The 116,659-nt window shown below is 44.8% G+C and overlaps 3 protein-coding genes across 5 annotated transcripts; 2 read left to right on the top strand and 1 right to left on the bottom strand.

Annotated features, from left to right (window-relative positions):
- The first annotated feature begins 3,905 nt into the window (after window positions 1–3,905).
- taf2 (TAF2 RNA polymerase II, TATA box binding protein (TBP)-associated factor) lies at window positions 3,906–41,965 on the top strand. Of its 3 annotated transcripts, XM_041902524.2 has the most exons (28): window positions 3,906–4,424; window positions 4,567–4,621; window positions 4,986–5,146; window positions 5,509–5,627; window positions 5,951–6,092; window positions 6,374–6,605; window positions 11,079–11,263; window positions 11,789–11,902; window positions 15,361–15,460; window positions 17,693–17,778; window positions 18,740–18,875; window positions 19,463–19,617; window positions 20,091–20,205; window positions 20,399–20,508; window positions 20,659–20,724; window positions 22,330–22,431; window positions 27,060–27,210; window positions 28,460–28,600; window positions 28,850–28,960; window positions 30,948–31,141; window positions 31,752–31,891; window positions 33,792–33,861; window positions 34,238–34,347; window positions 38,324–38,556; window positions 38,982–39,164; window positions 40,025–40,127; window positions 40,307–40,571; window positions 40,656–41,965. In XM_041902524.2, exons 1-28 carry the CDS (start codon window positions 4,360–4,362, stop codon window positions 40,663–40,665), a joined length of 3,654 nt encoding a protein of 1,217 aa, XP_041758458.1. In that variant the 5' UTR covers window positions 3,906–4,359; the 3' UTR covers window positions 40,666–41,965. The 3 variants fall into 3 exon arrangements, with proteins under 3 accessions (XP_041758458.1, XP_041758459.1, XP_041758457.1); XM_041902525.2 differs by having other exon boundaries at window positions 38,982–39,122; window positions 40,307–41,965; XM_041902523.2 differs by having other exon boundaries at window positions 40,307–41,965.
- Window positions 41,966–45,561: 3,596 nt separating this feature from the next.
- On the top strand, window positions 45,562–81,450 carry LOC121586069 (ectonucleotide pyrophosphatase/phosphodiesterase family member 2). The gene is made up of 25 exons (XM_041902521.1): window positions 45,562–45,685; window positions 45,888–45,993; window positions 48,159–48,314; window positions 48,656–48,781; window positions 48,955–49,015; window positions 49,107–49,204; window positions 49,332–49,411; window positions 49,528–49,647; window positions 52,433–52,488; window positions 56,758–56,823; window positions 57,237–57,309; window positions 58,023–58,131; window positions 61,802–61,930; window positions 66,295–66,326; window positions 66,512–66,639; window positions 67,789–67,876; window positions 67,969–68,056; window positions 68,231–68,400; window positions 71,118–71,163; window positions 71,389–71,528; window positions 75,062–75,197; window positions 75,442–75,519; window positions 78,810–78,942; window positions 79,600–79,753; window positions 80,810–81,450. The coding sequence occupies exons 1-25, from the start codon at window positions 45,656–45,658 to the stop codon at window positions 80,978–80,980; spliced, it is 2,574 nt and encodes an 857-aa protein (XP_041758455.1). The 5' UTR covers window positions 45,562–45,655; the 3' UTR covers window positions 80,981–81,450.
- A 3,864-nt stretch (window positions 81,451–85,314) lies between these two features.
- LOC121586068 (CCN family member 3) lies at window positions 85,315–88,971 on the bottom strand. The gene is made up of 5 exons (XM_041902520.2): window positions 88,862–88,971; window positions 88,525–88,753; window positions 88,048–88,302; window positions 87,249–87,475; window positions 85,315–87,016 (listed from the first exon to the last, which is right to left on the bottom strand). The coding sequence occupies exons 1-5, from the start codon at window positions 88,901–88,903 to the stop codon at window positions 86,723–86,725; spliced, it is 1,047 nt and encodes a 348-aa protein (XP_041758454.1). The 5' UTR covers window positions 88,904–88,971; the 3' UTR covers window positions 85,315–86,722.
- Window positions 88,972–116,659: the final 27,688 nt, after the last annotated feature.

The raw sequence follows: 116,659 nt of genomic DNA, 5'->3' as shown, positions 1-116,659 counted from the left end.
TAACTTTCTGACTGATGTCTTGAGATGTTGCTTCAAGATATCCACATAATTTTCCTTCCTCATGATGCCATCTATTTTGTCAAGTGCACCGGTCCCTCCTGCAGCAAAGCACCCCCACAGCATGATGCTGCCACCCCTGTGCTTCACGGTTGGGATGGTGTTCTTCAGCTTGCAAGCATCACCATTTTTCCTCCAAACATAACAATGGTCATTATGGCCAAACAGTTCTATTTTTGTTTCATCAGACCAGAGGACATTTCTCCAAAAAGTACGATCTTTGTCCCCATGTGCAGTTGCAAACCGTAGTCTGGCTTTTTTATGGTGATTTTGGAGCAGTGGCTTCTTCCTTGCTGAGCGGCCTTTCAGGTTATGTCGATATAGGACTCTATTTACTGTGGATATAGATACTTTTGTACCTGTTTCCTCCAGCATCTTCACAAGGTCCTTTGCTGTTGTTCTGGGATTGATTTGCACTTCTCGCACCAAAGTACGTTAATCTCTAGGAAACAGAACGCGTCTCCTTCCTGAGCGGTATGACAGCTGTGTGGTCCCATGGTGTTTATACTTGCGTACTATTGTTTGTACAGATGAACGTGGTACCTTCAGGCGTTTGGAAATTGCTCCCAAGGATGAACCAGACTTGTGGAGGTCTACCATTTTTTTCTGAGGTATTGGCTGGTTTCTTTTGATTTTCCCATGATGTCAAGCAAAGAGGCACTGAGTTTGAAGGTAGGCCTTGAAATACATCCACAGGTACACCTCCAATTGACTCAAATGATGTCAATTATCCTATCAGAAGCTTCTAAAGCCATAACATCATTTTCTGGAATTTTCCAAGCTGTTTAAAGGCACAGTCAACTTAGTGTATGTAAACTTCTGACCCACTGGAATTGTGATACAGTGAATTATAAATTAAATAATCTGTCTGTAAACAATTGTTGGAAAAATTACTTGTGTCATGCACAAAGTAGATGTCCTAACTGACCTGCCAAAACTATAGTTTGTTAACAAGAAATTTGTGGAGTGGTTGAAAAACGAGTTTTAATGACTCCAACCTAAGTGTATGTAAACTTCCGACTTCAACTGTACATTTGAGATGGGTAATGCAAGATATGTAAACATTATTAAAGTGGCATTATTAAAGTGACTAGTGTTCCATTTATTAAAATGGCCAGTGATTTTCAAGTCTGTATGTAGGCAGCAGCCTCTCTGTGCTAGTGATGGCTGTTTAACAGTCTGATGGCCTTGAGATAGAAGCTGTTTTTCAGTCTCTCAGTCCCAGCTTTGATGCACCTGTACTGAACTCGTCTTCTGGATGATAGCAGGGTGAACAGGCAGTGGCTTGGGTGTTAATTGTCCTTGATTATCTTTTTGGCCTTCCTGTGACATCGGGTGCTGTAGGTGTCCTGGAGGGCAGTTAGTTTGCCCCCGGTGAGGTGATGCGTTGTGCAGACCGCACCACCCTCTGGAGAGACCTGCGGTTGTGGGCGGTGCAGTTGCCGTACCAGGTGGTGATACAGCCCGACATGATGCTCTCAATTGTGCATCTGTAAAAGTTTTTGAGGGTTTTAGGTGACAGGCCAAATTTCTTCAGCCTCCTGAGGTTGAAGAGACGCTGTTGCGCCTTCTTCACCACGCTGTCTGTGTGGGTGGACCATTTTAGTTTGTCAGTGATATGTATGCCGAGGAACTTAAAACTTTCCACCTTCTCCACTGCTGTCCCGTCGATGTGGATAGGGGGGTACTCCCTCTGCTGTTTCCTGAAGTCCACGATCATCTCCTTTGTTTTGTTGACGTTGAGTGAGAGGTTATTGTCCTGGCACCACACTCCGAGATACCTCACCTCCTCCCTGTAGGCTGTCTCATCGTTGTTGGTAATCAAGCCTACTACTGTTGTGTCGTCTGCAAACTTGTTGATTGAGTTGGGAGGCGTGCATGGCTACGCAGTCATGGGTGAACAGGGAGTACAGGAGGGGGCTGAGCACAAATCCTTGTGGGGCCCCAGTGTTGAGGATCAGTGAAGTGGAGATGTTTCCTACCTTCACCACCTGGGGGCAGCCCGTCAGGAAGTCCAGGACCCAATATCGCCTATTATTGTAGGCCTCTTTATTAATCTAAGCCAGTTCATTCTGACAATTTCGTTGGCAAAATTATACTGAACAGAAATATAAAGGGAACATGCAACAATTTCAAAGATTTTACTGAGTTACAGTTCATAGAAGGAAATCAGTCAATATAAATATATTAGGCCCTAATCTATGGATTTCATGGGTGGGCCTGGGAGGGCATAGTCCTACCCATTGTGGAGCAAGGCTCAGCCAATCAGAATGGGCTTTATTACAGACAGAAATACTCCTAAGCAACCCACCCCCCCAGACGACCACGCAGGTGAAGAAGCCAGATGTGGAGGTCCTGGGCTGGTGTGGTTACACGTGGTCTGCGGTTGTGAGGCCGGTTGGACGTACTGCCAAATTCTCTAAAACGACAGCTCTGGTGGACATTCCTGCAATCAGCATGCCAATTGCACGCTCCCTCAGAACTTGAGACATCTGTGGCATTGTGTTTTGTGATAAAACTGCACATTTTAGAGTGACCTATTATTGTCCCCAGCACAAGGTGCACCTGTGTAATGATCATGCTGTTTTATCAGCTTCTTGATATGCCACACCTGTCAGGTGAATAGATTATCTTGGCAAAGGAGAAATGCTCACTAACAGGGATGTAAACAAATTTGTGCGCAAAATTTGAGAGAAATACGTTTTTGTGCGTATGGGACTTTTCTGGGGACTTTTATGTCATGAAACATGGGACCAACACTTTACAGGTTGTGTTTATATTTTTGTTCATTATATATTAGAGATGGCCTTAGCCACTTATAAAGTCCATAAACGGCATAGAACACGCCCCCGACACGCCCCATGACTCCTCGGCCAATCAGAGCAATGCGTGGTCCTCTGTAGCTCAGCTGGTAGAGCACGGCGCTTGTAACGCCAAGGTAGTGGGTTCGATCCCCGGGACCACCCATACACAAAAAAAAAATGTATGCACGCATGACTGTAAGTCGCTTTGGATAAAAGCGTCTGCTAAATGGCATATTATATTATATTATATATTATTATATTATTATATTATTATATTATATTATATTACAATGAAAAATTAGACTTGGATCTTGGCCCTTACGAGGTCCAGAAACTGCATAGGACACGCCCCAGACACGCCCCCCAGACTTCTCGGCCAATCAGAGCATCCATAGATTAGATTTGGCATTGGACCCTTACTAAATCCATCCCTACACTTACTATATGCTGGAGGACTGAGTGGAGCGCCCCCTAGAGGCAAAAACAGCATGTACACTTTGAAATTGGACTTCCATATTGGCGGTCCCATGACTACATTTATGTTAAGCACAGGCATGGATGTGACATCCAAAACCCCATTTTGCCATCCATTCCCACATCTATTTAATGTTAAAAAAGTCAAAAACCCTTACCTTAACCATTTTAAATGTCAAGTTCAATGGGGTAGGGAGTCCGAGGGACCCCAGATAGCACGGACCGAATCACAACCGGTTTCCACTAGATAGTACAGCCACAAAGTGTAAAACGGCTATATCGTTAAAATTAATCGTTAAAATATATCGTTAAAAACCTTTTATGTTTGATCTTAATTTAAGGTTAGGGTTAGGTATAAGGTTAGCAGTGTGGTTTAGGTTAGGGTTGGGTTTAAAATCAAATTTTAAGAAGGTAAATTGTCGAAATGGGCGGGGTTTACGATTTTGTGGATTTGGTAACTAGTGACGACCGCTCAATGATCACAACACTTCGATCAGTAAAGTGTAGTGGATTTACACTCCAGTCCAGTTGGTGGCGGTAATGCACCTTTTGGTTGTCAACAGCCATTTAAAAATCACAGAAGAATAATTACTTTGAGCAGTCGGACGGAGAGGATATAATTTAATGGTTTTGGAGCTCAACACTGACAAAATTGCTCATTTGAAGCCGAATTGATTCTTGCAAGGCTGAAAGTTAGTCTTTGGTGGCGTGCATGTCTGGAAAAAGCGTATGAGACACTGATAGCATTGCACAGACAGCTGGCGGGGAAGAATGTCTGGAAGTGTTGTGTTAGCTGTTATCTAGCTAACGTTAGCACTAGCCAACTGACTAGCTAACTAAATCGTCACATTCACTGAGCAGGAACTCATTGCCTTATTACACTTGTCTTGCAACATTTAATTCGTGGAAACGCTCGAGCATCACTGGTGCTTTTTTTGTGGATACAGGAAGAACTTTCCAATCCACACGACCATTGCCTCAAACCTGTAGTTCACGAACATGATCAAATTCATTTACCGTATCAATGCATGAAATCAAGATGAACAGGAAGAAGGACAAGGGATTTGAGAGCCCGCGGCCTTTTAAATTATAAGTATTTTCTATTACCTTTGGCTTAGTTAGCTGTGCACACACGTTTGTCCGTAAGTTATTAGTTGGCACATGATATAATACTGTAGCTAAGTTATATCTCAATGTGTTAACCTGTTATATGTCATGTTTATTCCTACACGACTCACCAGGTTGTCTGCATCAACAACATCAACTTCCAAAGAAAGTCTGTGATTGTAAGTATATCGTAGTAAATATACTCAATAACTATAGTTCCCCCGCAAGTACCTCAATAAAATGCTGTTTCTCATCACCATCACTTTGGTTAAATCTCGGTTGTTGTATCTGTAGAACCTAGCCGTAGGCTAAATCTCGGTTGTTGTATCTGTAGAACCTAGCCGTAGGATAAATCTCGGTTGTTGTATCTATAGAACCTAGCCGTAGGCTAAATCCCGGTTGTATCTGTAGAACCTAGGCGAATGTCTAAGAACCAAACATATTTCTACTAAGAGACATTGAAAACAACAGCAGAAATTGGCCATGTAGAACCACAGTCTAGTTTCTCATCCTTGTCAACTGACACACCCCTCTATTTGACAGGGCTATGTGGAGCTGACCATCTTTCCAACTGTGGTCAACCTGAACCGGATCAAGCTCAACAGCAAGCAGTGCAGGATCTACAGGGTCAGAGTCAACGACCTAGAAGCACCATTCATTTACAATGACCCTACTCTAGAGGTCTGCCACCATGAGTCCAAGCAGTAAGTGTTGTACTCATACACACATGGTCTAGTATTCATGTGTTGAACTTGGGAGGTCATAACTCACCATGAAGGAAACAGAAAACAGCAGTTCATCTTATCCTCCAATGCTCTCCTTGCTTCTTTCTGATGTTTTCAGAAGAAGCAACGACTAAGATATGTGGTTGTTTTATCTACCTTAGTTGAATGCACAGTAAGATAGATGCTCTGGATAAGAGTGTCTGCTAAATTACCTAAATGTATGTAAAGTCGAGGGAAGAGGACAGGAAGAATCAAGGAGAAGACTTGAGATTCACCCCTGTATTACACAGCTACTTGCAGTAACTTTTCACCTCTTCCTCTCTCTGCCCTGTCCCTTGCAGGAGGAACCTGAACTATTTCTCCAGTGCCTACACAGCAGCAGTCAGTGCTGTGGACCCAGACGCAGGACACGGGGAACTGGTCATCAAAGTGCCCTCTGAGCTGTGGAAGCAAGGAGACGGTAATACAGAACTTCATCTTGTTCAAGTGAAATGTTGTCTCTAAATTGGGTTAATCTACATTATGACCTTCGGTGAATGACTGACCTCTGTTGCATCTGACAGTGGTTCTTGGGTCTGTAGTTTGAATATAAAGGTTCAAGGCATATTCTGATAGCCTGGCTGGTCCCAGATCTGTTTATATGGCACAAACACACCTGGGACCAGGCTAATGTTCTGCAATGCTCTTACCTTAATGCATAGCATCGGAAGCTTAAAGTATTGTTTATGTACAATTTAACTTACTGCCCTCTAATAATTGACTGTTTCTATTTCTTGTCTCCAGAGATGAATGTGCTGAAGGTGTACATAGAGTTCTCTCTAGACCAGCCTAAAGGAGGCCTTCACTTTGTGGTGCCTGACGTAGAGGGGAGCATGGCTGAGAGAGGAGCACACGTCTTCTCCTTCGGATACCAGAACTCCACAAGGTGAGGAGGGAGACATTGATGGATGTCATATTGAGGCATTTATTCACTGTGCTGTCTAGGCTGGCCTAGTCTCTCTCTCTCTCTCTCTCTCTCTCTCTCTCTCTCTCTCTCTCTCTCTCTCTCTCTCTCTCTCTCTCTCTCTCTCTCTCTCTCTCTCTCTCTCTCTCTCTCATATTCACTTACTTACTTTCATATAATACGATCAGATATGTTATCACAAGCCTCATCCCTCCTTGCTACTTGACTACCTACACTGTTGTCCACCTGTCTTCCTCTCCCAGGTTCTGGTTCCCCTGTGTGGACTCGTACTCTGAGCTGTGCACCTGGAAGCTGGAGTTCACAGTGGATGCATCTATGGTGGCTGTGTCCTGTGGGGACTTGGTAGAGACTGTCTACACCCATGACATGAGGAAGAAGACCTTCCACTATGTCCTCCCCATCCCCACCGCGGCCCCCAACATCTCACTGTCTGTCGGGCCCTTTGAGATCCTGGTTGACCCCTACATGCATGAGGTACTGTGTGTGGAAAAGCATTGCATAGAAATCCAGCATTACCAATCACAATGTGTTCTGGAAGGAGAATGTGTTTAGTATAAGCCCATATAGTAGTGTGCTCTGTAAGGAGAATGTATTTAGTAGAAGCCCATAGAGTCGTGTGTTCTGAAAGGAGAATGTATTTAGTAGAAGCCCATAGAGTAGTGTGCTCTGTAAGGAGAATGTATTTAGTAGAAGCCCATAGAGTCGTGTGTTCTGAAAGGAGAATGTATTTAGTAGAAGCCCATAGAGTAGTGTGCTCTGTAAGGAGAATGTATTTAGTAGAAGCCCATAGAGTAGTGTGCTCTGTAAGGAGAATGTATTTAGTAGAAGCCCATAGAGTAGGGGTTCTTAAACTTATTCAGCCTGGGACCCAAATTAGAAATTCTGTGTTTTCCTGGGACCCAAGCTTATGAAAATATGCAACTATATGTAAATATTGGTACATTTCATTGCCCTTATGCCTAAACAAATGCAATATAGACAAAAACAAATAACAATGAAATACCCATATAAATAAATAGCTGTTCATGTTTATTTTCCCCCCTTTAAAAACACTCTTACATATATGTCTAGGTTGGAACTGTTGCTGTTAAAATGCAAGAAATCATTTTCATTCTGAACTGGAATAAACTGATCACATCACACAGATGTGTAACAGAACACAGGCTGAGTTTTTGATAGTGCAACCTTAAGTTACAGTAGGGATGAAAGATGATCAGGCCTACTGTACATATTACTGTAGAAAGTATTGTTGAAAAAAGTCTACGTTGGATCTGTTGCTGTTAAAATACAATCAATATTTTTTATTCTGAACTGTAATAAACTGATTGATCAAATCACACAGGTTGAAGTTTTCTACAAGCATGTCTATTCTGAGCTCAGTTGTTGACAGTGCAACACGGAGGTCAAGCTCAGCGTTGAGTCTGTTTCCGTACTTGTTTTTTAAGTACGCCAGAGTTGAGAACCCTGACTGGCATTGGTATGTGGTGCCAAACTGGATCAGAACATCTACTGCTTCCTGCTGTAGATGAGCAACCCAGAACTGTGTGAGTGTTTGCCTCAAAAAACACCTTGCTTCAATCAGTTTATTCCAGTTCAGAATAAAAATGATGACTTGTATTTGAACAGCAACAGTTCCGATCTAGACTTGTTTTCAACAATAATTTCTACATTAAGATGTACAGGAGGTCTGATCATTTTTAATATTTTCTCTACTGTTACTTAGGGTTGCGCTATCAGTAGCTAGCTAGCTTGCTTTGGCTAACGTTAGCTATTAGCTGTGTACAAGGCCAGGGGATTGTTTGAAAGAGAAACTCACATCTACTACTATGAGAGATGGTACTCCCTTATTTCTGCTTATCATCACCTGTTATAAAATGACAACAATGTCTTGCTAGCTGACTTACTTTTCCACTGTCGAAGCACAGTTTCCTGAAGCATTGTGCCCTGTTCTGAAAGAACTCCCTGGGTTTACCGTCATGCTGTGGATGTTTGGTCAGGACGTGTCGTTTTATTAATTACAGTGAGGGAAAAAAGTATTTGATCCCCTGCTGATTTTGTACGTTTGCCAACTGACAAAGAAATGATCAGTCTATACTTTTAATGGTAGGTTTATTTGAACAGTGAGAGACAGGATAACAACAAACAAATCCAGAAAAACGCATGTCAAAAATGTTATAAATTGATTAGCATTTTAATGAGGGAAATAAGTATTTGACCCCCTCTCAATCAGAAAGATTTCTGGCTCCCAGGTGTCTTTTATACAGGTAACGAGCTGAGATTAGGAGCACATTCTTAAAGGGAGTGCTCCTAATCTCAGCTTGTTACCTGTATAAAAGACACCTGTCCACAGAAGCAATCAATCAATCAGATTCCAAACTCTCCACCATGGCCAAGACCAAAGAGCTCTCCAAGGATGTCAGGGACAAGATTGTAGACCTACACAAGGCTGGAATGGGCTACAAGACCATCGCCAAGCAGCTTGGTGAGAAGGTGACAACAGTTGGTGTGATTATTCACAAATGGAAGAAACACAAAAGAACTGTCAATCTCCCTCGGCCTGGGGCTCCATGCAAGATCTCACCTCGTGGAGTTGCAATGATCATGAGAACGGTGAGGAATCAGCCCAGAACAACACGGGAAGATCTAGTCAATTATCTCAAGGCAGCTGGGACCATAGTCACCAAGAAAATAATTGAAAACACACCATACCGTGAACGACTGAAATCCTGCAGCGCCCGCAAGGTCCCCCTGTTCAAGAAAGCACATATACATGCCCGTCTAAAGTTTGCCAATGAACATCTGAATGATTCAGAGGAGAACTGGGTGAAAGTGTTGTGGTCAGATGAGACCAAAATGGAGCTCTTTGGCATCAACTCAACTCGCCGTGTTTGGAGGAGGAGGAATGCTGCCTATGACCCCAAGAACACCATCCCCACCGTCAAACATGGAGGTGGAAACATTATCCCCACCGTCAAACATGGAGGTGGAAACATTATGCTTTGGGAGTGTTTTTCTGCTAACGGGACAGGACAACTTCACCGCATCAAAGGGACGATGGACGGGGCCATGTACCGTCAAATCTTGGGTGAGAACCTCCATCCCTCAGCCAGGGCATTGAAAATGGGTCGTGGATGGGTATTCCAGCATGACAATGACCCAAAACACACGGCCAAGGCAACAAAGGAGTGGCTCAAGAAGAAGCACATTAAGGTCCTGGAGTGGCCTAGCCAGTCTCCAGACCTTAATCCCATAGAAAATCTGTGGAGGGAGCTGAAGGTTTGAGTTGCCAAACGTCAGCCTCGAAACCTTAATGACTTGGAGAAGATCTGCAAAGAGGAGTGGGACAAAATCCCTCCTGAAATGTGTGCAAACCTGGTGGCCAACTACAAGAAACTTCTGACCTCTGTGATTGCCAACAAGGGTTTTGCCACCAAGTACTAAGTCATGTTTTGCAGAGGGGTCAAATACTTATTTCCCTCATTAAAATGCAAATCAATTTATAACATTTTTGACATGCGTTTTTCTGGATTTTTTTTGTTGTTATTCTGACTCTCACTGTTCAAATAAACCTACCGTTAAAAATTATAGACTGATCATTTCTTTGTCAGTGGGCAAACTTACAAAATCAGCAGGGGATCAAATACTTTTTTCCCTCACTGTAGTTTGTTTTGAGAGACTCGTTACTAAGCACTTCCCGCACAAAACACATTGTGGGCACTCCTCCTTATTTCTCAACATTTGTATGAAACCAAGAGAGAGAAACTAATCGCTGTGTTTGCGTTTCATGACGATTGAGCTCAGTCAGAACTTGTGGCTAGTTTGAGTCAATTCGATGACAGTGGTAAGTGATGGCGAGTGGGAATGACAAGTCAGTGGGTGACAGCGCATCATCTGCTGCTGAACGACAACGCTGCAGCGTGTGGGACGCGGAGTGATCTACAGGAAAACTGCAGAAAAAAATATCTGGTAAACAGCGAAGCACACGGGCGTCTCCCACTCGCACAGCTGCCAAACTGATCTGAGACCGCTGCTAAGCAGAGAGCACAGCACACTGATCAGTGAGCGCAGTTGCACTTGGCCAAATCAATTCCAGTAATCAATTAAATAATTATACATTTACTCTGACACGTTGCGACCCACCGTTAACCGGGTTGCGACCCATACTTTAAGAAAGGCTGCCAGAGAGAGTAGAGGCAGGCAACCATGTAATGTAAAATATGTTGACATATACACTGAGTGTACAAAACGTTAGGAACACCTTCGTCGGGGCATGGACTCTACAAGGTGTCGAAAGCGTTCCACAAGGATGCTGGCCCATGTTGACTCCAATGCTTCCCACAGTTGTGTCAAGTTGGCTGGATGTCCTTTGGGTGATGGACCATTCTTGATACACACAGGAAACTGTTGAGCGTGAAAAACCCAGCAGCGTTGCAGTTCTTGACACAAACCGGTGCGCCTGGCACCTACTACCTTACCCTGTTCAAAGACACTTAAATATTTTGTCTGGCCCATTCACCCTCTGAATGGCACATACAATTGTCTCAAGGCTTAAAAATCATTTTTTAACCTGTCTCCTCCCCTTCATCTACACTGATTTGAAGTGGATTGAACAAGTGACATCAATAAGAGATCATAGCTTTCACCTGGATTCACCTGGTCAGTCTGTCATGGAAAGAGCAGGTGTTCCTAATGATTTGTCCACTCAGTGTATATTTAAGCAGGTTTCCTTTCCACCTACGACCACTAGGTGGAGTATGACTGTTATTGTGAATCAGTCTTAAGAACCCAATGTGCTATGTTGACATATTGTCGAAGATGGTTCTCTTCAAATATACTTTTGATAGAATAGAATACAACAGAACAGAATAAGTGTATTTTTCCTAGAGGGAACTTCTGTACTGTTGCTGTACTGACACTTTAAATATAGTTTTATTTTTATTTTTCCAGGTGACCCACTTCTGTTTGCCCCAGCTCCTGCCCCTGTTGAAACACTCCATGTCGTACCTGCATGAGATCTTTGAGTTCTACGAGGAGATCCTGACCTGTCGATACCCCTACTCCTGCTTCAAGACTGTGTTTGTGGACGAGGCCTACGTCCAGGTGTCTTCGTACGCTTCTATGAGCATCTTCAGGTGGCTACAGTCTGGCTTGTCTAGTCCTAATACCGTTCTTTTGTGGCTTTGCACATTTTAGTTTAGAACAATGTTTCACAACATTTAAATATCACATTGTATTGTGGAAACTTCTTGCTGTTTGTTTTAACGTTTCCATTTTCCATGCGTTTGTCATGGAAAATACCTCAATTGGTAGGCCAATTAAATTCAGATTTATTACGTCAACATTGATGCTGTTTAGATAAGACATGCACCTCAGGAGCTTTTGCAGTTTCCCAAAGAACAGCTCTCCTCATCCGTTCATTTCTCTCTTTCAGTTTTCATAATGCTGAGTTGTTTTGGCACAAGTCAAACTTTACCTCTCTCTTTACTCTCCCCCCTCTCTCTCTGCCCTCTCTCTCTCCCCTCTCTCTCCCCTCTCTCCGCCCATTCTCTCTCTTCCTCTCCTCTGCCCTCTCTCCTCTCTCTTTACTCTCCCTCCTCTCTCTCCCCTCTCTCACTCCCCTCTCTCCGCCCATTCTCTCTCTTCCTCTCTCTCCTCAGTACTAATCTGCTGCACAGTGCCATGATCATAGACCAGACCCCCCTGACCAGACGGTGTTTAGCTCAGGCCCTGGCACAGCAGTTCTTTGGCTGCTTCATCTCCAGGATGTCATGGTGAGTAGTGGACTGAGTAATACCAGACAGAATATAGTGGAGTTGTGGAGAGATCTACAGAGACCACACACACATTTACACACACATTTACACACACACACACTCACATACATTCACTCACTCACACACACATTTACACACACACACACTCACATACATTCACTCACACACACATTTACACACACACACACTCACACACATTCACTCACACACACATTTACACACACACACTCACTCACACACACATACTCACTCACATTCACTCACACACATTCACACACACTCACACACACTCACACACATTCACACACACACACACACATTCACACACGTCAAACGTGAAAATCACTCCTGGTTCAACCTTGGAGGTTGTCAGTGGTTTAGAGATTGTCAGTGGTTTGGATGTTGTTGGTGGTTTGGAGCTTGTCGGTGGTATTTTGATTTGTTGTTTCATAAGAACAGAGTGGTAACTGTGGGTTCCTATCCAGATTTCTACCTTGGAGTACAGAGAGATTATTGAAATTATATTTTGTCATCATATTTATTACCAGGCAGAAATTGAGCAAAGCTTTGGCCTAGCTGAGAGAATCTCAGCATGATAAATCTGTGCATTAGTGTTTGGCAACGTTTCTACAGCCAAGGTGTGTGTGTGTGTGTGTGTGGGGCCCTTGGCAATAGTGCGGCTGTTGTCAGTTGGGGAGGCTGAGGTTTCACGACGGCTTCAAAGGATCACTGCAAACAATGGACCCCCCTGTCTTATTAAGTGTTTAAAACTAAGTCAGATGTGGAAGCTTGACTTACTCTTATTTATTTGGCTTGTATAAGCCACAGTTGTGTAAGAGCACAGAGAAATCAAACAGACATTTCTCTTTTGATATGAAGACCCGTCACCTGCTTGCAATTAATTGTGTGGTTTAATTTCTGTTCAAGCCTGTAATTGAAGTCAGCTTGTTTTATGAAACTGAGCTCATGTTCAGCTTGTAGAGGTTTAGCACTTTCTGTGTGTTACAGCTTTACACATGATTTCATCTCTTAGTTGGGTCACTTCATGAAGCTACGGCCAGTATTCATTAAATTACTCTCAGAATTAAAAACCACCTACTACAGCCAGTATTCATTAAATTACTCTCAGAATTAAAAACCACCTAGGTTGAATAAAGTATCTTGTTTCTTTTTTTATGTGCAATAAATGGTAAGTTAGTAAACGTGTGCCAAACTGGTTAAACGTCATTACATTCAGGTGTTCTGCCAGCATGCCTGCTTTTTATACAAACTGTTGTTATGTCCTGTACAAGATCAGCTTACAAACTGTTGTTATGTCCTGTACAAGATCAGCTTACAAACTGTTGTTATGTCCTGTACAAGATCAGCTTACAAACTGTTGTTATGTCCTGTACAAGATCAGCTTACAAACTGTTGTTATGTCCTGAACAAGATCAGCTTACAAACTGTTGTTATGTCCTGAACAACATTTCCTTATATGTTGCCTGTCTGGTTGCCTTACCTGTTGTCTGGCTGGTTGCCTTACCTATTGTCTGGCTGGTTGCCTTACCTGTTGTCTGGCTGGTTGCCTTACCTGTTGTCTGGCTGGTTGCCTTACCTGTTGTCTTGCTGGTTGCCTTACCTGTTGTCTGGCTGGTTGCCTTACCTATTGTCTGGCTGGTTGCCTTACCTATTGTCTGGCTGGTTGCCTTACCTATTGTCTGGCTGGTTGCCTTACCTGTTGTCTGGCTGGTTGCCTTACCTGTTGTCTGGCTGGTTGCCTTACCTGTTGTCTGGCTGGTTGCCTTACCTATTGTCTGGCTGGTTGCCTTACCTGTTGTCTGGCTGGTTGCCTTACCTGTTGTCTTGCTGGTTGCCTTACCTGTTGTCTGGCTGGTTGCCTTACCTGTTGTCTGGCTGGTTGCCTTACCTGTTGTCTGGCTGGTTGCCTTACCTGTTGTCTGGCTGGTTGCCTTACCTGTTGCCTGGTTGGTTGCCTCACCTGCTGTCTGGCTGGTTGCCTCACCTGTTGCCTGGCTGGTTGCCTCACCTGTTGCCTGGCTGGTTGCCTCACCTGTTGCCTGGCTGGTTGCCTCACCTGTTGCCTGGCTGGTTGCCTCCTTCTGTTGTCTGGCTGGTTGCCTCCAACTGTTGTCTGGCTGGTTGCCTCAACTGTTGCCTGGCTGGTTGCCTCCTTCTGTTGTCTGGCTGGTTGCCTCCAACTGTTGCCTGGCTGGTTGCCTCACCTGTTGCCTGGCTGGTTGCCTCACCTGTTGCCTGGCTGGTTGCCTCACCTGTTGCCTGGCTGGTTGCCTCACCTGTTGCCTGGCTGGTTGCCTCCAACTGTTGTCTGGCTGGTTGCCTCCAACTGTTGTCTGGCTGGTTGCCTCACCTGTTGCCTGGCTGGTTGCCTCAACTCTTGCCTGGCTGGTTGCCTCCAACTGTTGTCTGGCTGGTTGCCTCCAACTGTTGTCTGGCTGGTTGCCTCCAACTGTTGTCTGGCTGGTTGCCTCAACTGTTGCCTGGCTGGTTGCCTCCTTCTGTTGTCTGGCTGGTTGCCTCCAACTGTTGCCTGGCTGGTTGCCTCACCTGTTGCCTGGCTGGTTGCCTCACCTGTTGCCTGGCTGGTTGCCTCAACTCTTGCCTGGCTGGTTGCCTCCAACTGTTGTCTGGCTGGTTGCCTCCAACTGTTGTCTGGCTGGTTGCCTCCAACTGTTGTCTGGCTGGTTGCCTCACCTGTTGCCTGGCTGGTTGCCTCAACTCTTGCCTGGCTGGTGGCCTCCAACTGTTGTCTGGCTGGTTGCCTCCAACTGTTGTCTGGCTGGTTGCCTCCAACTGTTGTCTGGCTGGTTGCCTCAACTGTTGCCTGGCTGGTTGCCTCCTTCTGTTGTCTGGCTGGTTGCCTCCAACTGTTGCCTGGCTGGTTGCCTCACCTGTTGCCTGGCTGGTTGCCTCACCTGTTGCCTGGCTGGTTGCCTCAACTCTTGCCTGGCTGGTTGCCTCCAACTGTTGTCTGGCTGGTTGCCTCCAACTGTTGTCTGGCTGGTTGCCTCCAACTGTTGTCTGGCTGGTTGCCTCACCTGTTGCCTGGCTGGTTGCCTCAACTCTTGCCTGGCTGGTGGCCTCCAACTGTTGTCTGGCTGGTTGCCTCCAACTGTTGTCTGGCTGGTTGCCTCCTTCTGTTGTCTGGCTGGTTGCCTCCAACTGTTGTCTGGCTGGTTGCCTCCAACTGTTGTCTGGCTGGTTGCCTCAACTGTTGCCTGGCTGGTTGCCTCCTTCTGTTGTCTGGCTGGTTGCCTCCAACTGTTGCCTGGCTGGTTGCCTCACCTGTTGCCTGGCTGGTTGCCTCACCTGCAGCCTGGCTGGTTGCCTCACCTGCAGCCTGGCTGGTTGCCTCACCTGCAGCCTGGCTGGTTGCCTCACCTGCTGTCTGGCTGGTTGCCTTACCTGTTGCCTGTCTTGTCTGTGTTCTGTAGGGCTGATGAGTGGGTGCTGAAGGGGATCTCTGGCTACATCTATGGTCTGTACCTGAAGAAGACCTTTGGAGTGAACCAGTACCGCCACTGGATCAAAGAGGTATGGAGTAAACCAGTACTGCCGCTGGACAAAAGAGGTAGGGAGAGAACCAGTACCGCCACTGGATTAAAGATGTAGGGAGTGGACCAGCACCGCCTCTGGATTAAAGAGCTTTGACCAGTACCACCACTGTATTAAAGAGGTAGGGAGTGAACCAGTACCTCCACTGGATTAAAGAGGTAGGGAGTGAACCAGTACCTCCACTGGATTAAAGAGGTAGGGAGTGAACCAGTACCTCCACTGGACAAAAGAGGTAGGGAGAGAACCAGTACCGCCACTGGATTAAAGATGTAGGGAGTGGAGCAGTACCGCCTCTGGATTAAAGAGCTAGGACTAGTACTGCCACTGGATTTAAGAGGTAGGGAGTGAACCAGTACCTCCACTGGATCAAAGGTAATATATACATTGCGAGATGCAGGTTACCTAAACATATGAGCATGCTTCTGCCTGCCCCTCCTCTCTCCCTCGCGTTGGCCTGCCTGCTCCTACTCCTTGCTAATGATGCAAGTGTGTGTACAGTCTAAGGTCTGTTTCGTGTAGAATATCCTAGCCACCGACGTCGCCGGGATACAGAGGTGTCTTCGGGCCAGTCTTGCGAGCACAGGGTAGCCTACTCTTTGTTTTTGCCTCATGAAATTACAGTTGGCTACCGGTAGCCTTTATCGATGACCCTTTTCAGATATAATGGAATGTGGCCCCTTGAAAGCGCCTCGGTTACGCCATGATTGGGTAGGCTACACTACGGATTTTTAAATGCTGACAGGAAACCTCTGGAGATTTGAACGTGCATTTTACTGGTCTGTAAAGGAATGATGCTTCTGAAGTGGGACTAACGTCCATCACTAGGCGACCAGAACTGTCAATCAAATAATCTTGAGCTGCTTTGCGCAGCCTGCCTACAGCCTGCGCACAGACCAATATCTCCTAAAAAAGTACTCTAAAGTTTGTTAATTACGCAACTTACCAATACATTTAATATAAATAAAACAGATCTAGCTACCATACCATAAACAACACATCTAGCTACCATACCATAAACAACACATCTCGCTACCATACCAGAAACAACGCTTCTAGCTAGCATACCATAAACAACGCTTCTAGCTAGCATACCATAAACAATGCTTCTAGCTAGCATACCATAAACAACGCTTCTAGCTAGCATACCATAAACAACGCTTCTAGCTAGCATACCATAAACAACGCATCTCGCTACCATACCATAAACATCGCTTCTAGCTAGCATACCATAAACATCGCTTCTAGCTACCCTACCATAAACAACTCATTTAGCTACCCTACCATAAACAACTCATTTAGCTACCCTACCATAAACAACTCATTTAGCTACCCTACCATAAACAACTCATTTAGCTACCCTACCATAAACAACGCATTTAGCTACCCTACCATAAACAACGCATTTAGCTACCCTACCATAAACAACGCATTTAGCTACCCTACCATAAACAACGCATTTGGCTACCCTACCATAAACAACGCATTTGGCTACCCTACCATAAACAACGCATTTAGCTACCCTACCATAAACAACTCATTTAGCTACCCTACCATAAACAACTCATTTAGCTACCCTGCCATAAACTACTCATTTAGCTACCCTACCATAAACAACGCATTTAGCTACCCTACCATAAACAACGCATTTGGCTACCCTACCATAAACAACGCATTTGGCTACCCTACCATAAACAACGCATTTGGCTACCCTACCATAAACAACGCATTTGGCTACCCTACCATAAACAACGCATTTGGCTACCCTACCATAAACAACGCATTTGGCTACCCTACCATAAACAACTCATTTAGCTACCCTGCCATAAACTACTCATTTAGCTACCCTACCATAAACAACTAATCTAGCTACCCTACCATAAACAACGCATTTAGCTACCCTACCATAAACAATGCATCTAGCTACCCTACCATAAACAATGCGTCTAGCTATCCTACCATAAACAATGCGTCTAGCTACCCTACCATAAACAATGCGTCTAGCTACCCTACCATAAACAATGCGTCTAGCTACCCTACCATAAAAACAACACATCAGCACATCAATCAGCAACGTTTATTGTTGTCAGGGAAACAATACAGAACATTTTAATACCGGAGCAGAATTCTACTTTTTTTAATTGTCTGAAAAGTTATGGTGGTCCCACACTGCCTAATAAACACATTACTATATGAAGTGTGGTTTTCTCTCAGGAACTGGACAAGATGGTGGAGTATGAGCTGAAGATGGGGGGAGTTCTGTTACACCCAACCTTCGGTGGAGGCAAAGACAAGGACAAGTGAGAGCAGCTCCCTGTTGGTTTAAAGATCATTTAACATGGATGATGTATTGCATGATAACCTCCTACTTTCAGTGTCAACACTCTTTGATATGTGGCTCCAATGAGGATGAATGTGTTTTCTGTTATACCAGTCTAAACCACCTAAGTAGCAAGTAAATGACAGGATAGACATTCCTGTTGCTACTGTTTTTGAGGGTCTTGGTCTACAAACCTACATCTCACACAAAGATGTGGTGTTCTAGTTTTAATTAAAAACGTATATATGCCGATGTGAAGGTTTCCAACTCCAAACACTGCTGCAGAGAAGAAACATGTGAAGAGTGGGTTTATTCATTCTAGCCCAATAAACCGCTGGCACCATCTCAAGTGTTTGTCTTAAATCAGACCTCTCTCTCCTCTCCTGGAGTGGGCTTGGAGAGCTATCCACACATTATGCAAACACTTATGCATGTTTGTGTGCTGCCTGTCAACGACTTGGCTAATAACTCCACGTTGTAGTTTATCTTAAAGTTGCTAGTGTTTGCAAGTTGAGGAGAGAGAGGATGGAAGATGGAGTGAGTTGTTGTTGAGAAGTTGTTGAGTTTTTTCTCTGATTTTACTCTTCCTCTCTCTCTCTTTCTCCCCCCTCTCATCTCTCTTTCTCCCCCCTCTCATCTCTCTCTCTCCTCATACCTCACTCTCCTCATATCTCTCTCTCCCCACTCTCTCTCTCCTCATCCCTCACTCTCTCCTCATCCCTCACACTCTCCCCACTCTCTCTCTCTCTCCTCATCCCTCACTCTCTCCCCACTCCCTCTCATCCCTCTCTCTCCTCATCCCTCTCTCTCTCTCTCTCCTCATCCCTCACTCTCTCCCCACTCCCTCATCCCTCTCTCTCCTCATCCCTCGCTCTCTCTCTCTCTCTCCTCATCCCTCACTCTCTCCCCACTCTCTCTCTCGCTCTCTCTCTGTCTCTCAGCCCAACCCCTCACCTCCACTTCTCCATCAAGCACCCTCACACCCTGTCCTGGAAGTACTACAAGATGTTCCAGTGTAAAGCCCACCTGGTCATGAGGCTCATCGAGAACAGGATCAGCATGGAGTTCATGCTGCAGGTGAGCAATTAATAATCAATTAATAATCCATCAATCAGCATCATCAATCACCTAGTATGCAGGCTGGTTCCTGTAAACATCTGGCCACACTTGAAGTCTATTTGTTTAAACACTAATACCTACAGGGATTCAACACTTGAGTTTATTATTACTGCACTACATTGTAGAGTCTGGGTCATTCCAGTTCAATTCCTAGCAGTTTCATGGAATTTCTCTAGAGCAGGGTTTCCCAATCTCGGTCCTCGGGACCCCAAGGTTTGCACGTTTTGGTTGTTGCCCTAGCACTACACAGCTGATTCAAATAATCAACTAATCATCTAGCTTTGATTATTTGAATCAGCTGTGTAGTGTTAGGGCAAAAACCAAAACGTGCACCCCTTGGGGTCCAGAGGACCGAGATTGGGAAACGCTGCTCTAGAGGAATACATTTAGAATCCTCAATTCATTGGACCACAGATCCGAGCACCACATTGACTCTTCCCCTGTTAAACTCCTGAGTCTGACCAGTTCAGCCTCCTCCCAGAAGTACCAGTCACACATGTGGAGCCAGATACATTAACTCCATTATTCTGTTTCCTATGTGCTAGGTGTTCAACAAGTTACTAAGCCTGGCCAGTACAGCCTCCTCCCAGAAGTACCAGTCACACATGTGGAGTCAGATGCTGGTATCCACCCACAGCTTCCTCAAGTCCATCTCCAACGTGTCGGGGAAGGACATAGGGCCCCTCATCAAGCAGTGGGTGTATCCTTTAACCTGGAGGGACTGGTTGTAACATGACTAAAACAATGTAATAGCAGATTAATAGTTAGTTAGGACATAGGGCCCCTCATCAAGCAGTGGGTGTGTCCGTTCAGCTTCCTCAGCCTGCTTAGCAGAACACTGGAGAGACCGGCCTGGTTAGAACACTGGTGAGAGAGTCTGTATGTAATATCAAGACTTTGGATGATTTAATATCCACTATACAACTAGAATTATAAACTGGGTGGTTCGAGCCCTGAATGCTGATTGGCTGACAGCCGTGGTATATCAGACCATATACCACGGGTATGACAAAACACTTATTGTTACTGCTCTAATTACGTTGGTAAGCAGTTTATAATAGCAATAAGGCACCTCTGGGGTTTGTGATATATGGCCAATACCATTGTGCCCCTGATTGTGATCAGTACTGTAATTGTTTCAGTTTAGATATTAGCCTTAATTCAAACCCACAGAGACCAGAGTGCAGTGGTGAAGTTCTTTGGTAGTTTTGCCTTCAACAGGAAACGGAACGTTCTAGAACTGGAGATCCGACAGGACTACACCTCCTCTGGAACACAGAAATATGTGGTAGGTCCTCTTTGAGCTGAGTTGGTTTAACTTTACTGGTGTGCAGGATGCGCGCAGTTAGCACTTTTGGGACTATTCCATTGGTTCCATTGTACCAGCAAAGCTAAATCAAGCTACCGCAAGTATTTGACATTTGTGTTTGACCCAAGTCTGAGGTTTAGTAGTAAGGTGATTCACTGTCTTTGTTCCGTAGGGCCCCATCAAGGTGACAGTCCAGGAGCTGGATGGATCCTTCAACCACACTCTACAGATAGAGGAGAACAGCCTGAAGCACGACATTCCCTGCCACTCAAAGAGCAGACGGTAAACTCAAGCTTGCATCTGTTTTTGTTGCTATACAAACACATTTCAATAAGCCTAATGCAATGCCATCTTAGCTGTAGTTTGGAGGATCAAGTTTTTGTCCCTCAGTTTAGCTCCACCTCCTTAGTTACTATTTTCTTCCTTCTCCAGAAACAAGAAGAAGAAGATACCTTTGATGAACGGGGAGGAGGTTGACATGGACCTGTCTGCTATGGAGTAAGACTTTATGCTGCTTTATACAGCTCCCACTCTCTCTCACTCACTCACCTGTCTGTTATGGAGTCAGACTTTCCACTGCTTTATACAGCTCCCACTCACTCACCTGTCTGTTATGGAGTCAGACTTTCCATTGCTCCCACTCTCTCTCACTCATCTCCTCAGAACTCTGAGGCCTCAGTGCTGCCCAGCCCAGGGTGTCTCTGTCTCCTGGCCCCGCCCCTCTGTTCAGTCTACCTCTGATCTGGTTTGATGTCTGACTGTCTGCTCACTGACTGTCTGCTCCAGCTTGTTTTCTCAGTGGCCAGTGAAGTAGAGGCAGGAACAGGGACAGCAGCACTGATACTACAGAGTTAGGGAGAACAACACTGATACTACAGAGTTAGGGAGAACAACACTGATACTACAGAGTTAGGGAGAACAACACTGATACTACAGAGTTAGGGAGAACAACACTGATACTACAGAGTTAGGGAGAACAACACTGATACTACAGAGTTAGGGAGAACAACACTGATACTACAGAGTTAGGGAGAACAACACTGATACTACAGAGTTAGGGAGAACAACACTGATACTACAGAGTTAGGGAGAACAACACTGATACTACAGAGTTAGGGAGAACAACACTGATACTACAGAGTTAGGGAGAGCAACACTGATACTACAGAGTTAGGGAGAGCAACACTGATACTACAGAGTTAGGGAGAGCAACACTGATACTACAGAGTTAGGGAGAACAACACTGATACTACAGAGTTAGGGAGAACAACACTGATACTACAGAGTTGGGGAGAACAACACTGATACTACAGAGTTAGGGAGAGCAACACTGATACTACAGAGTTAGGGAGAGCAACACTGATACTACAGAGTTAGGGAGAGCAACACTGATACTACAGAGTTAGGGAGAACAACACTGATACTACAGAGTTAGGGAGAACAACACTGATACTACAGAGTTAGGGAGAACAACACTGATACTACAGAGTTAGGGAGAACAACACTGATACTACAGAGTTGGGGAGACCACCACTGATAGTACAGAGTTAGGGAGAACACCACTGATACTACAGAGTTAGGGAGAACACCACTGATACTACAGTGTTAGGGAGAGCAACACTGAAACTACAGAGTTAGGGAGGGCAGCTATGGCAGTTACCGAGCAGTGAGAAACTAACCAACAACCCAGCAGGCAGTTACAACTGTCTACAACCCTCGTGCCAAGTCTTTGGCAACTTTAACATCGCTCCAGCCAGACAGGCCTCCTACATCCCCTCTGGTGTGGCGTCGTCTGCCTGCCTCTCTCTCCACTGTTTAAACTGCAGCGGGTGTTGGCTTCAGTCAATCACTTCTGTTTGGTTTAGATTTGGGCCATCCTACCCTCAGAGGGAACATCAGGTTGTGACATCATTTCAGACCTATATCACAGCCTCAGAGGGAACAAAGGATCTAGCCATTAAAATATAATAATCAACATTATTCAGTGTTAAAAGTTTGTCAAATCAGTTCAATTCAGACAAGCCACTCTCATTAACAGAAAAGTATAACGTTCGTTCCATTCCACAAAGAAACTATAACTAACTAACTCTGTTTCTCACGCAGTGCGGATTCTCCCTTGCTGTGGATCCGGATCGATCCGGACATGTCCATCCTGCGTAAGGTGGAGTTTGAGCAGGCAGACTTCATGTGGCAGTACCAGCTCCGGTACGGGGCGCTTCACGTTTTACTTTTATGAATTTGCCTTTGCATGGATTTGTTGTTTCATGTATTCTTGCACACAAGTTAAAAAAGACAATCCTTATTTCCAAACATGAAAAAGATGACAACAGATCACACCACAGAGCCATGACAACTGATCACACCACAGAGCCATGACCGCAGATCACACCACAGAGCCATGACAACAGATCACAGCACAGAGCCATGACAACAGATCACAGCACAGAGCCATGACAACAGATCACAGCACAGAGCCATGACAACAGATCACAGCACAGAGCCATGACAACAGATCATACCACACAGCCATGACAACAGATTACACCACAGAGCCATTTTTCTCCAAAAAAAATGATGGCCAAGATAAAGCAAAGCAGTGCGATAAAAACAACAACACAGAGTTACATATGGGGTAAACAAAACATTAAAAAATACAAACAGAAAATATATATACAGTGTGTGCGAATGTAGTAAGTTATGGAGGTAAGGCAATAAATAGGCCATAGTGCAAAATAGTTACTATTTCGTATTAACACTGGAATGATAGATGTGCAAAAGATGATGCGCAAATAGAGATACTGGGGTGCAAATTAGCAAAATAAATAACAATATGGAGATGAGGTAGTTGGGTGGGCTAATTTCAGAATGGCTGTGTACAGGTGCAGTGATCGGTAAGCTGCTCTGACAACTGGCGCTTAAATTTAGTGAGGGAGATAAGTCTCCAGCTTCAGAGATTTTTGCAGTTCGTTCCAGTCATTGGCAGCAGAGAACTGGAAGGAATGGCGGCCAAAGGAGGTGTTGGCTTTGGGGATGACCAGTGAGATACAGTGGGGGAAAAAAGTATTTAGTCAGCCACCAATTGTGCAAGTTCTCCCACTTAAAAAGATGAGAGAGGCCTGTAATTTTCATCATAGGTACACGTCAACTATGACAGACAAAATGAGATTTTTTTCCTCCAGAAAATCACATTGTAGGATTTTTAATGAATTTATTTGCAAATTATGGTGGAAAATAAGTATTTGGTCAATAACAAAAGTTTCTCAATCCTTTGTTATATACCCTTTGTTGGCAATGACACAGGTCAAACGTTTTCTGTAAGTCTTCACAAGGTTTTCACACACTGTTGCTTGTATTTTGGCCCATTCCTCCATGCAGATCTCCTCTAGAGCAGTGATGTTTTGGGGCTGTCGCTGGGCAACACGGACTTTCAACTCCCTCCAAAGATTTTCTATGGGGTTGAGATCTGGAGACTGGCTAGGCCACTCCAGGACCTTGAAATGCTTCTTACGAAGCCACTCCTTCGTTGCCCGGGCGGTGTGTTTGGGATCATTGTCATGCTGAAAGACCCAGCCACGTTTCATCTTCAATGCCCTTGCTGATGGAAGGAGGTTTTCACTCAAAATCTCACGATACATGGCCCCATTCATTCTTTCCTTTACACGGATCAGTCGTCCTGGTCCCTTTGCAGAAAAACAGCCCCAAAGCATAATGTTTCCACCCCCATGCTTCACAGTAGGTATGGTGTTCTTTGGATGCAACTCAGCAATATTTGTCCTCCAAACACGACGAGTTGAGTTTTTACCAAAAAGTTCTATTTTGGTTTCATCTGACCATATGGCATTCTCCCAATCCTCTTCTGGATCATCCAAATGCACTCTAGCAAACTTCAGACGGGCCTGGACATGTACTGGCTTAAGCAGGGGGACACGTCTGGCACTGCAGGATTTGAGTCCCTGGCGGCGTAGTGTGTTACTGATGGTAGGTTTTGTTACTTTGCTCCCAGCTCTCTGCAGGTCATTCACTAGGTCCCCCTGTGTGGTTCTGGGATTTTTGCTCACCGTTCTTGTGATCATTTTGACCCCACGGGGTGAGATCTTGCGTGGAGCCCCAGATCGAGGGAGATTATCAGTGGTCTTGTATGTCTTCCATTTCCTAATAATTGCTCCCACAGTTGATTTCTTCAAACCAAGCTGCTTACCTATTGCAGATTCAGTCTTCCCAGCCTGGTGCAGGTCTACAATTTTGTTTCCGGTGTCCTTTGACAGCTCTTTGGTCTTGGCCATAGTGGAGTTTGGAGTGTGACTGTTTGAGGTTGTGGACAGGTGTCTTTTATACTGATAACAAGTTCAAACAGGTGCCATTAATACAGGTAACGAGTGGAGGACAGAGGAGCCTCTTAAAGAAGAAGTTACAGGTCTGTGAGAGCCAGAAATCTTGCTTGTTTGTAGGTGACCAAATACTTATTTTCCACCATAATTTGCAAATAAATTCATTAAAAATCCTACAATGTGATTTTCTGGATTTTTTTTTCTCAATTTGTCTGTCATAGTTGATGTGTACCTATGATGAAAATTACAGGCCTCATCTTTTTAAGTGGGAGAACTTGCACAATTGGTGGCTGACCTAAATACTTTTTTTCCCCACTGTATACTTGCTGGAGCGCAGACTACGGGTGGGTGTTGCTATGGTGACCAGTGAGCTAAGGTAAGACGGGGATTTGCCTAGCAGTGATTTATAGATGACCTGGAGCCAGTGGGTTTGGCGATGAATATGTAGTGAGGGCCAGCCAACAAGAGCGTACAGGTCACAATGGTGGGTAGTATATGGGGCTTTGGTGACAAAACGGATGGCACTGTGATAGACTACATCCAATTTGCTGAGTAGAGTGTTGAAGGCTATTTTGTAAATGACATTGCCGAAGTCAAGGATCGGTAGGATAGTCAGTTTTACGAGGGCATGTTTGGCAGCATGAGTGAAGGAGGCTTTGTTGCGAAATAGGAAGCCGATTCTAGATCTAACTTTTGATTGGAGATGCTTAATGTGAGTCTGGAAGGAGAGTTTACAGTCTAACCAGACACCTAGGTATTTGTAGTTGTCCACATACTCTAGGTCAGACCCGCCGAGAGTAGTGATTCTAGTCGGGTGGGCGGGTGCAAGCAGCGTTCGGTTGAAGAACATGCATTTAGTTTTACTAGTGTTTAAGAGCAGTTGGAGGCTACGGAAGGAGTGTTGTATGGTGTTGAAGCTCGTTTGGAGGTTTGTTAACACAGTGTCCAATGAAGGGCCAGATGTATACAAAATGGTGTCGTCCGCATAGAGGTGGATCCGAGCTTCACCAGCAGCAAGAGCAACATCATTGATATACACAGAGAATAGAGTCGGCCCGAGAATTGAACCCTGTGGCAACCCCATAGAGACGGCCAGAGGTCCAGACAACAGGCCCTCCGATTTGACACATTGAACTCTATCTGAGAAGTAGTTGGTGAACCAGGCGAGGCAGTCATTAGAGAAACCAAGGCTATTTAGTCTGCCAATAAGAATGCGGTGGTTGACAGAGTCGAAAGCCTTGGCCAGGTCGATGAAGAAGGCTGCGCAGTACTGTCTTTTATCGATCGCGGTTATAATATCGTTTAGGACCTTGAGCGTGGCTGAGGTGCACCCATGACCAGCTCGGAAACCGGATTGCATAGCGGAGAAGGTACGGTGGGATTCGGAATGGTCGGTGATCTGTTTGTTAACTTGGCTTTCAAATACTTTCGAAAGGCAGGGCAGGATGGATATAGGTCTGTAACAGTTTGGATCTAGAGTGTCACCCCCTTTGAAGAGGGGGATGACCGCGGCAGCTTTCCAATCTCTGGGGATCTCAGACGTTACGAAATAAAGGTTGAACAGGCTAGTAATAGGGGTTGCGACAATTTCGGCAGCTAATTTTAGAAAGAAATGGTCCAGATTGTCTAGCCCAGCTGATTTGTAGGGGTCCAGATTTTTCAGTTCTTTCAGAACATCAGCTGTCTGAATTTGTGTGAAGGAGAAGCGGGGGGCGCATGGGCAAGTTGCAGCGAAGGGTGCAGAGCTAGTGGCCGGGGTAGTGGTAGCCAGGTGGAAAGCATGGCCAGCCGTAGCAAAATGCTTGTTGAAATTCTCGATTATTGTAGATTTATCGGTGGTGACAGTGTTTCCTAGCCTTCAGTGGGCAGTTGGGAGGAGGTGCTCTTATTTTCCAATGACTTTACAGTGTGCCAAAACATTTTGGAGTTAGTGCTACAGGATGCAAATTTCTGTTTTAAAAAGCTAGCCTTTGCTTTCCTAACTGATTGTGTATATTGGTTCCTGACTTCCCTGAAAAGTTGCATATCGCGGGGGCTGTTCGATGCTAATGCAGTACGCCACAGGATGTTTTTGTGCTGGTCAAGGGCAGTCAAGTCTGAGGAGAACCAGGGGCTATATCTGTTCTTAGTTCAGAATCTTTTGAATGGGGCATGCTTATTTAAGATTGAGAGGAAAGCACTTTTAAAGAACAACCAGGCATCCTCTACTGACGGAATGAGGTCAATATTCATCCAGGATACCCGGGCCAGGTCAATTAGAAAGGCATGACAACAGATCACACCACAGAGCCATGACAACAGATCACACCACACAGCCATGACCGCAGATCACACCACAGAGCCATGACAACAGATCACGCCACAGAGCCATGACAACACAAGCTGTAGATCTGACATGTCAACATGAAGCTCAAAGCAAACTAAAAAAGGTACATTTTCCTGAAGAAGATGTGTGTGCTTGCTTGTCTTGAAGTATTTTTCATGGTTCATAACGATCTTTCTCAGGTATGAGCGTGACGTAGTGGCCCAGGAGGAGTCTATTTTAGCCCTGGAGAAGTTCCCCACCCCAGCCTCCCGTCTGGCCCTCACTGACATCCTAGAACAGGACCAATGCTTCTACAAGGTCCGCCAGGGTGCCTGCTTCTGCCTCGCCAAGGTAAGAAGTACACTTAGGCCACCCACCCATCCAACTTTAGCCCCCCATTGATTCATTACCCATGGTAGGATGTTAGTGTGATGACGGAGAGTTGAGCACACCAGTCCTTTATTCTAAGCCAAGGGGACTGCTGTGTCATTAGGCTATCCACCTTCCTAGTATTCATTCTTCTTTAAAACCCAATTCAACAACCCCTGTAGAACTTTTTTTGTTGTTGTTGCTTTATCTGTCAACCCCCCCCCCCATATCCGATTGATTTCCTACATTTATAATATTTTCACCTGAATCAATATTTTTGTAAAATCAAAATGAATGTGGAGTTACATCAGGCTCTGTTTGGTTTCGTTGGCTTCCAGAATTTAATGTAGCTAGTTGATGGTCTTTCAGACCACAGGATGTTACACGGGTAACCCTGATAGACTTGGCAGGCCAGTGATAGGCTGTCTTTGTTGAAAGAGTGGGAGCCGGCAGGAAAGGGGCAAGTCCAAGCAGAGTCCACACACCCACACTCGCATACACACACACACCCGTCCACCCCAGGGCCATGTGTTTACCTAGCTGAAAAATGACAACATCCTGACTGCTAGCCCCAGCGCTGTAGAGGGACATTCAGCTCTGTCTTTCCCCCTAATATCCTGCTGAGAGAGAGTAGGGAGACATTCAGCTCTGTCTTTCCCCCTAATATCCTGCTGAGAGAGAGTAGGGAGACATTCAGCTCTGTCTTTCCCCCTAATATCCTGCTGAGAGAGAGTAGGGAGACGTTCAGCTCTGTCTTTCCCCCTAATATCCTGCTGAGAGAGAGTAGGGAGACGTTCAGCTCTGTCTTTCCCCCTAATATCCTGCTGAGAGAGAGTAGGGAGACGTTCAGCTCTGTCTTTCCCCCTAATATCCTGCTGAGAGAGAGAGTAAGGAGTTCCCTCAGCTCAGTCACTTCCTCATGTAACAGGCCAGAAGCCAATTGTTCTGAACTCTAGAAAATCTAATCAAAGTCGCACTCTCTTGTCCCCTTGCAGTGAACTTTCAAATGAATAGCACAACACTTTGGCTAGGAAGCCTTATTCAGTGTCATGTGCCATCCTAGTTAGAATACAAGCTAATATGTCTATTATTTAGTATCTTCTGTGTCTAGATAGCAAACTCTCCTCCTCCATGAAGTCCCTGTTCACCAGGATAGCTAGCTATCGCACATCAACTCAAATTGAGCAGTAGGAGTCAGCTATATCCCGTATTTACTGATTTATATTTATAGATTGCTAACTCCATGATGAGCACATGGACGGGTCCTCCAGCCATGAAGTCTCTGTTCACCAGGATGTTCTGCTGTAAGAGCTGTCCCAACATCGTCAAGACCAACAACTTCATCAGCTTCCAGAGCTACTTCCTACAGAAGGTACTTAACCATGGCGCATCACCTCAACACAGAGCAGTAGACTAAGGCTGTTGGTTAAATATCTACCGTCATGGTGTACATGTTACACGCTGTGGACTGTTTCAGTTAAACCTTTAGGAGACAACGGTGGCAGAAATATGAATTAGTTTCCATGGAAATTGCAAGAAATATGTAAACATTGATGAAGCTGATTACTGTAGTACAGTATTTTGACCTCTGTAATGACCTCTGTGTTTGATCTATTCCTAGACCATGCCTGTAGCCATGGCTCAACTCAGAGACATCCAGAACCTCTGTCCCAAAGATGTCCTCAACTTCATCCTGGACCTCATCAAGTACAACGACAACAGGAAGAACAAGGTGAGATGGGTTTGTTTTGTTGTGACCAGTGAATAAAGCACAGGACACAAACATATCACCCACCACCCTCCCTCGTCCCTCCACCCTATGGCAACCCTTCCCACAGAAATGAGCAGACAGTAAAAAGTCATGAAAACTTAACACAGACTGTACAAATAAACTGAAAACAGATTGCCAGTATGATTGGTGGAGTTAATATAACGATTCAGTTAGTGAGCTGGGTTTCATAACTTTACTAGATTACATCCTAGCTGATGATTTGGTCCTGTGGGTTTCCCTAAGTCCTTATGGTTATGTTCAGAAACAGCATGACAACACCAGTGGAGAGGACAGGACAAGAGGACAACAGAGTTGTGTGTTAATGACTGTAATCTTGTTGTTCTCCATTTTCTATGTTTATACGTTGATTAGACATTTGGTAATGGGAAGTTGACAGGGTAAAGGAGAGGAACCGTTCAGAGAGTGGTGGACCAGGGTTCCCCATCGTTGGGAATACTGTCTGAGTGATCTGGAGTTGGCTGTGCCGACCACTAGGCCAGACTCTGACTGGTACTAATGAGTGATCTGGAGTTGGCTGTGCCGACCACTAGGCCAGACTCTGACTGGTACTAATGAGTGATCTGGAGTTGGCTATGCCGACCAGTAGGCCAGACTCTGACTGGTACTAATGAGTGATCTGGAGTTGGCTATGCCGACCACTAGGCCAGACTCTGACTGGCACTAATGAGTGATCTGGAGTTGGCTGTGCCGACCACTAGGCCAGACTCTGACTGGCACTAATGAGTGATCTGGAGTTGGCTGTGCCGACCACTAGGCCAGACTGTGACTGGCACTAATGAGTGATCTGGAGTTGGCTGTGCCGACCACTAGGCCAGATTCTGACTGGTACTAATGAGTGATCTGGAGTTGGCTGTGCCGACCAGTAGGCCAGACTCTGACTGGTACTAATGATTGATCTGGAGTTGGCTGTGCCAACCACTAGGCCAGACTCTGACTGGTACTAATGAGTGATCTGGAGTTGGCTGTGCTGACCACTAGGCCAGACTCTGACTGGTACTAATGAGTGATCTGGAGTTGGCTGTGCCGACCACTAGGCCAGACTCTGACTGGTACTAATGAGTGATCTGGAGTTGGCTGTGCCGACCACTAGGCCAGACTCTGACTGGTACTAATGAGTGATCTGGAGTTGGCTGTGCCGACCAGTGAGGCCAGACTCTGACTGGTACTAATGAGTGATCTGGAGTTGGCTGTGCCAACCACTAGGCCAGACTCTGACTGGTACTAATGAGTGATCTGGAGTTGGCTGTGCCGACCACTAGGCCAGACTGACTGGTACTAATGAGTGATCTGGAGTTGGCTGTGCCGACCACTAGGCCAGACTCTGACTGGTACTAATGAGTGATCTGGAGTTGGCTGTGCCGACCACTAGGCCAGACTCTGACTGGTACTAATGAGTGATCTGGAGTTGGCTATGCCGACCAGTAGGCCAGACTCTGACTGGTACTAATGAGTGATCTGGAGTTGGCTATGCCGACCACTAGGCCAGACTCTGACTGGTACTAATGAGTGATCTGGAGTTGGCTGTGCCGACCACTAGGCCAGACTCTGACTGGTACTAATGAGTGATCTGGAGTTGGCTGTGCCGACCACTAGGCCAGACTCTGACTGGTACTAATGAGTGATCTGGAGTTGGCTGTGCCGACCACTAGGCCAGACTGTGACTGGCACTAATGAGTGATCTGGAGTTGGCTGTGCCGACCACTAGGCCAGATTCTGACTGGTACTAATGAGTGATCTGGAGTTGGCTGTGCCGACCAGTAGGCCAGACTCTGACTGGTACTAATGAGTGATCTGGAGTTGGCTGTGCCAACCACTAGGCCAGACTCTGACTGGTACTAATGAGTGATCTGGAGTTGGCTGTGCCGACCACTAGGCCAGACTCTGACTGGCACTAATGACTTTAATATTGTTGTTGTCTTTTTCCTAGTTCTCTGACAACTACTACCGTGCTGAGCTGATTGATGCTCTGACCAACTCCCTGACCCCGGCCATCAGCATTAGTAACGAGGTCCGCACCGTGGACAACCTCAACGGAGACGTACGCCTCATCCTGGAGGAGATCACACGCTTTCTTAACATGGAGAAACTACTGCCCAGCTACCGCAACACCATCACTGTCAGGTAGAGATATCACTACTATAGATACCACTATACATTATACTATACACTATATAAACTAAACATCCTGGAGGAGATCATCACTACTGCCCAGCTACCACAACACCATCACTGTCAGGTAAAGATATCACTACTATAGATACCACTATACATTATACTATATAAACTAAACATCCTGGAGGAGATCGTCACTACTGCCCAGCTACCACAACACCATCACTGTCAGGTGTAACACAATTTAGGATGAAGTGGAGTACTAGTGCATGGTAAGTGCTGGTGGTAAATGCTGGTGCTTGGTGTCAGTGTTTTGATTTGCCGGTGTTAGTGGCTGGTTTTACATTGTGTTGATAGATAAAAGATTGACCAAATAGTGGTTGACCCAAAGGGTCATTGTTGAGCTGGCTGGCGTGGAAGCTTTTTGGCCCTTGTACCCTCTTCCCAGATATTTCCAAACACGTCCCGTACAAGAAGCTAGTTGAGTGCCAGGGTAAACTTTCCCACCTACATGATCTTATCAATGAAAATGCCTTAAAGGCACAATCTCTCTCTCTCCTCCACCCCCCCCTCTCTCTCTCCTCCATCCCCCCCTCTCTCCATCTCTCTCTCTCTCCAGTTGTCTCAGAGCTATCCGGATGCTTCAGAAGAATGGCCATATTCCCAGTGACCCCTCTCTGTTTAAGTCCTATGCAGAATACGGACACTTTGTGGATGTGCGTGTCGCAGCACTGGAAGCTGTGGTGGACTACACAAGAAGTATGCACCAAACTAGCAGTAGTGAAGTTAGTAGGACACACCCTATTCCCTATGTAGTGCACTACATTTAGCCAGAGCCACATAGGGTTATAATTAGTCAAAAGTAGTGGACTTGACTACAGTGCATTCGGAAAGTATTCAGACCCCTTGACTTTTTCCATAATTTGTTTCGTTACATCCTTATTTTAAAATGGATTAAAAAAATTCCCCCTCATCAGTCTACACACAATACCCCATAATGACAAAGCAAAAACTGGTTTTTAGATTTTTTAAAAACATTTATATACAAATAAATATCAAATTTACATAAGTATTCAGATCCTTTACTCAGTACTTTGTTGAAGCACTTTTGGCAGCGATTACAGCTTTGAGTCTTCTTGGGTATGACGCTACAAGCTTGGCACGCCTGTATTTGGGGAGTTTCTCCCATTCTTCTCTGCAGATCCTCTCAAACTCTATCAGGTTGGATGAGGAGCGTCGCTGCACAGCTATTTTCAGGTCTCTCCAGAGATGTTCGATCGGGTTCAAGTCCGAGCTCTGGCTGGGCCACTCAAGGACATTCAGAAACTTGGCCCAAAGCCACTCCTGCGTTGTCTTGGCTGTGTGCTTAGGGTCGTTGTCCTGTTGAAAGGTGAACCTTCGCCCCAGTCTGAGGTCCTGAGCGCTCTGGAGCAGGTTTTCATCAAGGATCTCTCTGTACTTTGCTTCGTTCATCTTTGCCTCAATCCGGACTAGTCTCCCAGTTCCTGCCGCTGAAAAACATGCTGCCACCACCATACTTTACCGTAGGGATGGTGCCAGGTTTCCTCCAGACGTGACGCTTGGCATTCAGGCCAAAGAGTTCAATATTGGTTTCATCAGAACAGAGAATGTTGTTTCTCATGGTCTGAGAGTCCTTTAGGTGCCTTTTGGCAAACTCCAAGCGGGCTGTCATGTGCCTTTTACTGAGGAGTGGCTTCCGTCTGGCCACTCTACCATAAAGGCCTGATTGGTGGAGTGCTGCAGAGATGGTTGTCCTTCTGGAAGGTTCTCCCATCTCCACAGAGGAACTCTGGAGCTCTGTCAGAGTGACCATTGGGTTCTTGGTGACCTCCCTGACCAAGGCCCTTCTCCCCCGATTGCTCAGTTTGGCCGGGCGGCCAGCTCTAGGAAGAGTCTTGGTGGTTCCAAACTTCTTCCATTTAAGAATGATGGAGGCCGCTGTGTTCTTGGGGACCTTCAATGCTGCAGAAATGTTTTGGTACCCTTCCCTAGATCTGTGCCTCGACATAATCCTGTCTCGGAGCTCTACGGACAATTCCTTCGACCTCATGGCTTGGGTTTTTGCTCTGACATGCACTGTCAACTGTGGGACCTTTATATAGACAGTTGTGTGCCTTTCCAAATCCTGTCCAATCAATTGAATTTACCACAGGTGGACTCCAATCAAGTTGTAGAAACATCTCAAGGATGATCAATGGAAACAGGATGCACCTGAGCTCAATTTCGAGTTTCATAGCAAAGGGTCTGAATACTTATGTAAATAAGGTATTTCTGTTTTTAATTTTTAATACATTTTCAAACATTTCTAAAAACCTGTTTTTCACTTTGTTTTTATGCGGTATTGTGTGTATATTGCTGAGGAAAAACATTTATTTAATCCATTTTAGAATAAGGCTGTAACGTAACAATATGTGGAAAATGGGAAGGGGTCTGAATTCTTTCCGAATGCACACTACATGGAGACTAGCGTGCCATTTTGGACACACCCTAGTTCTCTGGGGTGAACACCTTGACCTGGGGGGGGGGCCTGCCTGCCTGCCTGCCTGCCTGCCTGCCTGCCTGCCTGCCTGCCTGCCTGCCTGCCTGCCTGCCTGCCTGAGGTGTGTGTGGTGTGTTTTAACATGCTGTTTATTGCTAGTTGACAGGAGCTCCGTGGAACTGCAGTGGCTGCTCAACATGGTCCAGAATGACCCCGCTCACTACATCAGGTACTGTGTGTGTGTGTCAGGTATGTCTGTTGGGTTGGCTGCCTCATACATAAAGATACATCATAATTTATCTCTCTGGCTTCAGTATATGGGGACATTTAGTCAAAGTCAGCAAGAAAACAGGGTGGTTATTTATTTAGTGCTGTGTAAAAACAAGGAATGTCACAGTGAATTTATCAATTGATGTATTTATGTATTGTATACAAAATGTATTGATGATACTTAATGCTCAGCAGTTTGAATCTAAATACATGAATCCTGATTGTGTCCCAGGAAAGGTGTTTATGTTATGGTCTGTCCCAGGAAAGGTGTTATTGATGGTCTGTGGCTGTGAAGTAACAGGATGTTAACCTCCACTTCCTCTATGTTCATTCAGACACAAGATCCTGAGCATGCTGGGTAAAAACCCTCCCTTCACCAAAGCAGCCGAGTCTCCACTCTGCAACGAGGCTCTGGTTGACCAGCTGTGGAAACTCATGAACTCAGGTGAGACCTTAGTGCATCTTAAATGGCACCCTATTCCCTATGTAGTGCACTACGTTGGACCAGAGCCCACATAAAGCTTCCACATAGGGCTCTGGTCAAAAGTAGTGTACCATGTAGCGAATAGGGTGCCATTTCAGATAAGACATAACTAATCAAACCTGATGAGACATAGTACAGACAGAGACCCCCAGGCCTGGCTAGTCAAACCCCCACCTGGAACTGGTGTGATATCCACTCAGGCCTGGCTAGTCAAACCTCCACCTGGAACTTGTGTGATATCCACTCAGGCCTGGCTAGTCAAACCCCCACCTGGAACTGGTGTGATATCCACTCAGGCCTGGCTAGTCAAACCCCCACCTGGAACTGGTGTGATATCCACTCAGGCCTGGCTAGTCAAACCCCCACCTGGAACTGGTGTGATATCCACTCAGGCCTGGCTTGTCAAACCCCCACCTGGAACTGGTGTGATATCCACTCAGGCCTGGCTAGTCAAACCCCCACCTGGAACTGGTGTGATATCCACTCAGGCCTGGCTAGTCAAACCCCCACCTGGAACTGGTGTGATATCCACTCAGGCCTGGCTAGTCAAACCCCCACCTGGAACTGGTGTGATATCCACTCAGGCCTAGCTAGTCAAACCCCCATCTGGCGCTGGTGTGATATCCAGCTAGGGACAGAGTTACTGCTAGGGACAGACAGACAAGAGACGGCGATACTGCCAGAGACGGAGATACTGCCAGAGACGGAGATACTGCCAGAGACGGAGCACTGTTCACAAATCAAATCCATATGTGTAGCTAGCTAACCCCAACAGTCATTTATCAATGTTTGTGATGGTAAGAGTTGCACAACTGTCTAATTCGATGTTTGCACTTTAACCTCATAGTTATTGTATCATTTAAAATCCAAAGTGCTGGAGTACAGAGCTAAAACAACAGAAAATGTGTCACTGTCCCAATACTTTTGGACCTCCCTGTATTACATTATGTCCATGGTCCTAACTTCAACTGTCTGTCTCTGACTCAATATTACACTACATGAAGAAACTAGGAACAAGTGTTCTGCGTCATCACGTTACATTTACATCCCCCAGCAGTCTTATATAAACCTTGTTTCAAAAGGTGCCAAACGTTGTGAAAGTCTTTCAAAGAGAGAACAGATTTCTCTAACAGTCGTAAACATCTGTTTCTCTCCCAGGGAAGAGAAGGATCATGTTTTATAATGTTTCTAGGTTTTTCCATGTCTTGGGGGATATCGGGGCCTGCTGGCACAGGCCTCAATACGGCTGTGTCCCAAATGGCATCCAATTCCCTATATATATATATATATATATATACACACACACACACACACACACAGTGGGGGAAAAAAGTATTTAGTCAGCCACCAATTGTGCAAGTTCTCCCACTTAAAAAGATGAGAGGCCTGTAATTTTCATCATAGGTACACGTCAACTATGACAGACAGATTGAGGGAAAAAAATCCAGAAAATCACATTGTAGGATTTTTAATGAATTTATTTGCAAATTATGGTGGAAAATAAGTATTTGGTCACCTACAAACAAGCAAGATTTCTGGCTCTCACAGAGCTGTAACTTCTTCTTTAAGAGGCTCCTCTGTCCTCCACTCGTTACCTGTATTAATGGCACCTGTTTGAACTTGTTATCAGTATAAAAGACACCTGTCCACAACCTCAAACAGTCACACTCCAAACTCCACTATGGCCAAGACCAAAGAGCTGTCAAAGGACACCAGAAACAAAATTGTAGACCTGCACCAGGCTGGGAAGACTGAATCTGCAATAAGTAAGCAGCTTGGTTTGAAGAAATCAACTGTGGGAGCAATTATTAGGAAATGGAAGACACACTGATAATCTCCCTCGATCTGGGGCTCCACGCAAGATCTCACCCCGTGGGGTCAAAATGATCACAAGAACGGTGAGTAAAAATCCCAGAACCACACGGGGGGACCTAGTGAATGACCTGCAGAGAGCTGGGAACAAAGTAACAAAGCCTACCATCAGTAACACACTACGCCGCCAGGGACTCAAATCCTGCAGTGCCAGACGTGTCCCCCTGCTTAAGCCAGTACATGTCCAGGCCCGTCTGAAGTTTGCTAGAGTGTATTTGGATGATCCAGAAGAGGATTGGGAGAATGTCATATGGTCAGATGAAACCAAAATAGAACTTTTTGGTAAAAACTCAACTCGTCGTGTTTGGAGGACAAAGAATGCTGAGTTGCATCCAAAGAACACCATACCTACTGTGAAGCATGGGGGTGGAAACATCATGCTTTGGGGCTGTTTTTCTGCAAAGGGACCAGGACGATTGATCCGTGTAAAGGAAAGAATGAATGGGGCCATGTATCGTGAGATTTTGAGTGAAAACCTCCTTCCATCAGCAAGGGCATTGAAGATGAAACGTGGCTGGGTCTTTCAGCATGACAATGATCCCAAACACACCGCCCGGGCAACGAAGGAGTGGCTTCGTAAGAAGCATTTCAAGGTCCTGGAGTGGCCTAGCCAGTCTCCAGATCTCAACCCCATAGAAAATCTTTGGAGGGAGTTGAAAATCCGTGTTGCCCAGCGACAGCCCCAAAACATCACTGCTCTAGAGGAGATCTGCATGGAGGAATGGGCCAAAATACCAGCAACAGTGTGTGAAAACCTTGTGAAGACTTACAGAAAACGTTTGACCTGTGTCATTGCCAACAAAGGGTATATAACAAAGGATTGAGAAACTTTTGTTATTGACCAAATACTTATTTTCCACCATAATTTGCAAATAAATTCATTAAAAATCCTACAATGTGATTTTCTGGATTTTTTTTCTCAATTTGTCTGTAATAGTTGACGTGTACCTATGAAGAAAATTACAGGCCTCTCTCATCTTTTTAAGTGGGAGAACTTGCACAATTGGTGGCTGACTAAATACTTTTTTCCCCCACTGTATAGTGCACTATTTATGACCAGGCCTCTGTGTATTGCACTATATAGGGAATCAGGTGCCTTTTGGGATGCAGACCATGTCTTGGGGACATGGGTGCCTCCTGGCACAGGCTACAGTTTAGAATGAGGTCAAATACAGCTGAGAGAGCATCAGAGAACGCTAACCTGCTCAAACACAGTCTGTCAGGGGTGACCTGGAAACACAGAGCTGGGGGGGTTGAGTCTGAGACAGACAGACAGTGTGGCCAATGGACATGTTATGTGTTGTTGTTGCATCAATCCAGTTTGAGTGGTAAGCTGCGCCCCCAACAGAAATCTGTTACTTGGAAAACGTTTGGAAGAATTGGCACCTTTTGAAACGAGGTTTATATTTGAATGGACTGCTGGGGGATGTAGGTGTGAGGAGGCGGAACACTTGTTCTGTTTCTTATTGTAAGCATAATATTTCATATGTTTGAGTGTACTTCTGTGCTCTGAGATTGGCTGTGACTGTTGGCAGTGTAACGCCACTCTCGTTGCCAACCCAGTTTATGACTCACAGTAATAAACTGTTCATAATCTGTTGTTATTTTATTATTTCATGCAACATAACATCAGTGATTACGTTCACGCCACTTATTATCACTGGCTTGGCTTGGAAAACAATTGAGAAAGTCTTGCAATTATCTATTATGTTAAATTCAAACCCGTTAATATCAGTTAATCTCTATTTTATCAGATGTTATGTACATGATAACACGAACTATGACTGGAAACTGAATAAAATACTGTAGCTTTATGCACAATGGCATTTCTAGTTTTCTCAAAGCTTTTCTAAGACAAACTAAGACCCTATTCTTAAACCCCTTCCTCTGAGTTTTTATGGATTTAACTTGACACAGTATCAGTGATTACATTCATGCTAATGTTATTACTATCACTGGCTTGGCTTAAAAAACAATTGTGAAACTTTACAATGATCTGAACATGACTTTTGTCCAGCTGTAAAGTTGAATGTGTTTAGACCCTCTCGTTTCACTGTTCCCCCAGGTACGTCTCATGACTGGCGATTGCGGTGTGATGCGGTGAACCTTTACTACACTCTGTTTGGTCTGACGCGCCCCTCCTGCCTGCCCCTGCCCGAGCTGGGCCTGGTACTCAACCTCAAGGAGAAGAAGGCCGTCCTCAACCCCACCATCAAGCCTGAACAGGGGCCAGGCACCACAGAGATAACTGGCAACACCATGGGGGTTCACATCCCCGTCATGGGCTTTACTAGCAGTGTAAGGACCCCCTGATGCTGATAATAATATATTTTAGTTGGGACTTGGGCCTTCTTGTGTCTTAGTAAATCCTCACTAAGAATCTTTTTTGTCAACCTCATCTGAACTTTGTTATAACACTAATTTCTCTCTCTTCCCTCCACCTCTCCCCCCCCTCCATCTCTTCTCTCCCCCCTCCATCTCTTCTCTCCCCCCTCCATCTCTTCCCTCCCCCTCCATCTCTTCCCTCCCCCTCTCTCCCCCTCCATCTCCTCTCTCCCCCTCCATCTCTTCCCTCCCCCTCTCTCCCCCTCCATCTCTTCCCTCCCCCTCTCTCTTCCATCCCCCTCCATCTCTTCCCTCCCCCTCTCTCCCCCTCCATCTCTTCCCTCCCCCTCCATCTCTTCCCTCCCCCTCCATCTCTTCCCTCCCCTTCCCCCCTATAGCTGGATGAGGGCCTGATCGCCATGGAGACAGTGTCCAGCGTGTCTATGTCCAGTGGTGTCGCCCCACTTCCTCAGGGTCTGAAGAGAAAGTTGGACAGTGGAGTTGGACCACTGGGCTCCTCTCCACCGGAGCCAGGCCAGGTACTGCAGGAAGAGGACAGCAGTAAAAAATTCAAGATCAGAGTAAGGATCTGGAGCGCCGTGGGGAGGCTGGGGGGATGCGCTTATACTTGTCTGGGCTTTCACTACAGGCTTTCACCAATAATGTGTGTGTGAACCATTTCAGGCTCCCCTGAGGACTGAAGCAGTGCCACTATGGACTCTAGTGTGTCTGGCTTAATCTAGCTCTTTGTTTTAAACTGATACAATCTAACTGGTGCAATCACAATCTAACTGGTGCAATCACATTGCTGATCGTATTTGAGTTAACGTGAATCACTGTGATTGAACAATCTTGTGAGGGTGTTGGATGATGTTTCAGTTCAACTCCATGGAGGAGGATCAGATCAGATGGTTATGACTGATGATGATGATTCAGTTCAACTCCATGGAGGAGGATCAGATCAGATGGTTATAACTGATGCAGTATGAAAAATGTATGCACTCACTAACTGTAAGTCGCTCTGGATAAGAGTGTCTGCTAAATGACTAAAATGTAAATGCTGATGACATTGTTTCAGTTCAACTCCATGGGGGAGGATCAGATGGTTATGACTGATGTTGTTTCAGTTCAACTCCATGGAGGAGGATCAGATCAGATGGTTATGACTGATGATGATGATGATGATGTTTCAGTTCAACTCCATGGAGGAGGATGAGATCAGATGGTTGACTGATGATGATGATTAAGTTGTTTCAGTTCAACTCCATGGAGGAGGATCAGATCAGATGGTTATGGCTGATGATGATGTTTCAGTTCAACTCCATGCATGAGAATCAGATCAGATGGTTGACTGATGATGATGTTTCAGTTCAACTCCATGGAAGAGGATCAGATCAGATGGTTATGACTGATGATGATGATGATAATGATGTTGTTTCAGTTCAACACCATGGAGGAGGATGAAATTGACATGGAGAGTCCCCATGACAGTCAGGCGTTCATCCACCACCACCTCAACATCCTGGAGAGGCCTTCCACACCAGGTCAGCACCCCATCAATCATTGTCCTGCAATTATCATACTTGTTCACACCTGGGGTTGATTCATGCTTTCAGACAATCCTAAGAAATGATTCATTTTTGAAGAACATAACAGACTTCTAGATGATTTGCATTCAGTATTTTAAATCTGTCTCTTTCGGTCTCCTCTCTCCCTTCCTCAGGTAAGGAACCTCCAGTCGTGGACCAGGCTGTCCTCTCCCTGCCTGTCACCCCCTTACCTTCCTTCAGCAAAGAGTCCACTTCTTCCTCCAAACACAGCACTGACCACCACCACCACCACCACCACGAGCACAAGAAGAAGAAGAAGAAGAAGCACAAACACAAACACAAGCACAAGCACGACAGTAAAGACAAGGACAAGGAGAGGGACTCCCATGCCTTCAGTAACAGCCCTGCTAGTGGACGCTCCATGAGGTCTCCATCCATGTCTGACTAGAACACAGCGCTGCTTCCTGGTTGGTCCTTCAGTAACAGCCCTGCTAGTGGACGCTCCATGAGGTCTCCATCCATGTCTGACTAGAACACAGCGCTGCTTCCTGGTTGGTCCTTCAGTAACAGCCCTGCTAGTGGACGCTCCATGAGGTCTCCATCCATGTCTGACTAGAACACAGCGCTGCCTCCTGGTTGGTCCAGAGCTATGAAACACAGTATCACCCGCAAGAGAGACTGAGCTGTAAAACATCACCCTCAAGACTACAGACTCCAGCTGTCAGTCAGTGTTCCAACTCCTCTGAATAGAGCTTACTGGTTTACTGCATGTCAGTGCACTTCAGTCGGCTAGCCTGGAATCCACACTAAATATTGTTCTGTTTCACTGTTTGAATCTGAGCTATATTTAGTTTGGATTTGGAAAATGGAGCAATATTCAGTGTGGATTCAAGGCTAGTCAGTGTAGGTGGAGGGGGAAAACGCGTGTAGCCTAACCTACATTCTGTGACGTCATCATTAACCACACAGAGAGGCAGACCTGTGGGCCTCTCCAGAAGGAGCCCTTTAGTTTTAAAAGTCTCCCATCACCACACACACACACACGCACACACTTCTGGCTATGCCTGAGCCTTTCTGTCTCCTACCATCATCAACAACATGTTCAGTTAGTGGCTGGGCTCACAAGGGAACCTCTTCAGCCTGTTGAGGACGTAACCGGTCTCAGACTGCCACTAGTCTTTCCCCAGGTTTTATAACGTCACCCTGGACATTGAATTACAGGTTTACTGTAATTAACCCTGCTATTAAACTAAGAGGGGAAATTCCACTCTTATTCAGAGAGCCAATCAATTCAAAGGTGGAAGAATCAAGAATGATAAACATTTAGGATGTAAAGTGTAAGCTGTCTAATTAGGCTGACCTGCGGTAGACCATGGCTGTCTGCGTTCTGAACAGTACCCTATTCCTTTCATAGTGCACTACTTTTCACCAGGTCCCATACGGCCCTGGTCAAAAAGTAGTGCACTTTATTGGGAATAGGGTGCAGTTTTGGATGCTGCCATGACTAATACCCTCATTGCTGGCCTGTATGACATGACCATACTGAAGAGTCATTGGGTTTTTCTATACTTTTTCTATTGCATTCATATGGCGCTGTTTCTAACCATGCATGTTTTAACTGTTCATGTTTTTATTGTTAAGTAGTTAGATTGTGGCCTCCTTGTCCCTGACCCAATCAGTAACTAGATTGTGGTCTCCTTGTCCCTGACCCAATCAGTAACTGTTCTATATATTCATTATGTACTGCAGTTTTGTTAGAACATTTTGTTTTTTGTAGGATAGTACTACATTATCATAAAGATGTTGGAAAATAAAGCTTCTGAAACCAAGAATGTGTGTTTTTATTCGTTTAACTTTTCTTCAATAACGCTCAATATATAATACCAATAAAGCTTTGAAATGTTTACATTTTGTATACCAAGAATGTAATAACAAAGAGCATAAACTTTGAATAATTGCACCTACCACAAAAGGCAGATGGACGTTTACCCTTACAACTGCCTCATTGCCAGCAGTAACAACTTCCTCATTGCCAGCAGAAACAACTTCCTCACTGCCGGTAGTAACAACTTCCTCATTGCCGGCAGTAACAACTTCCTCACTGCCGGCAGTAACAACTTCCTCATTGCCGGCAGAAACAACTTCCTCATTGCCGGCAGAAACAACTTCCTCATTGCCGGCAGAAACAACTTCCTCATTGCCGGCAGAAACAACTTCCTCATTGCCGGCAGAAACAACTTCCTCATTGCCGGCAGAAACAACTTCCTCATTGCCGGCAGAAACAACTTCCTCATTGCCGGCAGAAACAACTTCCTCATTGCCGGCAGAAACAACTTCACCTCCAGCCCAGTAACAACTTCCTCACCGACAGCCCAGTAACAACTTTCAGTGCTCTGGTTCTTGACCTAATCTCCTCACTGTGACCTGGCCTGGCCCTCCTCACTGTTGAATTTGGACCACATTGATGGGGTGTTTTTTGGGGGAATTATGCATTTAAGCAGCAACAAATGGTCATTCTAAACTGTTTAAAACATGTCCCTATTGGTGAGTTTCTTGTCATGTTTGCACCATTTCCATTTGAACTCAGTAATCATATTCTTGCCAGATTGAGCATAGTCTACTGTATGGAATGTTCCCATATCTGCAACAATATATTAATATTTTATGATTGTATCCCTCATCAAACCCTGGATGGCAAAACAAATATCTGCATTGGCAACAAACCAATGGCACTCCTGTCCTCCACTGACTCTGCTAAACCCTGTGTGGTCTGCCCTGGAGTCAGAAAGCACCAGGGTTAGTTAGGGTTTAACTCACTCCAGGGTTAGTTAGGGTACAACTCACTCCGGGGTTAGTTAGGGTTTAACTCACTCCAGGGTTAGTTAGGGTACAACTCACTCCGGGGTTAGTTAGGGTTTAACTCACTCCAGGGTTAGTTAGGGTACAACTCACTCCGGGGTTAGTTAGGGTTTAACTCACTCCAGGGTTAGTTAGGGTACAACTCACTCCAGGGTTAGTTAGGGTTTAACTCACTCCAGGGTTAGTTAGGGTTTAACTCACTCCAGGGTTAGTTAGGGTTTAACTCACTCCAGGGTTAGTTAGGGTACAACTCACTCCGTGGTTAGTTAGGGTTTAACTCACTCCAGGGTTAGTTAGGGTTTAACTCACTCCGGGGTTAGTTAGGGTTTAACTCACTCCAGGGTTAGTTAGGGTACAACTCACTCCAGGGTTAGTTAGGGTTTAACTCACTCCAGGGTTAGTTAGGGTACAACTCACTCCGGGGTTAGTTAGGGTTTAACTCACTCCAGGGTTAGTTAGGGTACAACTCACTCCAGGGTTAGTTAGGGTTTAACTCACTCCAGGGTTAGTTAGGGTTTAACTCACTCCAGGGTTAGTTAGGGTTTAACTCACTCCAGGGTTAGTTAGGGTACAACTCACTCCGGGGTTAGTTAGGGTTTAACTCACTCCAGGGTTAGTTAGGGTTTAACTCACTCCGGGGTTAGTTAGGGTTTAACTCACTCCAGGGTTAGTTAGGGTACAACTCACTCCAGGGTTAGTTAGGGTTTAACTCACTCCAGGGTTAGTTAGGGTTTAACTCACTCCAGGGTTAGTTAGGTACAACTCACTCCAGGGTTAGTTAGGGTACAACTCACTCCGGGGTTAGTTAGGGTTTAACTCACTCCAGGGTTAGTTAGGGTACAACTCACTCCGGGGTTAGTTAGGGTTTAACTCACTCCAGGGTTAGTTAGGGTACAACTCACTCCGGGGTTAGTTAGGGTTTAACTCACTCCAGGGTTAGTTAGGGTACAACTCACTCCAGGGTTAGTTAGGGTTTAACTCACTCCAGGGTTAGTTAGGGTTTAACTCACTCCAGGGTTAGTTAGGGTACAACTCACTCCAGGGTTAGTTAGGGTACAACTCACTCCGGGGTTAGTTAGGGTTTAACTCACTCCAGGGTTAGTTAGGGTACAACTCACTCCGGGGTTAGTTAGGGTTTAACTCACTCCAGGGTTAGTTAGGGTACAACTCACTCCGGGGTTAGTTAGGGTTTAACTCACTCCAGGGTTAGTTAGGGTACAACTCACTCCGGGGTTAGTTAGGGTTTAACTCACTCCAGGGTTAGTTAGTGTACAACTCACTCCGGGGTTAGTTAGGGTTTAACTCACTCCAGGGTTAGTTAGGGTACAACTCACTCCGGGGTTAGTTAGGGTTTAACTCACTCCAGGGTTAGTTAGGGTACAACTCACTCCAGGGTTAGTTAGGGTAAAACTCACTCCAGGGTTAGTTAGGGTACAACTCACTCCAGGGTTAGTTAGGGTACAACTCACTCCAGGGTTAGTTAGGGTACAACTCACTCCAGGGTTAGTTAGGGTATAACTCACTCCAGGGTTAGTTAGGGTAAAACTCACTCCAGGGTTAGTTAGGGTACAACTCACTCCAGGGTTAGTTAGGGTAAAACTCACTCCAGGGTTAGTTAGGGTACAACTCACTCCGGGGTTAGTTAGGGTAAAACTCACTCCAGGGTTAGTTAGGGTAAAACTCACTCCGGGGTTAGTTAGGGTACAACTCACTCCGGGGTTAGTTAGGGTACAACTCACTCCGGGGTTATTAGGGTACAACTCACTCCGGGGTTAGTTAGGGTAAAACTCACTCCGGGGTTAGTTAGGGTAAAACTCACTCCGGGGTTAGTTAGGGTACAACTCACTCCGGGGTTAGTTAGGGTACAACTCACTCCGGGGTTAGTTAGGGTACAACTCACTCCGGGGTTAGTTAGGGTACAACTCCCTCCGGGGTTAGTTAGGGTACAACTCACTCCGGGGTTAGTTAGGGTACAACTCACTCCGGGGTAAGTTAGGGTACAACTCACTCCGGGGTTAGTTAGGGTAAAACTCACTCCAGTCGAGCGGACTAGGTGCAGGCAGCACTCGGCAGAGGATCATGTGTCTTTGGAAACTGGTCCAGTAAGACAGCTCTTGCAAGGTTTCAAGATTCATGCAAATGCGTTGTGTGCGTCTGCATGTGTCCCTGTTCGTTTACAATGAGAACTTATGTTTTGCGAATAGGCTACCATGGCTATTATGCGTTTATTACTGGTTCTCAGACGTTTTCAGGGCTCTCAGCAAGGAGGTTTACTATCCTTTTTGTTTTCTAAAATCATTAACATTGTCATTTGCAGTACAAGGGGATGATGATCATTTCAAAGTGGCGACCCATTTGAAAAGTATCAAAGGGGATTGTTATGCATTCACCGGGGTGGTCTCCACTTGCATTCATTAATTAGTAGGCTGCCGTAACCTACCGCGCAGTAAAATCAAACAGCAGCATACGCACATTTACTTGATTTATTGGATTGAGAGCTGGAAGGAAGCTGCCTTTGCACGGTGAACAGGTGTTAATCTGAAATCACAAAACTTGGCCACCACACCGCTCTGCGCGCAGTCTTGGTGATAGTCGGGTTGCAGTCGGACCGAATAGGGACTACTGAGATAAACACATGAATTCTGTAGGACGGACCTGACATAATGGGGAAATATAATGTATCATTTAAACAGGTATGATCGATATTACCAAAGATGGTTTAGAAACTCTGTGATATTACAATGTAGGATGTTCAATGGGTAATGATGGATTGTTCTGGCATGCTCCGTTATATTTATTGTGGGAGACTGTCGTCATCGCCTCATATCTTTCGCGTTTAATTTTGTACTTTTGTAGAATTGTATCATTTATCTGTTGTTTCATTCATTTCCTAAGATTTTCTGTGTCCTCTCCATCGTCTGTGGTTCGGATATCTGCTCGGGATATGTTCATGACCGTCCTAAAAGGGCTGTAGAGGAGGCTGCTTCATCAAGGACAGACAGTAAGTAAGATTGGACAACTATTTTGCATAAAAAATATATATTTTTGGGGACTACCATCGCTCTCTCACTCTGACAATAGTTGATGGGTATTATTGTAGTTTATTACAGTGAGTGCATTGTTCATTTATTTTTAATTTTTTATAATGACGTATTGGGACAAGTTGTTCTGCACTAACATTATGCATGGGATACTGCAAGCACAGCAGAATCATTTTCTCTGTAATTTATTTCCCAAAATAAGCTTTACAGTATATTTTGGAAACGCCTTTATGTATTTTGGCTGTAAATGTATATAAAGCCAACTTTCCTTTTGCCATTTTAAACAAGTCAGACAAAAAACGGTCTTTGATTCCAGAGTTATTAAACTAAATCTTAAACTGACTTAGGGGCAAAGCAATCAATCATTCAACAATCTGTTGACTGACATAGAATCCATTTACCATCTAAATGATCATTGCTTTAAACATGAGTAACATGCATTATATGGAACATACTTACTTTGTTCCCTTAGGTAACTGTAGCGATTGGAATTCAAAATTCCGTTTATTTGCAGATTATTTTCTATCAGATGTGTCTGCCTGTGCACACAAAACTAATAAGTAAAAGCATTTAAATGTAACAAACGATGACTGCTGCTGTCCTTTTCACTAGTGATCGGCCTGTTCGTGTATATTTGGGGTTTGTTTGCTCAGCTCTACCTTGTGTCAATATCAACAGAGCTTTTCAGCTGTTTCTGCTCCACATTTTCTGACCAGGTTTGAATATACCACTGCACAGCTGTGAAAGGAAATTGTAATCTTTCTTTCACAGGTAGTTTGTTTCATTTTATTCAGTTCATTCACTGTTTCTGGAATGGGTTTGACATCAAGTAAAGTATTTATTATATGCCTTAACTCATACAGCTATTCCTGTGCAGTAAACTGAGTTTGAAACTTCACAGAATTCTTCCACATGCTTCTCCTGGCGTTGCCCTGCTGGAGGTTTTTTCCTGAATGCACAAGGAACATCTTGTTATGTACTGTATGTTACACAGGCTTAGTCCCCTCTGTTCCTCTCCCCAACCTCAGGGAAGTGTCCTCTCCCCAACCCCAGGGAAGTGTTTCCTCTCCCCAACTCAGGGAAGAGTTCCTCTCCCCAACCTCAGGGAAGTGTTCCTCTCCCCAACCTCAGGGAAGAGTTCCTCTCCCCAACCTCAGGGAAGTGTTCCTCTCCCCAACCTCAGGGAAGTGTTTCCTCTCCCCAACCTCAGGGAAGTGTTCCTCTCCCCAACCTCAGGGAAGAGTTCCTCTCCCCAACCTCAGGGAAGTGTTTCCTCTCCCCAACCTCAGGGAAGTGTTCCTCTCCCCAACCTCAGGGAAGAGTTCCTCTCTCCCCAACCTCAGGGAAGTGTTTCCTCTCCCCAACCTCAGGGAAGTGTTCCTCTCCCCAACCTCAGGGAAGAGTTCCTCTCCCCAACCTCAGGGAAGTGTTTCCTCTCCCCAACCTCAGGGAAGTGTTCCTCTCCCCAACCTCAGGGAAGAGTTCCTCTCCCCAACCTCAGGGAAGTGTTTCCTCTCCCCAACCTCAGGGAAGTGTTCCTCTCCCCAACCTCAGGGAAGAGTTCCTCTCCCCAACCTCAGGGAGGTGTTCCTCTCCCCAACCTCAGGGAGGTGTCCCTCTCCCCAACCTCAGGGAGGTGTACCTCTCCCCAACCTCAGGGAAGAGTTCCTCTCCCCAACCTCAAGGAAGTGTTCCTCTCCCCAACCTCAAGGAAGTGTTGGGTAGTAGAGACGTTTTTTTAACCCAAATGCAACTGTCTTAGTAGCAGCTTCGGATCCATAGTGACTGAATCCATGCTCCCTTTTCAATAGTGAAACAGAGCATGGATTCAAAGTGTATTCCAAGCTACTATTGCAATACACTCTCAGAAAAAAGGTGCTACCTAGAAGTAGAACCATGAAGGGTCCTACGGAACCCTTTGAGAACCCCTTTTTTTCTCGCAGTATACCTCCAGTAGATATTAACAGTTGTCTCTCTCTCCCTGCCAGCTCCCTCAGTAGATGTTAGCGGTTGTCTCTCTCTCTCTCCCTGCCAGCTCCCTCAGTAGATGTTAGCGGTTGTCTCTCTCTACCTGCCAGCTCCCTCAGTAGATGTTAGCGGTTGTCTCTCTCTCTCTCCCTGCCAGCTCCCTCAGACTCCCCGTGGATCAGCACGTCAGGATCCTGCAAGAACAGATGCTTTGAATTGGATGAGGCTGAACCTCCCAACTGCCGCTGTGACAACTTATGTAAAACTTATAACAGCTGCTGCCAAGATTTTGATGAGCACTGCTTGAGAACAGGTAAGCCTGAAGCCTGCCTGCCTGTCTGTCTGGGTTGGTGGTCCCCTGCTCCCTTTCATGTTCCCTCAACAAATTCAACCCCTCTCTCAGTCCAAGTTGAACATGTTCCAGAATGTTCAGTATGTTGTATTACATTAATGTAGGGTTCAAAATGAACACACACTTTACTACATACTTAATCACCATCACCATCTCTGTCAGTTTCTACCTCATGTATATGACCTTATGGTAATTTGACTCATTGCTGAATGGGACACTCTGATGCAGTTTTAATGGGTCGTTATTAGCTATGTAACATCCTCTCTCATTAATTTATTGATTGATTGATTGATTGTGTCCAGAGGGTGGTTTTGAGTGCAGTAAGGAGCGCTGTGGTGAGACCAGGAATGACCAGCATGCCTGTCACTGTTCTGTGGACTGTCTGGCCAAAGGAGACTGCTGCACCAACTACAAAACACTCTGTAAAGGTTAGACAGTGATACTAAATGTCTCTCAAGCTGATACTAGTGCTGTGTGCTTTAGCCAACCCTTCTGACTGTTGTTGTCATAACATACATCTCTGGCTGTATACTACACAGTGGTATTGGAAGGTTTATTGAATCCTCACATGAACTCTAAATTGGACCACTTTCTTTGGAAGGGGACACTACTTGGTTGCAGGATGACTGTGAAGACATTAGAACCCATGAATGTCCTGCTGGGTAAGATACCTTTTTTACCTTTCACAACTATTTCACTGCGATTCACAAACGTGAGAACCTTGGAGATAGTCTAATGGTCTTTTCTCCCCAGGTTTGTCCGCCCCCCTCTCATCATGGTGTCAGTGGATGGTTTCAGAGCCTCCTACATGAAGAGGGGAAGCACAGTGATCCCCAACATCGAGAAACTCAGTAAGACATTCTGAATCATCCATAACAGGGCTTGAATACTCATTTGACTGGGTCTACTTACTGTATTAAAATGTATGTCCAAATTGTTTCCATTGCATCATATCTGTTTGTGCCTTTTTACCTATAGGAGCCTGTGGTACCCATGCTCCTTACATGAGACCGATGTACCCCACTAAAACGTTCCCCAATCTGTATACTCTTGCAACGGTACGTACTGGTCAATCATCCTTTTTCTTCCCTGTCTTCCTCGCTGAACTCAACTGAACATTTTAGCTTCAATTTTGCCCCAGAAGGGTTAACGCCTCAGTTCTGACCTCCTGTAGGGTCTGTACCCTGAGTCCCATGGCATAGTTGGCAACTCCATGCATGACCCCGTGTTTGATGCCAACTTTAACCTGCGGGGTCGAGAGAAGCTGAATCATCGTTGGTGGGGAGGTCAGCCGGTGAGTCCTACTCTCTCTGTTCTGTTCTGTGGTTTAGACATACAGGGCCTTCAGAAAGTATTCACACTCCTTGACTTGTTACACATTTTGTTGTGTTACAGCCTGAATTTAAAATGGATTAAATTGAGATTTTGTGTCACTGGCCTACACACAATACCCCATAAAGTCAAAATGGAATTATGTTTTTAGAAATGTTTACAAATTAATAAAAAATGAAAAGCTGTCAATAAGTAATCAAGTATTCAACCCCTTTGTTATGGCATGCCTAAATAGGTTCAGGAGTAAAAATGTGCTTAACAAGTCACATAATAAGTTGCATGGACTCACTCTTTGTGCAATAATAGTGTTTAACATGATTTTCGAATGACTCCCTCATCTCTGTACCCCACACATACAGTTATCTGTAAGGTCCCTCAGTCGAGCAGTGACTTTTAAACACAGATTCAACCACAAAGACCAGGGAGGTTTTCCAATGCCTCGCAAAGAAGGGCACCTATTGGTAGATGGGTAAAAAAATAAAATAAGCAAACAGACATTAAATATCCCTTTGAGCATGGTGAAGTTATTAATTACACTTTGGATGGTGTATCAACACATCCAGTCACTACAAAGATACAGGCGTCCTTCCTAACTCAGTTGCCGGAGCGGAAGGAAACCGCTCAGGGATTTCACCATGAGGCCAATGGTGACTTTAAAACAGTTAGAGAGTTTAATGGCTGTGATAGGAGAAAACTGAGGATGGCTCAACAACATTGTAGTTACTCCACAATATTAACCTAAATGACAGAGTGAAAAGAAGGAAGCCTGTACAGAATAAAAAATATTCCAAAACATGTATCCTGTTTGCAATGAGGCACTAAAGTAAAACTGCAAAAAAATGTGGTAAAGAAATGAACTTCATATCCTGAATACAAAGCGTTATGTTTGGGGCAAATTCAGTACAAAACATAACTGAGTACCAATCTCCATATGTTCAAGCATGGTGGTGGCTGCATCACGTTATGGGTATGCTTGTCATCGGCAAGGACTAGGGAGTTTTTTAGGATAAAATAAACAGAATACAGCTAAGCACAGGCAAAATCCTAGAGGAAAACATGGTTCAGTCTGCTTTCTAACAGACACTGGGAGACAAATTCACTTTTCAGCAGGACAATAACCTAAAACACAAGGCAAAATATACACTGGAGTTGCTCACCAAGATGACATTGAATGTTCCTGAGTGGCCTAGTTAACGTTTCAACTTAAATCGGCTTGAAAATCTATGGCAAGACTTGACAAGAAAATGGCTGTCTAGCAATGATCAACAACCAACTTGACAGAGCTTGAAGTATAAAAATAAATAATATATTGTGCAAATATTGTACAATCCAGGTGTGCAAAGCTCTTAGAGACTTACCCAGAAAGACACACAGCTGTAATCGCTGCCTAACATGTATTGACTCAGGGGTATGAATACTTTCTGTATTTCATTTTCAATACATTTGATAAAATGTCTAAAAACATGTTTTCACTTTGTCATTATGGGATATTGTGTGTAGATTGATGACCAAAAAAAAAAGAATTCAGGCTGTAACACAACAAAATGTGGAATAAGTCAAGGGGTATGAATACTTTCTAAAGGCAATGTAAGTCATTCTAGAAGCCCTCCCTCCCATTCTAGAAGCCCTCCCTCCCATTCTAGAAGCCCTCCCTCCCATTCTAGAAGCCCTCCTTCCCATTCTAGAAGCCCTCCCTCCCATTCTAGAAACCCTCCCTCCCATTCTAGAAGGCCTCCATCCCATTCTAGAAGCCCTCCCTCCCATTCTAGAAGCCCTCCCTCCCATTCTAGAAGGCCGCCCTCCCATTCTAGAAGCCCTCCCTCCCATTCTAGAAGCCCTCCCTCCCATTCTAGAAGCCCTCCCTCCCATTCTAGAAGCCCTCCCTCCCATTCTAGAAGCCCTCCCTCCCATTCTAGAAGCCCTCCCTCCCATTCTAGAAACCCTCCCTCCCATTCTAGAAGCCCTCCCTCCCATTCTAGAAGCCCTCCCTCCCATTCTAGAAGCCCTCCCTCCCATTCTAGAAGCCCTCCCTCCCATTCTAGAAGCCCTCCCTCCCATTCTAGAAGCCCTCCCTCCCATTCTAGAAGCCCTCCCTCCCATTCTAGAAGCCCTCCCTCCCATTCTAGAAGCCCTCCCTCCCATTCTAGAAGCCCTCCCTCCCATTCTAGAAGCCCTCCCTCCCATTCTAGAAGCCCTCCCTCCCATTCTAGAAGCCCTCCCTCCCATTCTAGAAGCCCTCCCTCCCATTCTAGAAGCCCTCCCTCCCATTCTAGAAGCCCTCCCTCCCATTCTAGAAGCCCTCCCTCCCATTCTAGAAGCCCTCCCTCCCATTCTAGAAGCCCTCCCTCCCATTCTAGAAGCCCTCCCTCCCATTCTAGAAGACCTGCATCTGTGTTCTATTTGCACAGTAATGGCCTTACTTACAGCTGGCCAGGTTTGTCTCTCTCTCTCCTTTCATATGAGACTGTTTAACTTGGCTTTGAGCATGAATGTTATAAAACTAGTGAGTAGTGTTTCAATTTAATAACTGTCCATTTCAAGTTGAGACATTGGATTGAAAATGGCGTCAGCCTTGCAAGTGTAATGTAGTGGTTTGTCACAAATGCTTTTGAAGGACCTTTGTTGACGAAAAACGAACCAATTTTCCCAAAAAGTGTTATATGCCATTACACTACAAATTATATTGTCTTATATCACAGTTTAAAAATAATTTACAGTGGTTATATTCACTTTTATTCTTGTTCTAGATCTGGATTACAGCAGTGAAGCAGGGGGTGAAGGCTGCCACTTTCTTCTGGCCTGTGTAAGTCTCTCTCTCTCTCTCTCCCTCTCTCAATTCAATTAAATTCAATTCAATTCAAGGGGCTTTATTGGCATGGGAAACATATGTTTATATTGCCAAAGCAAGTGAAATGGATAAAGAAAAGTGAAATAAACAATAAAAAGTTAACAGTAAATATTACACTCACACAAGTTCCAAAATAATAAATACATTTAAAATGTGATATTATGGCTATAGACAGTGTTGTAACGATGTGCAAATAGTTAAAGTAAAAAAGGGAAAATAAATTAACATAAATATGGGTTGTATTTACAATGGTGTTTGTTCTTCACTGGTTGCCCTTTTCTTGTGGCATCAGGTCACACATTTTGCTGCTGTGATTGCACACTGTGGTATTTCACCCAGTAGAAATGGGAGTTTATCAAAATTTGATTTGTTTTCAAATTATTTGTGGGTCTGTCTTATCTGAGGGAAATATGTGTCTCTAATATGGTCATACATTTGGCGTAGCTCAGTTTCCACCTCATTTTGTGGGCAGTGTGCACATAGCCTGTCTTCTCTTGAGAGCCAGGTCTGCCTACGGCGACCTTTCTCAATAGCAAGGCTATGCTCACTGAGTCTGTACATAGTCAAAGCTTTCCTTAATTTTGGGTCAGTCACAGTGGTCAGGTATTCTGCCACTGTGTACTCTCTGTCTGCCTCTCTCTCTCCCCTTCTCTCTCTCTCTCTGTCTACCTCTCTATCCCCTCTCTCTCTCTCTCTCTCTCTCTCACTCTCCGCCTACCCCCACCCCCGCTCTCTCTCTGTCTACCTCTCTATCCCCTCTTCTCTCTCTCTCTCTCTCTCTCTCTCTCTCTCACTCTCCGCCTACCCCCAACCCCACTCTCTCTCTGTCTACCTCTCTATCCCCTCTCTCTCTCTCTCTCTCTCTCTCTCTCTCTCTCTCTCTCTCTCTCTCTCTCTCTCTCACTCTCCGCCTACCCCCCACCCCCGCTCTCTCTCTATCCCCTCTCTCTCTCTCTCTCTCTCTCTCTCTCTCTCTCACACTCTCCGCCTACCCCCCCCCCCCTCTCTCTCTGTCTACCTCTCTCTCTCTCTCTCCCCTTCTCTCTCTCTGTCTATCTCTCTATCCCCTCTCTCTCTCTCTCTCTCTCTCTCTCTCACTCTCCGCCTACCCCCCACCCCTCTCTCTCTGTCTACCTCTCTCTCTCTCTCTCCTTCTCTCTCTCTCTCTCTCTCTCTCTCTCTCTCTCTCTCTCTCTCTCTGTCTACCTCTCTATCCCCCTCTCTCTCTCTCTCTCGCTCTCCGCCTACCCCCACCCCTCTCTCTCTCTCTCTCTCTCTCTCTGTCTGCCTCTCTCTCTCTCTCTCTCCTTCTCTCTCTCTCTCTCTCTCTCTGTCTACCTCTCTATCCCCTCTCTCTCTCTCGCTCTCCGCCTACCCCCCCCCCCCCTCTCTCTCTGTCTGCCTCTCTCTCTCTGTCTACCTCTCTATCCCCTCTCTCTCTCTCTCTCTCTCTCGCTCTCCGCCTACCCCCACCCCCTCTCTCTCTCTGTCTGCCTCTCTCTCCTTCTCTCTCTCTCTCTCTGTCTACCTCTCTATCCCCTCTCTCTCTAAACCACATCTGAAAAATGTCTGTTCAAGGCCATTTGTATCATATTCCCCCGTTTTCAATGCAAAGATAATATGTCCCACATGCTTTATCACCTCACAGCTCGTCAATATTCTCCTCAGAACTCTCAAGTAGTGCTGAGCGATTAACTGACATTTCGTAAATGTTTTCGGTTATTAAACAACTAATTGATCAACGTCGGTACAATTTCTTATATTCCATTTAGTTCGTTTTTTTTGTGAGCCCAATGCACTGTTTCTCTAGAGCTCCCGAGTGGTGCAGCGGTCTAAGGGACTGAATCTCAGTGCTTGAGGCGTCACTACAGACCTTGGTTTGATTCCAGGTTGTATCACAACCGGCTGTGATTGGGAGTCCCATAGGGCGGCGCACAATTGGCTCAGCGTCGTCCGGTTTTGGCCGGTGTAGGCCGTCATTGTAAATAAGAATTTGTTCTTAACTGACTTGCCTAGTTAAATAAATGTTAAAGAAAAAATAAAAAGAAAAAATAAATAGAAATCATTCATGGGAGAAATCAAGTCAAGAGCTATGTGGGATGCTGGGTAGAAGGGAGTTGTAGTTTTCATTGAGCAAATATTCAACCTAGTTCAACGCAGAAGCGTGGTAATTAACTACATTGACCATAATCCATTGCGCCTGTTTTTTCCCGGGGTCAGGCAGAGATGGATACACTTTTACCCCTGCTACATTAGGTAAGATACCCACAGACCGCATGAGAGAGGAATGTACACAACACAAAGAGAGCGAGAGGGATAGAGATAACATTAGATGGTCTGTCTGTTTGGCTGCTACTGCCTGAGCAGAGATGAGATGATGACTTTAAGGAATGAAAAATACTAAGTAATATACAAATATTGTATTATTTCATAGTAATTTCCTATTTTTTATTGACGTCTACCCAATGTGGACCTGACACAGACAATGGAATATTTCAAAGTTTTGGCAATTGAATGTTTACTATTTTTGGCTTGGGAATTTCCATTAAAAAGCAAAAAAATAATTGTTATGTCATTATTTCATAATGCATTTTCTTATATATTTATTTGTATCGAAAACGAAATCGATGTTTTTTTTTTATCAAACTGGAATCGACCTAGAAAAGCACTAGTCTCTCAGCACTACTCTCAAGACAAAACACAACAGAAACTGCTGCTATTATATTGTCATAACACTGTTGTGGATTTCAGGTGGAGATGGCTGGAAACTATATGGGCATGTTCATGTTTAGTTGTACTCTGGCTAACCTAACGCATGCAGGCTGCTAAAAAACAACAACGCCTCACACATTCATAAGACACAGAGGCCTTTGAGACAGACTTCAGTTCGGAGGCATAGAGCCCTAACTGTTTGGCTAGCAATTTACTCACATTGGCCTATTAACATAAAGTGGGGTGCCTGCCTGTGAACTTGGCCAAGTGGGGGACTCCTTCAAAACATAGCAGTACCAAAGTGCATTTCAAGGTGCACTTCCTGTGGTAGGCCCAGGGCACAGAGGAGGAGGAGGGGGGTTAACTTTACAGTACAGTAAAGACTGTATTATTTAACCATTGAGGTCTGGAAGAGAGGAGGTGACGGGGAGTTGTGATTGTAGCTTTGTGGAGGTCTCTGTTAAGACCAACTCCAGGGAGGTCTTAACCAACACCAGAGGGGTCGAGAAGAAGAGAAGCCCCCTGTAGAGATTTAGTGGGATAAGGTTTACCCCCTTCCATACCCCCAGGCACCCCCCAGCTCCCCCACATGTCAAGCCCCAGATAGAGAGGCAAACCATGGGGTTGATGGTTGGCAGCTGTGCCTGGTGGGCTGGAGGATGGAGGTCTGTAGGTGGCCCACCGCTCTACAAGACAAGAACAGGAGGGGAGGCTTTGCGGTTCAAAGGCTTACAGGGGGGAAGGAGAGTGTTGTATCATATGACTTTATAGGGCTGTTATAATGTCTTTAATGGTTCTAATCTGGTGTATCCTACGACTTTATAGGCCGATTATAATGTATTTAATGGTTCTAATCTGGCAGCTTTCCTGGATGCAAACAGAGAGGATCAAATTAGGTGTTGTAATACACTGTAAAGCATTGATACGCAGCACCCCAGACACAGTAAAGCATTGATACACAGCACCCCAGACACAGTAAATCATTGATACACAGCACCCCAGACACAGTAAATCATTGATACACAGCACCCCAGACACAGTAAAGCATTGATACACAGCACCCCAGACACAGTAAATCATTGATACACAGCACCCCAGACACAGTAAATCATTGATACACAGCACCCCAGACACAGTAAATCATTGATACACAGCACCCCAGACACAGTAAAGCATTGATACACAGCACTCCAGACATAGTAAAGCATTGATACACAGCACCCCAGACACAGTAAATCATTGATACACAGCACCCCAGACACAGTAAATAATTGATACACAGCACCCCAGACATAGTAAATCATTGATACACAGCACCCCAGACACAGTAAATCATTGATACACAGCACCCCAGACACAGTAAATCATTGATACACAGCACCCCAGACACAGTAAAGCATTGATACACAGCACCCCAGACACAGTAAATCATTGATACACAGCACCCCAGACATTGTTGGTGAATTACATTTTGTCCTCCACATAATGAACTCAGCTGATGTGTCTTTCCAGTTCCATCCCATTGGAGAGGAGAGTCCTGACCATGCTGCAATGGCTTCACCTGCCAGACGGAGAGAGGTAAATCAGCTTATTTTATTCTCTTCATTAGGCTGTTGCTATCTGCAATGATAAAACAGCAGTAAATCCCATTCTTTACATGAATACAATATATCCGTTCTATGCTTAGCAATCTCCATCTGACTTTGTAAGTAAGTAAGTTGTGACTTTGCTCCCATATCCTAGCCCTGTGTTGAGACCTGGGGGAGGTCTAGTATACAAGGCCAATCTAAGCTTCCCTTCCACCTGTGTTGAGACCTGGGGGAGGTCTAGTATACAAGGCCAATCTAAGCTTCCCTTCCACCTGTGTTGAGACCTGCTGGTGGTCTAGTATACAAGGCCAATCTAAGCTTCCCTTCCACCTGCGTTGAGACCTGGGGGCAGTCTAGTACACAAGGCCAATCTAAGCTTCCCTTCCACCTGTGTTGTTTCAGGCCATATGTGTATGCCATGCACTCTGAACAGCCGGATACGTTTGGCCACAAGCTGGGGCCCATGAGCACTGAGGTGAGCTGGGGCTGGGATTGGGGCTGGGGCTGGGATTGGGGATGGGGCTGGGGCTGGGTCTGGGTCTGAGGCTGGGTCTGGGGCTGGGTCTGAGGCTGGGTCTGGGTCTGGGTCTGGGTCTGAGGCTGGGTCTGGGTCTGGGTCTGAGGAGGCTGGGGCTTGGGCTGGGTCTGGGGGAGAGACGGTTGTGGTTGTGGTCCAGACTACCGGGACCTGAGCATGTGTTAAGCAGGACTCACCACAGCAGCGCTCACGACAGCAGCACTCACTACAGCAGCACTCACTACAGCAGGACTCACTACAGCAGCGCTCACTACAGCAGCGCTCACTACAGCAGCGCTCACTACAGCAGGACTCACTACAGCAGCGCTCACTACATCAGCGCTCACTACAGCAGCACTCACTACAGCAGCACTCACTACAGATGTAGCTAGTTACATACAGAACACTCTACAGCACTGTAGCACAAACACTGGCTTTCTGTTTCAACTTTCCAGCCCTAGGAAGGCCCCAAACTAACCCAGGCATGTACATGCATGACCAGTACAGTGTGGAATTGATGAACCATTTTCTAGAGATTGTGATTGTGTTCTGTTAATTGTCTAATAATGATTAGGTATTTTGATGATCTGTACAGGGATCAATACTTCTATGATATTCCCTGATCATTGTGATTGCTATGTGAATATTGATCAGTGTATTCTGTGCTGCAGCTGAACAACCCTCTGAAGGAGATTGATAAGATCATGGGTCAGCTGATGGACGGCCTGAAACAGATGAAACTCCACCGATGTGTCAACATCATCATGGTGGGAGATCACGGTACTGCTGCACAACCGCCTTGCACCTTCTCAACACACACCAACTCTACCTTCTCAACACACACCAACTCTACCTACTCTATACACACCAACTCTACCTTCTCAATACACACCAACTCTACCTACTCAATACACACCAACTCTACCTACTCTATACACACCAACTCTACCTACTCAATACACACCAACTCTACCTACTCAATACACACCAACTCTACCTTCTCAACACACACCAACTCTACCTTCTCAACACACACCAACTCTACCTACTCAACACACACCAACTCTACCTACACTATACACACCAACTCTTCCTACTCAACACACACCAACTCTACCTACTCTATACACACCAACTCTACCTACTCAATACACACCAACTCTACCTTCTCAACACACACCAACTCTACCTACTCTATACACACCAACTCTACCTACTCAACACACACCAACTCTACCTACTCAACACACACCAACTCTACCTACTCAACACACACCAACTCTACCTACTCAATATACACCAACTCTACCTACTCTATACACAACAACTCTACCTACTCTATACACACCAACTCTACCTACTCAACACACACCAACTCTACCTACTCAACACACACCAACTCTACCTACTCAATACACACCAACTCTACCTACTCTATACACACCAACTCTACCTACTCAACACACACCAACTCTACCTACTCAATACACACCAACTCTACCTACTCTATACACACCAACTCTACCTACTCAATACACACCAACTCTACCTACTCTATACACACCAACTCTACCTTCTCAATACACACCAACTCTACCTACTCTATACACACCAACTCTACCTTCTCAATACACACCAACTCTACTTACTCAATACACACCAACTCTACCTACTCAACACACACCAACTCTACCTACTCTATACACACCAACTCTACCTTCTCAATACACACCAACTCTACCTACTCAATACACACCAACTCTACCTACTCTATACACACCAACTCTACCTACTCTATACACACCAACTCTACCTACTCAATACACACCAACTCTACCTTCTCAACACACACCAACTCTACCTACTCTATACACACCAACTCTACCTACTCAACACACACCAACTCTACCTACTCAACACACACCAACTCTACCTACTCAATATACACCAACTCTACCTACTCTATACACACCATAACTATGCCTCCTCAATACACACCATAACTATGCCTCCTCTATATACACCATAACTATGCCTCCTCTATACACACCATAATTATGCCTCCTCTATACACACCATAACTATGCCTCCTCTATACACACCATAACTATGCCTCCTCTATACACACCATAACTATGCCTCCTCTATACACACCATAACTATGCCTCCTCAATACACACCATAACTATGCCTCCTCTATACACACCATAACTATGCCTCCTCTATACACACCATAACTATGCCTCTATACACACCATAACTATGCCTCCTCTATACACACCATAACTATGCCTCCTCTATACACACCATAACTATGCCTCCTCTATACACACCATAACTATGCCTCCTCTATACACACCATAACTATGCCTCCTCTATATACACCATAACTATGCCTCCTCTATACACACCATAACTATGCCTCCTCTATACACACCATAACTATGCATCCTCTATACACACCAACTCTACCAGCTGTGTTTTTAATCAATACTACTCAACCTTTCCCCTTATGAAAACCTGTTCTAACTCTTTGTACATGTGTATGTGTTTCGGAGGGTTGGGATAAAGTAGAAGACTAGTGTAGAGGGCATCCTGCAGAAGCTGCAGGTCCTGACGGAGATCATCGTGGCACGGTCAACCTTTTTCACGCTGCTGTTGGGAGCGAGCAGTCAGAGTCAGACAGACAGCTTTAGGATGAAAATATTTTTGTTGTCCCAAAGATTATTTGGAAATGGTTTTCTTTCTGCTTTGTGTGAGCTGGCAAGTGAGCTGCGTCGTCAAATACGCCTAGAATAACATTGCAGTACTGCGGTTGGGTTCGGGACCAGTTCTTGCGTTAGCGGGTGAGGGTCGGACAGAAAGCCAGAGGGTGTGGGCGGGAGCGGTATAAAATGCTATGGGTGTGGGCGGGTGCGGTATAAAATGCTATGGGTGTGGGCGGGTGCGGTATAAAATGCTATGGGTGTGGGCGGGAGCGGTATAAAATGCTATGGGTGTGGGCGGGAGCGGTATAAAATGCTATGGGTGTGGGCGGGTGCGGTATAAAATGCTATGGGTGTGGGCAGGTGCGGTATAAAATGCTATGGGTGTGGGCGGGTGCGATATAAAATGCTATGGGTGTGGGCGGGTGCGGTATAAAATGCTATGGGTGTGGGGCGGGAGCGGTATAAAATGCTATGGGTGTGGGCGGGTGCGGTATAAAATGCTATGGGTGTGGGCGGGAGCGGTATAAAATGCTATGGGTGTGGGCGGGTGCGGTATAAAATGCTATGGGTGTGGGCGGGAGCAGTATAAAATGCTATGGGTGTGGGCGGGTGCGGTATAAAATGCTATGGGTGTGGGCGGGAGCGGTCTAAAATGCTATGGGTGTGGGCGGGAGCGTATAAAATGCTATGGGTGTGGGGCGGGTGCGGTATAAAATGCTATGGGTGTGGGCGGGTGCGTTATAAAATGCTATGGGTGTGGGCGGGAGCGGTATAAAATGCTATGGGTGTGGGCGGGTGCGGTATAAAATGCTATGGGTGTGGGCGGGAGCGGTATAAAATGCTATGGGTGTGGGGCGGGTGCGGTATAAAATGCTATGGTGTGGGCGGGAGCGGTATAAAATGCTATGGGTGTGGGCGGGTGCGGTATAAAATGCTATGGGTGTGGGCGGGAGCGGTATAAAATACTATGGGTGTGGGCGGGTGCGGTATAAAATGCTATGGGTGTGGGCGGGTGCGGTATAAAATGCTATGGGTGTGGGCGGGAGCGGGATAAAATGCTATGGGTGTGGGCGGGTGCGGTATAAAATGCTATGGGTGTGGGCGGGTGCGGTATAAAATGCTATGGGTGTGGGCGGGTGCGGTATAAAATGCTATGGGTGTGGGCGGGAGCGGTATAAAATGCTATGGGTGTGGGCGGGAGCGGTATAAAATGCTATGGGTGTGGGCGGGAGCGGTATAAAATGCTATGGGTGTGGGCGGGTGCGGTATAAAATGCTATGGGTGTGGGCGGGTGCGGTATAAAATGCTATGGGTGTGGGCGGGAGCGGTATAAAATGCTATGGGTGTGGGCGGGTGCGGTATAAAATGCTATGGGTGTGGGCGGGAGCGGTATAAAATGCTATGGGTGTGGGCGGGAGTGGGATAAATAAATAAATCCTCCGCAGACCTCTAGACCAGGGGTGTCAAACTCATTCCATGGAGGGCCGAGTGTCTGCAGGTTTTTGTTTTTTCCTTTCAATTAAGACCTAGACAACCAGGTGAGGGGAGTTCTTTACTAATTAGTGACATCAATCAAGTACAAGGCAGGACCGAAAAACCCTCAGACACTCGGTCCTCCATGTAATGAGTTTGACACGTGCTCTAGACAATGTCCATTTCTCTCTGACTATGGACAATCAAGTCACCTTCTTCTTCTTCATTCTGGAGTGATTTAAAGTCTGTTCTGAACATGTGTTCCTCAGGTATGGAGGAGGCTCACTGTGACAGGACAGAGTTCCTTAGCTCATACATGCCGTCCACTGTTGATGACATCATCCTGATCCCCGGCTCCCTGGGCAGGATCCGCTCCAGGTACCCCAACAACCCCAAATGTGAGCGTTGGTTTGTTTTTTTGATTGGTGTATTGATTGATTGATTGACTGACCATTTATTTTATTTTATTTAACCTTTATTTAACCAGGAAGGGCTCATTGAGATTTAAAATCTCTTTTTCAAGAGCGTCCTGGCCAAGATAGGCAGCACCAAGTCATTACAAAAAATTACAGACAGACAACATGAAAAACTACAAGTAATTTAGTAAAAACCATTCATGAATTCACAAGAGTATAACAATATCAAAAATAGCAAATTAAAAACATTGACAGGTCAGGGAATCAGCCTCAAAATCCTTCATCAGAGATTTAAAAACACCAATCGGGACAAGTTCTTCCAGTTTAAAATTATTTTGTAAGGTGTTCCAAGACGATGGCGCAGAGTACATAAAAGACCTTTTACCAAATTCAGTTCGGACATTTGGAACAGTTAGCAGGATAAAGTCCAGTGAACGAAGAGAGTACCCACCACATTTCTGAACAATAAAAATGCCCAAATAAAAGGTAGTAAACCCAAAATGGCTTTGTAAATAAAAGTATACCAGTGACTGAGCCTACGAGTGACTAGAGAAGGCCAGCCAACCCTGGTATACAAAGTACAGTGGTGCGTAAGGGTTTTGCAGTTTAAAATAAATCTCAAAGTACCATGATAAAGAGTGTCAATTGATCTCAAACACTGAGCGGAAGCATTCATATATAAAATATCCCCATAGTCTAGTAAAGGCATAAATGTAGCTGATACTAGCCTCCTTCTGGCTTCAAAAGAAAAACAGGCCTTATTCCTAAAAAAAACAAACAATTTCAGCTTCAATTTTTTTGTAAATTGTTGAATATGCAATTTAAAAGAGAGGCCGTCATCAATTAGAATTCCAAGATATTTATATGAGGTTACAACCTCAATCTCCTTGCCCTGACAGGTAGTAACAGGTGAAAGGTTCAGAGGTCTATTTCTTGCATTAGAAAACACCATTAGTTTAGTTTTGTCAGTATTGAGGATAAGCTTCAATTGACACAAGGTATGTTGAACAGTATAAAAAGCAGTTTGCAAGTTCTGGAAAGCTTTTGTAAGAGATGAGGCACAACAGTAAATAACAGTATCATCAGCATAAAAATGAAGTTGTGCATTTTGGACATTTTTGTCTAAATCATTAATATAAATAGTGAATAAGAGAGGACCAAGTACAGAGCCCTGGGGCACACCATTCCAGGACAGACAATTTAACAGACATAAGCCCATCAAATTGAGTGCACTGAGTTCTATCAGACAGATAGTTAGCAAACCATGCAACTGCATGCTCCGAAAGACCTACACTCAACAATCTCTGCCTTAGTATAGCATGATCAACTGTATCAAAAGCCTTAGAGAGATCAATAAAAAGTGAGACACAGTGCTGTTTTTTGTCAAGGGCTTCAGTGATATCATTTAAAACCTTCATGGCTGCTGTAATTGTGCTATGCTTCTTCCTGAAGCCCGATTGATACATTGATAAAATAGAGTTAGTAAATAAAAACTCTTTTAGCTGTTCACTTACAAGGGTTTCAAGTATTTTCACCAGGGGTGACAGCTTTGAGATTGGCCTATAATTATTTAAAAGAGTTGGATCTCCCCCTTTTAAAAGTGGTAGGACAAATGCTGACTTCCAGATCTTTGGAATTTCATTACATTCCAGGGTTAGATTGAACAGATATGTAAGTGGTTCAGCTATGAAATCAGCTGCCAGATTTAAAAAGCAGGGATCCAAAAGATCAGGACCTGCAGGCTTTCTTTGATCTAAGGATTTCAGGGCTTTATGTACCACCTGCACTGAGAATGGCAGAAAACTAAAAGTTTGACCAGCTCTCACTGGTTCATCCACACAGGGTTGTACAGAGACAGAGGACACTGGTTCATCCACACAGGGTTGTACAGAGACAGAGGACACTGAATCAAACAGCCTACCAGATGATACAAAGTGCTCATTGAAACAATTCAGCATTTCAGTTTTGTCATATATAGCAACAGAGTCCTTCAAAACACATGACGGTAATTCATTAACATTACTGTTACCAGACATAGACTTAATAGCATTCCAAAACTTTCTAGGGTCATTCAGGTTATCAGTGGTAACAGACATAAAATATTCAGACTTGGCCTTCCTGAGAAGAAAAGAACACTTGTTTCTTAACTGCCTAAAAATAAGCCAATCAGCATCAGAACAAGATTTCCTTGCTTTAGCCCAGGCTAGATTACGGTCGTGAATAATACAAGACAGCTCAGAAGAAAACCATGGATTATCCCGCCCTTTAACCCTGAACCTGCGGAATGGTGCATGTTTGTTTACTATTTGGAAAAAACCATCATGAAAGAATATCCAGGCAGTTTCCACATCAGGGATAAGCTCAATCTTGCTCCAGTCAAAATAAAACAAATCATGAAAGAAAGCCTGCTCATTAAAACACTTCAAATTTCTCTTACGAATAAAACGTGGATTTGTCTTTGGAACCTTAGTATTTCTAACAGCAACAACAGCACAATGGTCACTTAAATCATTACAAAAACACCAACCGCAGAATATTTATGTGGAACATTTGTCAATATCAAATCAATCGGGGTAGATTTATCAGGGCATTTAAGATTTGGGCGAGTGGGTGAATTAATCAACTGGGTAAGATTCATAGAATTACAAAACATTTTTAAATCATCAGACACCGGCTTTAACCAACACCAGTTGAGATCACCAATCAAGATCATTTCACTGTAAAGAAGTTTAGACATAAGGTGCGTCAAAGAAGAAAATGCATCACCAAGAGCAGAGGGGGGTCTATAACAGCCAATCACAGTTATAGAGAGGCCCTTTGAAACCTCAATATTCAAAGCAAGAAATTCCAACTGTTTACAAATAGTTTCAGACTTTGCCACACTTACATGGAATTTAGATTTTACATATATAGCCACACCCCACCTTTCTTAACCCGATCTGCACGATAAACATTGTAACCACTTATACAAATATCCTTATCAAAAATAGACTTGCTGAGCCAGGTTTCCGAAAACACAATTACATCAGCATCAGTTGATTTAGCCCAAATCCTAACCCCATCAATTTTTGACAACAGGCTGCGTACATTTAAATGAAAAATACCAAAACCAGATCTTGATTTAAAATCAGAGGGGGTTTGGAGACATTGCATATCAGGGCCAGGGTTAGGTTGCACGTTACCTGATATCAACAACAGAAGAATAACTAGGCACCTCTGTTTAATAACCTTGCACGGCTTCTCTTTTTTTAAGAGACCTACTGCAAGCGAATTCTACAAGTGAGTTTCCAGACAATACAAAACAGTCATTTAAAACCATTAGACTTTGGTAGTGACACAAATTCGTACTGTTCACATCATGCCACAAATGCATCGGCACTTGGACGAGTGGACCGAGTGAAAAAGAGCGAGTTCCTGCAGACAAAATGTCTCATGGACGCGAGTACATTGTCAGATGTACTCACCCTGCGACAATGTTCGTTTTCTCTCCAGAGTTCAATAAAGTCAGTGCACAAAGCAATACCACGTAAATTGTCATTTTCTCTGACCAAAAAACAAGAGGCCAACGAAGGTAAGTGGAGAGAGGGACAGCGTGTATGTGAGTCAATGTGAGTGTTTGCGCGTGTGAGTAGATTGGGTGTTGAGGGCGATAGAGAGAACGGGTTGAGCTGCCACTGACAGCCAGGCGAAGAGCAAGGAGCAGCTCGGACAAGACACTCCGCGGACTAACGAGGAACTCAGGCCAGCCAGAGATAGGGTTACTTTGGTAAACTTCAAGTAATGAAGTTCCGAGTTGAGGAGGACCCGTGATCTTTACACCAGCAAAAATAAAATAGTTTGCACTACGCAACAACGAAGTTACGCAACCATAAATAAATAGATTATTAGTAGGTTAAAATGTACTAGTCACAAACAAACGACTTGACATGCTGCCATCTTGGAAACAAGTGGGAGGGATGAACACCCAATACTCTATTGAAGAACATGCATTAATAAAATCATTGAGGATTACCCAACTAACCAACTACAAATCCCCAACTAAAATCAGAGACCTATTTCCATTGTTGTCCTCATAGGCTGCATTTAGACAGGCAGACCAATTCCTCCAGTTACTGGAAAGTCTGCAGTGAAAGACAGAGTACTGTATCTCAGTTGGCCAGGTCAGGCGAGGCCAAAACAATAACATAACTTTACTGTGTATCTTTCTGCTCAGAAGAGCACGCCTCCTCCCCAGACTAGGTTGATGTGTCCCTACTGATCCAGTTATGAACTGCGTCCTCAGTACAGTAGAACGAGGCACATTTCCTAACAGTCGACAGTAAATTAGAACACTTTGTCTTTTTCAGATGATGCAAAATCGGTTGTTGCAAATCTTACGGTGAGTATTATACACGTTGTATTTCCATGCACATTGTCTTCTCTAAGTCATTGTTCTGACCAATATTCATATCTGTGTTGTCGTGTCAAAGGTTAAGGTGAAAAATCCTGAATGATAGTTGATGAAATAGTGGTGACAGAGTTCTACTACAGAGCACCTGGAATCATGTTCTTCTGCCCCCTCAGTGTAAAAAAACGGACCAGCACTTCAAGCCCTATCTGAAGCAGCATCTCCCCAAGCGCCTTCACTACACCAACAACAGGAGAATAGAGGATATCCATCTGTTAGTGGAGAGAAAGTGGCACATCGCAAGGTTATTCTCTCGCTCTCTCCCTCCCTCTCTCTCTCCCTCTCTCTCTCTCTCTCTCTCCCTTACACTCTCTCTCTCCCTCTCTCTCCCTCTCTCTCTCTCTCTCTCACTCTCTCTCTCTCTCTCTCTCTCTCTCTCTCTCTCTCTCTCTCTCTCTCTCTCTCTTGTTTTGAAATGGAAATAGACCACAGATATTTTGCTACGGTGTGTCCTATTGGCGTGTCCTATTGACGTGTCCTATTGGCGTGTCCTATTGGTGGTGTCCTATACCTGGACAGACTCTGTATGTTTGTCATCATCAGTCCCAGTGTTGGTCAGACCCAGTGGAAGGTTCTCACTCCTAGTGTAAACCCATGAGGTAATGCCTGTCTGTCTGTCTGTCTGTCGCGGACAACAACTGAAAACAAATCAATGGTTGAAAGACGGAGAGGAGAGGGATGGTTAAGAATAAGCCAGCTCCATGGGGATGTCACCCTCTTTGAGTTGGCACGCCACAGAGCTAAATGAAAGAGCTCTTTGAGATCCCTCCTCCTGCCTGCTAAGATATAGACTTGTTTAATCGCTGGCACCATGAGTTGTGAACTTAATGCTTTCTGAGTGAGAAATTCCTACCCTCCTGCAGTGGCAGCTAGCAGAGTAAAACAGTCTTTTAAATTAAATACCCAAATGAAGTGCAATATTTGTTAGCCGTTTTCCCTGCCGTTGGTGATTTTCCGGCTCTACGTGCTTGTGGGTTGTCCCTTACACAGACACCACTGACTGTAGTGCTTAATGCACGCTCAATAAAAAAGTGTCTGTTTTTCAATTACAGGGCTTTTGAGGGGAATGTGGTGGTGTGGGGTTGGCCTTGGTGAACTGAATCCTTTAACTTGGGTCTATAATGATTTCAGTGTGTTACTGTGTATGTAGGGCTGTATCTGTGTGGTCTGGTTTTAATCAAATCAATGTTATGAAAATCAGACACAATTTCCTTGAATGTTTATTTAGGCTGCACATTGTCTTCATCCTCTGTGAGGAAATTTAGATAGTTCATATTATTTAAACCATCAATTATCTGATGTTGGAAAATGTTTTTTTTGCATCATGCTTGCTTGTCTTCATGTAACTTCAAAGCCTTTTTTTTGTATTTATGCATAACGCTGACTGTCACAGGAAGTCTCCAGAAGGAGGAAAGAGGCACCCTGGGAAATGTGGTTTTGCAGGAGATCACGGTTATGACAACAAGATAAACAGCATGCAGGTATGCTAGTTTTATTCTCATCTTGATTTATCAACAAGTGATTTATAACAATTAATTATTAATCATTACCTTATCCTGTTCTTGTTCTTTAGACCATTTTCTTGGGATATGGACCTATGTTTAAATTCAAGACCAAAGTGCCAGTTTTTGAAAACATTGAACTTTACAATGTCATGTGTGGTAAGGCATCTTTTCCATGTATAATTTTTTACTTGAGGGAGGCATAGAATTCGTCACCCCATACTCATACGTTATGGACAGTGAAGTTGCATTGAATTGACTTGAGATCTTACTGTAGTCAAACAATGTGATATGATACGATAAAATACTTTATTTTCCGTTTTCATGGAACAGATCTGCTTGGCCTGAAGCCTGCCCCTAACAACGGGACTCATGGCAGTCTGAACCACCTGTTGAAGAGCCCGGTCCACAAACCCACAATGCCAGAGGAGGTGTCTAAACCCACCCTCTCAGGTCCCATCATTACTCTGACCGATGACTTAGGCTGCAGCTGTGATGACAAGGTCAGCTACAAAACAGCACAGCTCTTATAGCCACAGAGATAGATACTGTATCACTGTAGAGATAGATACTGTATCACTATAGAGATAGATACTGTATCACTGTAGAGATAGATACTGTATCACTGTAGAGATAGATACTGTATCACTGTAGAGATAGATACTGTATCACTGTAGAGATAGATACTGTATCACTGTAGGGATAGATACTGTATCACTGTAGAGATAGATACTGTATCACTGTAGAGATGCTAACTGTATCACTGTAGAGATAGATACTGTATCACTGTAGAGATAGATACTGTATCACTGTAGGGATAGATACTGTATCACTGTAGAGATATATACTGTATCACTGTAGAGATAGATACTGTATCACTGTAGGGATAGATACTGTATCACTGTAGAGATAGATACTGTATCACTGTAGAGATAGATACTGTTTCACTGTAGAGATAGATACTGTATCACTGTAGATATACAGTGAGGGAAAAAAGTATTTGATCCCCTGCTGATTTTGTACGTTTGCCCACTGACAAAGAAATGATCAGTCTATAATTTTAATGGTAGGTTTATTTGAACAGTGAGAGACAGAATAACACCAAAAAAAAACGAATGTCAAAAATGTTATAAATTGATTTGCATTTTAATGAGGGAAGTAAGTATTTGACCCCCTCACAATCAGAAAGATTTCTGTCTCCCAGGTGTCTTTTATACAGGTAACGAACTGAGATTAGGAGCACACTCTTAAAGGGAGTGCTCCTAATCTCAGCTTGTTACTGTATAAAAGACACCTGTCCACAGAAGCAATCAATCAATCAGATTCCAAACTCTCCACCATGGCTAAGACCAAAGAGCTCTCCAAGGATGTCAGGGACAAGATTGTAGACCTACACAAGGCTGGAATGGGCTACAAGAACATCGCCAAGCAGCTTGGTGAGAAGGTGACAACAGTTGGTGCGATTATTCGCAAATGGAAGAAACACAAAAGAACTGTCAATCTCCCTCGGCCTGGGGCTCCATGCAAGATCTCACCTCGTGGAGTTGCAATGATCATGAGAACGGTGAGGAATCAGCCCAGAACTACACGGGAGGATATTGTCAATGATCTCAAGGCAGCTGGGACCATAGTCACCAAGAAAACAATTGGTAACACACTACGCCGTAAAGGACTGAAATCCTGCAGCGCCCGCAAGGTCCCCCTGCTCAAGAAAGCAAATATAAAGGCCCGTCTGAAGTTTGCCAATGAACATCTGAATGATTCAGAGGAGAACTGGGTGAAAGTCTTGTGGTCAGATGAGACCAAAATGGAGCTATTTGGCATCAACTCAACTCGCCGTGTTTGGAGGAGGAGGAATGCTTCCTATGACCCCAAGAACACCATCCCCACCGTCAAACATTGAGGTGGAAATATTATGCTTTGGGGGTGTTTTTCTGCTAAGGGGACAGGACAACTTCACCGCATCAAAGGGACGATGGACGGGGCCATGTACCGTCAAATCTTGGGTGAGATCCTCCTTCCCTCAGTCAGGGCATTGAAAATGGGTCGTGGATGGGTATTCCAGCATGACAATGACCCAAAACACACGGCCAAGGCAACAAAGGAGTGGCTCAAGAATAAGCACATTAAGGTCCTGGAGTGGCCTAGCCAGTCTCCAGACCTTAATCCCATAGAAAATCTGTGGAGGGAGCTGAAGGTTCGAAGTTGCCAAACGTCAGCCTCGAAACCTTAATGACTTGGAGAAGATCTGCAAAGAGGAGTGGGACAAAATCCCTCCTGAGATGTGTGCAAACCTGGTGGCCAACTACAAGAAACATCTGACCTCTGTGATTGCCAACAAGGGTTTTGCCACCAAGTACTAAGTAATGTTTTGCAGAGGGGTCAAATACTTATTTCCCTCATTAAAATGCAAATCAATTTATAAAATTTTTGACATGCGTTTTTCTGGAATTTTTGTTGTTGTTATTCTGTCTCTCACTGTTCAAATAAACCTACCATTAAAATTATAGACTGATCATTTCTTTGTCAGTGGGCAAACATACAAAATCAGCAGGGGATCAAATACTTTTTTCCCCTCACTGTAGATACTGTATCACTATAGAGATAGATACTGTATCACTGTAGATATATATACTGTATCACTATAGAGATAGATACTGTATCACTATAGAGATAGATAATGTAGATACTGTATTTATCTCTATTGCTCTCACCACAGAACTAGAATGAGAATGTATTTATATAGCTTTCACAGCCGTAGACAGACGGATATTGAGGCTTTTGATTTTATATCAACTTGATATATGCTTCAATAAAATTAATCAGATTGATTTCTGCATATCAAGAAATAGACTACATGTTATTTTATTGATCTGTAATGCATGTGTGTTTGACCTATGATCTGACTGATATCTGTTGCACTAGGCATTACTACATGTTGTGTATTTAACGTGTTAAACTGGTTTCTGTGTCTGGGACTGATTGTTGTCTCTAATCAATAGCTGCTGCTATTCATTCTCATGCTTGTTTGTTTGATTCCTCTTCTTCTAACTTCTGTCTGTGAAGTCGTCTTGCTTCTGCACGGATTATAGATCTCTTGCAAGAGATTTTCACCTTCAATCTTTTGCAGTTACGTTCAAAAAATAGGGGGCAGAGAGCTTTGAAAGTCCCCCTTGTAAGAGGCTATAACCTGGAGTCACTGTGGCTCTGTTTCTTACAGAACAAAGTGGAAGAGCTTAATCAGAGACTGAGGCAAGCTGTTGATGGTACGTCTCTCTCTGGTCCATAGCGTTGGTCTTATGCCTGAGTAGTAGTAATGCTAATACCTGTGTAATAACGCTGTAATTACTGCACTAACAATGTTGTTATTAACATGTTATTACATAGAAATGTCAGTAGGGCTTGAAACATGACCTATTTCTCATATTACTATTGAATATCATCTTCAGAGTGTTGTTACAAGCTTCTGGGGTTGTTGTCTTCTCCTCCAGACAGCAAGAACCTCCCTCATGGTCGACCTGCACTTCTGTTCCGTGCTAAATACAGCATTCTACACCACAGTGACTATATCAGTGGGTACAGTGAATCACTCGCTATGCCCCTATGGACGTCCTATACCGTCTCCAAACAGGTATGTCATACAGGACATAGCTTACAAGTTTCATACATCGTTTATGTTGATATTAGCTATATGCTAACTCCAACCCTGTTCCTGGTGAGATACCGTCCTGTAGGTTTTAACTCCAATCCAATCAAATTTTAATTGTCACATGCGCAGAATACAACAGGTGTAGACCTTACCGTGAAATTCTTACTTACAAGCCCTTAACCAACAATGCAGTTTTAAGAAAAATAAGTGTTAAGAAAATATAAAATAAAAAAAAATTAATGATGATAATAATAATAATAATAACAGTAGCGAGGCGATATACAGGGGGTACCGGTACTGAGTCAATGTGTGGGGGTACAGGTTAGTCCAGGTCATTGAGGTAATATGTACAGCGCATTCGGAAAGTATTCAGACCCCTTGACTTTTTCCACATTTTCTTACATTACAGCCTTATTCTAAAATAGATTAAATAGTTTTTTTCCCTCATCAATCTACACACAATACCACATAATGACAAAGCAAAAACAGGTTTTTAGAAATTCTCGAAAATGTACAAATAAAAAACAGAAATATCACATTTACATAAGTATTCAGACCCTTTAATCAGTACTTTGTTGAAACACCTTTGGAAGCGATTACAGCCTTGAGTCTACTTGGGTTTGACACTACAAGCTTGGCACACCTGTATTTGGGGAGTTTCTCACATTCTTCTATGCAGATCCTCTCAAGCTCTGTCACGTTAGATGGAGAGCTTCACTGCACAGCTATTTTCAGGTTTCTCCAGAGATATTTGATCGGGTTCAAGTCCGGGCTCTGGCTGGGCCACTCAAGGACATTCAGAGACTTGTCCCGAAGCCACTGCTGTATTGTCATGGCTGTGTGCTTAGGGTTGTTGTCCTGTTGGAAGGTGAACCTTCGTCCCAGTCTGAGGTCCTGAGCACTCTGGAGCAAGTTTTCATCAAGGATCTCTCTGCACTTTGCTCCGTTAATCTTTCCCTCGATCCTGACTAGTCTTCCAGTCCCTGCCGCTGAAAAACATCCCCACAGCATGAAGCTGCCACCACCATGCTTCACCGTAGGGATGGTGCCAGGTTTCCTCCAGACGTGACGCTTGGCATTCAGGCCAAAGAGTTCAATATTGGTTTCATCAGACCAGAGAATCTTGTTTCTCATAGTATGAGAGTCCTTTAGGTGCCCTTTGGCAAACTCCAAGCGGTCTGTCATGTGCCTTTTACATGTACATTTAAAAAAAAAACTTTTAGTCATTTAGCAGACGCTCTTATCCAGAGCGACTTACAGGAGCAATTAGGGTTAAGTGCCTTGCTCAAGGGCACATCAACAGATTTTTCACCTAGTCGGCTCGGGGATTAGAACCAGAGACCTTTCGGTTACTGGCACAACGCTCTTAACCACTAAGCTACCTGCCGCTCCTATTACTGAGGAGTGGCTTCCGTCTGGCCACTCTACCATAAAGGCCTGATTGGTGGAGTGCTGCAGAGATGGTTGTCCTTCTGGAAGGTCCTCCCATCTCCACAGAGGAACTCTGGAGCTCTGTCAGAGTGACCATCGGGTTCTTGGTGACCTCCCTGACCAAGGCCCTTCTCCCCCGATTGCTCAGTTTGGCCGGGCGGCCAGCTCTAGGAAGAGTCTTGGTAGTTCCAAAATTCTTCCATTTAAGAATGGAGGCCACTGTGTTCTTGGGGACCTTCAATGCTGCAGACATTTTTTGGTACCCTTCCCCAGATATGTGCCTCGACACAATCCTATCTCGGAGCTCTACGGACAATTCCTTCGACCTCATGGCTTGGTTTTTGCTCTGACATGCGCGGTCAACTGTGGGACCTTATATAGACAGGTGTGAGCCTTTCCAAATCATGTCCGATCAATTCAATTTACCACAGGTGGACTCCAATCAAGTTGTAGAAACATCTCGAGGATGATCAATGGAAACAGGATGCACCTGAGCTCAATTTTGTGTCTCATAGCAAAGGGTCTGAAAACTTATGTAAATAACGTATGTATTTTATTTTTAATACATTTGCAAAAATTCTAAAGAACAGTTTTCGCTTTTTGATTATGGGGTATTGTGTGTAGTTTGATGAAGAAAAAAAAAATGTAATCCATTTTAGAATAAGGCTTTAAGGTAACAAAATTGGGAAAAAGGGAAGGATTCTGAACACTTTCTGAATGCACTGTATCTCTCCAGGAACAGGGTTGGAGTTAAAACCTACAGGAGGGTATCTCTCCAGGAACAGGGTTGGAGTTAAAACCTACAGGAGGGTATCTCTCCAGGAACAGGGTTGGAGTAAAAACCTACAGGAGGGTAGCTCTCCAGGAACAGGGTTGGAGTTAAAACCTACAGGAGGGTATCTCTCCAGGAACAGGGTTGGAGTTAAAACCTACAGGAGGGTATCTCTCCAGGAACAGGGTGGAGAGTCCTGCTCTAGTGTATTGTCAGTGACTACAGTCTACAGTGTTCTAACGTTGACTACAGTCTTCAGTGTTCTTATGTTGACTACAGTCTACAGTGTTCTAATGTTGACTACAGTGGTCTAATGTTGACTACAGTCTACAGTGTTCTAATGTTGACTACAGTCTACAGTGTTCTAACGTTGACTACAGTCTTCAGTGTTCTAATGTTGACTACAGTCTACAGTGGTCTAACGTTGACTACAGTGGTCTAATGTTGACTACAGTCTACAGTGTTCTAATGTTGACTACAGTCTACAGTGGTCTAATGTTGACTACAGTCTACAGTGTTCTAATGTTGACTACAGTCTACAGTGGTCTAATGTTGACTACAGTGTTCTAACGTTGACTACAGTCTTCAGTGTTCTTATGTTGACTACAGTCTACAGTGTTCTAATGTTGACTACAGTGGTCTAATGTTGACTACAGTCTACAGTGTTCTAATGTTGACTACAGTCTACAGTGTTCTAACGTTGACTACAGTCTTCAGTGTTCTAATGTTGACTACAGTCTACAGTGGTCTAACGTTGACTACAGTGGTCTAACGTTGACTACAGTCTACAGTGTTCTAATGTTGACTACAGTCTACAGTGTTCTAACGTTGACTACAGTCTACAGTGTTCTAATGTTGACTACAGTCTACAGTGGTCTAATGTTGACTACAGTGTTCTAACGTTGACTACAGTCTTCAGTGTTCTTATGTAGACTACAGTCTACAGTGTTCTAATGTTGACTACAGTGGTCTAATGTTGACTACAGTCTACAGTGTTCTAATGTTGACTACAGTCTACAGTGTTCTAACGTTGACTACAGTCTTCAGTGTTCTAATGTTGACTACAGTCTACAGTGGTCTAACGTTGACTACAGTGGTCTAACGTTGACTACAGTCTACAGTGTTCTAATGTTGACTACAGTCTACAGTGTTATAACGTTGACTACAGTCTACAGTGTTCTAACGTTGACTACAGTCTACAGTGTTCTAACGTTGACTACAGTCTTCAGTGGTCTAACGTTGACTACAGTCTTCAGTGGTCTAACGTTGACTACAGTCTTCAGTGGTCTAACGTTGTGGTTGTGTTTTCCAGGTAGAAGTAACACCTCTACCAGAGCATCTGACTAACTGTGTCAGACCTGACATCCGTATCCCTCCGGCCTTCAGCCAATCCTGCTCCAGCTACAAGGCTGACAAACAGATCTCCTACGCCTTCCTCTACCCTCCACGTACGTCCTCAATGTTATCTCCTGTCAGATCTCATATTGTTTACCAGTGGCTGGTTGCACCAGTTTGGGGTACGCCTGATCCTAACACTACATTCGGCTTAGCATTTAAGACTAACTTTGGAACGCCCAGCTGATGCAACCGGCCCATGTACTATAGTTTACAATGTAGTAATAAGACATGAGGCAATCTAAATTGTACTGTACATTCAAGCATTGATCTTCCACCATTTTGTTTTATCTATAGAGCTGGCTCCGACCCAAGACGGCAAACTTGATGCAGTCCTCATCACTAACACCGTACCCATGTACCCAGCATTCAAAAGTAAGTCAAACTTTTTTTTAACTACATGGCATGTCAACTGTTCATAGGCCACATTCATATGTCATCACCAGTGAACAGAAATCACACTGACAAGGTGGCCACATTCATATGTCATCACCAGTGAACAGAAATCACACTGACAAGATGAATTGATGTAATTGGGTCCTGGTTTACTCCTGTTTTCACTCAGTCTAAATTGAATGTTTGAGGAAGTAATTACTTTAACTAATGACCTGCAGACCCAACAACGAGAGAGACTTAAAAGGAAGACTGGGAGAGCGAATGTGCGTGTGAGTGTTAAAGTGTGTGTGAGAGTCAGAGTGTGTGTGTGTGTGTGTGTGTGTGTAAAGAGTCAGTGTGTATGGATAGCGTGTGGGTCGACAGTTTAGGGGTGGTCAGTTGTATGACCTCAGATGTTAAAGTGGGCCACTGTGTGTGAGGGCTGCCTCTGTACTGGAAGAATGTCCACAACAATAATCCCTGCATAATTGCATATAGCTACGCACAACCCCACCTCCTCTCCATAATGTACACACTTCAAATATGTTGTTTTCACTCTGAGGTAGAGGCCTGGGTTGGAGATGAAAATCATGTATGGTTTCCTCATGGTTAGGGCTGTGTCCCAAATGGCATCAATTCCCAATATATATATATATATATATATATATATATATATATATATATATATATATATATATATATATATATATCACAGTGGGGAAAAAAGTATTTAGTCAGCCACCAATTGTGCAAGTTCTCCCACTTAAAAAGATGAGAGGACCTGTAATTTTCATCATAGGTACCGTCAACTATGACAGACAGGATTGAGGGAAAAAAAATCCAGAAAATCACATTGTAGGATTTTTTAATGAATTTATTTGCAAATTATGGTGGAAAATAAGTATTTGGTCACCTACAAACAAGCAAGATTTCTGGCTCTCACAGACCTGTAACTTCTTCTTTAAGGGCTCCTCTGTCCTCCACTCGTTACCTGTATTAATGGCACCTGTTTGAACTTGTTATCAGTATAAAAGACACCTGTCCACAACCTCAAACAGTCACACTCCAAACTCCACTATGGCCAAGACCAAAGAGCTGTCAAAGGACACCAGAAACAAAATTGTAGACCTGCACCAGGCTGGGAAGACTGAATCTGCAATAGGTAAGCAGCTTGGTTTGAAGAAATCAACTGTGGGAGCAATTATTAGGAAATGGAAGACATACAAGACCACTGATAATCTCCCTCGATCTGGGGCTCCACGCAAGATCTCACCCTGGGGTCAAAATGATCACAAGAACGGTGAGCAAAATCCCAGAACCACACGGGGGACCTAGTGAATGACCTGCAGAGAGCTGGGACCAAAGTAACAAAGCCTACCATCAGTAACACACTACGGCGCCAGGGACTCAAATCCTGCAGTGCAAGACGTGTCCCCCCTGCTTAGGCCAGTACATGTCCAGGCCCGTCTGAGTTTGCTAGAGTGCATTTGGATGATCCAGAAGAGGATTGGGAGAATGTCATATGGTCAGATGAAACCAAAATAGAACTTTTTGGTAAAAAACTCAACTCGTCGTGTTTGGAGGACAAAGAATGCTGAGTTGCATCCAAAAGAACACCATACCTACTGTGAAGCATGGGGGTGGAAACATCATGCTTTGGGGCTGTTTTTCTGCAAAGGGACCAGGACGAAAGGAAAGAATGAATGGGGCCATGTATCGTGAGATTTTGAGTGAAAACCTCCTTCCATCAGCAAGGGCATTGAAGATGAAACGTGGCTGGGTCTTTCAGCATGACAATGATCCCAAACACACCGCCCGGGCAACGAAGGAGTGGCTTCGTAAGAAACATTTCAAGGTCCTGGAGTGGCCTAGCCAGTCTCCAGATCTCAACCCCATAGAAAATCTTTGGCGGGAGTTGAAAGTCCGTGTTGCCCAGCGACAGCCCGAAAACATCACTGCTCTAGAGGAGATCTGCATGGAGGAATGGGCCAAAATACCAGCAACAGTGTGTGAAAACCTTGTGAAGACTTACAGAAAACGTTTGACCTGTGTCATTGCCAACAAAGGGTATATAACAAAGTATTGAGAAACTTTTGTTATTGACCAAATACTTATTTTCCACCATAATTTGCAAATAAATTCATAAAAAATCCTACAATGTGATTTTCTGGATTTTTTTTCCTCATTTTGTCTGTCATAGTTGACGTGTACCTATGATGAAAATTACAGGCCTCTCTCATCTTTTTAAGTGGGAGAACATGCACAATTGGTGGCTGACTAAATACTTTTTTTCCCCACTGTAAGGCTAGTTGTGTTCTATAAGGCTAGTTGTGTTCTATAAGGCTAGTTGTGCTATATGGAAACTTCCTGAAAATAGGTTTTTTTTGCGCAACATCCAAGCTTGGCACAGCAGCTGGACAAAAAACCTGACCAATAATGTCTGTTGAAGCGTTGTTTGTTGGGTATTACTGAAAGCTTTATCAAGGTTTGTTGGGTCTCACTGAAATCTTTATCAAGGTTTGTTGGATATCACTGAAAGCTTTATCAAGGTTTGTTGGATATCACTGAACGCTTTATCAAGGTTTGTTGGGTATCACTGAAAGCTTTATCAAGGTTTGTTGGATATCACTGAAAGCTTTATCAAGGTTTGTTGGGTATCACTGAAAGCTTTATCAAGGTTTGTTGGGTCTCACTGAAATCTTTATCAAGGTTTGTTGGATATCACTGAAAGCTTTATCAAGGTTTGTTGGATATCATTGAACGCTTTATCAAGGTTTGTTGGGTATCACTGAAAGCTTTATCAAGGTTTGTTGGATATCACTGAAACCTTTATCAAGATTGTGGGAGCATCAACCAGTGAGCAGTCATCACCTTCTTCTATGGAAAGATCTGGCCATTCCAGGAGAGACTGACTTGTAGTGTGAAGAAAGATGCATCATATTCCCACCTCTCCTCAAGACAGGGGTGAAGGGCTGATCAAGTCTGTCCTCACAGCCCTAAACATACAGGGGTGAAGGGCTGATCAAGTCTGTCCTCACAGCCCTAAACATACAGGGGTGAAGGGCTGATCAAGTCTGTCCTCACAGCCCTAAACATACAGGGTTGAAGGGCTGATCAAGTCTGTCCTCACAGCCCTAAACATACAGGGGTGAAGGGCTGATCAAGTCTGTCCTCACAGCCCTAAACATACAGGGGTGGGGATGTTGCCGAGTTGTGAAGTTTTCCTGCTGCTCTCGTAACAGTTTGCCTTTCTCTCTCTCTTCCTCTCTCTTTCTCTGTCTCTCCTTCAGGAATATGGAGCTACTTCCAGAAGACTCTTGTGAAGAAGTATGCCATGGAGAGAAATGGGGTCAACTTGATCTGTGGTCCCATATTTGACTACGACTACGATGGCCTGAGAGACTCGGCAGAGAAAATTAAACAGTAAGGGCTTTTGGTCTTCACTGCTAATACTTACATACAGGTTGCATCCCAAATAGCCCCCTATTTATAGTTCACAATTATAGTGCACTACTTTTGACCAGGGCCCTTATTCCCTTTATAGTGCACTACTTTTGACCAGGGCCGGTCAAAAGTAGTGCACTTCAAAAGGAAATAGGGTGCCATTTGGGATGCCTCCACAATACTGCATAGTACTGTACTTCTCAATGGAAAGTAAATGGGAAGTCAAACCCGACCTTGTTTAGCATCTTAACGATTTGGAACAGTCAATGTTTCTCTTTCCTTTCCTGCACAAGGCCAATATTGTATTTAGTATTTTACTAATTCAGCACAAAGAGGCAAATTTGTGTATTGTCCAAGAAATTATCCAGCAAAATGTAAAATGCAGTTTTAGGTCCACCTAGTGGCCAAGATCTGTCATTACAAATATATGTATTTCTGGCTCTTTTCAATCATCACCATCGTAATGTCACTGAACCTCACATAGAGCCTTTATGTGATTGAATGTGTGTTCTCTGTCTGTGGGACTATGCTGTCTCATAGTTACTGACTGTCCCCTGGCTACATATAGTCTACCATGAACAAATATTCAACCTCCTTTGGTGATCTTCACATGTATTTCTCTACTGTCTCCCACAGGTACGTAAGTGGTTCAGGATCTATCCCAACCCACTACTACTGTGTGATAACCAGTTGTCTGGACTTCACTCAGGCTGAGGACGTTTGTACTGGACCTCTTAGCAGCTCTGCCTTCATCTTACCACACCGCTCAGACAACGACGAGAGCTGCAATGTGAGTCCCTGGCTACGTCCAAAATGGCAGCCTAACCCCCATATAGAGCACTAATTTTGGCCAGAGCCCCATAGGGCTGCTACATAGGGCTGCTACATAGGGCTGCTACATAGGGCTGCTACATAGGGATGCTACATAGGGCTGCTACATAGGGCTGCTACATAGGGCTGCTACATAGGGCTGCTACATAAGGCTGCTACATAGGGCTGCTACATAGGGCTGCTACATAGGGCTGCTATATAGGGCTGCTACATAAGGCTGCTACATAAGGCTGCTACATAGGGCTGCTACATAGGGCTGCTAGATAAGGCTGCTACATAAGGCTGCTACATAAGACTGCTACATAGGGCTGCTACATAAGGCTGCTACATAGGGCTACTACATAGGGCTGCTACATAGGGCTGCTACATAGGGCTGCTACATAAGGCTGCTACATAGGGCTGCTACATAAGGCTGCTACATAGGGCTGCTACATAGGGCTGCTACATAAGGCTGCTACATAGGGCTGCTACATAGGGCTGCTACTTAGGGCTGCTACATAGGGCTGCTACATAAGGCTGCTACATAAGGCTGCTACATAGGGCTGCTACATAGGGCTGCTACATAAGGCTGCTACATAGGGCTGCTACATAGGGCTGCTACATAGGGCTGCTACATAAGGCTGCTACATAGGGCTGCTACATAAGGCTGCTACATAGGGCTGCTACATAACGCTGCTACATAGGGCTGCTACATAGGGCTGCTACATAGGGCTGCTACATAGGGCTGCTACATAAGGCTCTGATCAAAGGTAGTGTATTATGTAGGGAATAGGGTGCCATTGTCACACACACAGACACACAGACACACACACACACAGACACACACACACATACATACAGACCCACACACACACACACACACACACAGAAACACCAAGATAAATTGTGAGTGAGAGAGACAGAGGACAGAGAGCGACAGAGAGAGAGAGAAAGAGAGAGAGAGAGAGATCTCAGAGCATCATCAAACTTGCAGGTAGCTGATGTTCTCTTGTGTGATGTTGTCTTCGTCCCCCAGAGCTCTGAGGAGGAGTCTAAGTGGGTGGAGGATCTGATGAAGCTGCACACGGCCCGGGTCCGAGACGTAGAGATCCTCACGGGCCTGGACTTCTACCGCCGGACCAGCCGGAGTTACCCTGAAATCCTCTCACTGAAGACTCACATGCACACGTACGAGAGCGAGATCTAAACCACTGTCTGTCTGTCTACCCTGCCCTGTCTTCACCACAGCTCTGATGGTCTGGTGTATATTTTGAACATGTCGTGTTTGTTTTCACATGTATTATTCTGTTTATTAATGGCTGTTCTGTTCCTCTGTATTGTAACACATTTCCTGACCATTTTTGTTTTTTGTGATTAACAAGCATGAATTGAATTGCCTTATTTTTGTTACTTGTATTGATAATGTGATGCTGTGTGTGTTGTTGTATGTGTTGGTGAATTGAGAGTGTGATGTTTCTGATGAATGTCTTGCTGGTGATGGCTGAGAGTATTGAGTGTGTTAATAATAAGCTCTGTCTGTACTGTACTGTGCACAATAATAATACTGAACCTGTAGTGTTGATATCCTTTTAAACATGTACCGGACACTTGTGTGATCAACTTATTTATGCCTAATGTAGAGTCCTGACATGTCAATACAATAAACCTTTTGTACTACCTCGTCTGTCCAGAGGTCATTGCTGCTCACCATTGTTGGTTTGATTACAGTTGTTTCCAACTGCTTACACACAAATTATTTTCATGTCACACGATTTTTGAAACCTCTCACTCAAAGTGCAAAACTACACACCAAATCTCCAAAACCATAAGCTATTTCTCAGCCTTTGACTCAGTTGTCAATTGCATAAAACACTTTTTTCAAAACACTACACACAATTCTCTACCTAAAACACAAAAATCTAACAGGAAGTGACTTGCTTTCCTTTTCCAAACACAACCAATCAAAATGCTACACTTATTCACCAGGTCACACACACACTTCTCACATGTGCAAACACGAATTGCTTAACTGATCACTAACCAATCACTGCTTTACTGTAGTATAGGCCTATAAATAGGTCAAAGGTCAGATGCGTTTGAATTCTGTACAGAGTGGAAAGGCAAAGACATCATGGAGGACGAGGACGCTTGTTTACAGATGTACAAGAGACTGCAATTATAAATATGGTTTTGGCCAACAATGCAATTAGGATTCGAGAGATAAGAGAGCATATCTTGAATAATGACACCATATTTAACAACATCAATGCTGTAAGCCTGTCGACCATACAACGCATCCTCCAACGGCACCAAGTGACGATGAAACAACTTTACAAGGTGCCATTTGAGAGAAACTCTGACAGAGTCAAGAATCTGCGACATGACTTTGTAGAGGTATGTATGCAACACTACTTCCAGTACTTCAGACATACCATATTTACTCATCTGTATATCCTTTTGTCTGTTACAGAGAGTATTGGAGATGGATGCCCATGTAATTCGCCATGAATTTATTTATGTGGATGAGGTTGGCTTCAACCTCACCAAAACCAGGTACCGCGGAAGAAATGTAATGGGACAGAGGGCAATTAGCAATGTCCCTGGACAGCGTGGGGGTAATATAGAGTGGGGAGAACAAGTATTTGATACACTGCCGATTTTGCAGGTTTTCCTACTTACAAAGCATGTAGAGGTCTGTAATTTTTATCATAGGTACACTTCAACTGTGAGAGACGGAATCTAAAACAAAAATCCAGAAAATCACATTGTATGATTTTTAAGTAATTAATTTGCATTTTATTGCATGACATAAGTATTTGATACATCAGAAAAGCAGAACTTAATATTTGGTACAGAAACCTTTGTTTGCAATTACAGAGATCATACGTTTCCTGTAGGTCTTGACCAGGTTTGCACACACTGCAGCCGGGATTTTGTCCCACTCCTCCATACAGACCTTCTCCTTCTCTGCTCTCAAAACAACGCGCTCTGTGAAGCAGGTAGAACGTCACATTGACACAACGCGGATGGAAAAGCAACGTGAAACTTCCAGTGGAGCTGAAGTGTAACGTGCTGTACTTTTCCATTTAGCTCTACAGACCACCAGGACCAGACACTGTGCCGACCAGGGCCACTGCAGTTATGGTCATGGTTGACCAATTTGCTCTACAGACCACCAGGACCAGACACTGTGCAGACCAGGGACACTGCAGTTATGGTCATGGTTTACCAATTAGCTCTACAGACCACCAGGACCAGACACTGTGCAGACCAGGGACACAGCAGTTATGGTCATGGTTGACCAATTAGCTCTACAGACCACCAGGACCAGACACTGTGCAGACCAGGGACACTGCAGTTATGGTCATGGTTGACCAATTAGCTCTACAGACCACCAGGACCAGACACTGTGCAGATCAGGGACACTGCAGTTATGGCCGTGGCTGACTTTTACTCCTTTAGGAATAACAATAGAAGTAATGTGTCCTTATACTCTGCTGCACTTATTAAATAGTCCACAAGGTGTCGGTGTTGGCTGGATAGTGATTTTATGCACCAGCTCTGGGAGAGCTTTGCACATTCAGTAATTTCACTGACTTGTAAAGAAGCGAGTATTGGAAGTTAGAGCACACCATAATCTCTTACTAATGGTCATAAAGCATGTTATGTCACATACATTAGACGGGTTGTCTCTAAACTATGCATTAACCTACAGTACCAGTCAAAAGTTTGGACACACCTACTCATTCAAGGGTTTTTCTTTATTTTTACTATTTTCTACATTGTAGAATAACAGTGAAGACATTAAAACTATCAAATAACACATATGGAATCACGTAGTAACCAAAAAAGTGTTAAACAAATCAAAATATATTTTATATTTGAGATTCTTCAAAGTAGCCCCCCTTTGCCTTGATGACAGCTTTGCACACTCTTGGCATTCTCTCAACCAGCTTCATGAGGAATGCTTTTCAAACAGTCTTGAAGGAGTTCCCACATATGCTGAGCACTTGTTGACTGCCTTTCCTTCACTCTGCGGTCCAACTCATCCCAAACTATCTCAATTGGGTTGAGGGCGGGTAATTGTGGAGGCCAGGTCGTCTGATGCAGCACTCCATCACTCTCCTTCTTGGTCAAATAGCCCTTACACAGCCTGGAGGTGTGTTGGGTCATTGTCCTGTTGAAAAACAAATGATAGTCCCACTAAGTGCAAACCAGATAGGATGGTGTATCGCTGCAGAATGCTGTGGTAGCCATGCTGGTTAAGTGTGCCTTGAATTCTAAATAAATCACACAGTGTCACCAGCAAAGCACCCCCACACCATCACACCTCCTCCTTCATGCTTCACGGTGGGAACCACACATGCAGAGATCATCCGTTCACCTATTCTGCGTCTCACAAAGACACGGCAGTTGGAACCAAACATCTCAAATTTGGACTCATCATGTTTTTTGGCCCAAGCAAGTCTCTTCTTCTTATTGGTGTCCTTTAGTAGTGGTTTCTTTGCAGCAATTCGACCATGAAGGCCTGATTCACGCAGTCTCCTCTGAACAGTTGATATTGAGATGTGTCTGTTACTTGAACTCTGTGAAGCATTTATTTGGGCTGCAATTTCTGAGGCTGGTAACTCTAATGAACCTCTGCAGTAGAGGTAACTCTGGGTCTTCCTTTCCTGTGGCGGTCCTCATGAGAGCCAGTTTCATCATAGTGCTTAATTGTTTTTGCGACCGTACTTGAAGAAACTTTCAAAGTTCTTGACATTTTCACTGACATTTAAGACTGACCTTCATGTCTTAAAGTAATGATGGACTGTCGCTTCTTTTTGCTTATTTGCTGTTCTTGCCATAATATGGACTTGGTCTTTTACCAAATAGTGCTATCTTCTGTATACCACCCCTACCTTTTCACAACACAACTGATTGGCTCAAACGCATTAAGAAGGAAAGAAATTCCACAAATGAACTTTTGACTAGGCACACCTGTTAATTGAAATGCATTCCAGGTGACTATCTCATGAAGCTGGTTGAGAGAATGCCAAGAGTGTGCAAAGCTGTCATCAAGGCAAAGGGTGGCTACATTTTTACATTTACCAGACGCTCTTATCCAGAGCGACTTACAGTTAGTGAGTGCATAAAACATTTTCATACTGGCCCCCCGTGGGAATCGAACCCACAACCCTGGCGTTGCAAGCGCCATGCTCTACCAACTGAGCTACAGGAGGCTACTTTGAAGAATCTCAAATATAAAATATATTTTGATTTGTTTAACACTTTTTTAGTTACTACATGATTCCATATGTGTTATTTGATAGTGTTGATGTCTTCACTATTATTCTACAATGTAGAAAATAGTAAATATAAAGAAAAAACCCTTGAATGAGTAGGTGTGTCCAAACTTTTGACCGGGACTGTATATGAAAGGTGTTATGCCATTCTTGTGTTATGCAGTTTTAGGTCAATCTAATGTACATCCTCTGTTGTCCAACAATCTATCTACACAATATATCATGATGGTTGGAATAAAGACAAACAAATCAGAAGTTATAGAAAAAAATACATATTTAATATGAAATAATGAGTAAGCACAGTATTATTATAATGACAGAAAAGGCTGGGTGAAACACAACCAGAGTACACATACAGACACTAAATAGAATTCATATTTACATTAGGTTTACAAAGACATACAGACACTATATAGAATTCATATTTACATTAGGTTTACAAAGACATACAGACACTGTATAGAATTCATATTTACATTGGGTTTATATAGACATACAGACATTGTGTATTTAATACACGCTCATACCAACTATACAGTAAGTATTTACAGAACTTGTGTCTTTCTACAAGAGACTACTGGAAACAAGCCTTTGGAAAAGACCACACAGGAGTAGGAAATTAACGTTCTGTTTTAGGAAAATCTACATTGCATTGCAGTCAATGAAAGTCTATCAGACCTGGGTGACATACCTATGTCAAAGACTTTGGAGGTGCACTTGACTTAGCTTACCCTGTACAATGGAACCAACGGAACAGTCTCATCAACTGCCAACTCAAGTTAAATCATCTCAAGTATTTGACACATGTATTTGACCCAGGTCTGACGTGTATTGGGGGGCTAGTGGTCCAGGCTGCTGTAGAAAGTAGGAGTACGTTATGAGAACAACCTTTGACCTGGCTGTTGACATGACTGTTGTGTGGGCCAAGACCAGGTTGATTGGAGAGCCTGGGAGAGGGCAAGAGTCTGGAATGTCTAAAAGGTCAACGGTCAGAGGTATGAGGGGAATAGAAACACAAGGTTTTCACCTGAACAAATACAACAGTGAGCAGGTGTTGCTTTCATGAGAAAATTTTTTGTGACGTGCAGCTGGAAAATTGTTGGATGTGCATACATTGCACTTGAAACGATTGTAGGTAGCTTAACCGCTATTTTCGTAAATACCTCTGGAACAGCCAGAGGATGTCTAAAACTGACCTAGGAGCTCTGCATGATCACTGAGGCCGTTTGCAGCAAGCAGAAAAGGAAAACTCTGCCGTTGTGATACACTAAAGCACAACGTTTCCAGCTGTATCAGATGCAGAAAGCTCATCTATTCTGTAAAGTTAGCTAAGGGATGACTGTGAGAATCTCAATTGCATACTCCTCGCGTCCTCTCTCCTCTCTCCTCGCCTCCTTCTCAAAATCCATTGGAAGAGAATGTCAGAGGGGAGGGACATCTGGCTTTTTCATCCAATGGGTTTTGAGAAGGAGGCGAGAGGAGGCGATAAGTATGCGATTGAGATTCTCCCTCTGAGACCAACCATACACCGTCAGGGATATGGCGTCATTAAAAAAATATCGCCACCAGATGGCGATATAGGGTCATCTTACTACAGTACAGTACAATACTACCGTCACAGATGAACAGGAGAAACTTTAGTTGTAAGTATCTGCGGTACAGTATTATAACCTGTAGCCACTGTAGACCAGGTCTGATGGCTGATACACAGCGTTGTCTCTGGGACAGTGGTAGTGGCAGGCGCAGGTGTTGATGAACATCATGGGTTTCTTGATGGCTTTACCCTGAGCGCACTGGAACTCCACCTGCACTGTCTTGGTGCTGTGGGGTGTGCAGCAGCGGCCGTCAACACACACGCCACAGTACCGGGGCTTGTAGGTCTGGACGCTGGTGCAGTTCTTATAGCTGAACTGGACGGGTTTCACCGCCTTCTTCATCCTCAGGCACTTGCTTCCTCTCTGAGGATTTAGAAGAAGAAATTATTGTCAGTGGGTGAACACCGTAATACATCTTTCATGTATTTTGTCAGAGCTCTTGTGAGTTTTGTTAGTTAGAAGATTTTCAATGCATTTAGTCCGAATGGCAAAAGAAATAGCATATTCTGCCATTTAAATTCTTGATGTATTTTCCTTCTACAACTGTGATTTGGTATGTATTATTAATACAGTAAGAGTTGGTTGGGTAACCTACCTTAGGAACATAATTCTGCTGAAGCTGCTGGTGCTGTTTGCTACAGGGCCTGACGATGCACAGACGCGTCTGCTTGACCATCTCACAGTGGGTGTTCTTGTTGGTGACCCGGGTGGAGATGCCCATGCCACAGGTCCGAGAGCAGGCGCCCCACTCCGTAGTCTGCTCTATGCAGTTAGTACTGGGGTCCCACGAGTCAAACCCCACTGTCTCCTCCTGTCTGTAGGCTGTACGGGGGACAGGGAGAGATACACCGGATGAGACAGATGTTGTGACGTGGGAAATGCAGATGCATGCTAGATTGATTGATGGACATGAGAATTGCTGGGCAAAAGTGCATAAGATGTTAGACAGGCATTGGGATCTGTGTGGTTTGCATGATTGATACACCTGCATTGGTGTATAATCGGTATACAGGTAATCAAATTCACAGTTCTATCGGAATCTATTTCTTTAGGTGCCTAAAGTCCATTAGTCAAATATTAAGAACGATCCAAGGTACATCACATTCCAGAGCACAGGAAATTGAATGTTTTGGCTGGCTACGGAGGTCTACACAGAGGCTTCCTGGGATAAGTCAACTTGTCTCTCTCTGTACTCAGAGGTATTTAGCATTTCCCTTCACACAGAGCCAGCCAGGTCAACCCAGAAGCATGCAAGAATCCGTCTCTTGACTTTGTGGCTTGCACCAGAGTACCAGTCACGTCAGAAGCAGAGAGAAGTAGAGAGAGGGTCTGCGTCCCACATGGCCCCTATTCCCTATGTAGTACACTAGAGAGCAGAGAGACTGAGTGCTTACCAGCCATGGCGAAGCTTCCCAGGGCACTGGCCTCCGGTTGGGGCTCACACACCCACTTCTCACAGCACTCCCCTGGGACCGCCACCTTCCTGGGCAGAGGGCAGTCGGGGCCCGGCAGCATCACGTCCAGGTTGCAGCGCGGCACGCAGGCGATCTGGCCGTCCCTGCATGTGCACTGGTACTTGCAGCTGGGGAAGAAGGTCTCCCTGTTCCGGTACACTGAACCGTCCAACAGGCAGATGTCTCCCTCGTGAGCTGTGAAGAGAGGAGGACACAAGAAAAGCATAAATCAATATTTAAAACGTTTAATTTCCAATACTCATATCTGGATAAAATCTACAATTTCATATATTTAAGTGTGTGTGTCTTCAAATGAATGTGAATTGTAAAAACAAGGAGTTCTCAAATAATAGACAAAATACATCATCATCATCATCATCATCATTGATAGCTCTTGGATAGGGGCAAATGACTCACCGACACAGACACCTGTCCTCTGGTGTACATCGGCTGTGTAGTCGCAGTTCAGACCCTTGTGTGTATCACAGGGATTTATTTCCGAGCACACCTCTCCTTTCTGCCTCGCACAGACCAGACAGCATGCACAGTCATCCAGAATCAACTGGACCCCGGGGGCGCACATCGGAGGCTCCTGCGGACAGAGGCACCTTGTCGGACACACCTGCGCCAATATCTGGGAGCAAATCTGAAAATAAAAAGGTTAAATGATTTTTTTCAAAGTTGTTGCTTTCAAATTCTTAACATGATGTAGTTTGGATTAGCCTACTCTGTAACGTTAACTGAATGTATTTACCTGTGTTGAAATGCAGAAAATGAAAAGTGCAAGCTTAGACATCCTGATTCAGTGAACGGTCGTTTTCTCTTGGTAGAATCGTCCCTCTTCTGTGTCTTGCTGAAGCTCTGTAAATCCCTTTGGCGCGCTTCAGACGTGTGTGCAGAGGCATTTATAATGGTCCTGTCTAACGACATGGTGACGAGTGAAGGAGGGATGGAGGAAGGAGGTGACGGAGGGATCACCCCCCTGGCCCTGGTAGAGTCTGGGAATTCTGACATCTGATTGGATCAGGATGAGACTCACATTTTCCTGTTAGATCCTGAGTTCTTCACACACAGAGGAAGGCTACAGTACTAACAGTACGCTACATAATGATATACATATTTCAGTGAATCTATGTTTATTAAGGCGATCGATATATAGGACACATAAGATCATTTTTACAGTTTTATTGCTGCTATTCATATCAACAATCAACATTTTTCATGATCATTCAAATGAACCTACTTCAAACTAGTTCCTCCATTCCTTGATCTTCATTATTGTGATCATTACATATCTGGAATGAAAAAATATCTAATTTGACTGCAGAATAGATATAACACTGGTCGATCTAACTTGGCTGCAGAATAGATATAACACTGGTCGATCTAACTTGGCTGCAGAATAGATATCACACTGGTCGATCTAACTTGGCTGCAGAATAGATATCACACTGGTCGATCTAACTTGGCTGCAGAATAGATATCACACTGGTCGATCTAACTTGGCTGCAGAATAGATATAACACTGGTCGATCTAACTTGGCTGCAGAATAGATATAACACTGGTCGATCTAACTTGGCTGCAGAATAGATATCACACTGGTCGATCTAACTTGGCTGCAGAATAGATATAACACTGGTCGATCTAACTTGGCTGCAGAATAGATATAACACTGGTCGATCTAACTTGGCTGCAGAATAGATAAACCAGTAAAGCCCCTCTTGCATGATGGTGATTCCTTACATGTCAGTCAGCAGTCAGTGGGCAAGAGGTTTTCCCTTTGAAACGTTTGCTGGCTGCATAATTACAAATCTAGGGGGAAACTTAGATGGCTACTCCACCTGGGTTTTATCTAACAAGTTATGATGTGGTGGGTGCCTCTGCCTGAAGTAGGACAAATGAGGCAACTGGCTGAATGAGCCCACATGAGTGACATCACCACTATGTTTACCAGTGTTTTAAATACCACATCTGCGTCCCAAATGGCACCCTAGTGTCTTCCAGTGTTGTTAAGCCTGAGCATGTTCTTTTGACGCCCCTCTGTTTGAGATATAGGTCGTTGAGATTTGTGTCAGGGATTTGGGCAGTTGGAGACGGTGATTTGGGCAGTTGGAGACGGTGATTTGGGCAGTTGGAGACGGTGATTTGGGCAGTTGGAGATGGTGATTTGGGCAGTTGGAGACTGTGATTTGGGCAGTTGGAGATGGTGATTTGGGCAGTTTGAGACGGTGATTTGGGCAGTTGGAGATGCTGATTTGTGCAGTTGGAGACTGTGATTTGGGCAGTTGGAGACAGTGATTTGGGCAGTTGTAAAAGTATTGGGCTGTGTAGTGTGGACGTCACTGAGGACCTTGGTGGTGTAATATAAGAGGGGAGTTCATTGGCATTGTCTGTGGCCCAAATGGCAGCCTACTCCCTATATAGTTCACTATTTTTGACCAGAACCCTATGGACCTTGGTCGAAAAGTAGTGAACTATGTAGCAAATAGGGTGCCATTTGGGACACACATTGTGTGTGCCTATAAGTCAGCACGATGAGCTTATTTTGAATGGTGGCTGTGCAGTGTGCTTTGTAGAGGCCGACCGCTATGTTTATTTGGGTCCGATCTTTGGAGGGACAAAACTTACTGGTACCGATATACAGGTATCTGCCGACATACTGTTTTACAGTTGGGAAATGAAAAAGTGAAATTTTTCCACACTGAAATTGCCATCCAAAAGAGCAATTGTCCAAGAAATATACTTCAAATGTTGAATTCTTATATTGTGACAATAATGACAATAGTGACGCATCATGAGAATGGCTAAGTGTTCAGATCAGCATGAGAGTCCCCTTTCTCCTCCTATTTATTGAATATCGGTTATAAGTGGAATTATCGGTCGATATCGATATACACTACACGGCCGATCATTTTGGTGAAATGATATATCACTCGGGCTCTAGTGCTTTGTATTCATAATTCAGACTACACCTGCCGATATGTCAACTGTTGACTGTTTGATTCAATTCATATTTTGGAATCCAGTTCTGCATTCCTCCCATTTTTGCCATTCTCTCCATGGAACATTCTTTCCATTCCCCATTTATCACCAGTCACAACAATCAATGAAACATCTCGGCTACCTCCCCTAGAACTAAAACAATGCATGCTGCGTCCAATCCTTCTATCCCTGCTTGCGTCCCAAATGGCACCCTACTCCCTATATAGTGCACATAATTTGACCAGGGCCCATATATATAGGGCTCTGGTCAAACGTAGTGCACTATATAGGGAATAGGGTGCCATTTGGGACGCAGCCCCTATCCATGCTCCCGCCAGAAGGAGCAGCTGCTGGAAAAGCACCTTATAAATGACCTGAGATTCAGAGCAGCTCTCTCTGCTGCCAGTGACATGATTCACTGCTGGTCAAATAGTGTTCGCTCTGGAAGTTGAAAAATGTCAGACTTCACAGTTGTGTGTTTGCTGACTGGGTCTGGTGCATTCCTCTGGAGCGAGACCATGAAAACTCTGCGTCAAAGCCATCCATACCGGGAGACAAACGTTTTTGATGTGCTTTTTCTTTTGACTTGGAGAAATGTAAAATATTATTGTATTATGATTGAAAATGTAAATAGAATCGAAAATACATTTTCTAGCTGATGTATTTTGATGCCCTGGCCTAGCTCTTCTGTATTTTCTATGCTGTAATACAGTAAAAATGTATTAGCAAAACAACAGAGCAAAGCGTTTTTGATGTACTCCTTCACTTGGATAATTACCCTTGAATTATTAACAAAATAACCTACCAAAAATAGAACAGAAAGGTTATGGTTTGTTCAGTGTCTCTATCTTAGGCCTATGCATTTTCGTGAGCTACTGTATTTCCCATGCCCCTTTTCCCCCTACTGTAATAAGAAACAATTACAATACCAGAAAAACCCAGAGCAAAATCAGTTTGATCTCGTTATGTAAAATCTAGTGAATTTGTGAAGCAGTCACATACAACATTCTATCCTGTGGTCTCTAGAAATCAAACTCAGTGATAGCCCTTCCAACCAAATCCCTTTTGAACGTTTGTTTCCCCCAATCCCACTCAGCCAAGAAAATAAAGATTAATGCGTCCGAATTCAGAGCGTAATTCCAGAGAGTGTGGTAGGAAGTCTACCTACGCACATTAACGTAACCTGTGAAATATTTCTGCCCTCCGCTATGCACCTTTGGCCCAGCAGACGGACAGGGCAGACAGGGCAGGTACTGTGAATGATGGACAGGCCATCCAGGCCCCTATATCCTACATAGTGCACTACTTTTGACATTTACATTTTAGTCATTTAGCAGACGCTCTTATCCAGAGCGACTTACAGTTAGTGAGTGCATACATTATATATATTTTTTCATACTGGCCCCCCGTGGGAAACGAACCCACAACCCTGGCGTTGCAAACGCCATGCTCTACCAACATCCCTGCCGGCCATTCGCTCCCCTACCCTGAACGACACTGGGCCAATTGTCTCCTAACCTATTTCACAGCCTGTATAATGCGATCTGAAAACATGCGGTTCAGAGTTAGTCATAACTGGGTTGACATTATAGTGCTAATGATGTGGGTTTGACAGAACACTGGCCACGGTCTCTGTGACATTTGGGGCTGCTCACTCACTGGCCTGCAGGGCTGAGGTCAATACAACTTCTGAAGCTCAGTGCAGCCTCTGCCAAACGTGATGGTTGGAATTCTAACGCCAGTTTAATAAGGATAAAGAGGTCAATAGTTAATAAAATGTATTTGCTTTGTTCAGCCTAGATTTCCTCATGCTCCATTGACAATGTTTTTCCAAACCTGAATGGCTTCTGCAGAGGGACCAGTTGATACCTGCTACTCACTACATGGGATATAGTGGAGCTTGATTGTTTTCTCCAAGACAGAACAGATGTAGTTGGAGGAATAATTCAAGGGACAAGTTTGAAAGGAAACACTCAGATAATTGAAGTTTTCCATCAATCAATGTTTTTGAGGTTCTGAGGACTCCAATACTTCCCACTGCCATTAATCAATCTTTCATCTCACATAGCTACCTGTCAAGGGACTTAAACCCGCAACCATCCGTATGTCAGTCCAACCTCTTGATGTACGTGCTGGTGTTGTACAAGGACATTATAATGCATCTTCACAATCTTTAAACTGTACAGCCTCTATTTTGTCAGCAGAGTAGTAATCTGCTTCTCAGACACTTCTGCCCAAAGAGTCTGGTGGACCAATGCCTTCGTTAGCCAATAGAAAGACAGTGAGAAACCTGTGCATAGGCATTGGCTTAATTGTCTTAATCTACCAACCCAAACATCTCCAACAACACCTTCCCCCTAACACACGTCTTCGATACGTGTCTTGCCTCCATTTGGAACCATGCCTCGCAGTCGTGTGATTCGCAAAATGTAATAATGACAAATACAGTGCATTCGGAAAGTATTCAGAACCCTTCACTTTTTCCACATTTTGATACGTTACAGCCTTATTCTAAAATAGATTAAATAAATACAAAATTCTCATCAATCTACACACAATACCCCATAATGACAAAGTGAAAACAGTTCTTTCTAAAAAACAGAAATACCTTATTTACATAAGTATTAAAACCCTTTGCTATGAGACTCCAAATTGAGCTCAGTTGCATCCTGTTTCCATTGATCATCCTTGAGATGTTTCTACAACTTGGAGTCCACCTGTGGTAAATTCAATTGATTGGACATTATTTGGAAAGGCACACACCTGTCTATATAAGGTCCCACGGTTGACAATGCATGTCAGAGCAAAAACCAAGCCAATAGGTCGAAGGAATTGTCCGTAGAGCTCCGAGACCGGATTGTGTCGAGGCACAAATCTGGGGAAGGGTACCAATAAATGTCTGCAGCATTGAAGGTCCCCAAGAACACACTGGCCTCCATCATTCTGAAATGGAAGATGTTTGGAACCACAAGACTCTTCCTAGAGCTGGCCGCCCGGCCAAACTGCGCAATCGGTGGAGAAGTGCCTTGGTCAGGGAGGTGACCAAGAACCTGATGGTCACTCTGACAGAGCTCTAGAGTTCCTCTGTGGAGATGGGAGAACCTTCCAGAAGGACAACCTTCTCTGCAGCACTCCACCAATCAGGCCTTTATGGTAGAGTGGCCAGACGGAAGCCGCTCCTCAATAAAAGACACATGACAGCCCGCGTAGAGTCTGCCAAAAGGCACCTAAAGACTCTCAGACCATGAGAAACAAGATTCTCTGTTCTGATGAAACCAAGATTGTCAGTTCTGGTCTGCTTAAGGGGGTGACTCTCCCATAGGCACCAATGCTTTAGCAGCTGGGACTGGTCTGCTTAGTTCATTGACTGTATATGAACCAGAAAAAACTAGAGAGTGGGATGTCTTGCGTCCTATTCCATCTCTGGTATTTATGGTTGTGAAATAGTAGTGGTAGTGTTAGTAGTGATAGTGGTAGTAGTGATAGTAGTAATGGTAGTAGTAGTGGTAATAGTAGTAGTAGTGGTAATGGTAGTGACAGCAGTAGTAGTGGTAGTGGTGGTAGTGGTGGTAGTAGTGGTGGTAGTAGTAGTCAGGATCGAGGGAAAGATGAACAGAGCAAAGTACAGAGAGATCCTTGATGAAAACCTGCTCCAGAGCACTCAGGACCTCAGACTGGGGCGAAGGTTCACCATCCAACAGGACAACGACCCTAAGCACACAGCCAAGACAACGCAGGTGGGGCTTCGGGCCAAGTCTCTGAATGTCCTTGAACCTGATCAAACATCTCTGGAGAGACCTGAAAATAGCAGTGCAGCGATGCTCCCCATCCAACCTGACAGAGTTTGAGAGGATCTGCAGAGAAGAATGGGAGAAACTCCCCAAATACAGGTGTGCCAAGCTTGTAGCGTCATATCCAAGAAGACTTGAGGCTGTAATCGCTGCCAAAGGTGCTTCAACAAAGTACAGAGTAAAGGGTCTGAATACTTATGTAAACATTTCAGGGGGGGTTTTGGAATACATTTGCAACAATGTCTAAAAACCTGTTTTTGCTTTGTCATTATGGGGTATTGTGTGTAGATTGATGAAGTAAAAAAACGATTTAATCAGTTTTAGAATAAGGCTGTAACGTAACAAAAATGTGGAAAAAGTCAAGGGGTCTGAATACTTTCTGAATGCACCGTATGTAAGAATACTGTTCATTGACTACAGCTCAGCATTCAACACCATAGTCCCCTCCAAGCTCATCACCAAGCTCATCCTGGACTTCCTGACAGGCCGCCCCCAGGTAGTGAGGGTAGGCAACAACACATCCGCCACGCTGACCCTCAACACGGGGGCCCCTCAAAGGTGTGTGTTTAGTCCCCTCCTGTACTCCCTGTTCACCTACGACTGCATGGCCGCACACGACTCCAACACCATCATCAAGTTTGCTGACGACACGACGGTGGTAGGACTGACGACACAACAGGGGTAGGACTGATGATACGACGGTGGTAGGAATGATCACCGACGACGATGAGGCAGCCTATAGGAAGGAGGTCAGAGACCTGGCAGTGTGGGTAAAAGATCAAGGAGCTGATCGTGGACTACAGGAAATGGGGCTGTAGTGGAGCAGGTCGAAAGCTTCAAGTTCCCCTGTGTCCACTTCACTAAGGAATTAACATGGTCCACACTCACCCACACAGTTGTGAAGAAGGCCCTCAGATCCTCAAAAAGTTCTACAGCTGCACCACTGAGAGCATCTTAACTGGCTGCATCACTGCTTGGTACGGCAACTGCAAGGCACCCGACCGCTAGGTGCTACAGAGGGTGGTGAGTACGACCCAGTACTTCACATGGGCCGAGCTCCCTGCCATCCAGGACCTCTATACCAGGTGGTGTCAGTGGAAGTCCCAAAACATTGTCAAAGACTCCAGCCACCCAAGCTATAGGCTGTTCTCTCTGCTACCGCACAGCCAGCGGTACCAATACACCAAGTCTGGAACCAACAGAACCCTGAACAGCTTCTACCCCCAAGCCATAAGGCTGCTAAACAAGACTGCTAAATAGCTAATCGAATATGCTACCCGGACTACCTGCATTGACCCTATTTTGCACTAACTCTCTTGTACTGACTATGTGCACACACACTGGACTCTACCCACACAGTCAATCATACTTACACTGGCAACCCAACCCAACACACACACACATACACATACACACACACACACACACACACACACACACACACACACACACACACACACACAGACACACACTTTTACACTCACCACACATACTGCAGATACTGTCTATTATCTATCCTGTTGCCTAGTCACTTTACCCCTACCTATATGAGCATAGCTACCTCAATTACCTCATACCCCTGCACATCGACTCGGTACTGGTACTCCCTGTATATAGCCTCGTACCCCTGCACATCGACTCGGTACTGGTACTCCCTGTATATAGCCATGTTATTACCTCATACCCCTGCACATCGACTCTGTACTGGTACTCCCTGTATATAGCCATGTTATTACCTCATACCCCTGCAGATCGACTTAGAACTGGTACTCCATGTATATAGCCATGTTATTACCTCGTACCCCTGCACATTGACTCGGTACTGGTACTCCCTGTATATAGCCATGTTATTACCTCATACCCCTGCACATCGACTCAGTACTGGTACTCCCTGTATATAGCCATGATATTACCTCGTACCCCTACACATTGACTCGGTACTGGTACTCCCTGTATATAGCCATGTTATTACCTCATACCCCTGCACATCGACTTAGTACTGGTACTCCCTGTATATAGCCATGATATTACCTCGTACCCCTGCACATCGACTCGGTACTGGTACTCCCTGTATGTAGCCATGATATTACCTCGTACCCCTACACATTGACTCGGTACTGGTACTCCCTGTATATAGCCATGATATTACCTCGTACCCCTGCACATCGACTCAGTACTGGTACTCCCTATACATAGCCATGATATTTTTACTCTTTATTTTCATTCGTTATTCACTGTGTATTTATCTGTAACTCTGCATTGTTGGAAAAGGACCCATAAGTCATTTCACTGTTAGTCTACACCTGTTGTTTATGAAGCATGTGACATATGAAATTTGATTTGATTTGTCTAGGGGATTGTTAGTTCTCAAGGATTATATTATTAAAAAATCTATATGTCCATGATCTTTTCTACATACTTTATATCTGGTTTTAGTTGTTTATAGGGATAGTTCACCCATATTACAAAATGACATATTGGTTTCCTTGCTCTGTAAGCAGCCTATGGATAAGGTATGACAGCAATCCATGCTTTGGTTTAGTTTCCCTGCCACTGTTTACAAATGCTAACGTTTTAGCATTTGTGGTACAAATACCATTAAAGTCATGGGACCATTATTAGCATTTTTCATGCATCATAAGTATCTAGAATTGACTTATAATGATTTGAAAATGATGCGCGAAAAATGCTAATATCGGTCCCATTACTTGAATGGGATTTCTGCCACAAATGCTAAAACGTTAGCATTTGTAAATAGTGCCAGACACTGCCAGTGAAACTAAACCAAAGCATGGTTTGCTGTCATACCTTGTACATAGACTGTTTACAGGGTAAGAAAACCAATGTGTCATTTTGTAATCCCTTTAAGTTTACACTGAAACCATTTTGTTTTTTTACACTGTTTGGGCTTAGGCGGCCTGCCCAAGGATTTCAATGGCAGAAGAATCCCTGAAATATGTCCAATATGTTCACTGAGGCCGAGCTCCCTGCCATCCAGGACCTCCATACCACAGGAGGCTGCTGAGGGGAGGACGGAGCAAATGGAATGATATCAAACACATGGATACAATGTGTTTGATGTATTTGATACCATTCCACTTATTCTGTTCCAGCCATTACCATGAGCCCGTCCTCCCCAATTAAGGTGCCACAAACCTCCTGTGCTCTATACCAGGTGGTGTCAGAGGAAGGCCGAGCTCCCTGCCATCCAGGACCTCTATACCAGGCGGTGTCAGAGGAAGGCCGAGCTCCCTGCCATCCAGGACCTCTATACCAGGCGGTGTCCGAGCAAGGCCGAGCTCCCTGCCATCCAGGACCTCTATACCAGGCGGTGTCATAGGAAGGCCTGAACATTTTTCAGATACTTTACTATATAGATTTCCCCCCCATCCCTATTCAAATTATATCCAGAAACTCAGTGACTACTTTTCTCATGTTATCGAGAAACTCCTTCAGGGATGCCTGGAGGTGTGTTGGGTCGGGAGAGGTCGTGTTTTCTCTAGCTGGAGGTAAGCAGGAGGTAAGCTTCTCATATGGTGTTGAGTAAAGCTTAACCATGTATTAGATCGTAGGTAGGTAGTTAGCTGTAGTTAGGTATTGTATTTATTATAGGTTAGTATTGTTGTTATTGTAGGTTTCCGTAGGTAATTGTAGGTTAGTATCGAAGCACGAGGCTAGCTAGCTAGCGGGTAGCTACTGGTATCGATTAGCAACGCTGGAGAGCTGTTTCCAATGTTAATGTAGTCCTAGCCAACGTTTAATTTTTGCTGCGTTATGCGTTATGAAAGGAACTAGACACGGACTTGAATTATCTGTTTAGTGTGCTAACACACTCTTGGCAGTTTGTTGTAACCAAGTATTGATGCTAAATTGTGTGTTAATGGATGCTAGCTTGCAAGTTAGCTACGGCGTCATAGCTAGGCATCGTGGGTTGTTGTGGGTAGTTACTGTGTCTTGGCAGTGCCGGCTGTAGCACGAAGCGTGCTACCTAGCCGTTTTTTCGAACAGAGTCAGAGTCAACACAATAGCCATTGTGTGCCGGGTGTAGCACGAAGCTAGCTAGCTAGCCGTTCTTCAAACAAAGTCAACACAGTGGCCATTGCTAGCTACCCAACACGACTAGCTAACTGTACGGTAGTAGCTAAATACAATATACTTGTCCTAGCTAGCCAACGCCTAATCATTGCTGCGTCATGAAAGGAACTTGACACAGACACGAATGATCTGTTTAGTGTGTTATCACACTATTGGTGGTTTGTTGTGACCAAGTGTTGGTGCTATACGGTGTGTTATTGTTATTGGATGCTAGCTTGCTAGTTAGCTATGGTGTCATAGTTGAATAAAGTGGGTTGAGTCTATTCCTTTAAACATTGAACCGCTGTGGTTCACAACAATTCTGATTTCTAAAGGTGGAAGTTGGGAGAGTTTTTGTTCGGGTGGTTCAGTGAAACAATTTTAGTTTCTGAGGTAGAAGTTTTTGGTGAGGGAGGCCCTGCTCTCTCTGCTCCCAGATGCTTAGCTCATTTCATTCCGATCTCCTCTGCATTTTTGTAGCCATTTGCTACAGCCTGTCAACTATGCCTCTGCCTATCCCTGTTCTCTCCTCTCTGCACAGGCTACACAAACGCACCACACCGCGTGGCTGCTGCCTCTCTAACCTGGTGGTCCCTGCACGCACCACCCACGTGGAGTTCCAGGTCGCAGGCAGCCTCTGGAACTGCCGTTCTGCTGCCAACAAAGCTGACTTCATCCCAGCCTATGCCAACCTCCAGTCCCTCGACTTCCTGGCGCTGACGGAAACATGGATCACCACTGAAAACACTGCTACTCCTACTGCTCTCTCCTCGTCTGACCATGTGTTCTCGCATACCCCGAGAGCATCTGGTCAGAGGGGTGGTGGTACAGGAATCCTCATCTCTCCCAAGTGGACATTCTCAATTTTTCTAACCCATCTGTCTATCTCCTCATTTGAATTCCATGCTGTCACAGTCACTAGCCCATTTAAGCTTAATATCCTTGTCATCTATCGCCCTCCAGGTTCCCTTGGAGAGTTCATCAATGAGCTTGACGCCTTGATAAGTTCCTTCCCTGAGGATGGCTCACCCCTCACAGTTTTGGGGGATTTCAACCTCCCTATGTCCACATTTGACTCATTTCTCTCTGCCTCCTTCTTTCCACTCCTCTCCTCTTTTGACCTCACCCTCTCACCGTCCCCCCCTACCAGGGACGGCTTGTTCAATAGGGCGATATGGGCGACGCACTGCCAAACGGGAAAAGGAAGGGATTTTTTTTCTAATCAATTATATCACGGCAACAGCAGTTATCAGTGTTCACGTCTGATCTGCCAGCCACTAAATGTCAAATCAGGCTAAAGTCGTGCTTCAAATGGCCCCGCCCGTTTTTGGGGCGATTTCAGTCAAGTTGAAAATCGCCCAGAAGTCTCTCATAGCCTGTCATGTAAAATCTATTTTTTTCACATTTCAAAGCTTTCAATACATTCTCTATGGGTGTCTGTGGGCTTGCACTTACGCTTTCGTCATACGTGACGTAACGTTGAACGTAACTAAGACAATGGCGGCTATCAGCGTCTATGTTGCGACCTGCAGTGCGGCGTTATTTTATGTTTTTAATTTGTAGACTTAGTTTACAAACATTCTGCCAACCATGGATTTCCAGTGGTTGGTTTTGGACTGATCTTGTTGATCGTGTACATACCCGCTACGAACGGACTAAATAATGAAAACGCTGCTGGCAGCTGAATCCCAACACAGCTGGGAGACTTGGCTGGATGAGTCCCGGACAGAGAAGTGGAGCCGGCCACCTTCACCCTGGTCAGAGCGGACCGCGATCCTGGTAAGAGAGCGACTCTGTACCCCGACATTGAACTGCTTTCTGTGTCATTGCGACCTTACTATCAATTCAATTCAATTTAAGGGCTTTATTGGCATGGGAAACGTGTGTTAACATTGCCAAAGCAAGGGAAGTAGATAGTAAACAAAAGTGAAATAAACAATAAATATTAACAGTAAACATTACACTCAGAAGTTTCAAAAGAATAAAGACATTTCAAATGTCATATTATGTATATATACAGTGTTGTTACAATGTGCAAATAGTTAAAGTACAAATGGGAAAATAAATAAACATAAATATGGGTTGTATTTACAATGGTGTTTGTTCTTCACTGGTTGCCCTTTTCTTGTGGCAACAGGTCACAAATCTTGCAGCTGTGATGGCACACTGTGGTTTTTCACCCAGTAGATAAGGAGTTTATCAAAATTGGGTTTGTTTTCGAATTCTTTGTGGATCGCTGTAATCTGAGGGAAATATGTGTCTCTAATATGGTCATACATTTGGCAGGAGGTTAGGAAGTGCAGCTCAGTTTCCACCTCATTTTGTGGGCAGTGTGCACATAGCCTGTCTTCTCTTGAGAGCCAGGTCTGCCTACGGCGGCCTTTCTCAATAGCAAGGCTATGGTCACTGAGTCTGTACATAGTCAAAGCTTTCATTAAGTTTGGGTCAGTCACAGTGGTCAGGTATTCTGCCACTGTGTACTCTCTGTTTAGGGCCAAATAGCATTCTAGTTTGCTCTGTTTTTTTGTTTGTTCTTTCCAATGTGTCAAGTAATTCTCTTTTTGTTTTCTCATGATTTGGTTGGGTCTAATTGTGTTGTTGTTGTTGTTGTTGTTGTTGTCCTGGGGCTGTGTGGGGTCTTTTTGTGTTTGTGAACAGAGGCCCAGGACAAGCTTACTTAGGGGACTCTTCTCCAAGTTCATCTCTCTGTAGGTGATGGCTTTGTTATGGAAGGTTTGGGAATCGCTTCCTTTTAAGTGGTTACTATCTGCCCCGTGAGTTCCCCCAATTGTTTGTTACCGTTGTGTACTGTTGATAATCACAAGTTTACTGGAGAACTGAGACCAAGTAGAGACTTTGGACAGGGTGGATATGGTATAATAAAGGCAGTTTATTCAGAGGTAAAGATATCTGGAATCGCGTGCACGGACTCGTGCACGTGTGTAGGTCACCTAAATCATCAGAAAAAATTGCCCCTCCTGAGAATTTTTTCAGGAGCCGCCACTGCCCCCTACTCACAAGGCAGGCAATACGCTTGACCTCATCTTCACTAGATGCTGCTCCTCTACTAATCTCACTGCAACTCCCCTCCATGTCTCCGACCACTACTTTGTTTCCTTTTCTCTCTCGCTCTCCTCCCACACTACTCACTCTGCCCCTACACAGATGGTAATGCGCCGCCGCAACCTTCGCTCTCTCTCTCCCCTACTCTCTCCTCTTCCATCCTATCATCTCTTCCCTCTGCTCAATCCTTCTCCCTCCAATCTCCTGATTCTGCCTCCTCAACCCTCCTCTCCTCCCCTTTCTGCATCCTTTGACTCTCTGTGTCCCCTATCCTCCCGGCCGGCTCGGGTCCTCCCTCCAGCTCCGTGGCTTGATGACTCATTGCGAGCTCACAGAACAGAGCTCCGGGCAGCGGAGCGGAAATGGAAGAAAACTAAACTCCCTGCCGACCTGGCATCTTTTCACTCCCTCCTCTCTACATTTTCTTCATCTGTTTCTGCTGCTAAGGCCACCTTCTACCACTCTAAATTCCAAGCATCTGCCTCTAACCCTAGGAAGCTCTTTGCCACATTTTCCTCCCTCCTGAATCCTCCTCCCCCTCCTCTCTCTCTGTGGATGACTTCGTCAACCACTTTGAAAAGAAGGTTGACTGACATCCGATCCTCGTTTGTTAAGTCTAATGACACTGCTGGTCCTGCTCACACTGCCCCTACCCTATGCTTTGACTTCTTTCTCCCCTCTCTCTCCAGATAAAATCCTGCGACTTGTGACTGCAGGCCGCCCAACAACCTGCCCGCTTGACCCCATCCCCTCCTCCCTTCTCCAGACCATCTCCGGTGACCTTCTCCCCTACCTCACCTCGCTGATCAACTCATCCTTGACCGCTGGCCATGTCCCTTCCGTCTTCAAGAGAGCGAGAGTTGCTCCCCTTCTCAAAAAACCAACACTCGACCCCCACTGATGTCAACAACTACAGACCAGTATCCCTTCTTTCTTTTCTTTCCAAAACTATTGAGCGTGCCGTCTTTAGCCAACTCTCTTGCTATCTCTCTCAGAATGACCTTCTTGATCCAAACCAATCAGGTTTCAGGACTGGTCATTCAACTGAGACTGCTCTTCTCTGTGTCACGGAGACTCTCCGCACTGCTAAAGCTAACTCTCTCTCTCCTCTGCTCTTGTCCTTCTAGACCTGTCTGCTGCCTTTGATACTGTGAACCATCAGATCCTCCTCTCCACCCTCTCTGAGCTGGGCATCTCCGGTGCGGCTCACTCCTGGATTGCGTCCTACCTGACCGGTCGCTCCTACCAAGTGGCGTGGCGAGAAGCTGTCTCCGCACCACGTGCTCTCACCACTGTGTCCCCCAGGGCTCAGTTCTAGGCCCTCCTTTCTCCCTATACACCAAGTCACTTGGCTCTGTCATATCCTCACATGGCCTTTCATATCATTGCTACGCTGACGATACACAACTAATCTTCTCCTTTTCCCCCTTCTGATAACCAGGTGGCGAATCGCATCTCTGCATGTCTGGCAGACATATCAGTATGGATGACGGATCACCACCTCAAGCTGAACCCTGGCAAGACGGAGCTGCTCTTCCTCCCCGGGGAAGGACTGCCCGTTCCATGATCTCGCCATCACGGTTGACAACTCCGCTGTGTCCTCCTCCCAGAGTGCGAAGAGCCTAGGCGTGACCCTGGACAACACCCTGTCGTTTCTCCGCCAACATCAAGGCGGTGACCCGCTCCTGCAGGTTCATGCTCTACAACATTCGAGAGTACGACCCTGCCTTACACAGGAAGCGGCACAGGTCCTAATCCAGGCACTTGTCATCTCCCCGTCTGGACTACTGCAACTCGCTGTTGGCTGGCCTCCTGCCTGTGCCATTAAACCCCTACAACTCATCCAGAATGCCGCAGCCCGTCTGGTGTTCAACCTTCCCAAGTTCTCTCACGTCACCCCCTCCTCCGCACACTCAACTGGCTTCCAGTTGAAGCTCGCGATCCGCTACAAGACCATGGTGCTTGCCTATGGAGCAGTGAGGGGAACGGCACCTCTGTACCTTCAGGCTCTGATCAGTCCCTACACCCAAACGAGGGCATTGCGTTCATCCACCTCTGGCCTGCTGGCTCCCTTCCTCTGCGGAAGCATAGCTCCCGCTCAGCCCAGTCAAAACTGTTCGCTGCTCTGGCACCCCAATGGTGGAACAAGCTCCTCACGACGCCAGGACAGCGGAGTCACTCACCACCTTCCGGAGACATTTGAAACCCCACCTCTTTAAGGAATACCTGGGATAGGATAAAGTAATCCTTCTAACCCCCCCCAAATTGTAAAGTGGTTATCCCACTGGCTATAGGGTGAACGCACCAATTTGTGAGTCGCTCTGGCTAAGAGCGTCTGCTAAATGACGTTAATGTGCCCTTGAGCAAGGCACTTAACCCTAATTGCTCCTGTAAGTCGCTCTGGATAAGAGCGTCTACTAAATGACTAAAATGTAAATGTAAATGTGAATGTAAATCGGTTTGTCAAGCTGTCTGTTGTTTTCATGGCAAGAAAATCCTTTTAAAAACCACTTGGAATAGCAGCTGATGGTGCCTGTCAAAGGAAGTAAGTCCAGTTGAATAACTTGAATAATTTGAATGAATAGGTTTATGGTGCAACTGTTTCTCTTGTGAAAGTATCAGTTATTTCTGATGATTAACTAACTCAGCTTCTAGACTTTTGAAATAACCCCAATGGCACTTAACCCTGTGACCGTCTGCGTCCCAAATCTCACCCTATTCCCTATATTGAGCACTACTTTTGACCAGGGCCCATATCGAGTCTGGTCAAAAGTAGTGCACTATATAGGGAATAGGGTGCCATTTGGGACTCAGTCAATGCTATTGGTTTCCATTATGTGTCCAGTAAGGAATTTTAATCACTGTTGAACCCTTCTGCAAGATACACAATAGACACATCTCAGCTTTTATGGGCCAGCTAAAGTATAGCAGATGTTTTAATAGGGCATGGATATTTTGGACAGTTCCCTGACTGTGTTCGGTTCATGTCAGACGATGGGCTGGGTTCACATGAAGTTTAAAGGTCCCAGAAAATAGCTCATTGTGGTCGAGGCTGATGCCCCTGTATAACGCCAGGAAGACCGCTGAGTTTCTGTACCCTGTGTGTGTGTGTGTGTGTTCTGTGTCTGCGTGTGTGACTGTACCTGTGTGGGTTTGTGTGTGTGCGCGTGCGCGTGCTTGTACGTACTTGTGTGAATCCTTTAGTTTTAGCAATCAAGTTCTCTGCTTTGCGAGTTCATTTCAGGCAACTATTTGGGTTCACATGGAGTTCAAAGGTCCCAGAAAAGAGCTCCTTGTAGTGGATGCTGCTGCCTCCTCACTCTATCAAAACCATGGAGCCATACTCAACCATACATAACCTGCCTTCCCTGGATCTTCAGACGGTGCCCTGGTCAAAAGGTAGTGCACTATAAAGGGAATAGGGTTTCATTTGGGACGCAGACAGGTCTGTCTCTCCAGTCCAGTGGGTGTTGAGTAAACAGCTTCTGCTTCCAGTCATACTTCTTCATACTTCGTACTTCATACTTCTCACCTGTAGAGAACCATCTCAGTGGAGTGGATCAACAAGCTAGCAGAGTCCGGTTGGTATAAGAGGCTACATTTCTCTGATATGAGAAGGACAGAGAGACCAACAGGATTGGTCAAAGGCCTATCTAATTGGTTGGCTATCTAACCAGGCTGTAGGCTACTTTTCATTAAAACGTTTTCAATTAATAACTGGAATAATCATTGTTTCACTCAGAAATCTTCCCATTTTAGCTTGTCTGAACAAAACAAAATCCTTCAGCATGACTTGGAAACAGACTTATTTGAATGGTCGTACACCATGGGTACGTCCCAAATGGCACATGGCTTATTCCCTATATAGTGCACTACTTTTGACCAGAGCCCTAGCTCCACTATATAGGGAACAGGGTACCATTTGGGACGTCGGACACCATGCTGTTTTCTCTCAGCGTGTGACAGGTTTATGGAACATGGGACAGGCTGTCTTGCAGTTTGTTTTTAGTAGGGCCTGTGGTGTAGTGTGGTCCTTAACACATGGATGACTTTTCCATGAAAACAAAACCAAACTAATTTAGGATTTAAGATTTACAGGTGATTATTTTTTGTTTTAAAACAAACAGAACAGACCCGGGGAAGGAGGGAGGAATAGAATGGAAAGAAAATAAGAAAAGCAGACTAATTATTCTTCCAGAAAAGAGGATCAAAGCATTTTGTGACCCATCCTCTCCCCTACCAGATCAGCCCCCTCTCAGCTGGGACTTTTAGAGAGTCAGTCTGCATCCTCTCACCTACCAGAGCAGCCCCCTCTCAGCTGGATATGTTAGGGAGTCAGTCTGCATCCTCTCCCCTACCAGAGCAGACCCCTCTCAGCTGGATCTGTTAGGGAGTCAGTCCGCACCCTTTCCCCTACCAGAGCAGCCCCCTCTCAGCTGGATCTGTTAGGGAGTCAGTCTGCATCCTCTCCCCTACCAGAGCAGCCCCCTCTCAACTGGATCTGTTAGAGAGTCAGTCTGCATCCTCTCCCCTACCAGAGCAGACCCCTCTCAGCTGGATCTGTTAGGGAGTCAGTCTGCATCCTCTCCCCTACCAGAGCAGCACCCTCTCAGCTGGATCTGTTAGGGAGTCACTCTGCATCCTCTCCCCTACCAGAGCAGCCCCCTCTCAACTGGATCTGTTAGGGAGTCAGTCTGCATCCTCTCACCTACCAGAGAAGCCCCCTCTCAGCTGGATCTGTTAGGGAGTCAGTCTGCATCATCTCCCCTACCAGAGCAGCCCCCTCTCAACCTGATCTGTTAGAGAGTCAGTCTGCATCCTCTCCCCTACCAGAGCAGCCCCCTCTCAGCTGGATCTGTTAGGGAGTCAGTCTGCACCCTTTCCCCTACCAGAGCAGCCCCCTCTCAGCTGGATCTGTTAGGGAGTCAGTCTGCAACTTCTCCCCTACCAGAGCAGCCCCCTCTCAGCTGGATCTGTTAGGGAGTCAGTCTGCATCCTCTCCCCTACCAGAGCAGCCCCCTCTCAACTGGATATGTTAGGGAGTCAGTCTGTATCTTCTCCCCTACCAGAGCAGCCCCCTCTCAGCTGGATCTGTTAGGGAGTCAGGCTGCATCCTCTCCCCTACCAGAGCAGCCCCCTCTCAGCTGGGACTTTTAGGGAGTCAGTCTGCATCCTCTCCCCTACCAGAGCAGCCCCCTCTCAGCTGGGACATTTAGGGAGTCAGGGTGCATCCTCTCCCCTACCAGAGCAGCCCCCTCTCAGCTGGATCTGTTAGGGAGTCAGGCTGCATCCTCTCCCCTACCAGAGCAGCCCCCTCTCAGCTGGATCTGTTAGGGAGTCAGTCTGCATCCTCTCCCCTACCAGAGCAGCCCCGTCTCAGCTGGATCTGTTAGGGAGTCAGTCTGCATCCTCTCCCCTACCAGAGCAGCCCCCTCTCAGCTGGATCTGTTAGGGAGTCAGTCTGCATCCTCTCCCCTACCAGAGCAGCCCCCTTTCAGCTGGATCTGTTAGGGAGTCAGTCTGCATCCTCTCCCCTACCAGAGCAGCCCCCTCTTAGCTGGATCTGTTAGGGAGTCAGGCTGCATCCTCTCCCCTACCAGAGCAGCCCCCTCTCAGCTGGATCTGTTAGGGAGTCACTCTGCATCCTCTCCCCTACCAGAGCAGCCCCCTCTCAGCTGGGACTTTTAGGGAGTCAGGCTGCATCCTCTCCCTACCAGAGCAGCCCCCTCTCAGCTGGGACTTTTAGAGAGTCAGTCTGCATCCTCTCACCTACCAGAGCAGCCCCCTCTCAGCTGGATCTGTTAGGGAGTCAGTCTGCATCATCTCCCCTACCAGAGCAGCCCCCTCTCAGCTGGGACTTTTAGGGAGTCAGGCTGCATCCTCTCCCCTACCAGAGCAGCCCCCTCTCAGCTGGATCTGTTAGGGAGTCAGTCTGCAACTTCTCCCCTACCAGAGCAGCCCCCTCTCAGCTGGATCTGTTAGGGAGTCAGTCTGCATCCTCTCCCCTTCCAGATCAGCCCCCTCTCAGCTGGATCTGTTAGGGAGTCAGTCTGCATCCTCTCCCCTACCAGAGCAGCCCCCTCTCAGCTGGATCTGTTAGGGAGTCTGTCTGCAATCCTCTCCCCTTCCAGAGCAGCCCCCTCTCAGCTGGATCTGTTAGGGAGTCAGGCTGCATCCTCTCCCCTACCAGATCAGCCCCCTCTCAGCTGGATCTGTTAGTGAGTCAGGCTGCATCCTCTCCCCTACCAGAGCAGCCCCCTCTCAGCTGGATCTGTTAGGGAGTCAGTCTGCATCCTCTCCCCTACCAGAGCAGCCCCTTCTCAGCTGGATCTGTTAGGGAGTCAGTCTGCATCCTCTCCCCTACCAGAGCAGCCCCTCTCAGCTGGGACTTTTAGGGAGTCAGGCTGCATCCTCTCCCCAAAAGAGCAGCCCCATCTCAGCTGGATCTGTTAGGGAGTCTGTCTGCAATCCTCTCCCCTTCCAGAGCAGCCCCCTCTCAGCTGGATCTGTTAGGGAGTCAGTCTTCATCCTCTCCCCTACCAGAGCAGCCCCCACTCAGCTGGATCTGTTAGGGAGTCAGGCTGCATCCTCTCCCCTACCAGAGCAGCCCCCTCTCAGCTGGATATGTTAGGGAGTCAGGCTGTATTCTCTCCCCTACCAGAGCAGCCCCCTCTCAGCTGGATCTGTTAGGGAGTCAGTCCGCATCCTCTCCCCTACCAGAGCAGCCCCCTCTCAGCTGGATCTTTTAGGGAGTCAGTCCGCACCCTTTCCCCTACCAGAGCAGCCCCCTCTCAGCTGGATCTGTTAGGGAGTCAGTCTGCATCCTCTCCCCTACCAGAGCAGCCCCCTTTCAGCTGGGACTTTTAAGGAGTCAGTCTGCATCCTCTCCCCTACCAGAGCAGCCTCCTATCAGCTGGAACTTTTAGGGAGTCAGGCTGCATCCTCTCTCCTACCAGAGCAGCCCCCTCTCAGCTGGGACTTTTAGGGAGTCAGTCTGCAACCTCTCACCTACCAGAGCAGCCCCCTCTCAGCTGGATCTGTTAGGGAGTCAGTCTGCATCCTCTCCCCTACCAGAGCAGCCCCCTCTCAGCTGGGACTTTTAGGGAGTCAGGCTGCATCCTCTCCCCTACCAGAGCAGCCCCCTCTCAGCTGGATCTGTTAGGGAGTCAGTCTGCAACTACTCCCCTACCAGAGCAGCCCCCTCTCAGCTGGATCTGTTAGGGAGTCAGTCTGCAACCTCTCCCCTACCAGAGCAGCCCCCTCTCAGCTGGAGCTGTTAGGGAGTCAGTCTGCATCCTCTCCCCTACCAGAGCAGCCCCCTCTCAGCTGGATCTGTTAGGGAGTCAGTCTGCATCCTCTCCCCTACCAGAGCAGCCCCCTCTCAGCTGGATATATTAGGGAGTCAGTCTGCATCCTCTCCCCTACCAGAGCAGCCCCCTCTCAGCTGTGACTTTTAGGGAGTCAGGGTGCATCCCAAATGGCACCCTATTTACTATATAGTGCATTACTCTTGGACAGAGAGAACTCTATGGGTCCTTGTCAAAAGTTGTGCATTATATAGGGAGGGAATAGGCTGCCATTTGGGACATAGATACTGTATGCATGAGACTTCAAATAGAAGAGAAATGGGCTTACAATGTAGGCCCTACATATTGCTTTGTGAGCCCTTTGTGACTGTTTTATGAGGACATGCATTAAAGACATTCAATGACACTTAGCTGGCTTGCTGCTGATTATTGGAAACCACTGATGTTCTTCATAAAAGCATTTGGTTATAGAGAAATGAAATTAATTCATATTCACCTTGGTCAAAAATAGTGCACTATACAGGGTCCGACTTGGGATGCAGACAAACACCTCTGTGGTGTGTTATCTAGCTCCCTCAGTGTGTCCTCATTCCCGTTCTTGACTTGTTGACGTCGTAGTTAGTTCCATTTGAGGCTTTCCTGTTGGGGCTTCAGGCCAGTCTCAGCCAGAAATTTGAACTGTGAACAGCAGCCACTTGTTCTCTGAGCTGGCAGAGAGAGAGAGAGAGAGAGAGAGAGAGAGAGAGAGAGAGAGAGAGAGAGAGAGAGAGAGAGAGAGAGAGAGAGAGAGAGAGAGAGAGAGAGAGAGAGGAGACAGAGGGCCAAGGCCATGACTTGTCTTCTCTTCAGGTGTCTTTACTCTTTCAGTATTGATTTATTAAATGTATTTAACTTTTATTTAACTAGGCAAGTCAGTTAAGAACACATTCTTATTTACAATGACGGGCCTACCAAAAGGCAAAAGGCCTCCTGCGGGGATGGGGGGCTGGGATTAAAAATAAAAATATAGGACAAAACACACATCACGACAAGAGAGACACCACAACACTACATAAAGAGAGACCTAAGACAAGACAAATAGCATGGCAGCAACACATGACAACACAGCATGGTAGCAACACCACATGAAAACAACATGGTAGCAACACAACACGGCAGCAGCACAACACGGTAGCAGCACAACATGGTAGCAGCACAAAACATGGTACAAACATTATTGGGCACAGACAACAGCACAAAGGCAAGAAGGTAGAGACAACAATACATCACGCAAAGCAGCCACAACTGCTTGATGATAGGCTTCCATCAGACCACCTCATCTAGGTCAGGTCAGAGGGGTTTATCGCTAAATAATTACATGGAACACTTGTTTTAATTATAGGATCTCTATTTGGATTGCTGTCTGGACAGAGGAATCAGCAGTTGCTGAGATGAGTTGCAACACCGATTGATTGATTGATTGATTGATTGATTGATGCAGATAGATAATGAGACCTTTAACAATAACCACCTCAAACTAAATTAGGCTAAGTCTACAGATGCTTTAGTAGGCATACTATGTGTTATTGAATCCAATATGCTGATACTAGAGAAGCGTCTGGATAATTTTGTATGATTTATTTTTTATTATGATTTGTTTTAAGCTGCCTGGAGAAGAAGCTGATAATTCCTACAATTTTTCCATGTATTGGAAGACAGGGTGGAAAAAGATTACTCTAAACATGAATTTTCCATGGACCTTCGTCAATTAACTTTGACATGCAACGCTAAATTGCTACTTACTCTTCCATGATATTGCCTCTGAGGCCCCCAGTGAAGTTGAAAGGTTATAGGCCTACTATTTTTAAACTACACAGAGGACATTGTTCTAAACCAGTGTCCTAAGAACCTGTGTGGTCAGTATAACCCTTTTCATGATGTAATGTAGGCCTATTTCTAACTGATCTTTCTATTTGACGCCACACATCCTAAAATACTTTCTAGAACAACTGGGACCTTCTAAGAAACCAATCCTCAAAGACTGGTCCATTTTTTTCCTTTTTGTCAATTTTTGTATTTACTTTGTACATTGCTTTCCATTTTGAGCATTTTATTGTGTTTACAGAAGCCCAAGAATGCAGTGTGACGCACCAAAGTAGTTGTAGGCCTGTCTGATGTTTGTCTCCAGTTATGAGAGATAATAGGTCAAACCAGGCTAAATAACCAGAGTTTATAGTGGTACCTTTACTACCTTTACAATGGAAGGGTCCATAGAATGTGGTATCATTACAATGGAAGGGTCCATAGAATGTGGTATCATTACAATGGAAGGGTCCATAGAATGTGGTATCATTACAATGGAAGGGTCCATAGAATGTGGTATCATTACAATGGAAGGGTCCATAGAATGTGGTATCATTACAATGGAAGGGTCCATAGAATGTTGTATCATTACAATGGAAGGGTCCATAGAATGTTGTATCATTACAATGGAAGGGTCTATAGAATGTGGTATCATTACAATGGAAGAGTCTATAGAATGTGGTATCATTACAATGGAAGGGTCCATAGAATGTGGTATCATTACAATGGAAGGGTCTATAGAATGTGGTATCATTACAATGGAAGGGTCTATAGAATGTTCTATCATTACAATGGAAGGGTCTATAGAATGTGGTATCATTACAATGGAAGGGTCTATAGAATGTTGTATCATTACAATGGAAGGGTCTATAGAATGTTGTATCATTACAATGGAAGGGTCTATAGAATGTGGTATCTTTACAATGGAAGGGTCTATAGAATGTGGTATCTATACAATGGAAGGGTCTATAGAATGTGGTATCATTACAATGGAAGGGTCTATAGAATGTGGTATCTTTACAATGGAAGGGTCTATAGAATGTGGTATCTTTACAATGGAAGGGTCTATAGAATGTTGTATCAATACAATGGAAGGGTCTATAGAATGTGGTATCATTACAATGGAAGGGTCTATAGAATGCGGTATCATTACAATGGAAGGGTCTATAGAATGTTGTATCATTACAATGGAAGGGTCTATAGAATGTGGTATCTTTACAATGGAAGGGTCTATAGAATGTGGTATCTTTACAATGGAAGGGTCTATAGAATGTGGTATCATTACAATGGAAGGGTCTATAGAATGTGGTATCTTTACAATGGAAGGGTCTATAGAATGTGGTATCTTTACAATGGAAGGGTCTATAGAATGTTGTATCAATACAATGGAAGGGTCTATAGAATGTGGTATCATTACAATGGAAGGGTCTATAGAATGTGGTATCATTACAATGGAAGGGTCTATAGAATGTTGTATCATTATAATGGAAGGGTCTATAGAATGTGGTATCTTTACAATGGAAGGGTCTATAGAATGTGGTATCTTTACAATGGAAGGGTCTATAGAATGTGGTATCATTACAATGGAAGGGTCTATAGAATGTTGTATCATTACAATGGAAGGGTCTATAGAATGTGGTATCTTTACAATGGAAGGGTCCATAGAATGTTGTATCATTACAATGGAAGGGTCTATAGAATGTTGTATCAATACAATGGAAGGGTCTATAGAATGTGGTATCATTACAATGGAAGGGTCTATAGAATGTTGTATCATTACAATGGAAGGGTCTATAGAATGTGGTATCATTACAATGGAAGGGTCTATAGAATGTGGTATCATTACAATGGAAGGGTCTATAGAATGTTGTATCATTACAATGGAAGGGTCTATAGAATGTGGTATCATTACAATGGAAGGGTCTATAGAATGTGGTATCTTTACAATGGAAGGGTCTATAGAATGTGGTATCATTACAATGGAAGGGTCTATAGAATGTGGTATCTTTACAATGGAAGGGTCTATAGAATGTGGTATCATTACAATGGAAGGGTCTATAGAATGTTGTATCATTACAATGGAAGGGTCTATAGAATGTTGTATCAATACAATGGAAGGGTCTATAGAATGTGGTATCATTACAATGGAAGGGTCTATAGAATGTGGTATCATTACAATGGAAGGGTCTATAGAATGTTGTATCATTACAATGGAAGGGTCTATAGAATGTGGTATCATTACAATGGAAGGGTCTATAGAATGTTGTATCAATACAATGGAAGGGTCTATAGAATGTGGTATCATTACAATGGAAGGGTCTATAGAATGTTGTATCATTACAATGGAAGGGTCTATAGAATGTTGTATCATTACAATGGAAGGGTCTATAGAATATTGTATCATTACAATGGAAGGGTCTATAGAATGTGGTATCTTTACAATGGAAGGGTCTATAGAATGTAGTATCTATACAATGGAAGGGTCTATAGAATGTGGTATCATTACAATGGAAGGGTCTATAGAATGTGGTATCTTTACAATGGAAGGGTCTATAGAATGTGGTATCTTTACAATGGAAGGGTCTATAGAATGTTGTATCAATACAATGGAAGGGTCTATAGAATGTGGTATCATTACAATGGAAGGGTCTATAGAATGCGGTATCATTACAATGGAAGGGTCTATAGAATGTTGTATCATTACAATGGAAGGGTCTATAGAATGTGGTATCTTTACAATGGAAGGGTCTATAGAATGTGGTATCTTTACAATGGAAGGGTCTATAGAATGTGGTATCATTACAATGGAAGGGTCTATAGAATGTGGTATCTTTACAATGGAAGGGTCTATAGAATGTGGTATCTTTACAATGGAAGGGTCTATAGAATGTTGTATCAATACAATGGAAGGGTCTATAGAATGTGGTATCATTACAATGGAAGGGTCTATAGAATGTGGTATCATTACAATGGAAGGGTCTATAGAATGTTGTATCATTACAATGGAAGGGTCTATAGAATGTGGTATCTTTACAATGGAAGGGTCTATAGAATGTGGTATCTTTACAATGGAAGGGTCTATAGAATGTGGTATCATTACAATGGAAGGGTCTATAGAATGTTGTATCATTACAATGGAAGGGTCTATAGAATGTGGTATCTTTACAATGGAAGGGTCCATAGAATGTTGTATCATTACAATGGAAGGGTCTATAGAATGTTGTATCAATACAATGGAAGGGTCTATAGAATGTGGTATCATTACAATGGAAGGGTCTATAGAATGTTGTATCATTACAATGGAAGGGTCTATAGAATGTGGTATCATTACAATGGAAGGGTCTATAGAATGTGGTATCATTACAATGGAAGGGTCTATAGAATGTTGTATCATTACAATGGAAGGGTCTATAGAATGTGGTATCATTACAATGGAAGGGTCTATAGAATGTGGTATCTTTACAATGGAAGGGTCTATAGAATGTGGTATCATTACAATGGAAGGGTCTATAGAATGTGGTATCTTTACAATGGAAGGGTCTATAGAATGTGGTATCATTACAATGGAAGGGTCTATAGAATGTTGTATCATTACAATGGAAGGGTCTATAGAATGTTGTATCAATACAATGGAAGGGTCTATAGAATGTGGTATCATTACAATGGAAGGGTCTATAGAATGTGGTATCATTACAATGGAAGGGTCTATAGAATGTTGTATCATTACCTTGGAAGGGTCTATAGAATGTGGTATCATTACAATGGAAGGGTCTATAGAATGTTGTATCAATACAATGGAAGGGTCTATAGAATGTGGTATCATTACAATGGAAGGGTCTATAGAATGTTGTATCATTACAATGGAAGGGTCTATAGAATGTGGTATCTTTACAATGGAAGGGTCTATAGAATGTGGTATCATTACAATGGAAGGGTCTATAGAATGTGGTATCTTTACAATGGAAGGGTCTATAGAATGTGGTATCTTTACAATGGAAGGGTCTATAGAATGTGGTATCATTACAATGGAAGAGTCTATAGAATGTGGTATCTTTACAATGGAAGAGTCTATAGAATGTGGTATCTTTACAATGGACGTTAGCCTACAGGTCCTGTGAACTAAATTCTACTCTTTGCGAATGCTGGGCTCTCCTAGGAGAAGGCCAATAACGTACCCCACCAAGCAGAAATGTCACGATCGTCTTGACGCGAAGAAGTGGACCAAGGCGCAGCGTGTGAAACGAACATGACTTTAATTAGTTAAAGCACAAGTACAAAACAAAACACGATCGTGAAGTCCACAGTAACACTGACTGAACACGGAACAAAAACCCACAAACACAAGGTGAACACAGACAGTTTAAATATGGCTCCCAATCAGAGACAACGAGCCAACAGCTGACACTCGCTACCTCTGATTGGGAGTCACTCATTCAAACAAAGAAATACAACCACCTAGAACAACCCAACCAAACAGAACACACAACGAACACACCCTGGCTCAACATACAAAGTCCCGGAGCCAGAGCGTGACAGTACCCCCCTAAAGGCGCGGACTGCGGCCGCGCCTCAAAACCCCCAAACAGGGGAGGGCTGGGTGGGCATTTCTCCTCGGAGGCGCTCCGGCTCGGGCTTGACCACCACCCTTCCACAATCCCCCGTAGCGCCCGGTCGGTCTGACCCCGCTGGCTGGATCTGGACCGGACATAGACGGGCGGATTGCTCAAACTCCGTAGTGGAGTAGCTGACCTGATCAGGCACCGGACTGACGATACGCACCCTTGGCTTGGTGCGTGGGCGAACGGACCTCACCAGGCTGACGACTTCGCATCCTTCGGCGTGCGAGTAGCAGGAACGAGCTGGACCAGGCTGACGACTCGCACCCCAGGCTTGGTGCGAGTGGCAGGAACAGGCCGGACCGGGCTGGCGACGCACACCGTGGGCTTGGTGCGTGGAGCAGGGACAGGCCGGGCTGGGCTGGCGACGCACCCCGTAGGCTTGGTGCGTGGAGCAGGGATAGGCCGGGCTGGGCTGGCGACGCACACCGTAGGCTTTGTGCGTGGAGCAGGGACAGGCCGGGCTGGGCTGGCGACGCACCCCGTAGGCTTGGTGCGTGGAGCAGGGACAGGCCGGGCTGGCTGGCGCACACCGTAGGCTTTGTGCGTAGAGCAGGGACAGGCCGGGCTGGGCTGGCGACGCACCCCGTAGGCTTGGTGCGTAGAGCAGGGACAGGCCGGGCTGGGCTGGCGGCGCGCACCATTAACTTAGTGCGGGGAGCAGGAACGGGCCGGACCGGACTGGTGACGCACACCACTTGCTTGGTGTGAGGAGCGGGACTGGGTTTCTTCATAACCCTCCGCTCCCTCAGCTGCCTACACAGTTCCTCTCGCCGTGCCTCTACTCTCACCCTCTCCCTTATCGCCTCCAGTACCCGTCGTCCATGCCCCTGTGCCCCCTAAAAATTTATTGGGGTTGCCTCTCGACCGTCCGAC

The sequence above is a fragment of the Coregonus clupeaformis genome, chromosome 17 (assembly GCF_020615455.1).
Source record: "Coregonus clupeaformis isolate EN_2021a chromosome 17, ASM2061545v1, whole genome shotgun sequence".
Classification (NCBI taxonomy): domain Eukaryota; kingdom Metazoa; phylum Chordata; class Actinopteri; order Salmoniformes; family Salmonidae; genus Coregonus; species Coregonus clupeaformis.
Note: the sequence above shows the minus strand (reverse complement) of the source record. Positions and strands in the feature narration are given on the sequence as shown.

Bases quoted from the DNA above. Each gene is read 5' to 3' on its own strand.
- taf2 (XM_041902524.2), top strand. From the start codon at position 4,360: ATGCATGAAATCAAGATGAACAGGAAGAAGGACAAGGGATTTGAGAGC. The intron at 6,606-11,078 runs GTACTGTGTGTG...TTATTTTTCCAG, and splicing joins TTGACCCCTACATGCATGAG to GTGACCCACTTCTGTTTGCC. The intron at 40,128-40,306 runs GTCAGCACCCCA...TCCCTTCCTCAG, and splicing joins GGAGAGGCCTTCCACACCAG to GTAAGGAACCTCCAGTCGTG.
- LOC121586069 (XM_041902521.1), top strand. From the start codon at position 45,656: ATGGGGAAATATAATGTATCATTTAAACAG. The intron at 48,315-48,655 runs GTAAGCCTGAAG...GATTGTGTCCAG, and splicing joins TGAGCACTGCTTGAGAACAG to AGGGTGGTTTTGAGTGCAGT. The intron at 49,648-52,432 runs GTGAGTCCTACT...TTCTTGTTCTAG, and splicing joins GTTGGTGGGGAGGTCAGCCG to ATCTGGATTACAGCAGTGAA.
- LOC121586068 (XM_041902520.2), bottom strand. From the start codon at position 88,903: ATGTCTAAGCTTGCACTTTTCATTTTCTGCATTTCAACACAG. The intron at 88,754-88,861 runs GTAAATACATTC...TTTTATTTTCAG, and splicing joins TTTTCTGCATTTCAACACAG to ATTTGCTCCCAGATATTGGC. The intron at 87,476-88,047 runs GTAAGCACTCAG...TCCCCCGTACAG, and splicing joins GGGAAGCTTCGCCATGGCTG to CCTACAGACAGGAGGAGACA.